Source organism: Meles meles, chromosome 11, assembly GCF_922984935.1.
Source record: "Meles meles chromosome 11, mMelMel3.1 paternal haplotype, whole genome shotgun sequence".
Classification (NCBI taxonomy): Eukaryota; Metazoa; Chordata; class Mammalia; order Carnivora; family Mustelidae; genus Meles; species Meles meles.
Window position 1 is genome coordinate 18,879,076 of NC_060076.1, and position 144,179 is coordinate 19,023,254.

General features: G+C 46.6%; 1 protein-coding gene across 12 annotated transcripts; it reads left to right on the plus strand.

The window, feature by feature from the left end:
- The first annotated feature begins 24,559 nt into the window (after nt 1-24,559).
- On the plus strand, nt 24,560-117,156 carry TNC (tenascin C). Of its 12 annotated transcripts, XM_046022956.1 has the most exons (29): nt 24,560-24,868; nt 51,859-52,452; nt 55,194-56,603; nt 57,535-57,798; nt 59,026-59,141; nt 59,833-59,989; nt 63,426-63,695; nt 65,133-65,318; nt 65,585-65,674; nt 67,313-67,576; nt 75,588-75,860; nt 76,428-76,700; nt 77,325-77,597; nt 80,328-80,600; nt 82,949-83,218; nt 87,167-87,442; nt 90,709-90,981; nt 92,558-92,830; nt 98,672-98,794; nt 99,913-100,056; nt 102,116-102,235; nt 104,052-104,195; nt 104,960-105,090; nt 108,561-108,693; nt 110,192-110,343; nt 111,260-111,356; nt 112,340-112,501; nt 114,377-114,540; nt 116,431-117,156. In XM_046022956.1, exons 2-29 carry the CDS (start codon nt 51,996-51,998, stop codon nt 116,539-116,541), a joined length of 6,879 nt encoding a protein of 2,292 aa, XP_045878912.1. In that variant the 5' UTR covers nt 24,560-24,868; nt 51,859-51,995; the 3' UTR covers nt 116,542-117,156. The 12 variants fall into 12 exon arrangements, with proteins under 12 accessions (XP_045878912.1, XP_045878913.1, XP_045878917.1 ...); XM_046022957.1 differs by lacking the exon at nt 90,709-90,981 and having other exon boundaries at nt 24,561-24,868; XM_046022961.1 differs by lacking the exon at nt 87,167-87,442 and having other exon boundaries at nt 24,561-24,868.
- The last annotated feature ends 27,023 nt before the right edge of the window (nt 117,157-144,179 follow it).

Below are 144,179 nucleotides of genomic sequence, written 5' to 3' on the forward strand. Positions count from 1 at the left end.
TGAAGGGAGAGAAGGGAACGGCCAGCTGTGAAAAGATCAATTTGTTTCCAATCCACTCTCTCTTGCCGTCAGAGTGGCTGGCTCCCCACATGGGCTGGGTCTGTCAGGGACAGATGCCAAGTAGGGCACAGACTGAAGAAACACCCCCCCTCCCCCGTTCCCACTGAAGCAGGAGCATTCAGCCTTCTGAGCAGAGTCTATGGCATCAGCCATCACCCAGCTGTCTTGCTTTGGGGAGACCCAGGCTGCGGTGGCCAGGAGAGAGTCTTCAAAACTCTGTCTAATTCCTCTTGTTCACATTTGGAAATACCTAGGGATGGCTGGTTGTGAGAGAGTCAGCCCTCCCATATAGCATAGTTTGGAGTGTAAATAGGTGGAACTTTCTCCATGTGACAATATCGATGGGAACTGAAACCTTTGTTGCAGCCAGTCCACTTCTAGGAATTTATCCTTCAAATAAATTCTCAGAAGTGCACTAAGATGAAGTCACAGGGACGTTTACTGCTGCTTTGTTTGTACTAGCAAAAGCCTGGAATCAACTGAATGTTACCTTACAGCTTAAAAAAAAAATAAGGCACATGTAGATTTATGTAGAAAGGAGACCAAAAGAAAAAAGAGTAAGGCAATATGGATGGTAAAATCCATTTGTTATATATGAAGTTAATCCCTCCATCCGTGTGTATGTCTCATTGTATCCCTGCTTAGACTTCTGTCTAATCCCAGTCCAGTTCTAGGATCTGATAATACTCAGGTGGCAAAAGGACTCACGTAGGGCACTATGAGTGTGCAGGATGTCAGGGATGAGTGGAAACCATCTGTAGATGTAACAGCATACTAAGAGGCCTCACAAGCCTCTGCTAACTCCACTCTGTGCATCTGTTTTCCTGGACCGGGATGATGTAGAATCCATAGCCAGATGAGTGGAGAATTGCTTATATGGTTTTGGCTTTTCCTGAGCTCCTTCTGGCTGAGTAGCTAAGACCACCCAGTATTTTCAGCATCCTCATAATGGTTGACCCATTTTCTTCTCTCAGCAAAGAGCACAGAGAACGAATGTGAAGGAACCTAAAAGCTCTCCCTAAAAGAAAGAAAAATCCATATTTGCACCAAAAGAATTTTCTCCCTTACAGCTTTAAAATATCCAAACACTTGCCAGTTGCAAATAAGACCAAACTCAGAATGAGCACCAAATGTTGAAGAACAAATAATCCTTCCCACCCTGCCACTCATCAGCTGTGGAATTTTGATGGAGTTTCCTGCTCTCACTGGGCTTCAGTTCTCCCTGTGTTCCCTATGATATGCCAGGCTTATACAGAGGACCCACGCCACTTCTAGCCCTGCTTCCAGGGCCAGAAGACAGACATGACTCATCAATCACAGCATTCTCTCCCACAGATCCCAGAGGATTCCTCCCAATCCTTCCTGATATAGAACTCTAAACAGTCATAAACGATTAACCCAAGCCAATATTAAAGATAACGTTTCATTGCCTTTTCCAGACTAGATGATCTCTAAACTTTATTCCAGATTTGACATACTGTTTCCATAATTGAAGGATTCATATAACTCCAGGCTTGCTCATGAAGTCAAGCTGGATCGCAGAGACACAAGTTAGTTTTCCCCACTTCCGAGTTATAGAATCTGGTCCATGTAAAGTCAATATGAACTTGACTTCTGGCTGCTTTGCACTGTTATCTCATTTTTATTATCTGTACAGACTTGCTGCCTGTCTGGGGATACTCAATTTCATTATTGAAAAGATATCTCATATCACAATTTTCAAACTCCAGTGCATCGTACCCACAGAGGTACTCAACGGTTTTCCAAGGTCCCCAGATGGCGGATAGTTTTAAGGGAATTTTTAGATTCTCAACTTTCATTTCCACTCTTTCTCAAGAATCTGAGGACAAGGATACTCTCCTTTTCATGAATGCCTCTCACCCACTTTACAAAAGGAAGCCATACTTCTCACTCATCTTGACTTGCCTGGGGGTATAAATTTGTCTGGGAGGCCAAACAAAGGTACTATTCAAAATTCTGTTGTAATTGTTGAGAAAACGAATGACTGATAATCTAGTAATAAATCATTTTGCAAGTCAGATGACTCCCAATGCTTTGGTTACAACAAAACTAAAGGGGAACTTAATTAAAATGTCAGTTAAAATCCATTAAAAAGGCTTTTTAATGATTATTCCTATGTGATTTTTGGCATACAACCTGGTAAAAGATTATTAACACTGCTATAACAAAAGTCCTTCCTTTCTCATCTGTTTATTTCTGTGAATGGGTTTCTCGGGGCTTACAACCTAAAAATGAAAACTAGGAATGGAATTTATACAATACCATCTCATCCTAGCAATAATGTATATTCCTTAACAGATATAGATCGAACTGAAGAAAATCCATCTCATTCAGAAAGCACTTCCAAGGGCACCTGAGTGGCTCAGTCACTTAAGTGTCAGATTTCAGCTCCGGTCCTGATCTCAGGGTCATGAGATCAAGTTTTGTTTTGGCTTCACACCAGGTGTGCAGCCTGCTTGGGATTCTTTTTCTCTCTCCTTCCCAGCATCCCCTGCCTCCTAAAAATAAATAAATAAATAAATAAAAAGGAAAGGGGAGGGGAGAAGAGGAAAGGAAGGAATTTCCCATAAAAGCTTGTTTCATGTCATAAATATTTATCAAAATTTTATTAAGTATATAGTGAATTTATCAATTGAATATTTCTAGTAACTGTTATGATCTAGAAGAAATTATCTTGTACTAGAACCCTATACCTACAGAACATTAAGAAAATTAATATTAATTTATATACATCTTTTGTTTTAGAGGAGTAGGATAACAAAGAAAGACTTTCAAGTATAAAAATACCCTGCATATAAAAATAAATAAAAAATTAAAAAAGGGACGCCTGGGTGGCTCAGTGGGTTAAAGCCTCTGCCTTCGGCTCAGGTCATGATCTCAGGGTCCTGGGATCGAGCCCCGAATCGGGCTCTCTGCTTAGCGGGGAGCCTGCTTCCCTTCCTCTCTCTCTCTGCCTGCCTCTCTGACTAGTTGTGATTTCTCTCTATCAAATAAATAAAATATTAAAAAAATACCCTGCGTATGATAAACTCCTGTGGAGGAAATTGAATGGAAAAAGACATTTTAGGAGGAAAAGAAACTATGTAAGTTTTCAACTGTTAAGAAAGATCTTATTCATGTATTTCTTAATGGATAAATAGTACCAAATCAGTATGGAATTTAGATTTTGTGAAATCCGTTTGAAAGAGTTTTATTCATAAATAATATATATTTTAATATACTTGAAGTTACAGCCTTTGCAACTACTTAACCATACTGTAACAGCATTTGTCAACTTTAAAGGTAAATGGTTTTCCGAGATTATTTTGGAGGTACAAAGCAAACTCTTAAAGATTAGTATATTTACCACCTGAAGATTTACTGTATTTACCACTACTGTATTTTGCCATCTCTTCAATAATTGTAACAGGGCAGATCAAATGGTAGGTGTTTAAAGGGACCCTGTGTGTTGATAAACTAATCTGTGTAAAGGTGGGGAGGATGACACATTTTCTAAGTATAAATGTTGCTTGTCAAGTTGGGCTGAGATTGGACTAGATCTGGTCCTCTTTGTTAATCCTACTCCAGTGTTCCTACACCTGAACCCATGCTACCCTTTGTAACTGGTCACCGTAGCTTACGTTAGGAAATGGAAAGATTTTAAACTCTGGGTTTTGTTGAGAGATTTAAAAAAAAAAAACTCTTCAATTACAAAATATAATGCCGGCACCTTGGAATCAATGCCTCCTCTGGAGAACACAAGCAAAGCGATAAATAATTTTTTAAAGATTTTATCTACTTATTTATTTATTTATCAGCGAGAGAGACAGAGCGAAAGTGAGCACAAGCAGGGGGAGTGGCAGGCAGAGGGAGAAGCAGGCTCCGCACTGAGCAGGGAGCCCAATGTTGCGCTCAATCCCAGGACTCTGGGATCGACCTGAGCTGAAGGCAGACACCTAACCAACTGAGCCACGCAGGCGTTCCACAATAAATATTTTAAAATCATTTTTGGGGATACCTTTTCCTTCTTTGGTCAATCCCAGATGCTTTCCCTTCTGGGCAGATTGCCAAACTGGGGTAAAGGCCAGTTAGGGAGGTAGTAGGAGGAAATGAAGCATATCATCTATCTACTGTTGCTTCAGTTTTAAGTGGGTTTATTCATCCATAGACTCACTCAGTAAGCCTTACCTCAACACCCGGTCTGTGCCAACTCCTGGAACTTCCAAGTCCAAGAGGACACAGGTTCTGCCTTGAAGAGGTCGTAGTTTACTAATAAGGGAATGATAAACTCATGGACAAAAAATTAAGATACTCTGTAGTAAGCATTTTATTAGAAGAACCGTCAAGGTGTTATGAATCAGAGAAGGGTGGAGAGGCCTGTCCTGTAAGAGCTGGTGCTGTTTGGGCAGGTTTTAAATCAGCGAGAAGACAAAGCAGTTCCAGCAGGAGCCCCAGCGCATACTTTGACATGGCAGCAGATACCACCATCACATTTGAGGAATGGAAAACAGACTGTGGTTAATGCAGTGGGTGGCATCAGCGGGTAGGAGGTGGTTCGGGAGATACAGCTCAGGAAGGAAGTTGGGGATATAGGTCACAAAGAGCCGGGAAAGCCTTACGGAATCTTGATCCTTTGAGCAGTGGGAAGAAGCATGACTAGATCATGATTCTAGGTTGATGATCCTGGATGCAAAGAGATTATCAAAAACTCTTAGCTGAGGGGTGCCTGGGTGGCTCAGTGGGTTAAAGCCTCTGCCTTTCGCTCAGGTCATGATCCCAGGGTCATGGGATCGAGTCCCGCATCGGGCTCTCTGCTTGGCAGGGAGCCTGCTTCCTCCTCTCTCTCTCTCTCTGCCTGCCTCTCTGCCTACTTGTGATCTCTACCTGTCAAATAAATAAATAAAATCTTAAAAAAAAAACCTCTTAGCTGACCTCTCAACAATGTTTTCTCCCTCAAAAAAAGAAGGCCTCTGAATCCATGGCCTTCAGTTATCCAGTCTATGTTTTCTACTAAGAGGAGGAGGGAAGGAACCAAGAGGAAGATAGTGCCTCATTTGCTTTATCAGTATTTATCAGTATTTTTCAGGCGCCTCCTCCCTCATATGTGCTTCTACACACTTTTTCCTCTGTACGATAAATTTATCAAGCAGGAACTATGATTCCCACCTTCCTAATGTCTACCGTGAGTTACAGATGGGCTGGGTAACTTGGCCAAGTTGACTCTGCAATAAGAAGTAAGACTATTTGCAAACCCCAGCAGCCTGGCTTACATGAACTATTTCACTGTTCTGGACCGTGACAATAAAAACACAGCAAACCAGTGAGGAGAGCCCTTCGAGGGATGAATTTGGCCTACCCTTGGCTCCACTGCAAGTGAGGAGTTCTATGTATATGAGCTCACAGGCCAAGTCTGGAGATGGATGGAACATGGGCACTACATCCTTCTGGGGCCAGGGTCACAGAGGAGACTTTTCACAGCTATGGTTTCTGTTGCTGAGCTGGAACTGCCAGGTCCAAATGATGGTCATCTCATTCTTCTCCTAATCCCACTTTGGTAAATAACATCACTATCCACTGGGCCCAGGATGCTGCTTCTCTCTCTTTCATTACCCACATCTGATCAATCACCAAACCCTGGCCAGCTTGTTTTTAAAATCACTAAAACCATCCACTTCTTCCATTCCCACAGCTCCAGCTTGGCCCAAACCACCATCGTCTCTTGCTAAAATGACTCTGATGGCCTCTCAGTGGTCTCCCTGACTCCAGTTTGCCTTCTTCTGAACCCCACTTCATCCTGCAGCCAGCGATATTTCTACAGCTTGAATCTATCCTTGTCCCTGCCTTGTTGACATCCTGGAATGGCCTCCCATCACCTAGCTGTAAGAGAGATTGTAATCCTTCACAGGGCTTTTAAGGGCTACATCAGAACCTACCAAACTTGCCTTTCTCACCAGCCCAACTCCAGTGATCCCTCTGCCCCCCACAAGCCTTTCTAGAAGGCAGGATGCTGTTTCCCATCTCCACATGCCAAAAGGGCAAATCCCTCTGCCCTTTTCCAACTCCTTTCCTTCTTTCCTGTCCCCTTCTCTGTAACCCAAAATCATGCTCAAGACTCTGTTCAGGTGTAACATTCTCTAGCAAGCTTCCCCCACTTTGACTCCACCCACATAGATCTTCTATCCGCTCTACCATGGCCCTCATCACATTGGATCACAACTGCCACTGTGCTTGTCTGTCTCCTCCCTGGGCTATAAGCCTCGTCAGGACAAGCCCTGTGGTTCATCTAAATTCCTCACTGCCCAGAACAATGCTAAACATAGAACAACTGATCAGAATATACGTATTAAATAAGTAAATATCTTCATTGTCATCTTCACCTCATAATGGACCCCATATGTTCTCATAGTAGATGCTGTGTTTGCAAACAGGGTGATTGCAAAAGTTAAATGAGCTCGAACTTTGCCATTAACTCATTAGGGCCACCCCCAGCTTCCCTCTCCTGGGGATGGTAAAGATGCCTTTATCATCTCCATGAGACCATGTTCCCTTAGCAGGGGAACCAACTCATCCAGCTAATTGGAAACAGAGGCTAACAAATGCTTTCCCCACAGTTTTAAAAGTCTGAGCAGACCTTCTGACCATGGATGAGAACATAATGGCTTTTTCACACCTGCTTTTCCAAAAACAGAAAGGAATCCACCCCAAGCTCTGCAAAAGAAAAGCTCTTGTAACATTTCCTTTTTTGGGGAAATTTTCCAATACTGTGGGCCCCAGACTACTGAGTGGAAAATACTTCCTCACTTTTGCCTCCTTCCCAACACACACACACACACACACACACACACACACACACACAGAAAGAGAGAGACTGAAGCAGGTGTTTGAAGATTTCCCTTAACCGGGTATTGACCCGAGGAAGGGTTGTGTGTAAGTTCTTTCAAGGGAAAGGCACACTGGGCTTGCTAAAGGTCAAGAAAGAAGACGAAAAAGGGAAAGACACAGGGTGGTCCAGATGCCTAAGCCCTTTCCACACTGTGACACACAGTGTTTCGGAGAAGTTTTGCAAATTTGATCCTAAAATATATCTCAACGTCACTGAACATGGTCTGTATCATGACGAAGCACAGAACAATAGACGTCCCGTGGTGTAAATGCCTGTGGCAGAAGCCCAAGCTTTAGTGCTCTGACTCCTTGGTTACGCCACTGTTGAGTTTCCTAGTATTTGTTTTCTAATATAAAACAAGCCTTTAATGGATATTGTATTGCTTGGGGAGGGAAAAGAAGAATTCCAAAGATATTTGTTCCTATCATTTTTTTCGAGTTTTTAAAAGATTTTTATTTATTTCCTTATTTGATAGAGAGATCGCAAGTAGGCATAGAGAGAGGGGAAGCAGGCTCCCCGCCGAGCAGAAAGCCCAATGCGGGGCTCGACCCCAGGACCCTGAGATCATGACCTGAGCTGAAGGCAGAGGCTTAGCCCACTGAGCCACCCAGGCATCCCTGTTCCTATCATTTTTCAGAACTGTTGTTATGCCATACCGATGGACTGTGCAGAGCAAGATAAAGGTGTAGATTGTTAAAACCTCCAGGGCTTAGCATCTAAGAACTTCCACCTAGTCACTTTTAATATGGAACTAGTAACATCTGCCCACACTCAATCTGAGAAGATACCATGAAAAAAAAATGTGTCAAACAATTATCCCAGTGCATGGCACATGCAGGCTCATAATAAATGTTACCTTATTTTATAATCTCATGAGAGATGCACATATGGAAGGAATTATTTATGATCCTGGCAAAGAGAGTAATCAAGGAACAGAGACACGAGTAAAATATAGAGAGGCGTTTGGAGCAGAATATCGAGGAATGACTTACAGAGCAGCACTCGGGCTGAGCGTTGGGAGACGAAATGGCATTTTAGATAAGATGACAAGGCTGTCTTCCCAGAAGTCTGTTGTAACTAAAGCGCAGCACTTGAGTGAGGAAAGAAACATTTCCTGGCTCAGCTAGTGACTATTGTGTCATTTGTTAACATTATCAAATCTTTTCCATGTGTTTCTGCTTCCTATCCAAAAATAGATTACAAACGAGAGACTGAGATTCTAGTTCCCAGCGCGTCCTCTAATTTGTCTCTTTCATGAATGCCAATGACTACGGGGTGTTAAGTTGCTGTAGAGTGATGATATGATGACTCGATCTTTTTCTCTGGAGACTGGAAACAGCTATCAGTCCCCTGGGGCTGGAGAAAGGGAGGACATCATTTTATTGGAGAGTCCTTGGGAAAATCAAGAGTGGTACCCAAGTGGGTAGAGAATCAGTGCCGTCTGTGGCACACATTATTGCTCTAAGAGGCTAGAAGGTGTAACAGAGATTGTGTGTGGACAACAACTACAAAGGCAAAGTGACTAGAGGAAGTCCCTGGCCTAGTGAGGTGCATATAGTGTGCTGGTGGTGCCCAAGTCATTATGGACAAGCAGCAAGTTCTCACTAGAGCCAGCCATGGGCAGTTCCATTGTGTTCCAAGAAACCCCTTATTCCCCAGTGGACACTGTCCTTTCCAGAAGGTCAGAAAACTGAATAAATGCATCCTCCTCTGCCAGGCACGTGGTACTCATCATGATCTAGTCCAGCTGCATCTCTCCCTTATGGATCCTGTATCCATCCCTCCTGAATTACTCACTGCTCCAGAATGTTATTCTGTGCCTCCTTGCCTTTGCACATGATGTGCCTTTTATCAGAACATCCTTCACCAATTGCTTTGCTCTGAAGATGTTTTAAGACTCAGTTAATCCTCTGTCCAGCCTGGGTTAGATGCTCCTCCTCTAGTTTGTGCCTACCTCTGCCTCAAGTCTCATTCTGCTGAACTGTAATATCTCCATTCCTCATCTTTTCCACACTTGAATGTAAGCACCCCAAGAGCAGAGGCTGGATGTTTAGGTACCCACACCTAGCATGCTCAAATGAATGTTTGTGGAATAAATGAGCCAATGAATGACTTACAATGTAGGTAAGCTCACATGGAACAGGAAGATAAGAGGGCCCCACTGATCCTTCTTCCCAAAGAGTTCTATTTTCATCCTATAAATTGGTCCAATCCCAGGGGAGTGTTGCTCACCACCTTGTCCCTATTGCCACCCAGGAGGGAGGTCTATACATAGAAAGAATTAGTCATCAACTCAAAGGTGAGATCTGAGGGGCATGGCCAGATCTCTTACCTACCAGAATTTCTTCCTTATCCCTGATCATCTCTTCCAAATTCAAGAACAAGTTCATTGATCCCTATTTTGGCAGGGATGGTCTATCTCTTCATCAAATTTGTTTCCTCACTTTCCTAAGTCTCCTAGATAAACTTGCAGTTGAGCGCAGTCCTACGATTGGGTTCTAGCCCATGGAATGTCACTGCTGTCTCTGTTCCGTAATCCCACCCTTGCAGTCCTCCTTTTTCTTTCTACCGCTGGCTCGCTGCAAGTAAGCATGATCTCCAAGGAAGTCAAGGGTGTACGGCCATAGGTGGAAGTATTCTAGTGTGACTGCTTGATGGAGAGTTAGTCCCTTCATAGGGCTCTTCATGAACAAGATACAAATTTCTATTGTGTTAAGCCACAGAAATTGTACAAGTTGTTTTTTTTTTTCCTGTTACAACAACTTTTTACTTCTACCTACAGATGTGTCACCATTGAGCCAAAGATTCTATTCATCAGATAAACATAAGAGCAAGACATCTGGGAGGATGGGCTACGAAGAGGGCAGAAAACACCCTAAGCTTGAGACAGAAGGCAGCAGCAGCATGGCCAAGTGAGAAATGTGTGCCCAGGGGAGACAGGGGACTTAAAGGCACCTGTTCTACCTGTTTGCTAGAGGGCAATGCCAAGAGGAGTCCTAGATCCTTCCATCACCCATTAGTGGCTAGGATCCTTGCATCACTCCTCATGTAACTCCTCTTGGGTTAGCCATGCCTTCTGCACTAGTGAGAGGCATCCAGCTTGGTGAAGACCCAGTCCTTGAAGGAAGTGAGACCTAGGTTGAAATCCTGGCTTTGTCACTTAGTGGCTCTGTGCCTGTGGGTCAGCCAGCCTCACTTGCCCTGTATCCTGACAGCTCTCAAGAGGAGATGCTAATCTACCTGTCACTGTTTCAGAGTTACATGAAATAATAGTTGTTAAGCGCATAATAGTATCTGGAATATTATAATCACTCAAGAATTAGCACCCATTCTTACCCTTTCCTATGAAATACAAACTCCTACAAGATTTCTATCACTTTTGTGTTTTTCTTTTTTTTTTTTTTTTTTAAATTACAGACTTCTTGCCCCTGGTGTGGTAAGCACAAGAAATACACACAAAGAAACACCCAGTCCCTGCCCTCAAAAGAGGATACCAGCATCCTTCGGCTTATTTCTGTTTCCCTCCTTTGATAGAGCTGCAAACGAACCCCTCTCCTTGCCTGTCTTGGGATCCACTTGAGTTTGGAAAGTCACAGGCCAGCCCAGAGAGCACCAGGCCACTGTGGGTCTCTCAGAGCCAGAGCTGCTGTGGACGTAATCTGATCTGACCACAGAGTCTGTGACTAAGCGAAAGCCCATCTGCCGCGAGGCTTCCCATGTTCTCAGGAGGGACCAGAGCAGGATATGAGGCGGCGGCAGTCCCGAGGTGAGGGCTCTGTGCGGAAATGGTGAGATCCCCCACGTGTAATGTGTCTCACCGCAGGCCTGTGTGGGTCTCCCCAGCATGACCTCATCCCGGAGCTCAGCACGTCTAGGATCCACACACACTGTTCCCTCCTTGTGCTCAGGGGACATGGGGTGTGCATAAGTATGAGCACGTCTGTGTGCAATGTGTGGTGTGCGTGTGTGCATACACGTGTATGAAGTGCTAGAGGGGATAAGCCAGGGCTCCTCACTCTCAGCATCACTGACGTATTCGTGCTGTCTAAGCCTTTGGTTCGGGGGTTCGGGCAGAGGCCCATGCATTACAAGGGGTTCCACAGCATCCCTGGTCTCTGTCTGCTAGTTGCCAGGAGTGTTCCCACCCAGGTTGTGACAGCTAAAAAATACCTCCAGTCGTTTCCAAATGCCCCCTCGGGAGGAAAACCCCTTCTCTCTCAGGTCTGAATCATGGGCATAAACCAAAGAGTGAAACAAATCAGACCTCTTTATATCAAAGCAGGGGAAAAATTCAAGAGGAAAGTAAAATGCAGTAAGTCCCCGGCTTCTTTAGTTTTAGAGATGAAGTAAAAGCTGGTAAGGAAGCTTTGTTCAGATTATATTAGTTCAATAAAGAGAAAAATCTAGAAGCAATAATAATTGCCAGTTGTTTAGCATTTTGTATGTCCTGAGCATGGTAGGAAGTGCTTCATCTCACTGACTTAAGAGCCTGAATGTAGTGGTTTTTACCTCCATTTCATGGATGAAAACACAGAGGCCCAGGGAGGTGACCAGTCTTCCCCAGGAGCATGCAGCTTGAAAAGAAGAGAGCTGGGATCTGAACCCAGGTCCCTGTGACTTAAACCCCAAGCTCAGAACTACTGGGTTCTCTTAGTGGATTATCTTGGAGTGTGTATGCAACATCACAAAAATGTCCAAGTCCGTGATTTAAACCAGTGAGTATTTAATGAGAACGTCTACATTCAGCCACAGCCTAGACAGAGGTGGGTGGGTTTGAGTGGAGGAATCGGACTTCCTGTGCTCTTACTGAGACAAGACTAACCAACTCACGTTTGTAAATCAACATGAGAGAGACACCGAGAGCACGCATATAATTAACCCCTAAGGGGGTGGTACATTTTAAGGCATATAAAGAGCAGGCTGAAGAGAAGGAGCATGTTTCAGGGACTGTGTTTCCAGTATTCTGCCCCAGAATGCGGCAGCCCCTATGCTGTGAGACTCCTAAGTGGTGACGTGGAGCTGAAGGCTTGTCCTTGGCATTGGACGGTGCCAGGATCTAATTCCAGCTCTGACACTTACCAGCTGTGTGGCTCTGGGCAAAGCACTTCACAACGGGGAACGTCAGCTAACTCTCCAGCAACAGAGAGATGGAAATGCTCAGTTCTCACGCTATTAGATGGGCACATGTCAGAGTTTGTTTGCTTTGGTAACTCCTCAAGGCGCAGCAGTGTAGTGGTGATAAGCAGGGATTCTGGGGGTCGAAGAGGCAGGATTTGAGTCCTGGCTCTGCCATTTATCAGTCGTACCACCTGGGACATGTTATCTCACCTCTCCGAGTTCCTGAGCTATTTCCTTAACTGTAAAGTGGAAATAATGGTGATGAAAATAATACGTCTCTGCTAGGTTAGGAGGATTAAATGAGTTTGCCACCTGGGACACACTTAAGTCCGTAGCACAAAATAAATATTATATAAATATGTTTTAAATGAGTAAAGTAAAAATTCACATTCCCATTGTGCAAATCGCAAAGGAAACCAGTATCATTAATAAAGAAAAATAGCTTATGTTGTTTTTTTTTTTCTCTCAATAGCAAGATATTTTTAAATGGCTAAGTATTTTCTGCAGAAATCAGTTTTGTCTACAAGGAGTGACTCAATTATTTTTTTAAAAATACAAACTTTAAAAAATGCTCACTCCTCAGGATTGAACTAAGTCAGTCCAGGAAATGGGAACCAATGTAGAGCCTCTCACAGTGACTTGGTTCTTGTTTTACCACACTCGTCACTGTTTTGTTTATGAGTATATGCTTTTTGGTGTACTTATGTGTTTAATGGTCTCCTCACCATGAACCTGAAAGTTCAGTGAGAGTGAGGACTGTGCCTTTGACTCACTGCCTCTCCAGCACCTGACTTGGTACATGCCACATAATAGATACTCACGTTATGAAAAGCTGAGTGAATAGAAAAGGTCAATGCACTCTTTCTCTCTGCATTTTCTTGTAAAATAATGAATTCCTGATATGGGGTGTTCGAGCAATGGAAAAAATTAGGTTCTCTGTACCTCTGTGTCCCTATCATAGCCTCATGCAGGGACTTTCACTACAACATATATCACGTTGTTGCGCAGTCACCGTTTCAGCGTCCGTCTTCTCCCATGGGGCTGTGAGCACATGCAGAGCTGGATGGATCACCTTTTAATCCCTGTCACATGGTCCCATTATGGGTAGATACCCAAGGTGGGATACCTGTCTCAGTCCAGTAGATAAAATTTGTAAAATGAAAACATTGACATCTTAGAGGGAAGGCATCGTCGACCAAACCACAACTCAGACTAAATTACCAGTCTGATATCTTCCTCCTCAACTCATCAATTCTAGGCTTCAGCAGTTCTAACTGCTGCCAGCTCTGTTCATGCAACATCCAACAATGAGGAACAAAAGATTGCAGTCATTATTTCTATTGCTACAGAAAAAACATAGACAATCAATAATTCTGTACTAAATTAAATTGGCTGTTTTTATAAAGAAAAAGCCTGAGCCAGATTTTCACATCCAAGCTTGTGTTTCAAAGATGATTAGATTCAACCATTCATAAAACAAATATCTACAGAGCGTTTGCTATAGGCCAGTCACTGTTCAAGGTGCTGGTTAAATAGTGTTGGATCATTCGAGACCTAGAGAATGATTTTGCCGTTGGGCGTTCTTCTCAGCTGCCTAAAGGAAACCAGGTGTTTGGGATAGAGAGAACAAAAGGACTCAGAAGTCTGAGAGAAAACTCTCCATCCTCTGACCTCAGCACCTTTGGAGAAGGGAACAACGGATACACAAACAAAATAGTTATTAAGCCACAGACACTTCCTAGCCAGAAAATAGCCTTCAAAGCAGGTGTCCGGGCATTGAGAAGTCTGGCAGACTTCTAGGTCTCTTCTCTCCAGCCATCATGTAACTAACTCCCCTTTAAAGCAACTTCCTCATCATTTCATTTGTGATTTTTCTCCATGGGAAGAAAGAAGGATTTCTATGGCTGGCCACAAGCTGGTAGCTTTATGTCTATAGCCCTGGAGTAGATCTAATACTCTGCAAGACTGGAACATAAGAAGCATGGCATTTCTTTATTCCTCTTCATTTCTCTCAACCCTGCCTTTCTGCTCTATGTGTCACCCAAGTAACTGGTAAAATGAAATAATAATAATAACAACAACAACAACAACAGTCACCAACTATCCAGTAGAATTCAGTCTCAGCTCTGGTGAGGAGTTGTTCCTGGTTCATTCAGGCATTCAGGGATCTTATATGTCCACTGCTCTCCTCCTTTGGCTCAGGCCATGACAGATAGCCTCACTGTGCAAGCCTGCATCCTTAGCAGTGAGCGGCTGTGCTCTGTGCACACCCAGCTGTGGTGCTGGGATCTCAGCAAGGCCTGAGTTCACTAGTTGAACTCATATGTAAGTGCCAGCTTTGTAGGTCAAAGGTAGTCGAATACCAGCAGTTTCACATAAATCATCTGTGAGATTCACTGTGTGCAAACAAGACCGCAACTTGCTGAAGAACCAAAGTACTTCCACTTCCTTTGAAAGCATGCGTTCACTACTGAGTTCTGCTCATGAAGCCAGGCTCCCAGAAGATCTCATTGGCAACACAATACTGACACAGAGGAGCTACTGGCAGAATGTGCTTCCAAGTGAGCCCCCCTCTGCTGGTCGCACAATGCAGCTGTTGCACTGATTCATTCCGGCCCCGCCCCCTCCTGTCCAGGGGGATTAGCAAGGCTTCTCCGGAACTTCCTTATAAAGTATTTCCAGGGAGGAAGTCCCCTGTCATCTACTTCAGACAGTGAGTCACATATCTATACTTACGCTAGCGCACCCCCCTCCCCTGTGTACCATCCTTCTGCAAGTCGGGTCCATTCCTGGCCTGGGCAGGTGTTCTGGAGGATTTAGAAAGCCTTTGAACTTCCCCTACAGAGGCGGGTCTCTGAGACGGGGTCTGAGATCCTGGCTTGGCATCTCACTATGAGGCTCCTTTGGTCTCCAGATACCACAGCTCCAAGTGATGCGGTCACTGGGTGAACTGGAAACCTGAGGGAAGTCCACGAGAGAGGACTTGTGGATTGTGCACAGAAGCTGGGAGGCAGAGCCGTGCCTGGCAAGTGACCCTTGCTCTTCTCAGCCACCTTCTTACCTCTTTTCTTTCTAAGTAGAAGCAGCTCTGTGTGGGCGCCTGGGTGGCTCACTGGGTGAAGTGTCTGCCTTCGCTCAGGTCGTGATCCCAGGGTACTGGGATGAGTCTCAAATTGGGTTCCCTTCTCTGCGGAGAGCCTGCTTCTCCCTCTTGTGCGCTCACTGTCTTTCAAGGAAATAAATAAAATCTTAAGAAGAGGAAGAAGAAGAAGAAGAAGAAGCAGCAGCAGCAGCTCTGTGAAGGATTTTCTTTTTTTTTTTTTTTAAGATTTTATTTATGTATTTGACAGGCAGAGATCACAAGTAGACAGAGAGGCAGGCAGAGAGGGGGAAGCAGGCTCCCCGCCGAGCAGAGAGCCCGATGCAGAGCTCAATCCCAGGATCCTGAGATCATGACCCGAGCTGAAGGCAGAGGCTTTAACCCACTGAGCCACCCAGGCGCCCTGTGAAGGATTTTCTAAGAACTCAACTCCTCTGGCTTCTGTGAGTCTCACAGAAACTCGACAGGTCCCTTCCTCCCTATGATACATTGCTCTGAGAGTCAGCAGCGCTGGACTTTAGCCCCAGCTGACCACAATTCACAGTGTGTGGGCAGAGCAGGCCACGGCTCCAAGCCTCCTTTTCTTATCTCTTCCTTGAGCACAGGGATCTCTTAGCTCTTTCAGCTTGACAAAGTGTGCGGCAGAGGGGTCTGAGCTCAGAGTTACAGATGAGTGGCTGCCTAGATAAGCCTGACACTTATGAGGGCCAGGCTGCCCCTGGAATGATAAGGACGTGATGGGTAAGTCCAGCTTTTCCCCGTCTTCTGGACTAAATCACTCAACACCGCAAAACTCCCCCATCCAGAGGCCACTTCAAAACTGTCAGGCTAATGGGGGAGGTGGAGCTCCCTCCAGCTTCCATTCCTTTCCCCATCTTCCGGACGGTACCTAAAAAGTCATATCCAAGGAGCTGCAATAAGAAGATATTTGAGAATCCAGTGATGCGGAATGACCATTTTTTAAGGCCTTGCTGTGCACCAGGCAGAAACATCATCTCATTGAGTCCTTGCCTTCGTTTCCTATGGCTAGGGCTACAGTAAGAATCAGCACCAATTCAGTGGCTTAAAAGAACAAGAATTGGGGCGCCTGGGTGGCTCAGTCGGTTAAAGCCTCTGCCTTCGGCTCGGGTCATGATCCCAGGGTCCTGGGATTGAGCCCCGCATCCGGCTCTCTGCACAGCAGAGAGCCTGCTTCCGCCTCTCTCTCTGCCTGTCTCTCTGCCTACTTGTGATCTCTGTCAAATAAATAAAAAAAATTTAAAAAGAAAAAGAACAAGAATTTTTTTCCCTTGCCGTTTTGGAGGGCAGAGTCTAAAGTGAGTTTTACTGGGCTAAAATCAAGTAGTCCACGGGGCCAGTTCCTTCTGGAGGCTCCAGGGGAGAATTGTTCCTTTCTTCTTTCAGCTTCTGGTAGGGACCAGCAATTCTTGGCATGTAGCCACAACACTTCAATCCCTGTTCCCCGGTCACTCTGCCTTCTCCTCTCCTGCAGTCACATCTCCCTCTGCCTCCCTTTTATAAGGTCACTTGTGATTGCATCTAGGATAATCTCCTTATGACACCACCCTTAATTTAATCACATCTGCAAAGTCCCTTTTGCCATAAAAGGTAACATTAAAAGTTCTGGGGAATTAGGTCATGGCCATCTTCGGGAGGGTTGGGGGGGTGCTTATCAGCCTACCGTAGTCCTCATGTCCACCGAACAGAGTGAGTAATCTCGCTCCCCATTTTATAGACAACGACCCAGATGGGGCTCACAGCAGTGAAGGCATTTGAAACATCACACACTACATAAATGACAGAATCCAGATGATACCCAAGTCTGTCCAGTTTCAAGTGATAGGTTTCTTCTGTTATGTCACCATACCTCACGAAACTGAGGAAATAATACCCCATATAGACAGCTTCCACAGTGGAAACCAAGGAGCCCAGTATTTTACATGTGGAAATGCTCTGTCAACCTACATACTGGTTATGTGACATTAAGTCCCTTGACCTCTCCTCACCTCGGTCTTCCCCCACCCCCTTAATGAGGGGGGAACGTAGGCGTGAGAATAGAAATAACATTAATGCTTTGTCATGTTATTAACAAATATAAGTGGTCTATTTGCCGCCACTCCTGCTGTTGGGAGGCTGTGGCATAGGGAAAGATTAGAGGTGGGACTGCCCATCAGGACAAAGGCGAGCCCATGGTGCTCCCCTAGGAGGAGAGTGACCCCGTACCCCATACAGTCCATCCAAGGGAGCTTCCAGCTCTGAGGCAAGTAATACCTTCCAGCTGACTCCAAATAGGGGAGAATTTTCCAGCATCACTAAGGAAATAGAATGCACAGAGGCTTGGAAAACTGTGGCAGGACAGAGACCTTAAAGCCTGCTACAGGAGGGATTGGCAAATGTAGTTCCTCTAATCAAAGGAAGTTAATGCTACTTCTTCCAGATAAATCATCTCTCAAACCAACACTAAACATACATTCGGGAAAATACTCAGTGAGCGCGTGTGTGTGTGCACGTATGTGCATGCATGCGTGTGTGTGTGTTGCATGTGCATAGCAGGATGGAGGGGAAATCTATGTGGGCTGTTTGAGTAAATAAAGTAACCAGTGAATTCAGTTTGGCCAACCTGGGAATTTCAAGGTATGTCTCAATCTCTTTACATTCTTTTTGTGAACCCTTTTTGTTTTAGAACATGGCTCTGAGATGATCTTTTCTGTCATTTAAGATGAGAAAGTAGGGGTGCCTGGGTGGTTCAGTGGGTTAAAGTCTCTGCCTTCAGTTCGGGTCATGATCTCAGGGTCCTGAGATCGAACCCCACATCGGGCTCTCTGCTCAGTGGGGAGCCTTCTTCCCTTCCTCTCTCTATGCCTGCTTGTGATCTCTGTTTAAATAAATAAATAAAATCTTAAAAAAAAAAAAGATGAGAAAGTAAAGGCCCAGAGTAGAATAAATGACTTGTCTGTAAGAGCCAATGACCACCATTTCGAGATTACTCAGAGTGTGGCAAGCATAAACATTTGACTGGGTGTATTTCTTTTATTCCTGAGAGCAACTCTAAGATGTATCGGTTCATATTGGGCCCATTTTACAAGTGGGGGACCTATAACACACAAGTTAAGTAATATGGCCCAGGTACCCCTTCTTTTCATAGCTGGTTAGTGGTTGAATTAGGATGGGAACCAAATCCATACCAGATCCATTCACAACTCTAGTATTAGCATGGACGGATGGGGACTTCTCACTAAGCCCTGTTGTTAGAACACCTAGAGACAGCTAACCAAAACCCTTCTTTTTTTTTTTTTTTCTAGATTTTATGTTATTTATTTATTTGAGAGAGTGATCATGAGTGGGGGTAGGGAGAGGGACAGAGGAAGAGGGACAAATAGTCTCCACGCTTATTGTGGAGCACGACGTGGGTTTTGATGTCACGACCCTGAAATGAAGACCTGAGCCAAAATCAAGAGTTGGATGCTTAACCGAATGAGCCACCCAGCCGCCCCCACCAAAGCCCTTCTTGTCTCATTAGATTTTTATGCACAAACTCCATAGTCTGTCCGGTTGGTCCATCTGGGTCCAAGCACATCATCCTTGTCTCTGGGTAACTGTGAAATATGTAAGAAAGCACCCCCGAAACCAGGAAGCCGAGGATGGAGTTTACAGACTGAGTTTGGATCTTCTTCTTGCTGCCATTTGTTGCTCATGGGTCTGGCATGATGTACCTACTAACATCTCTGTACCTCACACTCCCCATCTGAAAGAGGGCAATAATAAGAGTGTCTACCTAGGAGGCTCATGGTAAACATCACAGAACTGAACACAAGCCAACAACTTAAAAGATGCCCTACATGACAGGGACCACTCAATAAATGTGAGTTACTCTTATCTACCATTGTCCACAAACAAAAATCTAAGAAAAACCAAGGAGAAGAATAAGGAAAAGGGACAAGTCAAACTTCCTCATGAGCATCTAACTCAGCTGCAGCAAATCAATCAAGATATCCAATCTGCATTAACGTCAAAGCTATGCATTCCCTCTGTGACCTGCATTAAGCCCCAGGATGGCTTGACTCACTTGTATTTGTCATTGCAGCCTGGGCTCAGACGTAAACATGCCCCAAACCACTTCCCCAGCCATCTGGAGGGAATCCACAACTTTAGACCTTCTAACTTATCATGGGCCAGTGCTAACCTTTTGAACCCTCCCTCTTCCTCTTGGGCCTCCAGCTAAGAAGCCTTCTTTGGAAAGTGTTAGAAGACAAGACAGCACCAGGTGGCTTCAACTCCCTTCTCTCCCCCGTTAAACCTGCAGAAGTATTTTAGACAGAACCTGGGATTGATTCTTCCATAAGTGGAATTCAGTGATGCAAAGTGTGAGCATTTGACTGGAATTTTAGGGGGAAAAATCATTTATTATCCTCCAAATCTGTATAAATCATCATAATTTCTCTTCCACCCTCTTCCTTCATCTTTAAACCAATGTTGAGAGGTACTAGGGTTAGGCTTTTTAATCTGTCTCACTAATGGAGAATCTGAGTTTCAAGGAAGGGACGTGACTTCCTCAAGGTAATTCGCCTTGTAGATGGTCAAGTTGATGAAACCCCAAACTACCAGTCTTATGCCTTTTCCATCATCTAGATAATCAGTTAGTCAGTCATTTCATGGGAACATTAACTGACTTCCCAGTGCTTTGGGATGGGAAGCAGAGTTCTTGTTCTGAAGGAGCTCTCATAGTCTCAATGAGGAAATAGATGAGTAAATCAGTGATAACAATAAAGTCTCCAATCGTCTAATAAATCATTCCAAGAAAGGGTTTTGGTTTTTTTGTTGTTTACCTCCAGTATCTACTGTGGGTCTAAGCCATTCTAAGAACCATGATGTGTAGGAATGATATTCACAATAATTAGCAAGTAGCATTGCATAGGAACCAACCATGAACAGATCTGATAATAAGCAGAGGAAAGGTATGGTGCCTACCCTCACGGTCTACTGGGGTAAAATATACAATGTGCTAAAAATGAAAAATGAAAATCTGGATGAGAATAGAAGAGGGGTCCTTCTCTCTTAGTGGAAGGCCATGGAAATGTTCTTGGAAGAATATAAAGTAAATCTTGAGAAATAACATAGGAGCTTGCCATGTGGACAAAGAAGAAGGAAGGTTGTTTTAGGGATGGGGAGTTGAATGTGCAAAGGCTCAGAGCCCTCTAAATTATTTCTTTGATTATTTTACTTAAAATTTTTAAGTTGCTGGGGCGCCTGGGTGGCTCAGTGGATTAAGCCGCTGCCTTCGGCTCAGGTCATGATCTCAGGGTCCTGGGATCGAGCCCCGCATCGGGCTCTCTGCTCTGCAGGGAGCCTGCTTCTTCCTCTCTCTCTGCCTGCCTCTCTGCCTACTTGTGATCTCTGTCTATCAAATAAATAAATAAAATCTTAAAAAAAAAAATTTTAAGTTGCTAAGATCCCTAGGGGTGACTCGTTTGGTAACCAGGACCCTGAAAACCAAGGCAAGGAAGGGATTTGCCCCAAGTTACCCAGTAACTTGACATGCATCAGGACTTGAACCCACTCTAAGCCAAAGCTCCATCCCCTCTGCTATGCTCACCAGTCTACCTACCAGTTGATTATGCAGCTGATTTGCCCTATTCCATCAAGCAGGAAAGCTGTCCTCTAGCTTGCAGTTCATTCAATGATGCCTTGAGCTTTCTTGTCCTTTGTTGTCTCAGGAAAAATGAGAAGAGATGGCAAAAAGCACCGAACAAAGACTTGCGGACGGCAAGTGGGGGAAGCTTGACTCCAAACAAATGCGTCTAATTGAATGACTAGCCCATTGTGTTGGGTCCCAACTCCTTCATTGCTCTCGGAGAGATTTCTGGCAATTGTAGAGTCATGTGGGATTTCTGGAGTTAGCACATTTCTGGAGTTAGCACACTAGATGAATCCCAAGAAGAGGAGGAGATTGGGAACAGTGAAGGAGTGGCTAAGCAGGTGGGAAGCAGGGGGTCCTGTGGGAAGGGGGGTGCCAGACTTCTCAAGGAAATGGATGCCTGACTGCCTCGGATAGTGGTAGTCCTAACCGACATTCCACTCACTGGTTGATCCATCTGGAAAAACAAAAAGAGCATTGCATTTCGCAGACCTTCAAGGAAATGAGAATGATCTCACCTGAGGCAAACACTCATGCTCCCTCTGGCCTCCAAACCACAGCCTCCACCAGCAGCCAGTGAGGGAGGATTGCAAACAAGCAACAACAGCATCAGCCTTTGGCAGAGGACTCTGTGCAGAGGTGTTTCCAAGCCCTCACTCCACCCTCTCATGTGGAAGAAAGTGCTTACAGTACCAAGAAGGACAAGACCATAAGAGATCGGATGCCAAGAGGTGTGGCCTCTGCCAAACAGGAGGGTGAGCGGTTATTAATTCTCTAAGCATCCTCGGCTGTAATGTCTAGGATGGAAAGCAGCCATGGTGGCCTTGAGCAAGTAATTTCTGTGAGTTCCCTTTCCTCATCTGCGCAATGGGTGTGTTGGACACAATAATCTAGTTTCCCTCTCATATTCTAGGAAAGAACAAGGACAATGTTTAATGATAGCGCGGCATGTCAAACATTCACTTGTTCCTCCATTACTATATTCACCCATTAAACTCTATTTCCTGAGTGTCTCAATGCCCAAGGCTCTGTGCTCGGCACAGAAAAAGCAGGCGTGATCCCTGTCCTCTGGAAGCCTAGAGTGTAAGGGGGAAAAACTAGACATCCATCTACCATGTACAGATAACGAATGTCCTCATGGAATTCCCACATACTAGGGTGCTTGGAAACACTTTTTGTGGATGGAATCTAGGAAGCTCTGTTGGGAATTTGGATCAGAATTGGATGATAAGGCGATGTGTGGAGGTGGAGGTGAGAATTCTGGGTAGAGTACAGCATTAGCCACAGTTCAGCTGTTGGAGAGCGTATCCAGACCCTAGATTTGCCTGGAGCAGAGGCAGCAAAAGGTCCAGGGATGGATGGAAAGGAGTCCTTGTCTGGACCACTCCTTACACAAAAGCCAGGGTATGGCTCTAAAGATGCCACATGGGTTTTGGAGAAACTTCCTAAAATTCCTGTCTCTTCTAAAGATACATAAATAAAGCTAGCCATCTCTTTCCTATGTTGTCAGAATATACTTCCATGATAGTAACTTAATGCTTACTCAGAGTCTCATGTGTTTGCTCCATTGACCTATTCCTGCCTTGAGGACCAGTCTGGTGATATCTGGCTTTGTTTTCCCTCTGATTGTCTAAGCCACCTATATTTGACCCCTAGTCTATCCTGTGGAAGATGGGGAGGATAGGAGCCGTCAGGTTTGGAATGTTTCCAGAAGTCATATTTATTACCCTGTTTTCTAGCATGCTTTCTTTTTTTTTTTTTTTTAGATTTTATTTATTTATTTGACAGACAGAGATCACAAGTAGGCGGTGGGGGGGCGGGGAGCGGAGAGCCCCATGTGGGGCTCGATCCTAGGACCCTGAGATCATGACCTGAGCCGAAGGCAGAGGCTTAACCCACTGAGCCACCCAGGCGCCCTCTAGCATGCTTTCTTATTGCAGTTAAATACACGCATAATCGCAAACATATACTGATTACATGCTATATGTAAATGTAGCCTATATGCCACGTGAAATGTATTACATACTGTTCTAATGTTTTACTCCCTAACCTCGGGAGATAAACTTGGTCGAATCTGGGAAACCAAGAGGCCAGGAAGCATTCACTGCGAGTTGAAAGACACAGTCTCGTGCTACTTCAACATACTTTGGCTGAAACACAGAATTAAAAACTTCCAAAACAACCAACATTTGAATCAGCCAAAATGTTCAAAAGTTCAAATGAGCTGTTTTATGACATGACTATTTATGGGCTTTCTTGCTGTCTGGGAGGGTCACTTAAGCAGAGGATCCTAGAATACAGAGCCATAGCAACCATGGGGATGACCTAACCTTGTCCCGCTTTTTCCAGACGGAGAAACTGAGGCCCACAGCAATAATAATAAGTATGGCAATTATATCATTCATTATTAAAAACATTCATTATTAGTAACGAATCAAAAGAAAAAAAAGGATCTCCCCTTTAGCTCTTACGGAACAAAGAAATCTATTTTCCATATTTAAATAGAGCAGTGACTTTTGTACAAGCAGTATTATAATTCAATAGGGCATAAAACATTTAAATATCATCGGACAATGTTCCTGGACAGTGGTGCACAGTGGAATGAACTATGGAGTCCCGTGTTGTCATCTAAATGCTTCCCAGGTGTATTCCCTAAGTGGACTGAATTACTTCCCTAAACCTCCCTTTCTTCGTGTGTCAAAGGGGTCGACACCTGCTTGGCTTGAGTAAGCTGTAGTGAAATAATATCCATAAAGTGCCTCGCAGAACATCTACTATAGACTTCATAAAGGTGGGTCCAACCATAGCCACAGGTTCCATGATGCCTCATTTCCCTCCGCTATCACAAAACTGCTGTGCGTTGTGACAGGCTGAAACGTGGGTGCCGTGCCCTCGAGGCTCCCCAACTGCCTCGGATGCCTGTGTGTGCCCTGCGGATCCTCAGTGCATACTAACCACCAAGCGAATGGATGACTCAGAGCTTGGAAAGCATCCACAGCACGCTGGAGAGCAAAGGCACAGTTTATGTCTCAAAGATTAAGTTGTTAACCTTTTTTTTCCTTTGTGCTAGACACCTTTCCGCACTGAGAAGAAAACTTCAGAGAGGTTTTCCCCAGGAGGTGCTACTTAAAAGACGGGCCCACTCACAGAACATGGGCATTGTCCACAAAGTTGCCCCTCGTAGGGCGGGGGTGGGGGGATGGGGGGGGGATGGGACGGTGAAGCCTCTGGGCAGCTGGGCACGGCTCCCTCGCCCAGAAGACCAGCCAGGCAGATCTGCTGCTCCCGGCACTGCCCTGCTGCTGACAGCTAATCCTGGGTTATCGCTCTGCTGGCCCAGAGAAACCCAACCGCCCCAGGCTTCTGCAGGGCTTTAGGTCCTCTTTCCAGGAACTGGGCTCAGCCCCTTTCCTTTTGGAGGTGCCACTGAGCAGCTGCGGAGCAGAGCCCCAGGGCGCCGGGAGTCCAGGGTGGCGGTGGCGTTTCCAGCCCGCCTGAGCAGCAGAGCCAGGGCTGCCGGTCCTGCGCCCTCTCATTCCCTGGGCTTCTGTCTCACAATGAGAAAATCCGTTTGGGGAGCCAAGCAAAAATCACACCTAGCTTACAGCTGCTCTGGGTCTGGGTTGGGGGTGGAGAAGGGGAGGAGGCAGAGGAGGGAAGCTGGAATTCCTACTTTTGCCATAAATTGTATGCAAATGGGTTCCTTTCCTGGCAGGGAGCAGGGAGTGAGTGCGTCTTTCATGAGCTAACCCTGTTCCGCTGGGAGGGCTGTTCCTTTAATTCACCAACTGAAAAAGTAGGAAAGGATGTCTGGAGGCGAGGCGTCCCATTACAGAGGCAGGAGCTGCTATATAAGCCAGCCAAGCTGGCTGCGCTGGCCACAGCCTGCCTACTGTCACTGCTCTCCCGCGAGCGCAGACGCACGCTGGCTGGCCTCTCTTCGCACAAAGACTGTGTGGCTGCGGGTGACGCCCGGGGGCAGCGCACGTGGGAGCCCCGCTGCTCACAGCCAGGCACTGACTCCATGGAGCTGGTTCATTCAAGGATCTAGGTTCTTCCCAACCCCGGAGAGGTAAGTGTGTTTCACCCCCATCACCAAGATCATTATGGCGCACGGTTTGCATTCCTGGTACCAGAGGAGCGGTGGGCTCATCATCATAAAACTCCCTCCGTGTCTTCACTGCTGGCAAAACGGTCTATTTGTTATGATCAGATGCACCTTGACTGTCTTCTGCTTACCCCTTCCAGACTTGGAGGTTTGGAGGATTTGTTTGAGTTTTAGGAGCAGTCGCACGTGGAAGGAACTTTCTGTAAAGTTTTTATCTCTGCGTCCTCCAGAGGAGAAGTGGGAATCTTCTCTTAACTCCCTGCCTGGCTGATTCACCTGTGATTATTTTGGTTTGCTGGGGAGATTGGTAGAATTTGAAGGTGGAGATCGTTCATGGCCTTGCTCTGGGATAGGTTAAGGGAAGGCTGATAGAGGATGATAGAACAATAAAATTGTGTATCTAAACGGCACTCACCTTGCAGTGTACAAAAGTTTTGTATCCATCCCTCATTCCACCACATCCTCCCTGTGGTTAGACAGAGAAAGGGAGGAGGGCTGGAGAACAGAAGGGAGGAGGCAAGTCCTAGGGCCAGATGAGCAGCTAGAGTACTGGGTGTGAGGGGGGACCCCAACTTCCATGCTGAAGGGCAGGGGGACTCCCCACGGGTATCTCCTGATTGACTGATCCTTGGGCTGGGTACCTGTGCATGTCTTGGGGTGTTTAGAGTCAGCAGTACCCTTCATCTTTCTTGAATCACCTCCCCCTCCTCACCCCTCATCAGAGAAAGCCCTGAGAAACCCCTTACGCCCAGGCTGGGAAGATCTACCTGGCAGACTCTGAAAAGGGCACAGGGACTCCTCCCTCTCTTCAGTGTTACAAGGGGATTCAGAGCTCTGGTTTCGAAGCCAGGCGTCAGTCATTTTGGTGTCCCCACCACCACTATTAAAAATGTTACCATGATGAGAATCTGCAACCTCTATGGGCCTCAGTGTCCACTTACCTAAAATGGGGACAATAACTTCTGTTGTCATTATGAGAAGGAAATGGAGCATAACGCATTTGGGAGAGTGAGTGCTCAGTAACCGGAAGTTTGGAAAATCACTGTCCTTTGTCAAACAATGCCATCACCTTGGAACTTAAAAGAGGCATTTAGGCAATCTTGGATTGTTTCTCATGTGTTCCTCACCCCCTACCCCGAACCCCCTTCTTTTCATTTCCCTGGTCTGAGGGTGTCTCACTGGGCTGGCAGGTCAGAGACCTGGCTGTATTTCACAAGCAGGAGGTTGTTTTGGCACAGGTTAGGGGAAAGGGACCAGCCCAGGGCTGGATGTAAATGTCGGGTTCTGACTCCAGAATGCACAAGGTTTTGAGTTTGGGCGTTTGCAGATTCGAAAGCTGTCAGCTACAAAGTAGGATGCTGCCGGGGGCGGGGGGGGGGGGGGTCTCCTTGGAAATGCTCTCCATCAAGAGTGAGAGCAGGACAGGGAGCCCCACTTGAAGAATGCCTCTTTTTCATGTTTTGTGGACTTCCCCCCCACCCTTTTTATGACGCTGTCCCATATGCGCTTTAGAAATAAAACCTGCTGCCCACCCCAGCCAGCTTTCTGCCTTGCCCTTTGGATCTGGTCAGCCCAATGGAGGACTAGGGGAGTTTTGTTCAGCACTAAAGAAATCTGGGGGAAATTTGCTGGCATTGTGTGCATCGGAGCCCATTGCAACAGAGGTGATTGTGCTTTGACCATACGTGTTTCAGGTGGGTGACAGCGTTTGGGGGAAGAAATGTGTGCACAGTGTGAATATTCTCTGGTTTGCTCAGAACAGTGTCAATCGGATAAGGATTAAAAGGGGTATTACCAACTCTACAGTCTTTAAAGATTTTTTTTCTCTGTGCTTTGTTTGAAAACCCTAGCTTCCCTATCTCATCTTCTACTAACTGCTTGTCTCCTCCCCCCAAAGAAGTTACTGATCTGCCAGCCCTCAGTTTTGTTGTCTATATAAAGAGGATGATGATCTGTATCTCTCCGGGCTCTTGTGACAGCCAAATGAGTTAATATATGGCAGATTCTGTACCTGACACGTAGTAGGGGCTCAATAAATGGAGGTTTTTCTTAGTTTTCTTGCTTCTCAGTTTATAAGGACTTATCTGAAATTCATGTTCTCAGACAGTGGTTTTCAAACTTATATTTAGCCATGGAAATATTCATTAAATGAAATTGATGGCAGAACTCCAATATGGCAGGTAAACGTGGGGCTGCTTTGGCTGACGTGGGAGTGGAGGGTCTGAAACTCACCCCATTGTTCTCAGCCCTTTGGGACGTTTCCCCAGAACCTTGAATGACACAAAATGCAGTTGAAAATCATGAGACAAAGCAGTGCACATTCAGGCTGCCCTTTTGCATTGCATTTTGCCCCTTTGGGTCCCCACCCGGAACAGGAATCAGAACGATTCCCCGAGTAGGACAGTAGACAAGAATGTGGGAAACATAAAAGGCTTAACAAGGGATGCTGATTTTAATTTATTTTAATGATACCAGTAGCCAAAATACATGGAGAGCCTAGTCTATTCTATGCCCCCCCCTTGTGCACATCATCTCACGAAACATCCACACGACGTCTCTGAGAAACGGACCATGCTTATTAGATAAAGACATAAGTTGAAGAGTAGAGAGGATGAATAATTTTTCCAGACCCTAGAATGCAGGGTGATGGAGCCACTTTTCAGGCCCAGGTCCCGGTGACCCCCAAATCAGAAACACATTTCACTGTTTTCCTTCTGAATGCTGCTGCTTCTTGCACTCGCTGTCTTTAGAAGGGAAAAAAACTTCCTTTCTGACTACATCTACCCCTCCAGCCAGACTGTGGCCACCCATAAATACAGCAGTAGCCTGATCATATAACCAGAATGGAATTTGGGAAGGGAATTCAAGCTGACAGAATGAAAAACATGTCCCCCTTAACTCTCCCCCTTCTGATGTTCACGATGAACTAAAAACACCTATTCTGCTCTTCCCCTGGGATTCTGTAGACACACAGCCACGTTTTCTTACAAGGAAAGCAAACCTATCTAGCTGGTATAAAGCGCAAGTCTCTCCACACTGAAGTCACTTTAGTTTAGAAAGTACCAGACATTCAGCTCACCGCAGATACACAGTTCCTTGTGGTGAGGATAAAACACATACACACAGTAATTAACGTCGAGGGCTAACTGTGTGATAGAGTTGGTCATTCCTGATCTAATTCTCAGTGTAACACTGCAAGTTATAAATCACTCCCTCTATTTTACGGACAGAGAGTGAAAACCCCAAGAAGTTAAGTGGTTCACATAAGGGTTTTCCATAAGTCAGGAGTGGAGCTGGCTTTGAACCCACACTCTCTAAAACTCTACTCTTCTCTCCACGCTGCTTCATTGCTTCCTGACGTCAGGCAGGGCTGACCCCTTATGGAACCTTGAATGATCTCTTTCAGTCATTGGCCAGATGGTAAAGAAGCCCCGGCTGGCACTGGTATCTATTGACTTTACAGAATAGCCCTGCACATATCATTTTTCATGGTGCCCAGAAAAGGTCAGCTTATAGTGGTGCACTTCTCTGCCTGGAAACAGAAAAGTTCGAATTTCAGCCCTGAGAGAGAGAGAAGAATGACACTAAGGGTAGCAGTCGGGTCATTACTGTTGGTTTTCTGCCCAGGAAAGAAAACCCTTACTTTGCTATGCTCTGCAAGCTGGATCCCTGCTTGGAGAAGCAGGACTGCACCTGCCCCGCACCCTCTCAGAGCCAGCTGAGCCGAGCACCTGGTGTAAAAGGGCTGATGCAGGGACAGAGTGAGATCGGTGTGCCCAGCCTTGGGGCAGTGAATCTCAAGATGAACGGGAAATAAAGGCTTGTAGGCTCCAAGCCACAAATTCCCCTGAAGTCCTAGAGACAGGGTGATGGTTCAATCACTTCTCGATTTGAGAAGATCACAGGGGATTCCCGTGAATCTAAACCCAGCCAATCTGAACATCTCCAACATGTGGGAAACATGAGACGAAGGCTCCCTTCCAACAGGGAAAACCCCATCAAACTCCTGCCATCTCCATCCTGACAAAAGGCCCTACCCCCCATAAAAGAGCTGCGTGGACCGCGTGACTTCTTGGTGGAGGTGTAGGGTGGGCCTACCTGTTTCCAACCCTGGTGACCAGACTTTTCTTTCAGTAATGCCTCAAGCTTGGAATTGTTTTTCTGTTTCCTTCTGCCTTGTGTCATATCTCTGGCCTCTACTTAGTCACAACTTCACTGAACACAGTGTATCCTTTGACCCCCGTGAAGGATTACGAGCAAAATGCCCACACTGAAAGCAAACTGTGCGAGCAAAAGTCCTTCCACATGCATTTCTAATCTCTTTGTGAATGGAAGTGAAAAAAAAAAAATCATGCCAAGTTGTTTCAGATTTTTTGCAATTAAAAACCTGAAATTCACAGGTTTTTAATTCTGTAGCCATGGTAACTTGAATAGTTTTGGCTGGTCCTTTGACACCCAGCCCCCACCCCCCAAACACCCTGCGTCAGGAGCGGGAGAGATTTTGTAAGCTCTGAAAGTTGACAGCTTTGCCTCAGAGCAAACCAGTGGCTAACTCTTGCCCTGGAGGAGGGGAGTTGGCTGCTGTGAACTCCTGCGTGAACAGGTCCAAGAAGGGCTTCTAGCTGGGTTGTGGGGGTGATTGTAATAGCTAACATTTCCTAACAACTCTACAGGCATTTTGCCTTTGAGTCATCAACCATCCAGTCAGTGTAACCACCCACTGTTCAAACATGGGGATCCTGAAGCGAAAAAGTTTAAGTAGCTTCCACACAGAAAGAAAATATCAGAGCCAGAACTCAAACCCAGCTCCGAGTCCAGAACATATACTTAAAACCATGAGGATAGGGGGCACCTGGGTGGCTCAGTGGGTAAAAGCCTCTGCCTTCGGCTCAGGTCATGATCCCAGGGTCCTGGGATTGAGCCCCGCATCAGGCTCTCCACTCAGCGGGGAGTCTGCTTCCTCCTCTCTCTCTCTGCCTGTCTCTCTGCCTACTTGTGATCTCTGTCTGTCAAATAAATTGAAAAAAAAAAAACCATTAGGATATGCACGTCAAGCTTGATACCTTAATTCTATTCATTTTCTGGCAACAGAGAGGGCTGGACAGCACAAAGCTAAGAGAGAATGAAAAGAGAACGAGAACCCCAGTGTTCTTCTCTTCAGTGGGGCAGCCACTGGTGGCATCTCTGACTTGCTCCTTCTGGTTTCACTTCCTGTGGAAACTGTAATTAAATAACTAGTGTATAATTCCTGATGCAATGTATTTCCTCTACTGGACTCTAAGCGGCCCAGGGTGAAGGCTGATCCACACCTGGGTCCCCTCACCAGCCTGAGACCTGAAGCAGGTGCACACACAGAAGCAAGTGCTACCACGTGAAGCCATGCTTGGCCTGCAGGTTGACTCAGCTACCCCTCTCCTGGTTCCCTCAGAACTCTCCGCTTCCCCGACTGACCTCTGTGCATTGTAAATACTTTGATAATCCCCTCCCCGCCCCAGCTAACTGCACACCCCTGACCTCAAGGTCATCAGAGAGGCAGCAACTGTGTCTTGCTCATTTTCCCCAAAGCCTCGCCACCTGCTGACAGGTACCAGGCCCCCAGTAAGTTATTGTCGAAGAAACTCTCTGCCGTCCCAAAGGAAATGGAACAATAGCACAGCATTGCCTAGCTTCTGAACTATGTTCCATGGCTTTTGAAGCATTTTTCTCTGTTGGGTCAGTTTTTGACAAAGTAGGATGCACATAAATGTATAAACATATAAAATGACTTTCCCATGCCTCACTCTTAGATTGTCCCAGCAACCATAAATAACCTTACAGGTGGGTAAACTGAGGCCTAGAATGGTTGTCATTTGCACAAAGTGGAGAGTGGAAGGCTTCCACAACTATGCCTCTCCACTGTGCCCCTCAGCCCTCAGGTTTTCTTCCCTCTTCCAGAAAAGAAGGAAGTTAAAGAGAGCAGGTTACTCTCCAGGGGAATATTTACATTTTTGAAGGGTAGTTCTGTAGAGAGAGTAATGCTTAACTGATAAGAGAATTGCCAGTGTTGGACTTCGGGCCAGGGGATCCTTGGGGGAGGAGGAGAACTCAAATTTTATCATCCAGGGATATGTTCGGGGGAAACCATACTTGGCAGAAAGAAAGATGGCAGGGACTGAATATTGGGCGCAAGTCAGTATATTTCTGTTCAGAGCTCTAAGCCTACATATGCAGCATAAGGAACTCCTGGATCTTAGCAGTGCACTGGGGAACTTTGTAGGCATGTGGTCCAGCAGGAACACGTGGCCTCCCTGCAGAAGTGACACACCACAGCCGAACAAGGGAGCCCGAAGCAGCCATGGGCTTTCTGCCAGCCAGAGCCTCTCCCAAACACTGCATCCAGTCTAGGCACCAGGATACAGAATAACAGCAACAAGAGCAACCCCAAGAAAGCATGGGGATACATCCAGACAAGAAAGCCACGACTTTCTGGTTAGGGAAGAAACAGTCTGGGAGAAGCAAGTGCGCAAGGAGCAGGAGAGAACCCACCTGCTAGGAAACTTGGGGAAGTAAAAATCATCTCATGCTGGGCACTGGCACCTTTCGTTGCTGCCTCCAAGGGAAGTGAGCTGCTCTCTGGGAAACTCCTGCCCTGAATCCTGGGATGGTCACACGGAGGTGGCTTGATGTAGAGATGTCACAGTAGAGTGTTCTCACTTAGAGAGTGTTCTAAATCATAGGTGGTTTGTTAAAAAAATTTTTCGGGAGAACCTAGAGGATGTTGACATTAAAAGGGCTTATCAACAGCCTCCACGCCAGGGCACCACCTCCAAGGTGATTTGGGGGCTGCCATGGAGAGATGGGGAGGCCAAGCAGGGGCTCCACTCAATCTGCTTTTAACTTAAGCCCTTTACTTTTATCTGTTTTGTGCACAGATCTTCCTCATGAAATGCTATTTGGTGAAAGAGTTCTGTGGCACAAAAATAATAATAATAAAGTTTCTGTAGATTGCTGGCCTGGTTTAACTCCCCTTATTTGGATGATAGTGAAACTGAGACTCAGAGGAGGGAAAAGTCCCTCTGAGATCTCACGCCAGTTGGCAACAGGGTCAGGTCTCAGTCCGAGGTCTTCTGACTCTTGCTCTTGGAAGCCAGGGACAATATAAAAAAATGTCAGAGTTAATATATTACTTTAAAAGGGAAAATTATTGGAATCTTATTCTCTGAACATCTTTAGCACATATGGGTTGAGGCAAGAGGCCACTGTATTTGTTATCTCTTGCTGTGTAATAAATTGCCATGAAGTTTGGTGGCTTAAAGTAACATCCGTTTGTTATTTTAAAATTTCTTTAGGTCAGGAATCTGAGCATAGCTTACTTAGCTGGACATTTTACCTCATGGTCTCTCTTGAGGCTACACTCACAGTGTTGGCCAGAATTGGGGTCTCATCTGAAGGGTCAACTGGGGAATTATTAGCTTCCAGGCTCACTTACATGGTTGTTGATATAGTCAGTTTCTTGAGGTCTTTTGGCTCAAGGCCACCCTCAGTTCCTTGCCACATGGACTTCTCCAACATGGCCATTTGTTTCTTCAAAGCCAATGAGAGAGAGAGAGAAAGAGAGAGAGAGAGAGAGAGCCTACAAACAAACAGACATCACTATCTTGTACAGCTTAATTGTGGAAGTGATACCCATCACCTTAGCCATATTTTTTTGGTTAGAAATAAGCCACGAGGCCATCCCACACTCAAGGGAAGAGAATTGCACAAAGATCTGAACAGGAGGGGCAGTATCATTGGGGCCCATCTCAGAGCTTCTCTGCCATTCCAGCACTCTGGTGTCACCTATTTCTGACAACTTCTTATCAATAACAAGTTCACCCAAGCACTTGCACTTCTGTTGATTGGCAGTCAACAGCCACTAGAGTGGACTGTGCCTTATTTATGCTTTCCCTCCATTTATAAGATGGAGCCAGGTGTTTTGCATTAGATGTCCTAGTTCACTGGGGAACCATCATTCCTCTTGAATATTGCAGGATAAGGATCGTCAAAGGCAGTGACTTCAAATATATTTCATTCAAAGGTAGGACATTTGAAGTGACAAAATCTGAAACTTATCAAATTTCTCCCCTTCCCAACCTATTCCTCTCTTAGCAGATATAATGAAGACTAAAATTTGGGATTAATTCTTTCTCCCTTTCCACTTTTTCCTTCCTACACCACCATATTCCAAATCTTGTGGATTCTATTGCCTTAACAAGTAAATCAGTTCACTGCCTCCCCAACCCCTCCCTCATCATCCTAGTTCAGGTCGTGCATCTCACAGGTGGACCATAGCAATAGTTTTCCCAGTGGCTCCCATCCCACCAGCCTTTCCTTTCAATCTGTCCCTCAACCTGGGTTGTAGGTAAACCTTCCCAGTCTTAAAGACTCCCAAATGATTCTCTTCTGGCCACAGAAAAAATTCATATCTTCAACCTGGAATTCAGTTTCTTTCATGGCCTGGCTTCCAACGTCCAAACACATCTTGTACTTCAGCTGTAATCCATGCTCTCAACACCAGCTCTTTCATGATTTTTATGCCCTGGCAAATGACATTCCCTCTTTCCTAGAATATCCTTCCCTGTGGTTTTTTTTTGTTTGTTTGTTTGTTTGTTTTTTTTTTACCTATTCATAATCTCCTTTCAAAATTCAGTTCAAAAACCATCTTTCTCCTCCGGATAGAGGAGATGTCCTTTTATTGTCATCCCATTCTACCCTGTATCTTTTTCTGTCATCACCCTTATCATTCTGGAACTGGCTGTCTGCTCATAGATCAACTGCTCCTGTCAGTATAGTTCTTGAAAGGAGAATTTGTATCTGGTTCATCTGAAATTGAGCACAATTGGAATAAAATTAACCTTCAGCCACAGACAGGAGTTCTTACTGTGTCCCAGATTTGGACTTCTCTTTCCTCACTAGAGTTTATTTAGAAAGTCCAAAACTTGAGGTTGCTTTCATGTCTTGCCCTCTGGGCTTCCAACTGTGTAGACTACTGTCTACTGTCTACTACTATCTACTATTACTGTGTAGTCAACTGTCGTGACTTATGACAGAAGGAAGCCAGCCCTGTTCTGGGACAGGAAACTATCTCAGGGCACAGACTTCAAGGAATTCCCTTGCTTTCAGAGGAGGCTTCTGGATCAAAGCATGCCCTGCCTGGGGTTTGGAAAAACCAGTACCAAGGACAGAGGAGGCCTATCTGGGGATTTGAGGCTGAGTCACAGGAGATCCTGTTATCTGGAGGTTATAAAAAGGATCAGTCTACAGCCAGTGGGAGGAAGGGAAGGACTCAAGGGAGGGATGGAGACAAAGAATTCTCTATCTTAGGACATGGAGAAAATCACGGCACAGGAGAGGATCAGTTAATGGTTCAGAGTATGGTTTTGGCATTAGTTCTGGGTTCAAGGGCTTGCTCTTTTCTTGTCAACATGATCTTGGCCAAGTTACTTAACTTCTCTTACCCTCATTTTCATCCATAGTAAAGGCAAAATAGTAGCACTTACTGCAAAAGGTTATTGTGATGATTAAATGGTATAAGGGTGAGTGCATTGCTTAGTACAAAACTCACACCCGGGTATAAATGTTTTATTGTCATATTTGCTACCTGTTGTTGAAATGGTCATGGGGAATAAAGCTCCATTAGACAAGCAGTTCCCAAAACTGTGGACTGTGGAGCAACATTCTCGTGAGATGCAACTGTAAGAGTGTTCTGTGGACAAAGGGGTTTAGGGAATCCTTGGCACTGTGTTCTGTTCTTGGGAATTCTTTTTTTTTTAAGATTTTTTATTTATTTATTTGACAGAGAGAGAGCACAAGTAGGCAGAGAGGCAGGCAGAGTGAGAGGGGGGACGCAGGCTTGCTGCTGAGCAGAGAGCCCGATGTGGGGCTCAATCCCAGGACCCCGGGATCATGATCTGAGCTGAAGGCAGAGGCTTTAACACACTGAGCCACCCAGGCGCCCTGGGAATTCTTAGCTCATATTCTGGAGGTGGAGATAAAGCAGATAAGAGGACATGCAAGATCCTTTTAAGCTCCTCATGGAGCTTACATTATGGAGGAAGAAGATAGATGATAATAAGGAGTCAAATAAACTTTTGAGTACAATTTCAGGCAAGTATTTGCTAAGAAGAAACAAAAACATAGTAAGGGAACAGACTGAGATGGTAGAGTGGGGTGTCCTTTTCAAAGGGTGAGACATGGAGATGACATTAAGCAGAGATTGAATAAAACAGAGAAATGAGCTCTGTAGGTACTCTGCTGGGAGTTTAGATTTTATTCTAAGTGTGGTTAGAAGCCAGTGGGAGGTTTGGGGGAGAAGAGTACATGATCTAAAAAATCCTGTAGCAGGAACCTACTCAGCTTTGTTTAACCCAGTATCCCCCGAGTTACTTGACCACAAATGCCATTTTTCACAGGACATGTACCTAAAAACATTCTTGAATGTAATCTGGTAAATTCTGCACTAGAGCACAAGGCTTCATAGATTTTTAAAAGGACTATAAATTTGCTCTCACTCATCTAGACGTATGTTAAAAGCCCAGCAAACCACTCGGGCTGAAACAGGAATGCCCAGAGCAAGAAAACCTAACTCTAGAGGTAAAGAGAAGCGGGGTATCACCCTAATTAGCAGCTCTTTTTGGCTAAAATGATCAATGAGCACAGCCAGGCTTCAGCAGACTCTGGAATCCCATCTCAGGCCAAAGGAAACTTGCCAGCAACTGCCTAAAAACTAATAAGTGTTTGCAAACAGTACACCTTGGCTTAAGCATTCTCCAAAGGGGAAGTGTACAAAACTTGAGGTCCAGCCAGAGGCTCTGGGAGAAAGAGGTCAAATATTTCGGTGTTTACACATAGACAGCCACCAGATTGCTGCTAAAGATCTAGGAAATGAAAGGTGAGGTGTCTGCTTGGGCTCTGATCTCTCTCTTTACTGAGCAGCACTAATTTAAATTTTCACCTTATATCTCTGCCTATTTGTGATGTCTGTCAAATAAATACATAAAATGTTTAAAAAAAATTTTTTTTCACCTATATAAACCACAGGAAGTTGCTTGATGAATTAGCCTGGGTAGCAATTGAGAGCACACATTTTAAAGTCACAAGTTAGGGTCCAAATGCCGGCTGTCCATCTAAACCAATCACTGAATCTCCCTGAGTCTCAGTTTCACTTTCAGATGTGCATAATAATACCTGTCTCACCAGGTTGCCATGACAAATGACAAGATAAATGATAGCATGTATAAAAAGCTTCCAGCATAAGGCATGGCACAAAACAGATCTATAGAAGGCTCTCAACAAAAGGTTAGTTTCCTTCTTGTCCGTTCACTCTGTATCTGGTTTTTCAACTATAGTCCAGGAACCATCAGGAAGCCACCAAGTGGCAGCCTATTTTTATAAATAAAGTTTTATTGGAACACAGCCATGTTCATTCCTTTATGCCATGACCATGTCTACTTTTTCTGCCGTTGTAGAGTTGAGTCTTTGTGACATAGATCATCTAGCTGCAAAACCGAAAATATTTACTGTCTGGTCACTTAGAAACAATATAGACTCCTGCCAGTGTGCTAACTTTAGATACCTAATTTCCAATCACCACAGCCTAGCAAGGTGTATATTATTACATTTACACATATGAAGCAATTGAAACAGAAATAAAGGCTCATCTAGTAAGTCCCCCTCCGAAAACTGAAATACTGAAAGAAACTTCAAAGAATGACAGAAGAGTTATTCATTTTTATGATTCATCCTCGATTTCCCCTCTGTCTTTTATCTCTCCCAGGCTAAATTTGTTGACTTCCCTGTCATAGGCAGAATTAAATGCTGTTGTCCAGAAAGGACTCCCCCCTCTCTACAATTTTCTTTATTTGCTTATTTGTTCATAAAAGTCCCTTCTTTTAAAAATTAAAGTTGTAATTTCTAGACCCTCTGTAAGACTTTCATGCCTTGACTGATTTCTTGGAAACAGTACTCTTTTTTTTTTTTGGTCGTACATAGCATGAAGGCCAGTTTTCCAGAAAGGAGAGATTTGTTAAGCTCCTCTGTCTGCTACTTCTCACTTTATCTTCCTCTCACTTACTCACTTTCTCTCCAGGCCAGACTCAAAGAGAGTAGGCTGTTTCCAGGGGCTTTAAAGATTTGCCTGAGACATAGATATTATAGCACATTTGGCTCTGTGCCTCCCCTCAAGTTCAAAACTGTACATAAAATGGCCATATGCACTCCGGCTTCCCAGCCCCGCCCTCCTAAGGGGCCCCATTTTAGGGATCCAACAATTCTACTTGCATGAGTGATATTGTGTATCCCTGTGATATTTATTGCATAAATATTGTTTAAACTTAAGAAAAGGTGAATCTTACTTAAAAAGATAACTTGATGTAGCAGAAAGAGTGTACATAGGATTTGGAATTATAAGACTGAGTTCTTAATTCTAAATAACATAATTACTGGCTGGGCAAGTCATTTCACCTTCTGAAGCCTTCAGCTCTCATAACAGTAAAATATGAACAGCACTTCCTAACGGCTAAGGTTGCCATCGCCATTAAAGAGCATCCTCTGGGACCCCTGAGTGGCGCAGTTGGTTAAGCATCTGACTCTTGGTTTTGTCTCAGGCTGTGATGTTAGGGTCATGAGATTGAGCCCCACTCAGCACTGAGTCTGCTTGACATTCACTCTCCCTCTCCCTTTGCCTCTCCTGATCATGGTCTCTTTCAAATAAACAAATAAATCTTAAAATAAAAAGGGCATCTGTAGAGTTCCAGGCAGAGAATATGTGTAACACTGTCTGCCTCACTCATGGTTTACGTTGGTGGAGAATCTCTATCCACAAGCCTTGCACTCAGAGACTGGCCATGATTGAATATCATCATTACTCCCATCTAACGTGTAAGGAAATGGAAGGAAGAGGGTGTAGATTTGTTCCAAATCTGCACTTTCCCCATTGTGTGCCACCAAACTGAATCCCGTGACATACTTCAAACACAAAATAATCAAGTGGGTTTGGAAAACACTATAAACTCTCCCCCTCTTGGAGATTTCCGATGAACACAAACCCATTAAAGACCTGGAAAACCCTGAAGTAAACAAAGCTGTATAATTTGTTTGGTTTAAAATAACATTTGGTTTAAAATAGCATTTTCCAAACATGTTTAACGAGGAAATCTTTTTTTCCCTTGCATTAATACCTGCCAACATGTTGTAGATTACATTTTACAAAATGCCGCCTAAAGTTAATACAGCTAATAAAACCCAAGTCAGGGGTTAAAAATATCTATTTTTCAGGCTCATGTGCAGCTTCTCCAATTCTCTCTGGAAGTAAAGGTCTTTTATTGTCAATAGTTACCCTGGACCCTGACCACTGGGTCCTTTTGAAGTTTGCCTTTTTGCTTTTGCTGTGCAGACCACACTTTGACATCAATCAAGGATGGCAGCAAAGCCGAGTGTTAGGAATAGGCTCTAACACATGAGTCTGTCCCTCTGAATTAAATCCCTGCTGCCCCTTTCTAGCCCTGTGAGCTGGAGCGGTGTGAGCCTCAGTTTCCTCATCCCTAAATGAAAAATAAATAAACAAACAAAGAAAGAAGGGTAACTACTTCATAGGCCTTGGAAAGATTCAACAAAATAACCCAAGTAAGACAGGCAGCACGATTCCTGGCCCAGGTGTGTTCAGTCGGTATTAGCTCCTATTGAAGCACAGAAATGGCCCCATTTGAGAAAAGAGAACACGCAATGAAAGTATGTTTCCTTGTGTGGGTATCACACAAATAAATTGCCGGAGCAGTGTTAGTTTTTCCCTGAGAGTCCAGTGTCCTGCTTCCAATTTTAGAGGCATCGTTTCATTTCAGGAGTCAACTTCTATCAAAATGCATCAAGTTTTATTGCACTTGATTCATACCAGCCTTTATATCATCAGACACTCCATCTGATTCCCTCTGTCTCAGGTCTCAATCGGCATTCCATTCATTCAAATATCAGCACATTGGCTCAGAAAGGATTGCCAAAGCCATCTAGTCTTGCTATGCCAAATATTTGGCACACATATCAATGCTCTCTCACTTCACGACCCATGGAGTTCATTACTAAGCCATCGCAGCACTTTTTCCCCCTGAGTCCAGACAAGGTCATGGCACCAGGTGGCCATATCAGTTCACTGAGGTTGACAAGTAAGCTGAAACTCAGCTGCATCCCAAACCAGTTCAACCTCTCAGTCGATGTTTGAACCATCTCTATAATATTACTATTTTTTATTATGTCTGATGCTGAGGAGCTCCCTAATAAGGGAAGCCACAGAGGAAGAGGAGAGAAAGGCAGAACAGATACTAACATTTAGGTAGCATTCATAACTCTGTTATTCTATCACTGTCTCCAACAACCCTGGAAAGATCCTGATTTTATAGCTGAAGAAGCCACCATTCAGAAACGTTATAGGTTTTAGTTCAAGGCTCCCCAGCAGGTAAGAAGAGTTTGATCTCCAGTTTTTCTGCTCTAAAGGCTATGTTCTTCTCTATCCCAACCCTGGGATAAGCCTCCTAAGAATTTTCAAAGTCTTACAAGGCTACATCTGTGGCATTGGGTGGCTAACAACAGTTTCACAGGGGTCACCATGTCCCAGAGCCCTTTTTAGAAGGTCTCTTATATAACACTGAGGTGTGAGTCAGTCTGTAACCCATCCCTTCTAGACAAAGCTCTAATCTCTTTGCTTTGGCTCAAGAGCTCAGGAACCTACTTCCAGAAGAGTCAACTAGATTTCCTGAAATTCTGGATGAAGACCAGAGGGGGTCATTGTTCCATTAGGAAATGAACTGAAATTTACATTTGGAGCAATTTTCTAGAATTTTACAAGAACCTATATTGTTGCCACTTGGGTCGGACCCACTTTTTATTTTCCTTTCTGTCTAGGCAAGTAAGAGGAGAGAGAAAGCAAGTGCTCTGCAGAATTTTTATTTCAGAAATTGAAACCAGACCACACCAGGGCAGTTTGTGGTCTGAATGTATCAATGGATCTAGTCATATTTCATCTGAGCTTTTCTTAGGTGTACTAAACCACAAATATGAATCTCATTATTGTGTCTGGATGGAAATATTTTATGGATTAAGACTTGTGAGTTTAATTGGGTTGGTAAGGAAACTTCTGTCTGGGGGATGGGAAGAAGGAACCCACGAAGCACCATCAGCTCTTCAGCCAAACAACAAAAGAAAGAAAGAGTTTGTGGGGAGCAGAGGGCTGTACTTATTATTGGCTACTTGACATGGGTCTAAAATGAAGTCCAAATTTAAGTTCAGCAGAAATATTGCCAAATTAGCAATGGATCATAGGTCCCTAGAACCAAAGACTCAAGGACTAGGGATGCACACTCTTACTTATTTGACAGGAGAGTGTATGTGACCTGCCCAAGGTCCCACAGTGTGTGGTTGGCAGGACTGTGCCTCAAAGCTCATTTTCTAGCCCTTTGATCTGCTGCACTCCCCACTACATGGTCTCAGTAGAGCCTCAAATCTCTGGGAGCTGAAAAATAAGTAGTGAAAAGTCAAAATTCAAAAGGAGAGAGAGTGGCCTAATCTACCCAACAACAAATACTGCATTGAAATGGAAAGAATTGCTGACTAATAACCCAGGAGGCTTCACTCCCATTGACACCAGAATTTTACACTCAGTACATCACAGGCCTGGTTGAGTTCGTCTCCTGCCTAAGGTCTAGTTGAGTTTACTTTGTTCCTATGGAAGGTCTGTCTCAATGCAGACAGTACCAGGCTCTCAAGAACCCTTGAGTTGCTGCCTGGAATCTCATGGGAAGAAGCCCAATGTGTCTTGGTCACTCTTGTAACCCCTGTACTTAGTGTGGTATCTGGCATATAGTAGGTACTCAGTGAACAGCTGAGTGAATTAAAATGAAGTAATTCCTGGAATGCAGCTATAGTCAATTCCTTGATACATCTTATCTTAGAAGAGATCACGGGAGAACTAATTCTCTGAGAGCTATCAGGAAAGTAAGAGCATTTGTTCACTCAGTCATTCCATGCATATGTACCCCTGCTATGTATAAGTTCAAAGCAAGAAATATATTCAGCTTTATTTCATGTAAATATAAACATATTGTGCCTTCACTATGTTATAGACACTGAGCTTGGTGTTCGGTAGTAGGAGATAAATTACCCAGACATAGTTCATGTCTACATGGAGCTGACAGATTCCATTCACTCTAACTCCTAACAGTCCAACATAAATACAAGATAGAATTGGCTTGTGCCCTAAAAGAGGAAGATATACATACGTAATAAGTCACCCCAAATCAATTTTAGAATGACACATGATGGAAATCATATCAAGTCAAGAACTCAGAGAATTCAGAAGGAAAAAATTACCCAAGAAAACTTCTAACAGTAGATGACTTTTTTTTTTATTTGTCAGAGAGAGAGAGAGAGAGAGAGAGCAAGCACAGGCAGACAGAGTGGCAGGCAGAAACAGAGAGAGAAGCAGGCTCCCCGCCGAGCACGGAGCCCAATGTGGGACTCGATCCCAGGACGCTGGGATCATGACCTGAGCCAAAGGCAGCCGCTTAACCAACTGAGCCACCCAGGCGTCCCTAGATGACTTTTTTTTAGCTCTATCTTGAAGGACAACAGATTTGTCCACTCAGAGATGGCAAAGGGGCTCTTGAGCAGCCTTCGAGACATCTGGTACCCTCTCTCATTGATAACTGGGCTATGACAGCATCTTCAGAGAGTTTCCCAGTTGAGCCAGGCGTTTGAAAGTTATAGAGACAGAGCTTGGGACTGGTCTTGAACCACAACCTTTTCCCCAGCCTTCCAGCACTGAAGGCTGTAGAAGACCATGGTTTAGGGCACTTATTTGGATGCAGATGGACTTGTGTTCAGGTCTTGACTCCACTACTTAATACGTGTCTGAATTTGCATAAGCCACATATTCTCTGCCTCAGTTTCCTCATCTTCAAAATGAGAATAAAGATACTGCCTCATACCATTTTGTAAGAATTTAAAATTGGAAAATTAAGATGCTTACTAGCAAAATAAGCACACACGGAACGGTCGTAAATGACCTTTCTATGACTTTCATTAGCATTGTTATTATTTCAGACTCTTCTGGGTTTTAATATCAACTTTACCACTGATTAGCTACGGACCTTCTCTGAGGTTTCAGTACAGTAATTCCCTTTCAAGGCCTATCCTACATCTCCTGATTCAGATGTGTCTGCCTGGAGAGATGTATTCATACCAACAGGGAAGCAGGACTCTGCGGAAATGGATAGGTGCTGATTAGCAATGCCTGCCCCATATACTAAAAGGATGTGTTTTGGTGCTACAGATTTGCCACCCCCCAACCCCATGATCTTCTACAGTTGATCTTAAGCCCTACTCAAATCTTATTTTCACTCATGTCTGTCTGTGTCTGTGGAAAGTGCCGAGAAGCTGAGCCAAACGTTTCCCATCAGGAGTAGGTCTTAAAAGAGTAAACCACAAGTAGCCTCTTCTGAAGAAATCCCTGGCGGAGGGGCATGGACAACCATCCCAGGAGGAGCACTGCCTCTTGGCCAGGGTACCGACCTCCCAGAAAAGAGCCCCACCCTAGGCTCACAGACTTGCCTTTCTTGCTACCAGATGAGAATAAATAAATCAGGAGAAAACCCAGGGCTGTAACCTCAACGTCCTCACTCCCCTGTAGATTTCAGAGTATCCCTATCCCTTGACAACCTGAAGCACTAAAATGGTACACTTCTAAGAAAAAAGGAATAATGGGCAAGAGGGGGCTCCCCCGCCCTCCCTTATAAATCTCCCATCCTTCAGAGACTAGCCTTCTAATAACTGCCTTCTCCAAATCAAGGACACAAACCATCACACAATAACAACACGCACAGATTTCTGAGATCTATCCCCCCCTTAGGCACTGAATATTTTCATATATTATCTCATTTAATATCATTTTCTTCCACTTGCCATTGAGAGAACTTTATTGTGGGGTTGATACTAGTGTTACCATTTTACAAACAATAAAATTGAGTATCAGAGAGGCAAAGTTACATATCGAAGGTCGTAACTACTAGACGGAACCATATGAAGTTGCCTTCTATCCAACCATTTCTGACCTACAAAAATGGCAATTCCATAGGGGTCAAACTGAGAGCACGTGGCAGAACCAGGGTTCAATAGTACTCGACTGATTCTAGAATAGATATTCCCAAACATTGCACAGACGCTCCCTGGATAATGGTCCATTTTAGCATTTATCGTTCTTCCCTATAATTACCTGTTGACATGTCTGTTTCCTTTACTGGACCATGAATTTAATGAGAGCAAGAATGATCCATCATGGGTCTCTCAAACACCTCAGTATCCCTTGGGCTATCTTAGCACTCATTCAATTCATCTGTGTTGAATGCGGGAATGAATAATTTTTCAAATGAGTTAATTCTCAGCCCTCTAGGATGATTGCTGGCTCCAGTAGCATCCGAGCTGGGCACCGGTTAAGTCACCATGCTACATGAATGGATAAATGCTTTTCAGTGCTGGAATTCAAACACCTAGGGCTTGGAGGTGCTTTGGTTTGGCAGTCAGAGTTCTCTTAATTCTTTTAAGACAGGTTGTGCTGGCCTCACTCACTGTAAGGATCAGATGTCCTCGGAAAAAATCCACCCTCAAGGCTGTTTCCTGGCTCCTCTCTCTTCCTGACACATTCCAAGAAGGAATTTATGGATGTTGGGAAGGACAAGGGGTGAAGAATTTCTAGAACCTTTAAGAATGCCCATGTAAGCAACTCCATGCTTAAATGACTGTGTGCGATAAAATTCTCTTGCCTGTAAGCAAGAAGAAAAAATTTGGTGTGAGCTGCCTCATGCAGTGGAAAGAGATTTGTCGGCATTTCTAAACACTAGGAATCCTCCTCACTGCCCCCAGCCTAGGATAGTTCATGTGCGTGCCTAAGTCAACAAGATAGATATATTCTGGGAACCACTGAAAATGAAGTCATAAGTAACTAATTCTGAAATATGATTCTAGCCAGTTGGAAGTTTTATCTTTATCTAAAAATGAAATTGTTTATTCTCCAGCTGTGACCAGGAAAAATTCAAAGACTGTTGATTCCTTCATCCAGCAATGGTCTTTGTCCTGTGGCGAGGTGCCTAAAAATAACGGATAGTTTATGTCACACTGCTTCCAAAAGGTTAGCTACAAAGCAGTTCTTCTTAGAGATGGGGTGGGCGCAGACTGATCACCAGACAAGAGGCACCTTAAAGTGTAAAAGTATAAATCAGAAAGCCCTTGGGATAGGGCGCCACAATACCGACCTGCTCTCCTCACCTGTTAAATGAAGTGTTACCTCAGAGTAATGTTCTGAATAAAAATTCATGAAGCCAAGATCCGGGAAATGATCCTACACTGGTAACATCTTATACCGGAGAAGGTGAACCAAGAATTAATTTTTATCTTGAAACAGCCATGAAGTCCTAATACTCTCCCCCACTTAAAAAGGGGGGGAGGCTTCAGGACCATTATTTCCATGTCTTTAAATCTGGAGGGGGGGACGGTAAATATGCCAGTATCTGGAGACCAGGGACTAAAGACAGAAGCCTGTGTTCTACTTAGTCCTCTTGACAGAGGACACTGAGCAATTAGACACTTATCCTTAGAAAGATACAATGTTGCTTACTGGGCTCAGTGCCAGCTTCATTTTGACTTTTCATATACTCCTATTCCTAACTATGGTTCTACCAACTCTGTGTGCTCACTCCTTTCCACTCCTCTGCATGTCTTCGACCCCCCAGTAGGACTAACCTTTGGTTTTCCATCCACGTGACCCCCACCTCTGCCTCTAGCAGGGAGCCACAAAAGAACACATTTGTCATCTTCTTTATTCTCCTTATCAGCCATGCACTCCAAGTCCCTTGCCCTTTGTCTGTTCCCTTTCTAGACTTCCACAGGCTTTGAATTCTACCCACCTACTGCAATTGTATCCATCCACTTTCCGAAACTGCCACCCATCAGTTCAGGCCCATCCCAGATGGCACATCTTTCAACATGTTTTTCTTAAGCCCCTCAAAAGAATGCAGCCTCCCTCCACTTCAAACATACATAGACTTGGGTTGACCAGTCTCTGTTGTTACCTGTTACATTGTTATTATAATCATGATGTATCTCCCTGATTCTCCCATCTCTTCTAGATGCAAAGTTTCCTTTCTGGTCCATTCTCTATTTGACCAATGTTACTATTGCTTCTGCTATTATTAGCCACCATATATAAAGCACCTGCTGTATGCCACGCACTATGCTAGTAGCTTAACATATATCTCACTTCACTCCATTCTCCCAAAACACTGTGAGATAGATGTAGGAATAGCCATGTAGGGGACCCAGGCAAGTGGTACTCAAGGGGTGAACCCATGGCCACAAGAGGCAGCTACTCAGTGGAAAAGCTGGATTCAAACATAGGTCTATTTCTTTCCAAAGATCAGGCTTTTTTTTTTCTTTCTCTTTTTTTTTTTAAGATTTTGTTTATTTATTTGATAGAGATCACAAGTAGATGGAGAGGCAGGCAGAGAGAGAGAGAGAGGGAAGCAGGCTCCCTGCCGAGCAGAGAGCCCGATGCGGGACTCGATCCCAGGACCCTGAGATCATGACCTGAGCCGAAGGCAGCGGCTTAACCCACTGAGCCACCCAGGCGCCCCAAAGATCAGGCTTTTTCTCTCACACCCAGCTGCTTTATCAACAGAATGGTTTATATTGCTGAAGGGAAGGGACTGAGTCCTCTCAAAAACTCTGGAGCCAAGTAGTGTCTGGGTCAACAGAAAGAGAGCCGTAAGTTATCTCTGACAGGTTCTACCAGCTTCCAAGAGAAGGGTGAGGCCAAGCAGGACAAGATGTTAGGCCAACCCAGAGTGGTCCTGGAGTAGCTTATCTCTCTGCTATGATTTGAGGAGAAGAAACTCATAGAGAACTTGGGGCTCTGAAGTATGAAGAAAGAAAGAAAGCGAGAGAAAGAGAAGGGAAGGGGGGAGGATGGATGGTAGGGAGGAGGGAAGGAAGGAGAGAGAAAATGTTTCCTATCCCAAGGGTAGGATGGGGAGCAGGGTTCGGGAAGGATGCTGGTCTGGGGCAAGGTGGATGTACCTTCAGATCTGAGGAGGGCAATAGCCATAAAGACCATTTCTCACCTATACCTGGATTATGTTTGGACATGTAAGGTCCAAAAATGTAACAGAAACTACACTGCACATACATATTTTCTAATGTTTCGCTGAGTTACCACACAGACACCATCTTCTTACATGAGTCTCCTGCCAAATGTGCCTGAGGTACTCCCCCATTTTCACGAGACAGGACACTAAACAACATCATACAGATTCTCTCTGACCTTTCTGAACTTCAGTTTCCTCGTCTGGACCATGGATTTAATATCACTAAACAGTCCTCTCAACCAATCCTGCTCAGTAGAATTTCCTGCCATAATGGATGGAACTGTTCTTTGACTGCATTAATGTTCTAGTCACTGGCCACATGCCACTATAAAACACTTGAACTGTGAGTATTACAACTAACGATGGAGATTTTCATTATATTTAATCTTAATTCATTTTCGTTTTAACAACCACTTGTGCTGCTGGCTGCCATATTGGACACTACAGCTCTAGACCAATGCATTCAAAGTTTTCTGCCTCTTCTTGAACCTTCTATCTCATGGGGGAATGTTTATGGTATTTTTTTTCTCTCCGATTAATTATGTTTTGAGAAATTCATAGGAAAGGAGGGATCTAAAGAGTCTCAAAAAAAAAAAAAAAAGCACAACAGTTCATTTGGATCTAAAAATTGCTTTTGATAAAGATATAAAGCAGAGTCCGCTCTGCACTACTTTTCTGCACCCAGAATATCTGCTGAGACATGATAAAGAGCAGGGCAACATGCAAAGCTTGGAAATAGCCCCTTTGTCCTAAGCGTGTAACCCCAGCAGTCTATGTGTTGAGCCAATGTAAAACTGCGTCTCTTCCTGCTGTTCTCTTTTACAAACACTGATACTCAACTAGATCCTTTAATCTTATAAAATATAGGCAGACCTCGATCTGGATCTACATCCATATCTTCAAAAGTGTATTTGTCTGGGAACGAAAGAGGAGTCTCTACTTCACTATAGAAACTTTATCCTTGCTTTAAAAACAGATCTGTATATGCCAAGGTAGATTTCAAGAGTTGGGAGAAAGAAAATTCTAGAAAAAATACTAATTGAAGGTCATACTTTTCACTATAAAACCTTCCCTTTGATGAGCTCCTGCTGCTGACAAAGGCCATGCCATCCCTGCTACCCACATTGTCTCTTGCACTTTTCACAACAATCTTCTGAGAACCCTTGTATCACATTTTAATGATGATGTGACTCTGGCTTAAGAGATAGCATTTTACCTAAGGAAGAGAAAGCTGAACAGTGACTCAAAACCAAGAAAGTGTGTCTACAGAAGTTGTGTTCTTCAACACTAGTCTACATTCCAGTGCCTTGGGTGGTGCTGTGTTCTCAAAGAAGCCCTTTCTATTGGAGAGTTCCAAGTAGAAAAATATTTCTCCTGTTGGGCTGAAATTTGCCTTCTTGTAACAATCCCTCCATCCCACCCCAACATAAACATGCATTGGCCCTTATTCTGTCCTTTGAGGACATAAGGGACTAGCCAGATCCCACTTCCCTAGAATTTATACGTGGTCATCCTGTCCCTCTCAACCCTGGCTTTTTCAAATAAAGGATAAACACACACAATCCACACTCATTCCTCCTGTAAGATAGTTTCCAGACCTTCCATTGCCCGGTCTCTTCCCATAAAGATAAGAATATGCTTGTGATTTTAAAGAGTCTCTATAGGACAAGTTGTTCATTCTGAAATTTTAAAAGCCCTATTGTCAGAACATGACCCTTCACGTCTAACCTAAATTATCACAAACTACAGTCTAAAGTAATTATCCCTAGGTCTATCCTCAAGGGAGACATTAACCAGCCAGTTGTCTGCATGAGAATATTTTACATTTTTAAAGGTTATTATTTGCTCCCTATCTTTTTCCTCTCTGGTGTAAATATTTCCAGTACTAGAAAATTTATATTCATAAGGTTTACCTCCTCCCCCATCAGCAGTTTCTACAGGGCCTCTTTCATCTAAATCCAGGTTGCTACAGAGTTTAAGACTCAGTGCAGAGGTCAAGCTCAAGCTTAAGCAAAGGAAAAGCTATTGAGCTGGACTCGCGGCTATGTTTTGTTCTTAGGAGTACAACAAAACAGTAGCTCCTTTAAAAAAAAAACTTTTTTAAGATTTTATTTATTTATTTGACAGAGAGAACACAAGCGGGGAAAGCTGCAGGCAGAGGGAGAGGGAGAAGCAGGCTCCCCACTGAGCAGGAAGCCCATCCAGGGCTAGATCCCAGGATCCCAGGATCACGACCCAAGCAAGGCTTAACCGACTGAGCCACCCAGGTGCCCCAGCAGCTCCTTTTTAATGTGTGCCTACTGTGGGCCTGTCACCATGCTGGGTGATTTCTGGACAAATTTCTAATCCATAATTCCCTTTGGAAAGGCTTCCTCTCACATTTTACAAATAAGGTCATGGTGAGAGAGGATAAGTCGCTTGTCAAAGTCACAGAGCTAGTGAGTGGCATTGAACCCAGGTGTGTCTAATTCTGAAGCCCAGGCACTTACCTCCACACCAAAGATGTAATGGGTCTTTTCCAATGTACAAAAAATATCCACCTGCCCTCAGAGCACTGTGAGCCAATGCAAAATACAAAACCCTCAAGAATCACATTTCCTTCCTCCAAACAATGCAGAATTTGGCTGTGCCAGTGTAAGTCTCTTACATACGACAGTGAAAAATCCTCACTCAACCCATACTCTGGTCATTATTACCCTAGACTCATTGCCTCGGAGTCTCAACCAGCAGCTCTAATGGCCTTTTAGATGGAAATTTAAGTCATTTAGCAACACACAAAAAAGTGTTGGATGAAAGTCCAAAAGCATTTCAAGCTTGGCCCATAGCCCTTCCTCATAAAAAAAAAAAAAAAAAGAGGAAGAAGAAGAAAGAAAGAGAAAGAAGAGAAAGCTAAGAATTGTTGGGAAGAGAGTGGAAGGAAGGACTTTGTGGAAGGCAAAGAGAGTTGAAGTGATTGCAATAGAGTGTGCAATTAATGAATATTTGTCCAGTAAACAAATAAGATGGGTTACGCTGGCTTAGAAGAAAAGAACTTGCCAAGTTTCTCTTCTTCATAATAATTTTTTTCAATGAGCTGGCCTACATCACAGATCCACACATTCTTATTTAGGAAACTAATTTGAATAAGAAAGCATACTCAAAAGAAGTGTTTGTTTCCTTTTTGTTGTTGTTGTTGCTGTTGTTTGGGGGGTTTGTTTGTTTTTGCCTAACCAGGGAATAGATGCCCAAAGTAGCTGTTGCATGGATAGCTGGTAAAATCTCAAGTATGAATATAATTAGGACATAATGGAGATGGGTGGGTAGGAAGTTCTTGATTAAAGGCATAGCCACTGCTTTCTAGTCCCCAGACCCGTGCTCAGTCCTACTGAAATGTTTTTCAGTTCAGTTTTCCCTACCATCATCCTTCTCCAGATTTCACAAAGACTTCCTGTTGTCCTGCAGGAGGCAATCACGTGGAATCATGTTGATGCATTCTATCATTGGGATAAGATCTTTCTGGAGGAAAAAAAAAAAAAAGTTGGAGGACCTCTGTAGAGTAAGCATTCCAAATATGGCATCTAATTGACACACGTGGTCATCTCTGAAGGAGCAAATGTAAGAATAACATGGGCATAGAAAAATGCCAATTTGCAAAGTGACCAATTAAAAACCAAACACATCTCAACTATTTTCTTGAACTATATTCAGGAGTATTTTCCAATTAAATAGGAGTATGAATGACTTCATTCCCTGTATATATCATTCCCACATGCATCCAGAGCATACTTAGGTCAATTTATAACCATCTTAGGTTTAGCCATGTCTTCCTATCCACTCAAGAATTTCCCAACCATCTTTGACAACAGCCCTTGCCCTGGCTACCTTGATTGTCCATACATATAAATAGTCATAAGACAGATGAATAAAACAATTTAGCAAAGTTAAGAACTGCCTCTCAATAACATAATCTCCTCCATATTCTGTTGGTATCTAACCCTCTCTCTTTTTAAGGCTTAGTTTAGATTCTGTCCTTTCCAACTACCACTCTTTGACAATTATTTTCATTTGTTTCACACTCCATAAGCAGTAGCACCCTATACCACGAAATCAGTCATTTGTATTCCTTCCTACTTTGTTCCTTAAGTATTAAATGTGTGATTCCATTTTATTTATAATTCTATTGTTAAGGCCCCTGAGGGTAGCCACTTGGTCTTATGTTTATATCTACCTCCACAGAACTCTGACTATTGTGGACAACACAATATGTTTATTAGTCTGTTCAGGCTATTATAGAAACATATCACAGACCATTATTTTGGCTTAAACAACAAAAAATTATTTTCTTACATATTCTACAGGATAACAGTTCCAATTCAAAGTGCTGGAAAATTCAGTCTGGTGAGGCCTCTCTTCTTGGCTTGCAGATGGCTGCCTTCTCAGTCTGTCCTCATACGACCTCTCCTGTGTGCACAAACAGAGAGAAAGAAAGAGGGAGAGGGGAGTTCTGTCACATTGGTGATCCTCCTCTTCTAAGGACACTAGCACTAACAGATTAGGGACGTACCCTTATGACTTCATTCAAACTTAATTACCTCTGTAAAGGCCCGATCGCCAAATATAGTCCCATGAGAAGTTCGGGCTTCAGTATATGAATCTGGGGAAAGAAGAGGACAGGATTTAGTCCATAACACTCAGTGAGAATAGTGTAAGTACTTGCAGATTGGAGAAGACATCAGAGGCTCATGGATATTCTTTCTGAGTGACCTCCTGCCCTCAATCATAGTTTGGACAACTGCTTTAGAAACATTCTATCAGGTTATCCAAAAAACTTGACTTTTTAAGGTTTTAGAAATAAATCAAGGAGAAGAGAAATTGAGGCTCAAAGAGGTAGAGGGCTTTCCAATGGCGACATAACAATTAAGAAGTTCGGCTGGAATTAAAACTCACTTTGCCTTCTAGCATGTTCATCGCTTGAACCTCTGCCTCCCAGGGTGGAGGGGAACCAGCAGATGCTGCTAAATGGGGACTGGAGGACCAATAATAAGAGGCAGGAAATACTGACCATCTACCGTGATTATTCCCTCTTGGCACTACAATGACTCATTCAGTGGGCTCATTGAGTAAGGATTGAAAGTGTTCATAAATTTATGAAAGATTTCTACTTATAATATTGTTACTTATGTCATTATTTTAACTCTGACATTAGCCACTCACTGCACAGAAAGAGAAATAGGACAAAGAAAAGTTACATGAGGGCGCCTGGGTGTCTCAGTGGGTTAAGCCTCTGCCTTCGGCTCAGGTCATGATCCCAGGATCCTGGGATCGAGCTCCGAGTCGGGCTCTCTGCTCAGCGGGGAGCCTGCTTCCCCTCTCTCTCTGCTCTGCCTCTCTGTCTGCTTGTGATCTCTCTCTCTCTGTCAAATAAATAAATAAAATCTTTAGAAAAGTTACATGACTTACCCAAAGGCACAGAGCTAGAGCTGAGATCCAAATCCAGGTCTGGTCTATACTGTTCCAAAGTTTTGCCCTTTTCTCTATTCCTTGCCATCTCCCTGAATTTCCAGAAGCTGAAAAGTGAGTGAAAATCATTCTTTCAAGACAGCAATATTTTTCTAAAGGCCAGTTTGTATCAACACTATAAGGAATACTGAAGGAGTATCAGGAAAACTTCAAACGCAGGAGACAGAACATCAAAATTCACTTGAAATGACAATATTCAATAGAGTCAATTAGCAACGGATACTAACAAGCTTGTTGTTTTCCTTCATTTCCTTGTAGAAGAGAATTCTTTTGAGAAGATCAGGAACCCACTCCTCTGGATTCTTCTCTGTGCTTCCACATCCACACTTCTGCCTAAGACTGAGACACCCTAGGGGCGAAAGCACAAAAACCACCCAGCAAAACCCACCTCCACCATGGGGGCCATGACCCGGCTGTTGGCAGGCATCCTCCTAGCCTCATTCACTCTCACAACTGAAGGTGGGGTCCTCAAGAAAGTCATCCGGCACAAGCGACAAAGCGGGGTCAATGTCACTCTGCCAGAGGAACAGCAGCCGGTAGTGTTTAACCATGTCTACAACATCAAGCTGCCTGTCGGTTCCCAGTGCTCGGTGGATCTGGAATCAGCCAGTGGGGAGAAGGACCTGGCCCCGCCATCAGAGCCCACTGAGAGCTTCCAGGAGCACACGGTTGATGGGGAAAACCAGATCGTCTTCACACACCGCATCAACATCCCCCGCCGAGCCTGCGGTTGCGCGGCGGCTCCCGACGTCAAGGAACTTCTGAGCAGACTGGAGGAGCTGGAGACTCTGGTGTCTTCCCTGCGGGAGCAGTGCACCATGGGAGCCGGCTGCTGTCTCCAGCCCGCTGAAGGTACACCCAGCCCCTCGCCGTCCACATGGGAGAAATGATGAACATGGCCAGATCCCTCACTTTGTTTCCAAAGCAGGTTCCCTGGGGAACTGGCCTCACAAAGTGTTCATTGAGAAGAGATTTTATGGTCAAATAAATGTGGAGAAAGTAGCCATCTCTGTTCTGCTCTTGGAGAGTCTCGTTAACAAATGTTTCTCAGAGGAGTTTCTAGACCTCTGAGAAGTCTTGCATGGAAAAACCTTGTTATACTTTAATGACCAGTTTCTAACATTTATTTGACTATGAGATCTACACATTCTGTACCCCAAAACCTAAGAACATATTGTGAAATTCCTTACCAAAGATCACTCTCTGAAAGGTGCCGATATGGTCCCATCACCTCATTGTTCAGGAAGGAAAACTAAGGCCCAGAGGGAGGGTGGGATTCCTCACAGTCCTGCCATAAGTGATCGAGTTAGGGCTTGAACTTACAAAGACACAATCTTGCCTGTGGTGGTACAAAGTCTGGGAACTGGAAAAAATGTTCTAGTTTAATGGCAGCAACAACCATCATCACAGTATGCATTGAGCCCTTTTTTATGCATCAGGCACCGTAATTCATTACCTCATTAAACCCTTCCTAGAACCCTTTGAGATAATGTTTAATACTCCCATTCTACAGATCTAACAACTGAGACTCAAAGTTAACTAACTGGCATAAAATGACACCAGAGTAATAAGAGAAACAAGTTCTGAGTGCAACTATGGTCTCCAGAGCTCATGCCCCCATGCCCCCCATAATAGCCTGTATCCAGTGCTTCCTTTTCTCTGGGACTTTGCCATTTTAGAATTGTCTTCATCTTCGCTGCCTAGATTTGACAGAGCTACAGGAATTTTGGCAACTTCAAATCAGAGCTGAACACCTGTATTTCTGCCACCCCCCGCCAAAAAAACGAGAAAGCACTTTGATAAATTATTTCAAGAGTAGACCTAATCACCCTAAGTGGAGAGGACTATAGGACATACTCTAGGTTTCCAAGGTGGGGTAAGTTTCCTTTAGGCACAAATGACTTTATCTTCCACTTCCATCAATTCTCTGGCAAAATGCAGATGGAAGTTACACAACAGGATTAATGCTAAAGAATGGGTTGAAATAATTGTTGAATGCGGTGCTATCCAGGAGAAATATAACGTGAACCAGATAGTCTTAATTTTTCCAGTAGTCACATTAAAGAAATGAAAAAGAAACAGGTGAAAATAGTTCTAATGAAAATGGTTTTACTTAACTTAGTGTAATCATATTATCCACTTTTCAGCATGGAATCAATACAAGACTTATTAACGGGTGTTTTATATTCCTTTCTTTAAACTAAGTCTTTGAAATGCCATATGTATTTGACATTTATACCAAATCTCAATCTGGAGTAGCCACGATCCAATTGTTTAATAGCTACTGTGTCTTGTGGCTGCCATACATGAAAACAGATGATTCTCAAACTTGGTTTTTTTCTTTTTTTTTTAAGATTTTATTTATTTATTTAACAGAAAGAGAGATCACAAGTAGGCAGAGAGGCAGGCAGAGAGAGAAGGGGAAGCAGACTCCCCACAGAGCAGAGAGCCCGATGTGGGGCTTGGTCCCAGGACCCCAGGATCAAGACCTGAGCTGAAGGCAGAGGCTTTAACCCACTGAGCCACCCAGGCGCCCCTCAAACTCGTTGTTTTCATTGTCTTCTTCCCTGCTGTTAGGAAGGAGTTAAAACATATTAATACAACTATTTGGGTGCAGAGAAAATGGAGCGCGCTTTGTTTCTTCTCCCTGGCTCCATGGAGACTACGCCAGCGACTCCTGCAAGCTGAGCCAAGACATGAGGCAGACTTCAAAGAGTTGGAGGCATGTCAGCCCTGACCATGTCTTCCTCAGATTCACCCACCACTGCAGCCTTTAGGATGGGAAGGAAAAAGCTAGACACACAGGAGCACTGTGGGGGCAGAGCCACATTAAAAGCTGTACCGACAGAATTAGAAAGCCATTCCTATGCTGCCTCATTTCAGTAATGGAAAATCAGAAAGTTCAGTCACGTAAATCCACATACTGACTTGAGTCAACCCAAAAAACTCTGCAAGAGAAGATCACAATGAGAACAACAGTAGGTCTGTAATGTCCTCACTTAACCCTGATACACCCCAGGGAAGCAGGCTGTTGGTCCCATTGACTGATGAAGAAACTGATGTCCAGCGCATCTAACTCGCTTTCCAAATGCAGCACCGCTACGGAGCCAGAATCAGAATTGAATTCAGTTCAACAAATATTTCTTGTGTGAAACAATTATTCTCTTAAGTGCCTGACCTTGGCTAGGTGCAGGAGAAATTACATAGCCCAGCCTAATACATTCCACGAGGCAGTGATTTATAATCACCGGGGTCATGGGTATACTTGGAAATTCGATAAAAACTACAGATCCCCTCCCCGGGGGTGAAAAACACACACACACACACACACACACACACACACACACACACACACAAGTACACAGTCTTTCCCCAGGAGACCCAAGTTTCAGAGAGTCCAGGTGAAGAATTCATGCCTCCTCTAATGGGATGTCAGTTCCCTCTGATTTCACACCTGAGGCAACTAGTTTTCAAGCCATATGGGACCCGAGGGTGCCACCGTCTTCTGGCTGCGTTGGAGTCGGGTCCGGCGGGTGGTAACAGAGAAAGCCGCTGCTTGTGCTCACCAGCCGGCGTCTGCTCTCTCGTTGCAGGCCGCCTGGACACGAGGCCCTTCTGCAGCGGCCACGGGAACTTCAGCGCGGAAGGCTGCGGCTGCGTGTGCGAGCCCGGATGGAAGGGCCCCAACTGCTCGGAGCCCGAATGTCCTGGCAACTGTCGCCTGCACGGCCAGTGTGTGGATGGGCAGTGCGTGTGCCACGAGGGCTTCACGGGGGAGGACTGCAGCCAGCCGGCCTGCCCCGGAGACTGCAACGACCAGGGCAAGTGCGTGGGTGGGGTCTGCGTGTGTTTCGAAGGCTACGAGGGGGCCGACTGCAGCCGGGAGCTGTGCCCGGTGGCGTGCAGCGAGGAGCACGGCCGCTGCGTGGACGGCCGCTGCGTGTGCCAGGACGGCTTCGCGGGCGACGACTGCAACGAGCCGCTCTGCCTCAACAACTGCCACGGCCGCGGGCGGTGCGTAGAGAACGAGTGTGTGTGTGACGAGGGCTTCACGGGGGAGGACTGCAGCGAGCTCATCTGCCCCAACGACTGCTTCGACCGCGGCCGCTGCGTCAACGGCACCTGCTACTGCGAGCAGGGCTTCACGGGCGAGGACTGCGGCCAGCTCAGCTGCCCGAACGCCTGCACCGGCCACGGCCGCTGCGAGCAGGGCCAGTGCGTGTGCGACCCGGGCTTCGCCGGGCCTGACTGCAGCGAGAAGAGGTGTCCCGCCGACTGCAACCAGCACGGCCGCTGCGTGGACGGCCAGTGTGAGTGTGACGCAGGCTTCACCGGAGCGGCCTGCGGTGATCTCCAGTGTCCCAATGGCTGCAGCGGTCACGGCCGCTGCGTCAACGGGCAGTGCGTGTGCGACGAGGGCCACACCGGGGAGGACTGCGGCCAGCTGCGGTGCCCCAACGACTGTCACAGCCGCGGCCGCTGCGTCCAGGGCAAGTGCGTATGTGAGCCGGGCTTCCAGGGCTACGACTGCAGCGACATGAGCTGTCCCAACGACTGCCACCAGCACGGCCGCTGCGTGAACGGCATGTGTGTCTGCGACGACGGCTACACCGGGGAAGACTGCCGGGACCTGCGCTGCCCCCGGGACTGTAGCAGCCGCGGCCGCTGCGTGAACGGGCGCTGCGAGTGTGAGCACGGCTTCACCGGCCCCGACTGCGCAGACCTCGCGTGCCCCGACGACTGCCACGGCCAAGGCCGCTGTGTGAATGGGCAGTGCGTGTGCCACGAGGGTTTCATGGGCGCCACATGCCAGGAGCGGAGGTGTCCCAGCGACTGCCACGGCCGCGGCCGCTGCGAGGATGGTCAGTGCGTCTGCCAGGAGGGCTTCGCGGGCCCCGACTGCGGGCGGCGCTCCTGCCCCAATGACTGCAGCGGCTGGGGCCAGTGCGTGGAGGGCCGCTGCATCTGCAGCGAGGGCTACTCCGGGGACGACTGCTCCGAGGGTGAGTCCCGGCGCTGAGCCACCCGCCGTTGGTTCGGAAGAGGCCCGGGTTGCAGGGTAAAGAGCTATGTGTCCTGTTACATCTGCTCCCATGCCCGGGGGCGCACACACACCATTGCAGGGGTCCGCGTTACTCACCTGTCAGAGGGCTACCTATTAGAAGGCTCGGAGGCTCATAGAATTTTCCCAAGCACTCTTATCTGGTGCATTCTAGAACTGTTATTTGAGTCTACCTATCTAGTCTACACGGAGTGTAACACCCAGTGCCCTGTGGGGAGGTAGATGAAATGAAAACAGCCTTTTTGCCAAATATGAACCTTCTCATCTACTCCCCACTGACACTGAGCCAAAAATAACCTAAATCCCTCTATTTGGATGAGAGCAAAAATTCCGCTCAATTGAATGGACAGTGAGATTACATAAAACTGTCCTACATGCACACTCAGTTAGTGAGTAAATGCTAATTAATCACTTGCGAGGTAGAGCCATCTCTTAACTCATTTTTTCATGACTGTCTTTGATCCCAAGGATCGTGAGTTCCTTCAAGGAGCGCTATCCTGCCAGCACTAACGATGTATGACCTCGAGTTCAGAGCAGGGAGCTAAGCTCAGGCTGCCTGTGCCCATGCCAATGGCCCGAATCTGAACTAAGGTCCAGAGAGTAGAGAAGTCGGAAGGGTCAGACCACAAAGAAACCTGAAGGACACCCTGCAGACCCAGCACTGTAGCCTGAAAGTCACCAAAGGTTTTCAAAATGAATCACAGCAGGAGGCTCTTGATGAGATTTTCATTTAAGGAAATGAAAGCTGGATATTAGGGCTCAGTGATTGGCAGTGGAAGGGACAAGTGAAGGCAAACAAACCTAGAGAGAGAATTAATGGAGGACCTTACTGACACTACTTGACCCAAGCTATCCTTTTATCTTCCTGCCAGTGTCCCCTCCCAAAGACCTCATCGTGACAGAAGTGACTGAAGAGACCGTGAACCTGGCCTGGGACAACGAGATGCGGGTCACGGAATACCTGGTCATGTACACGCCCACCCATGAGGATGGCCTGGAAATGCAGTTCCGCGTGCCTGGGGACCAGACATCCACCACCATCCGGGAGCTAGAGCCAGGCGTGGAGTACTTTATCCGCGTCTTCGCCATCCTGGAAAACAAGAAGAGCATTCCCGTCAGCGCCAGGGTGGCCACGTGTGAGTTCGCAGAACCCACCCCTACTCCACCCCCAGCAGCGTCTGCTGCCCTTGTCTTGCCCAGTGCATGACCCACGCCCACAAGTCACTGCTTCCCCCGTCATCCCCGTAGCAGCATAGCTGTCCTTTCATCGTTGCACCGATTAAGACCCCAGGATCCAGTTAAGCCCACTGAATTTTTTTTTTAAAGAAACCCCTTATCTACCCATTCATTTAACTCACAATAACCCTATGAGATCAGGACAATTATTAACCCATTCTACAGATGAGAAAACTGAGAATAAATGTTCAGCATCTCCTCCCAAATCAGACTCTTAATAAGTGGCAGAGATGGGATTTAAACCCTGGAAGTCTAGTTGCAGGTTTATGCTCTTACCTGTTCTATTCTACTGTTTCCTTTCTATGGAGCTCACTGCCCACATATTTTTTTTTTTTTTTAAGATTTTATTTATTTATTTGACAGAGAGAGACCACAAGCAGACAGAGAGGCAGGCAGAGAGAGAGAGAAGGAAGCAGGCTCGCTGCCGAGCAGAGAGCCCGATGTGGGACTCGATCCCAGGACCCTGAGATCATGACCTGAGCCGAAGGCAGCGGCTTAACCCACTGAGCCACCCAGGCGCCCCCACTGCCCACATATTTAAAAAAAAAGAAAAGAAAAGAAATATTAGGGTTCAAGTTCTTCCTTTAAGAATCCAACATCAGTATAATTCCCGTCATACCTAAAAAGCAAGGCTAGAAATTGGTCCTTATTTTTGCTTAGTAACTATAACATTGGCTGCCACGTATTGAAATGTGCGTGCGCCAGGAACCGTGCCCAGCAACCAACATGCAACATATCATTCAGTCCTCAAAACGCTCCCAAGAACGGGCCTACTTACCTCTTCCTCCTGAATGAAGAAGCTGAGGCTTAGAGCACCTTCTGCAATTCCCCCATGCGTGCACAACTTGTAATGCGGAGCCTGGATTTGAGCCCAAGTCCCTCATTCCAAGCCCTGGGTTCATATGGCTTCACCATATGAAATAGCCAGGATTTAATCCTATGGTGGGTCCTAATGCTAATTGTCACACTGCCTCACAGTAAACAGCATCACAAGTAGTCAGGAATAGAATCCAGCTCTGACAGGAGTGGGGCACCCACCGGTAGGGTTCAGGGGAATCACCGCTGTGGCTACCGCCAACCCCCGCCCCCCAACATGCAGCCATCCTTCTCTCTGCTCTTCCTGACAGACCTGCCTGCACCTGAAGGCCTAAAGTTCAAGTCCATCAAGGAGACATCTGTGGAAGTGGAGTGGGATCCTCTGGACATTGCTTTTGAAACCTGGGAGATCATCTTTCGGAATATGGTAAGGGGCACAGAGGAGCAAGCATATTTGACGTCAAGGATCAGAAAGATGGTCTGGGGGCTCTACGGACTTTTATATCAACGTTATTGCCTTCACTTCTGGTGGGGGACGGGGTGTGGTTAGTTAGTCCCTGTATGTCTGCAAATACATTCTAAGTGATTTTAAGGAGTCAGTAAGCATAGTCCTTAGGGCTGTGAGCTCAAACAGATGCTGACCTGTCCCCTTGCTCCTCATAGTCTGGGAAATGTCTACTCAGAAGAGAAAAAATGAGCTCTGTCTCCAGATGCCTCCAGGCATATCTGACCTGCAGTATCCCTTCTTTCTGGGAAGTAGGTTCCTGAGTCCGAGCCCAGGCTCTGGCACTAACCAGCAGGGGCCAGTGGGACAGTCCCACAACTTCTCTGATGCTGGCTTCTTGGACTGTCAAAGGAAGGATTGAATCTGTGGCTCTGGACTGCTATGGCTCTCACATTCTGGCACTTGCCTTGAGTGTCCAAGGAGTGAGTACAGAGGTTTACAACAGGCAGAAGCCAATTCAAGAGACATCCTTATCCTCCGTGCATCCTCTGCCATGCTGATCTGCTGGCTAAGGAGAGCTCAGCAAAGGAGTGGATGCAGAAGGAGCGAGCCACAGAAGAGAAGAGGACGGAACCTTCTTTAGTTCTTACCAAGACTCTCTCCTGTCTTTCAGAATAAAGAAGATGAGGGAGAGATCACCAAAAGCCTGAGGAGGCCAGAGACCACATACAGGCAGACGGGCCTAGCTCCTGGGCAAGAATATGAGATCTCTCTGCACATCGTGAAAAACAATACACGCGGCCCTGGTCTGAAGAGGGTGACCACCACCCGTGAGTATCACCTTTAATAGCACAGACCCTGTGATAAAGCTGGCCATGCCCCACAGTGCCTCCTCTGGATAACATTTCCTCTTACAGAGCTTCTGCATCAACTAGGTTTTGCTATGTAAAGAGCAAGCCCCAAACTTAGTGGTTTGAAACAATAGTTCTGCACATTGCTGATTTGGGATTGGGCTCAGCTGGGCAATTCTGTTTTGGAGTGGGCTTGCTTCTGCATCTGTGTGGGCTGGGGGCTGGTTGGCCTCGAGTGGCCTCTGTAGGCCAACCTGGGCCTCCTCACACGGCAGCTGAGCCTTGTATCCCTCCGTCAAAGCCCATCTCAAGGCCAGTCCAGATGTAAGGAGCAGGAAACAGATCCATCCCTTGATGAAAGGAGCCTCAGAGTGACATGTCAAGGCAGGCACAGGTACAGGAAGACCAGTAAGAGAGACCATTATAAATAACCTACCGCATCATCCAATCTGATGCACCATCTTGGGAAAGAGGTTGGGCAAATATTATTGTTATTATTTTTCAAGAGTAGAAACTGAGGCTTAGGGCATCGAAATCAGTTGAACAAACGCCACATGGTGAACACTTGGGGGCCACCACAGGGTCACAGTTGTCAGTGAGGCTCAGTTTTATAACTCTCACCCCCTTTTCCACTGGCACTGATGAGGCGCTGGTCTACGTAGAATGTTCATCCCGTATCTCCAGTAGGAACATACATGAAATGTCACTCAATAATAAAGATGTCAGAACTTCTTGGGCGTAGAATAGAATTTGACACTACTAGAGCCCTGGGTGAGGAGGAAAAAGAAAATCTGGATTTGGAGTTGTTCTACCAAGAAGCCAAATTTTGCACATCAATAAATAAATCAATAAAATTATTTTACCTTGCCATTTGGGGAAACCTCTCCATCTTCTTCGAGATGGCATCTGTGCCAGCTGCTTAAGGGATTGATTCTTTTTGGCAGGAGGTTGTTGGAAAATTTAAACCTGTTGACTAATGACAAGAAAGAGCATCTTGCATTTAAATATTTGCACATTTTGCCTCACTCAGAGCCAACTCCTAGATTGTCTCCTCTATAGACAAGTGTTTTCCATCATTCTGACACCATCCCTCTGTGGTAGGTAGAGAGCAGGTATCAACAGGAAAATATCATTAGATCACCAGAAAGGCGTAGAAAAGATCCAGCAAATGCTTACCTGCTGTAGAGAGGGCACACCGAAACTCCAAAACACATTTATCTGCCCCTTGCTTTTTAATTTTCTTCTGGGGATTAGCTGCTTTATTCTTCTTGCAGGACAAACATCTGAACACCTAAATTCCCTAGTCACATAAATATCAGCACTGAGGGGCAGACATTTCCATGTTCATTTCACTGCTGACTAAATTTTATCCAGGTTTAAAGGACCTCAAAGTTTGGGTGACAAAGCATTTTTGGCTCCTTCGCACTGGTATCTGTATAAGGCTGTATTACAACCATTTCTGGCACCCGGATGCTTTTGAGAGACGTTCACATTTAAAGGAGCAAGAGTATGGGTTTTGGACACAAACTTACCTGAATGTGAGCTTTGCCGCTCACATCATCTTGTGAAGTTCTCCTTCTTGAAGTCTTTGACCTGCCACCAGGAACATAGGTTTATAGTGTCCTTGCAGGGTTGTCATGAGAGTTAAGACCTACATGACAGAGCACTGCGCTTGGCATGTAGTAAACCACAGCAGTACTAGGTTCCTCTGTTCAAGGATCCCAAATCTGGGGGATGCGGGGGTGATCAGTGAGCTCGACTCAATCCCGACTTCTTAGGAAAGGGCTGCTAAGGACAAGAGCAGGTGTGGTCGGGGTGCTTGCTAACACCTGTTAGAACAGGGGACAGGCAGCTTCACTGTTGAATTGTAACTTTGTTTTCATTGCGCATTCTATGGGTTCATTGTAGGCTGAGACTGACGGATGAAAGCTTGGAATTCAAAAGATAGACTGCAGGTTTCTCCTAGTCAGATAGGACTTATTCTTCCTCATTCCCTATATTACACTGAAGTTCCTTTCATTGGAAAGGAACTTTCCTAATTGTTTCCTAAACCAGCGCTAAAAACAAAAATGTAGCTCTTTTTAAATTGAAGAAACAAAGAAACATTGACTGGATGCCTTCATATCTTAATTTTAGGCATTTGCCAAATTCCCGGTCAGTTTTAATGTTTGCATTAAAATTGTTTATATAATTAGAAAAAAAAGAATTCAGACATAAAGGACAAAGTCTGACACTATGCTGGGGATAAAAAGGAGGTCAAAGACCCACTCTCCAAATAAATGAATTTAGACACTATCTAAGTTAAATAATACATAAACTGTAGAGAAATATGTTACAGAACAGTGAAAAAAGTGAATTAGGATTGTCTCTTTTTTTGGGAGGGGGGATTCTCTTATTTATAATTGGGCTAAGACCACTTAGAATGTGAGCTGCTCTCTTCGTGAGTATTGTTCCCTCCGGTCCCTCTGTTATCCGGCACATCTCTAGAACTTACCCATCTTACATAAACTGAACCTTTGTACTTTCTGGGGAGGGTGTATGTGTTCACCTAATTACAACAAGGGTCAAGAGGACTCTCATTAGAAGTGCCATGTAAGTGGGGTTTTGAGGGACAACTAGGAGATTTTTCGAGGGGGAGGGGCAATCTCAGGAAGAGCAAATGCAGAGGCCAGGATGGGGAGAAAGAGCATGCCATGCTTGCCATCACAACACTCGCACATGACAACACAAGGCTGGGTGACAACACAAGGAGGAGGCTGAGGTGAAGGCACAAAGATGGCGAGGCTTGGCACAAGCCTTGGCTTTCTGCCTGAATTCTTTCCTCACAAGTAACTCTCCATACCCGGGCAAGCTGGGGGGTGGCCTCCCTTTTGAGCTCTATAATTCTGATCAGCCATTCAGGGAATTTTGCTCATTTAAAAAAGCCAGAGAGACTAAATCAATGGTTTTTTGTTTTTTTATTTTTTTTAATTTAAATTTTATTTAAATTTTTTAAATTTAAATTCAATTAACCCACTTATAGTACATCATTAGTTTCAGATGTAAATCAATGTTTTTTTAACTGAAAAAGGCCCTAAGCTTGTTTCTTAACTCATGAGCATGGTAACGATAATAATAACAGGGCAACAACCATTTATCATGTGACTGCCATGCTCTAGGCTCTGTGCTCGGTGCTTTGCAAACATTATCTCCTTTCCTGTTCAAAAAACCAACAAGCCCTGCAAGGAAGTTGTCATCCTCCCTATCTAGAGCTTGTCAAATGGGAAATGAAGACTCAGAAAGACAAAAGAAGGTCAGATGGTTAGTAGACACTAATCTGTCCATGCATGGAGCTGGATGGCTGCAAACCCCTCTCTGCTCAGCCCGTGGCCCCAGCCCCAGTCTCTGAAACCACTCTGCTGTCTGCCCGTCACAGGCTTGGATGCCCCCAGCCAAATCGAGGTGAAAGATGTCACGGACACCACAGCCCTGATCACTTGGTTCAAGCCCCTGGCCGAGATCGATGGCATTGAGCTCTCCTACGGGATCAAAGACGTGCCTGGCGACCGCACCACCATTGATCTCACCCAGGATGAGAACCAGTACTCCATCGGTAACCTGAAGCCGGACACCGAGTATGAGGTGTCCCTTATCTCCCGCAGGGGTGACATGTCCAGCAACCCGGCCAAGGAGACCTTCACAACAGGTAGTGTGCCTTCCCTGGTGAACAGCTGGGAAAGAAGGGTTATGAGACTTCCATCCCACTCTGCTGGGGTTCCTTCCAGGCTCCTCTGACAGTAGAAATAGAAATAGACAATAGAAAGGGAAATTTCTTTCCTTTAAATGTTTATTTAAAAATATTGTAGCGATTAGGGCACCTGGGTGGCTCAGTAGGTTAAGCCTCTGCCTTCGGCTCAGGTCATGATCTCAGGGTCCTGGGATCGAGCCCCGCATCGGGCTCTCTGCTCAGCGGGGAGCCTGCTTCCCCCTCTCTCTCTCCCTGCCTCTCTGCCTCTCTGTCTGTCAAATAAATAAATAAAATCTTTAAAAAAAATATTGTAGCGATTGATCAACGTTTTCAAGAAAAAAAAAACTCTATCCTAATAACCTTCTAAAACACACACATACTCACAAAAGCATACTGAGAAGGTGCTGATCTGACAATCTCAGATAAAAGAGGTTCTGATTAAATAAAATTCATGTAAATATTTTCATAATAAAATGGAGTTATGGAAAGCATGAATAACAAAGATGTCTCTGGCATTCCTTTTTTTTTTTTTTAAGATTTTATTATTTGGGAGAGAGAGCATGAGTGAGGGTAGGGGCAAAGGGAGAAGGAGAGAGAAAATCCAGAAGCCGACTCCCAGCTGAGCATGGAGCCTGACATGGGGTTTCATCCAGGCCCTTGAGATCATGACCCGAGCTGAAAACAGAGACATACTGACTGAGCCAGCCAGGCACCCCTGTGGCATGTTCTTAGACGTCCCAACAGATCCATCAATCGTTGAGTCAATAAATACTTTTTCAAAAAAAATAAAAAATAAAAAATAAATACTTTTTCAGAGCTCAGTTACGTATGAGGTATTAGAAATACAGCAATGGGCACAGCAGACCAGTTCTTACACTCACAGACCTTATTAGTAAGTTTCTGTGTAGGTTTTTTTTTTTTTAAGATTTTATTTATTTATTTGGCAGACAGAGATAACAAGTTAGGCAGAGAGGCAGGCAGAGAGAAAGGAAGGAGAAGCAGACTCCCTGCTGAGCAGAGAGCCCGATGTGGGGCTCTAGGACCCTAGGACGATGACCTGAGCCAAAGGCAGAGACTTTAACCCACTGAGCCACCCAGGCACCTCTCTGTGTAGTTTTTTTAAGCATAAAATCTGAGCATGAAAATGACTAGAGTATCACACACATTAATAACGGGGAAAGGTAAACAAATAAATAAAATAAAATAACAGCAAAAGAAGTGCCCAAGATATAGTATTTGTTAGATCTGTCTGTCAGGTATTAAGTTGGGGCGGGGGGGTGTTGCCATTTTTTCTCCAGAGGCAAGTGCTTTTCATGTCTCAGCTTGAATTTTCAGACTCCCACTCTCCTAGTGCCTGGTGTTTTCAATGCAAATGTCCCTTCCCCTTCCAAATAGGCCTGGATGCTCCTAGGAATCTCCGTCGCGTCTCCCAGACGGACAACAGCATCACCCTGGAATGGAAGAACGGCAAGGCGGCCCCTGACAGTTACAGAATTAAGTATGCACCCATCTCCGGAGGTGACCATGCCGAGGTCGAAGTCCCACGGAGCCAGCAAGCCACCACCAAAGCCACGCTCACAGGTAAGATCTGCCTCCCAGACCCAGCCCACCCGCATACCGGGTTGGGAGGGGTGGGTGATGTCCCCATTTTGCAGCCCTCCACAGAGAGAAAGAAGTACAGTTCCCAGCAATTCCTTTCACTTGGACTTCAGCGAGACAGTCTGTAGAACATACCAGACACTGAGAGATCATAGGCTCCAGTGACAGACAGCTCAGGACTGTCTTCATGATCCTCTGAAAGTCTTTCCAGTTTGGGGCTAAATATCCACCTGCACGTTCTCCCTTAGGTTTGAGGCCGGGAACTGAATATGGGATCGGAGTGTCTGCTGTGAAGGCTGACAAGGAGAGTGATCCAGCCACCATCAATGCGGCCACAGGTGAGACAGCTGTTGGTCCCCATTACCTCTGGGCTGGCGCTGGGAGATTCACTGGGGCCCAGGAGGCAGAAAACCTATTTGGAAAGAAACAGTAGACGCACAGAGGAGAAAGCGGCCCTTAGGATCATCTAGCCCAGATGTCCAATTCAAAAGTAACATAAGCATACTGAGTCTTAATGATCCTAAAGGGGAATGAAATTTTTTTTTATGAGAAATTGGAACCAGATTTTGTAAGAAACCTGCAAACTTTTAAGTTCATAATCAGTTCTTCTTTCTTCTTCTTCTTCTTTTTTTTTTTTTTTTAAATAAACTGCAGTCTGATCAAAACACATCTGGGAGGTTTTCTTTTAGGAAATACCTGACTTTTGTAGTATACCCTTGTCCTACAGACAGTAAGTAGCAGGACCATAGTTTCAGACAGACTGCGCTCTTACTTTCATCCTGAAGCTCTAGGCTCTGGAAGAGCATGATGAGGAAGGAGCTGTATGATTTGAAGCCATTGATTCTTTGCTCAAGTTTTACCCCCTCCCCGGAAAATTTGTTAAAAGAAAAGTTTTCCCTCTACTTCTCCACCAGCCTCCTCCTTCCTTCCCCCAGTCACTGTGAAGAAAAGGGGTCTGGTGTGCAAAAGGGATGAAGGTCATGTCTCATGGAGCTTCCCCATTATGCAGGACCCAATGCTGACCACTTGCACAAACACACTTTTTTTTGTAAGATTTTATTTATGTATTTGACAGAGAGAGAGATCACAAGTAGGGAGAGCAGCAGGGAGAGGGAGAAGCAGACTCCCCAGTGAGCAGGGAACCCAATGCAGGCCTCCATCCCAGGACCCTGGGATCATGACCTGAGCTGAAGGTAGTTGCTTAACTGACTGAGCCACCCAGGTGCCCCATATACTCTTTTTTATCTTTTTCTTTGGAGGTAATTGTCAATTCACATGCTGTTGTGAGAAATGATACAGAGAGATTCCCCCTAAACCTTTTTCCTAGTTTCCTCCAATGGTTAACAACTGGGTAATCATTGAACAATATCACAGCCAGGAAACTGACATTGACACAATCTAACAGCTTTATGTATATTTCACGGGGCAGTACATGCAGCTCATTTTTGTAGGTGGGTGTACTTAGCCCTACACAGTTTTATCCTAAGCAGCTTTTCTCACCCATCGATATGGTTAAGACACAGAATAGTTCCATCACTAGGGTCACTTTTGTCCCCTTTTTGTATAGCCACAGGCACCTCTTTCCCTCCCTCCCACTCTCCCTAGCCCTGGGCAATCCCCAGTCTTCATCTCTGTAATGTTATTTCAAGAATGCTACATATAAGGAATCATACAGAGAATGCAACCTGCAGAGAGAGGCTTTTTCACTCCATGTAATTCTCTCAAGGTCCGAGGTCTGTTCAAATTGTTCCTTGTGTCAACAGTCAGTTCTTTTAAGATGCTTTTAACTGAGTAGTATTTCGTGGGATGGATATATACCACTATATCCTTTTTAATCTTCCAAAACGTGAAAACAGACCCAGATGAGGAAATTGTCTGCAGCCACACAGCTCCTATAGGGCAGAGCTGGTATGCTTAGCCCAGAGCAGCCCTGCCTCCCAGCCTGAGGCCTGGACATCTCTCTGCTTTCCTCCCAGACATGGACGCACCCAGGGACCTGCAGGTTTCTGAAACCACAGAGACCAACCTGACCCTGTTCTGGAGGAGGCCTTTAGCCAAGTTTGATCATTACCGCCTCAACTACAGCCTGCCCTCCGGCCAGCCGGTGGAAGTGAAGCTTCCGAGAGACACCACGTCCTATGTCCTGAGAGGCCTGGAACCCGGGAAGGAGTACAGCATCCTCCTCATCGCTGAGAAGGGCAGACATAAGAGCAAACCCGCACGAGTAAAGGCATCCACAGGTGAGGTCAGCCTCTGAGCTCTCTCCAGACCCTCTGCTGATTCTGAGGTTTGCAGACCCAGAAGTCAGGCTGCCTCCCCAGGGGAAAACCAGGTGGGAAAACGCATGACTTTCTCTACCTAGCACTTTGAAGGAGCTACTTACATCTCTTTTCCTCTGTCAACTGATTCAGCGAAGTCTTCTTGCTGGGAAATCACTAGCATTTTTTAAGATATTTCTTCCTAGGAGAACTTAAAGCATCAGGGTTTGTGTTTGTCTTGTTTTTTTTTTTTTTTTAATTAATTTTGTGCACTTTACAGAGTTTTTAAAATCGTTTCTTGTTTTTTTGTTCCCCTTCTTTAGCCTAACAATTAACTTACTTCTCACTTTATTTTTTTCAAGATGACCAAGATGTTGGTAATAATTTTTTGGTTTTTTTCCCACTTATACGCATATTTATTTATTTATTTATTTATTTTAGTAATTTCTACACCTAACGTGGGGCTCAAACTTATGACCCCAAAATCAGGAGTCACATGTTCCACCGACTGAGCCAGCCAAGCTCACTAAATGTCTTTATTTCAGGTCTTCTGCTTCCTTCCAAGGTTACCTGAAAAGTTGCATCTGATCCTTGGAGGCTAGCACAGTGCCCTCCTCATTTTCTCTTTTCTCCTAGTGTCTAAGAGGCAAACTTCGTTTTTCCACGACAGCTAAATCCTGAAATGCGGTGTTCCTTCTAGCCCAATATCCTGTTCTTGGTACCTGCTGCCATAGTTCCTCAGTGGCTAAGTTGAAAAAATAATCAGGAAAAAAATCCATTCTTCCTGTATGAAAAATATGTGCACGGAATTGTGGCCCCAATATTCAAGAGGTATAGGTAGAAAATGTTAATTCTTCAGGGCTTGACAAGGAATGTCTTTAGTCTCAATTTAGTCTTTATTGAGAAAACCCACTCAATATATTGTAGTGTGCTGATATCTCAGAGGAAACTGAGTCATGTACTTAGTATTGTTATTTTCACTCATGTGCTCCTGCTCACTGTCTGTGGGGGAGATTAGACAGTTGCAGTATTAGCTGGAACGCCATCAAGGAAAGGGGGTGATTGGGAGAATCAGGGGCAGCTGGAGAAAGTGTCACGGCAGAGATGTTAGTTCAACTCAATCTTGATAAGCAGAAAAGAGGTCGTAATGATGGGCAAATCTGGAAATGGCCTTGAAGAGTCTTCGTCATTTATGAGTACCTTCCCCTGCAAATAACAGAGAACTCAAAAAACAGTCACTTCAGCAATATGGAAGTTGGTTTCTCATAAGGTAAATCTGAAGCTAGGTGGTTCAGGTCTTGAGTAATAGTGCCAAGTTATCAGGGACTTGGTCTCCTTCTCTTTTTCTGTTCCACCATTCTTAGTCCTTGGCTCCATTCCCAAAGTCACTTCCATGTCACAATATGGCTGCCACAGTACAGCCTTCACATCTGTGTTCTAGGCAGCCTGAAGGAGGAAGAACCAAAACCAAGAAGGAGTACCTCCTAGATGAGTCTTTCTGGAAACTTCACCATTAACTACTACTTATATTTCATGGACTACTCCATGCTATAAGCAAGTCTAGGAAAAGTTGTCTTCTGGCTCGGCTTGTTGCTGCCCACATAAAATTGTGGTTGTTTATAAGAGAGAGAGAGAAGAGATACTTGGTAGACAAAGAGCAGCCTCTTCACAGAGTCTCAAGTGAGTTCAAGTGGTCGATTCTGTTGACTTTGCACTGCTTCCCACCCAGCTATGAGATGATCATCAAGGCGCTCTGGAGGGACAGTTCAGTCCTAGGTAAGGAGGGGCAACATAGAATTCAGAAGCAATAAATCTCTGGTAGAGATTTGAGTGTTTCAGCTTTATAATCATGAGCTTGTCAGAAGGTGTCAAGGGACAGCAAATGAACCTGAAAAACAAGAGAGAAGACATTTCTTTCTCTTTGTTCTTCCTCTCTTCCTCTTCCTTCTCTCTCTCTCTCTCTCTTCCCACCTTTCCCTGGGTTTGACAAATGCTATATCAAAGAGTTTCCTATCTCCACTCCATCATTTTACCCTCTGGCTGTAGGTAGGTTATCTCCTGTCTCCAGTGGAGAAGTCCCAGACCTCAGCAGCTCAAGAAGACGAAAGTTTTCAAGTGAACCACAGGCTGAAATTACTTTGTCTCCAACTAAAAACCCAGTTTTGGCATCCCAAACACTCAGTGGTTTCATTTCCCCCACCACACATCCTTAATATGGTTTCAAAAAATCACGTTGTCTATTTAAAGACATCCTTCCTTTCAGGAAAAAATGTGTGGAGTCCCTTTTATTGGCTCTTCCCCCATGGTCTCCAGAATATTTTTCCGTAGGGTTTTCTCCATAGGACAGCTTTATTTCATTAAAAGTGAGGTGGACAGCTCTTTCCTTCTCTTGAATTCTATCTTTTCAAGTCTTCTACATTACTTGACCAGCAATGTTTACAGCTGAGCTCTGTGCACTAAGTTCTAGGGATTCTAGATCAATTAGGCTAGCTGTGTGCTGCCAAGGAACTTGCTGATACACAGACCAATAACACAACACTCTGCTTGCTAAAGCTGGGGGTACAGAGAGTTCAGTGGGAACACGGGATGATTTCTGGGCAATAGGAAAGGCTTGAGATGGGCGGAAACTCTTGCACAGACACATAAAGGCAAACAGGACTGTGTTGAAGATTATGGAAATAAGTACAAATATAGGCACTTGACCTTGTACCTATGAGAAGAAGAAAGAAACAGATCACACGGGAGCTCTTGGGCAAGTGTACCTACGGGATTTTGAGTCCCAAGATGTCACAGGACCATAGGTTCAAACCTCAGAAGAAAGAGACTCTCCATTCTGCATTGCTAAATTCCTTTTTTCTTTAATTTCCTTTTTTTTAAAGATTTGTTTATTTATTTGAAGGAGAGGGCATGAGTAGGAGGGGCAGAGGGAGACAGAGCAGGAGAGAGAATCTCAAGCAGACTCCATGCTGAGTGCAGAGCCTGGTGCAAGGCTGAATTCCACAGTCTTGAGATCATGACTTGAGCTTAAACCAGGATTGGATGCCCAAACCCCAGTACCACTCAAGCAGCCCCATCACTGGATAAGAGCACAAGTCTACAAAGTGCTCCTCATAATCCAGGGGTCTTATGGAGAAGATGTGGAATTGGCTGCCTCCAGAGCAGTCTTTTCCCAGGGAATTCCAGAGCTCTAGCCATGGAATTGAGCCAAAGGGCAAACTTTTTCCTTGACGCAGAACCAAATTAAAAGTACGCATAAGCCAGCTGCCCATCCCACCTGAAATAAAATCCAGAGACACTACCACAGCCTACGTGGCCCTACAGAATCTACCCCTTCCAGTCTCTCTGACCTCACTCCCACCATTTGTCCCCTTGTTCATTTCACCCTGGTCACCCTGGCCTTCCTGCTCTTCCTTGAGTGTACCAAGCCTGCTCCTACCTCAGGGCATTTGCTCATGCTATTCCTACTGTCCAAATACCACTCCTCTCCCAGTTATTCATTGGCATCTCCCTCATTTTATTTAGCTTAAGTGATTTCTCAGCAGACTACTCTGGCCACCAGTCTGAAATGGTGTTTCCATCCTGACTGACTCCTTCATGCTGCTGCAGTTTCTTACCTGCCCTGATATTTTTCAGTAGTTGGTTTATTTGCCTATGACCTGCCTCCTACCACTGACCAGAATGTAAAGACTCTGTCCCCTTTATCCAGTGCTGCATCATCCCCAATTCTTTAGACGGGGTCAAGCATAAGACATGTGCTTCATGAGGCTTTGGGAACCCCAGCTACTCCAGAGTGGTAATGTTTCCATTGAATCTCCTGGTCTTTCCCTTCTACCTCTCCATTAACAGCCTGAATTCCCTCTGTTCAGGATTAAGGGAAGGAAAGTTACTCTGTTGTCTTCAGTTAAGCTTACTCTAGATAGAAAAGGAAGGAAAAAGAGGCGGGAAGGAGAAAGGAAAGGAGGGGGTATCGGGAGAGGGAGGGAGGGAGAGAGAGAAGGAAAGAAAGGTAGAAGTGCATTAAAGTTGAGGAAAATTAATGTGTGCCAGGCATCTCCTCCATGGCCCACACCCTGCATTTATATTTTGATAAACTCAATGAAACCCCGCTTAAAGTGGAAGCCATGAATTTGCTGTGAGCAGTAGGGACATAAAGCAGAGAGAATATGGAAAACACAAGGCCAAGAAAGTATCTTTCCACACCAGCATAAGAACTCCTCTGTGATACTCCAGTAGTTCTCATGGGGTTGGAAAGCAGAACGGTGGCATTTTGCTTGTACTCACAGCTGCAAGTAACAGGGAACATTCTGCTGTGTTACCGTTTTGATTTATTCATGGAGCAAAACGAATTTATTCAAATATTTAACCATCCAACAAATATTTATTACTTAACTGCTATGGGTCGGGCAATGCTGGTGTCTCTGTAGAACAGGAAGGCACACAGTGAGGCACACTGCAGTGAGAAAGAAAGAACCAAAACCAAAATTACAAGACTTTAACTAGTCTGTTCTAGAGGGAAGTTTGGGAAGCTATGGGAGCAGAAACAAGGACCCATTCCAGACCTGAGCAAAGGGAAAGAAGGATACCAGAGAAGGCTTTTTGGAAGACGTGACACTTGGCTGAGTCCTCAAAGAGGAAAGGAAGTGCGGAAGGGGGTAATGACATTTCCAGCAGGAGGAACAGCATGTGAGAAGGCGTGAGCCACTTCCTACTAGTGAAACACAGGCTGTCCAGTCCTGCCCTAAGATGGAGGAGGAGAACAACAAGGTATGGGGTTCGAGACATCATCAGAGACTGTCTACGAAGGGCAGTGAATATCATGCTAAGTGGCTTGGACTCCGTTCCTGACAGTGATAAAGAGTCACTGGAAAGTTTTAAGGCAGGCAAGGCTTTTAATTTTAATTATCTTGACTTTACGAGTGAGATCAAAGCAATTAACTCTACCCTTTGGGTCCTCAGGCTTGAATTTGGCCATCCACCTGCTTTGTGAGAATCACTCTCTCCCATCAGTGAACACTGCAAGCGAATTCCTAATTAGCTAGCACTTGGTAATCACCATCTACAAGATGGTGGAAGATTTAAAGTTGGCACATCTGAAGGTTTAAAGTTGGCAGAGCTAGAAATTCCTCCAGGCCAGCTGGTCAACCCACCCTGAGCATAGAAATGGGATTTCGAAATTCTGGTTTCCCAGGCCCACTGACATTGTTCAGAGGGTAGATGCCAGTGCACAGCTGTAAGAAAAAGACAACAGCCTTTTCATAACGAAATGCCAAGAAATGCAACGTGGAACGACACAGCGGAAACACTGGGCTTCGGGGACAGTAAGGCCACCAATGTGTCATTTGCTGTTGAAATGTAGAGTTTGCATTTATGTGAAACTTCTTAGTCCCCACCTCAGCGATTGTCCACTGTATTTTTGTTTGCAGCATTCCCTCTAATTTCATAATTATCCCTTCAATTTATCTCAGTTCTGTTCATTGAAGTTATGCCTTTTACTTATCTGACTAGCATTTGTTTAGTGAAAGGATGGGGGGGGGGTGCAGATGCCAATAGCACCCATGACAGAAATAGTCAGAGCACGGCTCACTAAAGATAAACTGATACACTGATACTCTTCCTTGACCTGCTTGTTAAAAAAAAAAAAAAAAAAATAGAAGAATAGTCAAATGTTTCGGTGGAACTATCACCTGATTATTACTATTTACTGAGCAACATGATGTTATGTGGAAGTCATCTGTCAGCTGTAAGAACGGAGGGAGCAGGACATGAGGGGTGTCATACAATAGTGTCAGTGGCATAAAAAAAAAAAAAAGCCATTCTAGAGAGAAGAGAAGGGTTCTCCTCAGGAAGAGATAGTTCCCACTGCACATCCTCTCCTGTCCTTTCTGCATCCATCTTTACTGCAAGAGCTTTCCTGGACCATCCCTGACCCCCTCCTCCCTGCCCGTTAGGTAACTCGCCTCACCTTCCCTGCAACAATGGTTCTTGACATTGTTTTCATGGGAACAAATAAAAAAGGCTTTATGTCTGAATTAGAAAGACAGCTTAAAAAGCAGTTAGCTGAGAAGGAGAGGTTGACTTAATTCACATAAAGAGGAAAATGGTCAATGCCATCCAAGCTCCTGACAAGCAGTTTTGACAGCAGGAGAAAAGGAGAGGAAAGTGGGATGAGTCACAGGGGGGCATTTGTGGATGATAGGATTAATCTCCCTACCCTTGAAGTGTGGTTTAGATTGGCTTTTGTCCTGTATCTCTTCATGCATGAGGACTACTAGAATATTTGAAAAGGACACATTCTTGATTTTAGTTGTGCTTAAATCCCAAGGTCCAGGAGACAACTGTTACATTCGGTAGCAGTGCTTTTGGCCTCACAAGGGCCATTGGGTTTAAGGATGGCTGACTTTCCCTTTCTTTCCCCAAAATGAGATGCATTGGGTCCTCTCTTTCTGCTCAATATCACATTTGTGTGGTTAAGAACTGCTTCAGGTAAGCTTTAGGGCATAAATTTGCATTATATGGGGAGCCCGTAGAGTGGAGTTCAAGATGAGGAATGGCCAACATTTTCTGTAAAGGGCCAGAGAGCAAATATTTTAGACTTTTCAGGCTGTAAGGTTTCTGTCACAACTATTCAAGGATACCTTTAGCACAAAAGCAGCCAGCAACAATACGTGAATGAACAAGTATGACTGTTCCGATAAAACTTTATTTATACACTAAAATTTGGATTTCATTTGCATTTTCATATATCATGAAATATTATTCTTTTTGGATTTCTGCTCCAAACATTAAAAACTATAAAAAACTGTTGTTAGCATTTCATTGCCAAAGTACGCAACAGGCCAGACTCGGCCCTCAGATCATAGCTTGCAGACCCCTGTTCAGATCAAATAAGATTTGCTGGAGTACAGGCTTTGTCAATGTGAAACACTAAGGAAGAACTTTTCCCAGAACTTGGAAAAGTCTGAATTAAATAGATTCTTGAAAAGAAACATTTTTCCCTCAGAAAGGATGTCTCCCATCCAGTCCAGCTAGGATTTTCAGGTTAGAAGTGTCCTTTAATGGGCACATAGGGCTCTTTTGAAACTAGCAGCCAATGGAAGGCATAAATGGAGAAACAATTTGTTCTTTTAAATGAGCTTGAGGCAGTTCTTGCTCTGTTGTTTACAGGATCCATTTCTAGAGAAAGTCCTTTATTCCTAGGTCACGCAAAACCCACTTAAGCTCCGCCCTGGGCAAATTGTCACCGGGAAGGCATATTCAGACAGGTGTGTTATTGCTGTACTTTGTGTGTACAGGAGATACTTGAAGACAACACATTTGCTTTTAATTGAGCTTAATAAGCTCTGTTTGTCCCAGGCCTTAGTCTTTCTCTCCAGCAAGGGACTGTTTTGCAAAGACTCGTCCCATTCCTCAGTACGACCTTACTTGGACTGTGTTCATTTATCTCTGGTCTTCCTGAAGTGGTTTTATGTAAACTGACTTGAGCCGCCGGAACTGTCAAAAAACCCCAGCATAGAGACTATAAAACCGGTCCTCTAGATGAGACTGAGGAAGCAAGATCCAATTTTCTCAAAATGCAGAAGGCTGAGCAGCTTAGACCCAGCATCCTGGGAATGCCTGGAGGCTGTTCCTTATGGTCTCGTCCTTACGATGAGAGACACTTTCCATGATGGAAACCAAAGCCTAGAGCACTACAAACATGCATGTGTAGAGTTTTCTAGATCCACAGGACGCTGGTCAGGAGGAAAATACCATTTCGAAAAGACACATTCAAAGAGGCAACAGGGAAAAATAAGTATTATATTGAGTTTTCTGTTGTTTTGATGGCGACCGCAGTGCTGGGGTTTACATTGAGATAAACACGGCGCTTGGCCCCACCCCAGCCCCCACGGCAGGCCTTCTCAGCGTTGGCAATGGCTTTGCCATTTCTGGGTTCCCAGAAGGAAAGGAGTTTGAGGAAGGGCTTAACTGACCCATCTCTGTCATTATTATTCAGGCCATGCCCCTGAACTGGAAAACCTCACCGTGACCGAGGTTGGCTGGGATGGCCTCCAACTCAACTGGACCGCAACTGACCAGGCCTATGAGCACTTTGTCATTCAGGTGCAGGAGGCCCACGGGGTGGAGGCAGCTCAGAACCTCACGGTGCCTGGCAGCCTGCGGGCCGTGGACGTCCCGGGCCTCAAGGCCGCCACCCCATATAGAGTCACCATCTACGGGGTGATCGGGGGCTATAGGACACCGGTGCTCTCTGCCAAGGCCTCCACAGGTACCTCTCTCTCACCCTTCTCTTTCTAGCTCCTGTTGTCCCTAACAGGAAACCACCCACAGCTCATCAGACACAACTCACTTCTGAATGGACTTGGTCTGCCGCAGGTCATAGAGCTGTGGTGTCTCATAAAGAGGAGCTGTCAGGCTGTACGACTCCGGGGGGCACTTTTGACAGTGCACTCCTTGTGAAAAAGACCCTTTGGGGTTGCGCAGAGCCCTGCCTGGAGACGATACCCACAGCCCCAGCAGCGGGGCCTTGAGCTTCACCGACTCCCTCCCAGGAAGGGATGTGCAGGCATTATATTTAAAAGAAGAAAAAAAAAATCAGAACATTGATCTCCCTGCCCACTGAGGGTTGGGGCAATTTAATGCAATAAGATGACAAATATTTTTCTAGCCCTCATGCTCTTTGCTCGCTTTCTCAAATTCAGAAAGTTGCACGATGCATGTTTGTCTAAAGAAAGTCCTGTATTTTTCAGTAATATGAAGCCTACTTGGGTGTTCAAGGTTCCCTGGATCTTGCTGTGTGATTTGATCATGAAACTCGTTCTTTGTCCTTCTGCAGGGGAAACTCCCAGTCTGGGAGAGGTCGCCGTGTCCGAGGTGCGCTGGGATGCCCTCAGGCTCAACTGGACTGCTCCGGAAGGAGCCTATGAACAGTTTTTCATTCAGGTGCAGGAGACTGATGCGGTCGAGGTGGCCCAGAACCTCACAGTCCCGGGAGGACTGAGGTCCGTGGACCTGCCTGGGCTCAAAGGAGCCACTCACTATAGCATCACCATCCGTGGGGTCACGCGGGACTTCAGCACGACTCCTCTCTCTGTTGAAGTCTTGACAGGTATTCTAGACAAATCCGTTAATCTGCTTCCTCCTCTTGTCTCTGCTCAGGGGGCATCCAAGCTCTTCCTGCTGTAAGCTGGGCTCAGCCGCCCCCACCCCCCCACCTGGGGGAACACCAGTGAATCATCCCCACTTCCCTCCAAATGTCATAGCCCTTATTTGGACATGTCCTGGTCCAGCATGGTAGCCAATTCCATGGAAAATTCCACCTATTCTTCCCTTACAAAAAGTGAGAGGTGACTTTTCTTTCAAAGCAAGTTTCAATCATAATAGCTAAGGAGTTGGAAAGCACACTTTGCAAGTGGAAAAGAAAAAAAAAAAAAAACTGGTGTGAGCTCATTTTAAGAACACACTAAAAGATTCCCTAAAGCCCCATTTACATGTTAAGCATGGAAGTTATGAACAATTCCTAGAACCATCTTTCATTCCCAGAGACCGAAGAGAAAAACCCTGGCTTTAGTGCTCGCAGTTAGAGCGTGCTCCACACCTGCCCTAAATCACGCATCTGTAATCAACACTCACCAGATGACTCCGCCCAGCCTCGGCCCGAGGGTCATCTTACCCGAATCCCCGCATGCAGTTCCTTTTTTTAATAACTCCGCAACTCTGTGTCCTCATGCAGAAGAGGTTCCAGATCTGGGAAACCTCACAGTGACCAAGGTCGGCTGGCATGGCCTCAGTCTGGACTGGACGGCCCCCGATGGGATCTATGAGCAGTTTATCATTGAGATCCAGAAGGCTGACCGGGCCGAGGAAGCTCACAGTCTCACGGTTCCCGGCAGCCTGCGCTCCGTGGAAATCCCGGGCCTCAGGGCCGGGACTCCTTACACGATCACCCTGCGTGGCGAGGTCAGAGGCCGCAGCACTCCGCCTCTTGTTGTGGAGGCCGTCACAGGTATAGGACCTTCCTCCCACGCCAGGGACGTGACTGAGCCAACCTCCCTTTGGGATAGAGAACATTCCCCAAGCGTCATAGTTTCATCTCCATGTTCCTGACAAGCAGTGCGAATGCAAATTCTAACTTAGGAAGGTCTGGGTTGGAAGTCCGCTTTCCTGGCTGAATGCTCTTGGGTCTGTCGTTTGACATGTCTGAGCCTTCTTTCCTCGCCTTCAGTTCAGAGACAATACCCCACCTCAGAACGTTGTCCTGAGCAGTGAATGAAACCATGACCGAAAGTGCTTAGCTAAGCTCCCACCCTGTAGGAAATACTGAACAGCAAATAGGTTAATACATCAGGCAGCAACGTATCGTAATGAAAATAGCAGAAATGGGGGCGCCTGGGTGGCTCAGTGGTTTAAGCCGCTGCCTTCGGCTCGGGTCATGATCTCGGGGTCCTGGGATCGAGTCCCACGTCCGGCTCTCTGCTCTGAAGGGAGCCTGCTTCCCTCTCACTCTCTCTGCCTGCCTCTCTGCCTACCTGTGATCTCTCTCTGTCAAATAAATAAATAAAAAAAAAAAAAAAAAAAAAAAAAAAAAAAAAAAAAAAAAAAAAAAAAAAAAAAAAAAAAAAAAAGAAAATAGCAGAAATGGTAGGGCTGTGGCACAAGAATAAGGTCAAAAGTTTCTAGACAAATCTTATCATGAGTGGCCTCAGAGTCACTGACTGCTGTCCAACAGGTAGTTATGTGTCCATGGGATAACCTTTGAAATGATCTGGCCATCTTCGGCCGAAACTGTCCGAGTCTCTCTCTCCTTAACAGACACTCAGGGCAGCAGGCACATTTGACTCCACTGTTTTTCATTCAGTGTGGAGAGGAAAAACAATTTATCTCAGTTTGTCCCCTGGAAATATGCTCTTGCATCTGCTATAGGAAAATTCTGTGCTGTTTGTGAGGTTTTTAGAAACAGCCTAAAAGGGGGTTAAATGAGCCAAATTTTTGGTGGGTTTTTATGCTGGGCCCTCAGCCCATGCCCTTCGCTATACATCCTGTGTTTTGATAATACCACCCATATAACCTCTTTCAAATAATTTGTTCTTCTTGCTCACATATACCAAATAAATTTGGTCCTCGCTAGAAGCTACACACAATTCCAAAAATGAGAAAGGTGATGTCGCAGTCCACCAAAGCTGGCCAGATTATATGGTTCTGTGCTGCTTGAAATATCTTCAGACCAAATGAGCAAAAGGGGCTTTTGAGGCCCATGTGGTCTGGATGCAGGATGCTAGCGGTCTGTGTCTGTAATATGTAAACTTTTGTTTTGAGCAACAGAGCTCCTTTTGCAATGAAATCTCACCAGGAACCCCACTCCACAACAGATAAATGGGCAGCTCTTCTCAGTAAGCGAGGCAGGCAGAGGGCACTTCTTGCACGGATACCCCCCAAAAGCATCATGGTCACGTGGTACCACTTGAATCAGCCCCTCTAACAGGCTGAGTGTGCTCAGACTCACCACTGAGTCCTGAAATATCTAAGAATAAGTACTTCAGGGGCACCTTTTGTGGCTGAAATCCCTACAGATACTTCCTTTTCTAACTTCAAATCCATGGCCCCTTTATCCTTTAAAAGGAGAAGAGTCTGGGATTGCATTTTGTCCTCAGAGGTGTTCCCCTCCGCAGTGGGCTTTGCCATGTTCAGAATCCAGACTTCCAAAACAGCAATGAGAACTACATTAACTGTCCTTCCTCCGTGGTGGAAAGATAGATAGTGGGCCCTGCTCTGCACCATTTACCAAGCAAAACATAATCACTTTTAATTAAAAGTGGGCCCTCATTTCGCACAAATGGCTTTGCTTCACGGTGCAGACATTCCTCATCCAGGCACAAAGTACTCGCGGAAGGTGGGAGGGAAAGAACCAAGCCAAGATTCCAGCACAGAACATTTGATCCCTGAAAGCCGAGTAAAGTCCAGGGATAAAACAGCAGACTTGTCCAGACCGAGACAGCATACACTTTATAAAGCCAGTCCGATAGCAGGTGGCCAGCAATTGGACAGTCTCTCCAACATGAAGTCATGAAACGAGGCAGACAGTTGTTTCCAATACTGCTGAGAAGCTCCAAGGGGAAACATCTGAACAGTGATGTGTTTGTTGGGCTGCCGCTTACTGGTCACTCACTGTGGGTCAGGTATGACCCTCAGGGGGGTTGTAAATGGTCTTCAAGCATCACACAGTCCAATGGCAGGACACTGTCCACACCCTGTATAGATGAAGAGAGTAAGACTCAGGGACGAACTGGGTGATAGGTCCGAGACTCGCCGGTGGTTAAATATCACTATTGGAGTTCCAACCAAGGCCCAGCTGCCTGCAAAGCCTTCACTTTTAACCACCCCTACACTTTTTACCCTGACCCACAGTCCCACTTTGCCAGCTGCCCTGTGGGTTATGACCCTGCATGCCGAGAGCCCTCCCAGGTGGTTTGTTCAGTGGTCCGCTGGACAACATTGCTCTCTCGGTGAGCCATGCGGGTCTTCCCCTTTCTGGCCATTTGCAACTCCTAAAGAAAGCTGTGGCCAGGTCACGGGTGTTCAAGCTGGAAATAAATGCCCAGAGACCAAGAAGGATCACACATGCCCAGGAATACGCTCCCACCTCTTTCTGTCTTCCGTAGAGCTGGGCTGTGGGACGTTTTGGTTTCTTCCTTTTGTGCCTTGCGGGACTGACCAATACCTCTCTGTCCTTCTTCAGAGGAGCTCCCCCAGCTTGGGGACTTAGCCGTGACAGAGGTTGGCTGGGATGGCCTCCAACTCAACTGGACCGCAACTGACCAGGCCTATGAGCACTTTGTCATTCAGGTGCAGGAGGCCAACGGGGTGGAGGCAGCTCAGAACCTCACGGTGCCTGGCAGCCTGCGGGCCGTGGACGTCCCGGGCCTCAAGGCCGCCACCCCGTATAAAGTCACCATCTACGGGGTGATCGGGGGCTATAGGACACCGGTGCTCTCTGCTGAGGCCTCCACAGGTACCTTCCTTCCCACTGCCGATGCCCCTCCCCAAGGCGCCTGCTTCTTCTCCAAGAGACTATGCAGAAAGTCAGCTTCTCTCCCTGAGACCTTCCCTTCTGCCTCTTAGTGGCTGCTCATGCATGCTAAGCGACAACCCTGTGAGCTGTGCCTCGGTCTACAGGCCCCTGCCATTTCAAGAATGAATGATAGAGCCATTGCCTTTTCTGATCTCCAGCCTCTAGCCTCTCCCAGCCTTTACCTAGTCCTACCACTCCCTCTCTTTCCAAATGATGGCATTCTGTTTTGGGAGACAGCCTGATGGTTTTTAATTCTGTTCTCCAGGGCTGGGATAGAACTGAAAGCCGCCCCTCCCCTTGCCATGTGTGAGTTCTGGTAGAGCACAGATTATTTACTTTAGAGAGTCCTTTTGCTAGTTGGAAACCGGTGCTTTACTATCCCAAATCCCTCAAGGGTATGGGCACTGTGGTTCTTGCATTTAAAAGAAATGTTTTAATTTAAATGTTTCTTTAAAATGCACTGAGTATAATAAGAGAACTGAATTACCCTCCTCCGGGCACTTCTCTCAAATACTGAGTCATTGTTAGGACACCAAATTAGCAAATAGCTAGACCAAAAAGGGAAGGAAAAAAAAAATCACACAATTATGACTAGAGACAGTACCAAAGAAAAAGCCATTCATTAGGAGAAGTCCACACAGCAGCATTCAAAGCAAGGAATGTCCCGGGCTATGAATGTCAAAGATCTGATGCCCTTTTTGCTCTTTTAATCAAGAGGTGCTCCCTGGAGTGTTGGCCTCAGCGTGGCACACCCCCAGGGCCAACCCAGGAGGGTGCCTTAAACTCTACTCATCACTCTGCTCCAGCTGGCAAGGTGGCAAGGCATTCAGTGCCCCCCAGGAGCCGGCCGCAGTGAGCAGCCTTCCCAAGCACTGTTTTCCTTTGCTGCCCTTCCTCCATGCTTCCAATGGATGGAAGCTCAGCAGAGGCCATCATGTTTGGTTCTGCAGGTGCCTGCCCCATTTTTAGATAGTTACTGCAACTAAACTTCCGTGCAAACCCATACAACCTCCCTGATTCTAGCAAAAGCATCACTGCATTTTTAGCTTCAATCATTTCAATAATTCTCGCTGAGACAAACGTAATACAGACAGCCACTGTATGAATGCTGACCTTGAAACGCCCAGGAATTGCAACTGAGGCTGCCCAGGATGGACCCAGGGCCCTTTGATCTGACATAGGGATCATAAATCATCCCTACCCAGAAGGCAAGAGAAATCACTTGCCATTTCTGATCTTTCCTGCAGACCTTGTGGTTTGGGTGCCCTTAGTAATTTTATGTGTGTGGGTTGTTTTTTTTTTCTCTTTTTAATGATAACAACAGTCTTATTTTTGATGAACTGGTAGAGGGCAGAAGGGCTGTTATTCCATCCAATCTGTGTCTCACCAGATCTGATGGGATGGAAAGGCCTTCTCCTTCCCTGCTAGAGAAGCAATATCAGCTCTTGCCACCTTGCTTCTGCCTGCCCTCTGCCTAGTTTATTCCTGCTGCATGACAAAGCATTGGTGGGACAGTCTCCCAGACAAAATGCTATTTCTTGGCCGAATAGGGCGGCCTGAATGCCTTGCCTCGGCTCAGCTCTCCTGGTTGGCAATGCAGTAGTAGCTTTCTTGGCCCATGCAGAAGCAGTTAAGAGAGGACGAGCTTTACCAACAGAATATGAAAACAGCCAGCCCTTGTCAGGGGTATATATGGAGACAATACCAAGAACCACGCTGACAAGTTGCCGGTTCCCTTTAAGTCACAAAAGCAGAAGCCTCCAGGTACCACCTTGGGAGGGTAAAGGCATCAGAGTTACTCAGTCTTCATTTAACTAGATGGGAGCTCCTTCAAAGCAAAAGACACCCCCAGGAGGGTGCCAAGCAACTTTTGGTCTCCTGAGTGCAATTCAAGAGACTGAGAGCTGCCAGCACGCCTATCTTTTGAGCGATGGCCAGCATCCCCGCCGTAGGGCTCCCCGAAACATCTGAGCTTAGCCCCGCAGTTCCCGATGACATCATCTAGATGGCTTCTCACACTCAGGATCTCAGCCAGCCTGATCGCATAAGGCAGCTCCAGAGCAGGAAAAATCTAACTGTCCAACCTTCCTCTTGGTCTTCCCTTGTTAACAAATCCCCTCTGTCGCTCCCGTTGGCTCTGCCGGGTAACACCTGCCGCCTCTCACCGTAACCTTGAACTAGCAGATCCTTCTGCCCAGCTGTGGTTCTATTAACAACCTCAGTCTTAAAGCACAAGCCTGATCATTAACCCCCAATTTTTTTTTCTTCTCTCCTGCCCCCTTTTTCAGCCGCAGGACCTGAAATTGGAAACCTAACTGTTTCTGACATAACTCCTGAGAGCTTCAATCTCTCCTGGACAGCCACCGACGGGGCCTTCGAGACCTTTACCATTGAAATTGTTGATTCCAATAGGTTCTTGGAGACGATGAAATACAATATCTCTGGTGCTGAACGAACCACCCACATCTCAGGGCTACCCCCTAATAATCACTTTGTTATCTACCTCTCGGGACTCGCTCCCAGCGCCCGGACCCAGATCATCACCTCGGTCACCACAGGTACATCCATTCTCTCCCATGTCTGACTCCTTCTCTCTAGGTCTCTGGAGTCTTCTCAGCAAGGGGAAGCTGCTCCTCCTCGCCTGCTGAGGCCATAGCTCATGAACTCCTCCAGGAGGCAGGGCGGAAGCTCTGCTTAACCTAACTCTCTTCCCACAGCGGCCCCAATTGTGGATTTCCGTGAAGTCCCCTGCCTGATCTATTACTGACTAGGACATGTGCAGCCTTAAACATAATCTGGTCCAGATTGTCGAATGGAATCTGGAGAAAAGCATTCTGCCCTTCCATACCTAAAAAACCAGAGTTGTCCTTGATGTCCTTGGAAAGACATCTGCATCTGTCAAAGAGGTCTTAAAATTGTATTTTGTGTTATCCTAGTTGGCCTCCTAATACCCAAGTATCCCAATGATGTAATGAAATTGGTGCTGTTCGCTTTGTTTTGTTTCAACTGGGAAAATGTCAGAAAGAAAAAAAAAAAAAAAGAGCAGATTACTAATCAGGTGGGGGCACGAGGAAGCTGTGCCATCCAGAATGCCCCGATTCCATCACCACCTAGGAGCAAAGACCTGAGCATGCTGTCTTGCCCCCAGAGAGTGAATGGTTGATTTCAAAAATAGAAGAAGGCATGTTTCAATAAGGTTTCAATAAGGAACTTGGTCAACCAAAGCCTAAGCTGCTCTTACTTAAATTTGTGCTGTCTTTAGTAGACATACTATGTGAGATATTCTCTGGCAGGGAGGAAAAGCACATTCTCTATCTGAATTTAGACAGGAGAAGCTTATCCATTCAAAATAGCATTCTTAGCCCATTTGGGGCAGTGAATTAGTAAACCAGAAAAGAGTTCCCATCATAGCATCAACATCATCTATCACAGAAGTTACCCATGGCTGACGGAGGGTCTGTCCTCATTTTACGTGAGACTACAAATTGTCACCGGGGTGGTGGAGAGGTTGTCCCGACCAGATTCAAGTACACTGAGACCTAGGGAAGAAAACCACCCAAACCCATCTATTCGTTTCCCATGGTGCAAACTGGGTTTCAACAAAGGACCAGTGCCTTTATCCAAGGGTGAGGTCTAAAACTTTAGGGATTTAGTCTTATGTGTTTTGGTTTTTGACTCTGTAACCGTGTTTTAAAGTGACACACTTTCATATCTCTTTGTTTTCTGCTTACTTTAGTAGCCGAACCACTCCTTAGCCACCTCACTATCTCAAATGTGACCTGGGCCAGTGTGTCTCTGTCGTGGAAAGCTCAGGAGGCTACCTTTGATAGCTTTCTTTTAGAAGTTAGGAATTCTGATCCCCGCCAGGAGACAGTGGTACACTCTCTGCCCGCAGCGTCTCGCAGCTCTGTCATCGCGAACCTCAAAGCTTCTTCTAATTACACTGCCCACCTTCATGGGCTGATTGGCGGGCACCGTGTTCAGACTCTGATGGCCCAGGCAACCACAGGTACTTGCCACGACAGCTTCTTCTCTCTCTGTTGAACTTCCTCTGAGGGTGTAAAACAAAAAAACAAAACAAAACAAAAACAACAACAACAACAACAAAAAACACTCGTTACCCATTTTTCATCCTCCTCATCCCTCCAGATCATTCTCAGATTTGATAGGGCCACCCAAATCAGAGCTTCAAACCCTAAAAAAAAAAAAAAGAAAGAAAGAAAAGAAAAAAGCCCTCACCCCAAATTAAGGAACTTTGGCGTCACCCTCTTTTTCCTAAATAGGCACTCACATCTGGAGTTGCTCTACGTGTTTGTATAGAATTAACCTGACTTGCCTTGGTTGAATTTCTAAATCATCCTTCCATTTGATCTTGAATATTCGTTTCTAGTTTCATCCACTTTATCATCTGCCTGTGGTCTAATCAAAGTTTACCTCTGTCATATTCAAAGAGGTGTGTGCATGCCAGTTTTGGTCCCCTGATCAGAATGTTCTACATCCTCTTTCTCTCCTCCAAGATTCTGAAAAGTGGTGCCAGGAGCATGCAGAGAAAAGACCCTAACGCACGTGAGAGGAACCAGTGGTCTCATCGTGTTCTTGAGACTTCTGTTTGCCTGCCTTCCCTACAAAGAGACTTTTGACATTTACCCTATGAAGCATGCTTTGTCGTTTACTGACAACTTGTCAGTCTTCTTTCATCTGTCATCGTGTCCAAATCTTGGTGCATGTGGTGAACATTCAGATCATTAAATTTCTGAAAAGATCCGTGCTTCCTGGAAGCAGACAGCATGTCCAGGAATTATTTGAAGGATCAGAAGCAGGGAGGGAAAGATGTCCCAGCTTGCATGGAGCACTGACCCTGCTTTCCCTCTCTATCTCTGAGGTCCTTCTTGCATTTCACTTTTCAGCTTGGCCACACCCTTTGGGAGCCAGCTGGAGGCCAAGCTGCCATGAGAACCGAGGTCTGACTCTGCATGGTGAATGTGTTCGCACTGTCTGTCTCTGTCTGGTAGCATGAGAAGAGTCCTAACATGCATCCTTACTTGGAGAGAGCGTTTCCACAGCAAAATACAAGGAAGGAACAAACAGAAGCCTCTTGGGGGGTGGGAGTGGGGTGATGTTCTACCTTCAGTGTGGTTGAAGTAAATTGCCAGGGTTGTGGCTAAAAATTAGAGCATCATTCGCTTCTCAAACGAATTGCCCAGGAGGAGATCCCCTGCCATCCCTTACAGCCATGTTCTGCTTCTGAGCCAGATCCTTGTTACCCTTGGAGACTTTCTGGCATCGCATTAAGCTGTGCAATTGTCCAGTTAAGGTTTCTCCAGGTGCACCCCTTCTTTCCTCTTAACACTGGAGCTGCAGCCACACAACTCCCAAGTCCCTGGAGGAAATCATCTGCTTCTCTCCCTAACCCTAAAAGGCTGGCCCCAGTACCTCAAACCTCCAGAGCTCCTGCCTCATTCTAACACAGAGTTGGAGTTGAACTTATTTTCATGGTAGTATTACTTGATAAGTGTGCATTGAGGAGGTCAGATCATCAACATCCTGGCTGAAACTAGTGGTACAGGCCCCCTACATTAACGACGAGTCCCTTCATCACTGATCTCCTAGTCCTTAAGGGACAAGAGAAACCTAACCTCCAGGGGAGCCAGCTATCTTTAAAAATTATCCAATAAGTGGATTTTCTAGGCAGAAAGTGCAACACCTAGCTAAAGTTTCTTTTAACTTCTGGATACACCAGGAAGGATTTTGTGAAAGCCATTTTACCTTTGCGGTACATAGGATAGGGTGCAGATTTCCCTACGGTGTATAGGAAACCTGGTTTCTAAATACTGTGGAGAATTTCTCTTTTGTGGATATTAGCTTTTAATTTGTACAATCCAAACAGATCAAAAGAAGACGAAATAAGGAAATTTCAAAGTAGCATTTTCTAAGCTGTACTCAGTGGACCGCCAGCTCCTTGAGATGTTCAAAGACTATTTCTCTGAACGTGTATCCCACCGATCAGTCAATTTTATGAAATTCTGGGCTGTGCAAAATTAAGCAGGTTTCTTTATAGAACAAGCATTGCAGAGGCTATAACATGCTTTGTGAGTCTCTAGGGTGAGAGAGAATATCCATAAATACTTCACTAGGAAGCTGTTTTTCTTAGAACAGCTTATGGAGCGAGTGCCCCACTGCAAACCTTAGAAATGCGCCCTTAAAATTCCATGCTACTCCTGTCTACCGTTCCAATGACCTGTTCGCTTGTCTTCGTACATGGCCAGAAAATGGTCATGTCTGTCCTTATAAAGAATGTGCATCCAGGCCTGCAGAGAAAGCAGTGTATTCTCTAGCATTTTAGTCAATGCAGGTGTAGCCACGGGTGGATAGACTACCTTTCTGCAAATATTTGGAGGGATTGACACTTTCATGTCCTATGGCTACATTCTGGAAAGATCCGTCACTTCCTCTACTAATGTCTCTCTCTCTCTCTCTCTCTTTCACCCATGTCCCTTTCCCTTCAGAGCCAGAACCACAGTTGGGCACGCTAATCCTTAGCAATATTACTCCTGACAGCTTCAACGTGTCCTGGACCGCTCAAGCCGGGCCTTTTGCAAAGATTGTTGTCAATGTTAGCGATTCTCACTCGCTGTATGAGCCCCAGCAGCTGACGGTCTCAGGAGACACACAGCAAGCTCACGTCACGGGCTTGGTGGAGAACACTGGCTATGACGTTAGTGTGGCGGGGACCACCTGGGCCGGGAACCCCACCAAGCCCCTCACGGCCTTTGTCACGACAGGTACTCATTCAGAGGTTGTTGCTTGTCTGCTGAGAATTCTGAGGTGGGGAGCGGGGGAAAGGTGAGAGGCGTTCTGAAGGCATTCAACCCCAAATCCAGATGTACACATCTAAGTGAAGAGGGAGCGGATCCTGCAGCAAAGAGGGGCATTTTGCCACCATTTTTGGGAGATGGAGACTGTGTACTCAACAGCTGTGTCAAGTTTCCAGGGATTTCCCTGCCTAGCTTTATGGGCTGATCCATATTTTAGCGATTCTGGCTGAAGAGTGAGTTCTAAGGCAATAACAGGCAAGAACAAAATTTTGTCCATAAATCATGCTATGTAAGGCCGTTTATAAACGACCTGCCCCAGAAATGCAGTAATTTATCTTTTTTCTTAAAAAAAAAAACTTTGTCTTAAATCAACATCTACAACAGATTTCTGAAGGTTTGACCTAGCATAACAGATAAATCCAAACTTCACTAAGGCTTACCCGTTTATTGAACTTGACCTCTAACCTCTCTTGGAATTACCTTAAGAATTGCTTAAAGATATGGCTTTCCATTATCTTGCCTGAGATTATCCCAGATCAATGGCCAAGCCTGCAAATGGTGTGGATTTACCAAATCTCTAGCCTGACCAACCTCAGGAAATATTTAGAAGTCTCTAGCCTTCCACTGATGATAATTTTCAGGAGACTGACTTTGCCTTCTGATTCTCACATTAAACCAGGCCTCTCCCAGCATCTAAACTGCTGCCAAGAAGATATGTTAATGCGTTCAATTAAATATTTAATTGGAGGCGGCCGTGATGACCTCGAAGCGTGAGGGTTTTGATATCAGGCCTGAGTGGTTTCTGACCTTCTCCCACATCTTCTTAGCTGCATAACCTTGGCTGCTGTTTAACTGCTCTGAATTCCAATTTCGTTATGAATGAAGATGGGACGCCCACAGCTCCTTGGGGCAGCCCTTGTCTCAGGAATTAAATGGATACAATGAACTTTAAGGGCCTGGTTTCCAGCAAGCGCCTTACAGATGCTGGGTTCTTTCCATTTCCTAGCAATAGGAGGGGAGCAGTGTTCTGAAAAATAAGCCTCAAGTCTAGATAGAAACTCCGCAACTATTGTTATGAAATCATGACTTTCCTGTGATTTTTAAGAGAACACGGGACGTGGTTTTAACAGGAGATCAGAAAGTGTTTATATTTTCTGTCCCATTGCCTACTGTGAATTCAGTCGTTCGGACAAGTCTTCAAATACAGAACATGCTCCTTTCTCAGTGGGGCGGGGGAGGAAACGGTGGGGACTTCCATTCTCTCGCATCCCAAAGTCATGAGATGAGCTGGAGGGGAGGAATGGCCAGCCACCCATCCAGGTCAGTCAGGCCCTTACTTGTCGCCTCGCCTCCTGCAGGACCTCCCACAGAACAGGGAGAAGAAAGGCAGGATGGGAGTGCTGGTCTTGGGAATCCTAGATCTGGTTACAGCATTGTCTCAGCTAATCCCTGAAGTGAAAAGACCCTGAGTTTTAAAAGAAGCATATTTTTCAAAAAGAGAAAGAATAAAAAAAAAAAAAAAAGCTGAACATGAATGACTATAAATAACAGGCCCTGACTGACTAACTAATTAGCCTGAACACCCTCATTTTCGTTGGACTCTGCCGCTTTGATGGGGCGCAGATGCAAAGGGGCTAGCTACCAAAAAGTCCCCATTTATCTAAACAAAACTCAGCAACAGAACTTGAGAGCCATGTCTTGCACACAGAGAAGCCTCTTTGCACAGCGTATGAAATTTCATCTCTGCCTTTGATAGAGTTATGATTTGGGGTAGATCCTCAAATGGTAAAAAAAAAAAAAAAACAAAAACAAACAAACAAAAACAAAGAGCAAGTGTGTTAAAAAAGTACAAGTCCAAACCACAACAAAATTTAAATCGCTGCTTCGGGAATGAACGCATTCATTCACTTGTTCATTCAGTCACCAAAAATCTTTAAACACTTTTCTTTACATCCCGTGGATTAGACCCTGGGTGTTCGTGTAAGGTCATTTATTTCTTTGAACGTTTCTATTTAGAAGCAATGGAAAACGTGCCTCCAAATGAGGGAGAGCTAAAGCAGCCTTGGTCATGGAGTTCCCAGCCCCACGCCCCCTCTGATGAAAACCACATTCACCAAGACCATGCTTTGTTTTGCTAGAGGCGCTGGACCTTCTCCACCGATCCTACTTACATCTCCAGACTTGCCAGCCCTGATGGGGTCACTAATTAGATGTTGGCCCAGTGTGTGGAAAGAGCGTTGAGCTTGGAATCAGATGGCCTGGGTGGGAGGCCTGCTTAGCCCCCCAGTAGATGTGTGATCCTGGATGAGTCATTGACCTCTGTTTCCTTAGAAGTCATGTGGATGAGGGGACAGGTAGCAGTAGCCACTTCACAGTGTCATTGTGAAGTTTAAATAGGAGAACGGACATGGAGCCTGATCAGTTGGGACATAATGGCACCTAGGAACTTAAGTGATATAAGCTCAGTCCTTTTGGAAATCCCTGTGTGGGAAGACCCCACGGCACCTGGGACACAGATGTTTGGTGAATGAGTGAACAGATGACAGCAGAACTTACTAAAGATCCAATATGTCTTTATCTCCTGACTTTATCCAGGAAAACAAATAGCCAAAGAATTAACAAATCCTAGTATTCCTTAACTAGGCTGCAGCCATGATCTGCTAATTCTGACACATGTAAAACCTTACCCCCTCCCTCTAGTTCAGGTTATGAGGACGTATGTCACTAATAGGTCTCATCCACTTGATTCAAAGTGAACTAGAAATGGAATAGAAACATGAAGTACACCAAAAAGGAAGTATGTGTTTGGGGGGAGTGGGGGAATTGATTTCCTTCAAGAGCTTCAGAAGACAGTGGGAAACAGAGAAAGGGATCCAAACCCAACAAAAGCCATCCAATTTTATAGGGAAAAATTCATGGTCTTTGGAGTGAGACCCAGCTAAAAACGTCGTTCTGTCACATCCTAGCTCTGTGACTTTGGCCAAGCCGATCAACTTCTTTGAAACTCAGGGGTTTTTGCCTGCATAATGGGAATAGTGTCTATTTCACAGGCCTGTTGAGAAATTGGCATGAGATAATATCATCTGGTCCCTAATAAGCTCTTACTAAATATTCATTTTCTGAGAATTTAACGCATTTAGTGATGGGGTATCTGTCGCTATTGGTGGAGACGTGCTATCTGAGCAGGGTCAGCGCTGCTAACCTGAGTTGTTTTCACTCCTCCCTTCTTTCAGAGGCCCTGCCCCTTCTGGAAAACCTAACCATTTCCGACATTAATCCCTACGGGTTCACAGTTTCCTGGATGGCATCGGAGAATGCCTTTGACAGCTTCCTAGTAACGGTGGTGGATTCTGGGAAGCTGCTGGACCCCCAAGAATTCACACTTTCAGGAAACCAGAGGAAGCTGGAGCTTAGAGGCCTCATAACTGGCATTGGCTATGAGGTTACAGTCTCTGGCTTGACCCAAGGGCACCAAACCAAGCCCTTGAGGGCTGAGATTGTTACAGGTATTTGGATTCAAGTGAGCCATTTTCTCCCCTCCTTGGTTCTCTTCCATGTAATCCATCTACCACATCACCATCTACCACATCACCAACGTCCTTGTCCATTTTCTTTATGTAATCCATAGATGTGGCCTGCTCTTCTGTGTTTCCTCCCACACTCTCCCTTGTCTTGTGTCTCTACTGAGCACTCCTCTTCTCCCATTCCAGAAATGAGAAGGTCGAAATGTTTGTCCCTTGGCATCCCAAATCTTGTAGACCGTGTCTTGTCCAAGTTCTTATGTGCTTACTGCACATCACCCTCTTCTGTGTACATCCTAGCTGGTCCTCAGCTATGTTTCAGCCTTCTCAAAAGAAATATACCAATGAGTATATTTCAAAAATTTATTTTCAACATTTGCCATCTCAACTATGATCTTGATAAACTTACCGGGTGGGCTCGTTATTGGAAACCTAACTGTGAACTTATGTTATTGGTAAACACTAATGTCATAGAGATTCTTTGACACAGACTAAATCCATAATTTTCCCAAGACTAATAATAATTCCTAGATACATAAAACATTAACAACTTTTAACAGTCAAAAATCTGTGTTTCCCAAAGTCTTTCCAGATTTTTACTAGTTCCATAGGCTATTCAAAGGTCCTGCTTGGTGAAGAAGTTCCATGTACAAATAAGTTTTGGAAACATAGTTTAATAGGCTCCTTGACAACAGGGATTTCCAGAATAGCCCTATGTGCATGTGTCTTTTCCAAGAGGGACTTACCCAGACAGTATTCCCAAACTTATTTGACATCGGATGACTTTTAAGGAAGAAGAGCAAACAGGAATAGTTTGTTCTGAGTATACTTTGGGAAACTCAGCTCTAAATTTACCTTGACAATGAGTTTTGTCTAGTGAAGGCAATCCAAGATCATACCTTGAGTCCAAAGTATGGAGTATAAGAGGTTCCAAGCCTCAGCTCTACCCTCTGAATGCTTGTCTAATGGTTTAAAAAGCAAGCACCAACGTCAAGAGTAGGAGCCTTCTTGAGTACAAGAGTTCCAAGAAAAATGCAAAAAGACCATAACATAACATTTTAAAAGCCATTTTGCTCAGGATCAAGGGAAATATAATCAGCAGTATCATCATGGGCAACTCTACAGATCGTTAATACTGGTTTATTTGTCTTTTAAAAAAAAGAAAAAGACAAAGGTCTCACAGAGGATGGGCACTCAGCCATTGGAAGACAGAGAACAAATGTAAACAAGTTACTGGCTTTGAACTTGTTTAATAATGCATGGGAGGGGCCAAAGCAGAGTCCAGATGTGGACTGATAGAATTGCTTTTAGACAAAACTCACATATGCAAGCGTCCACTTGGCTTTTATTGGATGTATGAACTCCATCTTCCCCTTCTCCTAGACCTACTTGTTTGTGTTGAATGATTTTATTTTCGGGAACTCAGGACACTTCTGTCCCTGAAAGCCAGGGCCAGTGCGTACTGATAACCCTTCCTCACCCCCCCATCCCTCAGAAGAAGACTGCATGGGCTGGTAAATGATGTTTTCTCTCCTCCTCCCACCATGTTCTCCTCCTCTAGAAGCCGAGCCAGAGGTAGATAACCTTCTGGTTTCAGATGCCACCCCAGATGGTTTCCGTCTGTCCTGGACAGCTGATGAAGGGGTCTTCGACAGTTTTGTTCTCAAAATCAGAGATACCAAAAAGCAGTCTGAGCCACTGGAAATAACCCTACTTGCCCCCGAACGAACCAGGGACATAACTGGTCTCAGAGAGGCCACCGAGTATGACATTGAACTCTATGGAATAAGCAGTGGAAGGCGATCCCAACCAGTCCGTGCCTTAGCAACCACAGGTACCGTACCTCCACAGGAGAGAACTGAGAAAAGTCGTTGATGCAGGGGTCTTCTTTCACAGGGCTGGGAAACTGCAAGAGCTTTGAATACAGCCAAGCTCTTTCAATTACGGACGGTGTGAGTGTGGAAAATTTGGCTGAGCCTTCGTGCAAGAGGAGCAGGATGCCATTTATTTAATGGGGTTGTTGAGGATTGAATGAGATAATTCATGGCAAGCCCACAGCAGAGGGTCTGGTGCATAGCAAAGGCTTGGCAAATTAAAGCTCTCTGGAGTTGCATTATTTTCATGAATACATCAGCATCATGACAATTATTACAGTTTTTAAATTCCAAAGACCCTTCTTCCAGCCGATTATCACATCCTTTTTTCTTTTTTCTTTTTTTTTTTTTTTTGGTTGCAGAGGTACCTCTAGACAAATGTTTGACCTTACAGTGTGCTGGGGATAATGGAGAAGTGGTCCCTCTACCTATGAAGATGAATATTTATCAGATGCAGTGTGTAAATAATCCATTGCGTGCTCAGGAAGGATCAAAGGAGGGAGCTGGCAAGGTCAACAGGCTACTCTTCGTGACGTTCATGATTTTATAGGATAGATACTCCACAGCAGCTCTAAAAGGCCCTAGAGGGGAAAATGCAAACCCTTTTCCCTATGAGTTGTTTCAAGGAGGAAAAAGGAAGTTGATTGGTAACAGGACCCTTTAGAGGGAAAGACCTATAACAGGCGTGGTGAATTCCTTCCTGAAACTAAGGGATGAAGAGAAACTAGCATTCCCTAGAGAGACTGCTTCAAGAGGAATCAGAAGACAGAATCACAAAAGCACAGGGAGAGGTAAAAGGGACCAAGGAAGGGGGTAGACCAGCCTCTTCTGCTCGAGCAGAAGGATATGATTTGCCTCACGTCACACGGCCAGCTTTGGTGTAGAACCCAAACGCGGCTATTTTAAGACCATTTTATTACTGTATTTGAATACTTACTTTAATAATATTCAATGTAAGCAGGCTGGATGACAGAGAACCAATGAGTGTACATACTTGCCGTCTCTGAAAAGCAGCACGTTAGCTAAAAACTCTGTGCCCAGAGGTGGGTGCATTACCGTGTCAAGGTGCAGGACCTGCGCCACCTACAGAAACCGTGATGAGTATCTGTGGGTGTGGAGGAAACGCTGAAGTGCAGACAGCAGCCCAGGCGGAGGAAAAACCGTTTCTTAGTAGCTGGGACATCCTGTCCATGGGATGCGGGTCCTTGTCTCCTCCTCCCTGTGGCTGCGCATAAAACAACCTCAGATCACAGACCAAGCCTGATTTTGACCTGGGTTTGTAAACACTGCCTTTCAGCGTTTGTTTCTGATCACTGATTTTGTTTTGCCAATCTTTTTTGCTAGAGGCCCTGCAGCTCTAAAGCCAAAAAAGAAGGAATAATCAAGAGGGTTTTTTTGTTTGTTTGTTTTTTCTTTTTGAAAGAACCAAAAAAAAAAAAAGAAAGAAAGAAAGAAAGACCCTACTCTTTCGGAAAAGCTTTTCTTTGATTTCTTATTTTGGGAATTCGTATTTCTTTTTTTTTTTAATATTTTATTTATTTGACAGAGAGAAATCACAACTAGGCAGAGAGGCAGGCAGAGAGAGAGGAGGAAGCAGGCTCCCTGTGGAGCAGAGAGCCCGATGTGGGGCTCGATCCCAGGACCCTGGGATCATGACCTGAGCCGAAGGCAGAGGCTTTAACCCACTGAGCCATCCAGGTGCCCCAGGAATTTGTATTTCAAAGCCAACGAGAAGTAAGAGTGTGTGTGTGTGTGTGTGTGTGTGTGTGTGTGTGTGTGTGTGCGCGCGCCCACATGTGCCTGGGTCCCTTGCTCCGTACTTGGAAAGGACAGGTGACTCCTTTAGACAGAATAAGTCTTATTCCACTGTAACCTCAAGTGTTTTATGAAGTTTCCCCCTTGTTTTTCCGTCCTCCTTCTTTCCTTCCCTGCGTAGTTGTAAGCCCTTCTCTGGGATGTTCTGTTTCTCTTTATCCTCATCAAAGCTGCTGCAGGTTCCCCTCTCACTCCCAGAGCACCAGCTGCCAGCCCCGAGTGCCCAGCAGCAGAAAGGGCAGTCAGGGTCAGGGGCAGCGCAGACAGCGATTTGGCCTAGAGCCTCTGGGGAGAGTCCCTGGAGCCTAATCCTTGCTCTACAAGCTGTGTGGTCCTGGGCAAGTCTCCTTTCCCCTCTGAGCCTCAGTGTCCCGATCTGGCAAGTAGAATTTAACTCAGAATTCAGCCTTGAGCTTTTTTTTTCTTTGTTGTTTTTTTTTTAAGATTTTTATTTATTTATTTGACAGAGAGAGAGCTCACAAGTCGGCAGAGAGGCAGGCAGAGGGAGAGGGGGAAGCAGACTCCCCGCTGAGCAGAGAGCCTGATGTGGGGCTCGATCCCAGGACCCTGAGATCATGACCTGAGCCGAAGGCAGAAACTTAACCCATTGACCCACCCAGGTGCCCCTCAGCCATGAGGTTTAAGGAAGATCATGAATGTCAAATATTTCGTTTCCTTGCCCGTTGTAACAATACTAACTGTTACTATGTTTGGCTGGTTTCATGTATATTTAATCTTTTAAAGGGGCCACTTGGTTCAAAGTTCAAAAATTTAGAAAGGATCTATAGCAAAGTCTCTCTGCAACTCCGTCCCTGCTTCCTAGCTGCTCTAAATACAGGCATTCAATATTGCCACTTCCTTGTCTGTAGAAATAGACAAAATTGACATAAATCTCTTCTCTTTTTTAAAAGATTTGCAGGAAACCACTCTTCTACAGTCTGGTATATGTGGGTTTTTTGCTTACTGGATCGGAGAGATAATCCCATATGCCTTCTTTGCTTCCTCAGCCCCTACTGATGGACTCGTAGGTTGATCCCTGTATTTGCAACGGCAAATGGAAGTTTGAGCCACTTCCTCCCAAAAACCATGGTCCCTCTGTGGAAAACCCAGAGTTGCCAGGAGCATTTTTGGTCTCTGGGGAGCTTAACACCGTTGTGCCTCCATGCACCAAATGGAGGGGCCCCGGAACAGACAGAAAATAGTTAAAAATCCAGCCACAGAGTATGATGGCTTTGTCTTCCTCTTCTGGAGATTAGAGTGCTTAGTGAGGAGCCTAAGATGATTCCTTCACCCGTCCCCATCACCGCCACCAGACACACACCATCCGTACTCCCTTCCACCCCAGAGGCCATGGGGGTAGTCAGTGTCCCTTCTCCCAATTTCCAGAAACCAGCCCCCTTTCCCAGCCAGTTAACCTCGCAACTCCTGTCCAGTTCCAATTCAGATGCACTTGAAACCACGCACCACCAAGTGGCAAAGACGTTGTGTCCAGGGGCCTGACCCAGCAGGTCTGCAGAGACCCGCACCTGTATGAACCAGGCTCTTCATGCTCTGTCCCTCGGGCTCTGACTCCCATGAGGCATAAAGATGGTAACCACCAATTACAAGGCATGTCCTCCATGCCGCACAGGCAGGGCAACGGAAACTTTTATCTCCGCGAATCACCGTGACACAGCCAGACCAAGGGAGAGCCACATTCAACCCACTTCACAGTTGAGGAAACTGAGACTAAGGGGGTAAGGTGTTTTTAGCTTGGAAAACCAGAACAGAATTCAAACCCAGGTCAGTCTAATCCCTAAATGCTTGCTCTTAAACCATACTGGTTCCAGTAGCTATCCTCACAGCTTAATACAGGACCTGGGACGTAGTAAGTATTTGGTAAAAACATGCTGAAGGGAGAATAATTTTTTTTAAAATGACTTTCCATGGCCACATCATTAAAGCAATGGACATTTGCTCCAGATTTGGGCATGGCAACTTTAATGCAAATTGCAAATAGAAGCCCTCTTCTACCTCCTTGGGAGATTTTAGCAATTCCAAATGTTTCCCTAATGGAGTTTTTATTGAAAACCAAGCATCCACTTGGGAAAAGAGAGGCATCGCTTTGCTTATGTCTCCCAGCTCTTCAATAGAATGATTTAGTTGCTGTGGGAGGCTCTGTCTTCAGGTTCCCGTTGACCATCTCCTCTCCTGTGGTGCTGGAGGCTTATGGGCGCTATTTATGACCGAAGGAGATATGCTAAAATAACACAGTCTTTCGCACGGAGGAAGGTCTATCATCCAAAAATAGCACAGCACTGAGCCTGGATTCCCATCACTCCTGGGCCATTCCGTCAGGTTATTAAGCAAAGCTATTTCCCTACTGTCATTCTAATGAAGCATGGCCCTCAGGTGCACACACTGTATAACGCTACGAATTCTGAAGTCTTCTAAGACAGGGCAGATAATATTGCCGTTTCGTAGATGAGAAAACCTGGCATCTAGAGAAGAAGGCTGTGGCCACAGAGATCCATCTAAAACATGCCGAGGTTTGCAGTCAGTGAAGGGCGGTGTGGACCAGGCTAGCCACAGGAGAGCCCCGGTGCCTGCTTTCACACACCTCACTGGGTTTTATTTTCAGCCAACCTTATCCAGATCTTTACTGGGAGTTGCTTCAAAATCAGGGTAGCCCATGGGAAAAAAAATTATATGGGGAAGAAAATAAAGAGAGAACAATCACTTTTGCTGAATTCTTACTCTCTGCCAGATTCTGTTAGGGGTTTTACACCTATTAGCTCTGTTAATCCTGAAAAATATTCCCGTAGATGGGCATGACTTCTCCCACTGGACAGACGGAGCAAACGGGGCTCACAGAAGTGAAGGAACCGCCCCAGGTTGCCAGGGCCCTCCGTGGTATTCAGACAATCAAGATCTTCCAGGCTCCAGAGCCCTTGTGGTTTCAAAGCTTGGTTCCAAGGAAAGGGCAGAACCTCAGGCAGCCACAGAGTCTGACTACTGGGAGGAAAGGTCACAGGAGAAAGCCAAAAGAAGAGAGAAACAGAAATGGAGAGGGGGAAAAACATCTCCCCCACGTGGGCTGTGGGTTTTAAAACTTAATGATCAACGTGGGTTGGAGAGGGAAAAGATGAGGAAATGAGCTCCCTGGAGACCTGAAAATTGTTTCCTGATCTCTCTAGTTAAATATGGTCAGCTGAAGAGCGCAAAGAGCTAAGCCAAAAAATACACAGGACAAGCCAGCAGAAACTGGGTTTTGGGGGGAGGTATTTATGTAGCAGAAACTAACCCGTGGGCAAGGCTCTCCCCGCAGGTAGACCCATGTGCAGGAGGTATTGTGTTTACTTTGCTTGCTCTCCAGGCTCTGGACCTCCATCCAGTTCTGGGAATGGGTTCGTCGAGGTCAGTTTCCATGTCAATGTTATTTCCAGGATCACCGGGCTGGGCCAGCTCTGCTGCCCGGTCCTGGGCCCAGAAAGGTCACACCACAGCAACATGCGTCGGTGAACCAAGCCTCGGTTTCCTCTGTAAAATGGCTACAACCACACCTTCTTCTCAAGGGTTTCTAAATGAGGAGTAATCCTTATCAGTTACAAAGCACCGCACAATTGTCAAGTCTTGGAATCATTTGATAAAAGGAACTAGAAAGCAAAGTTTTGGGGGAAAAAATGCTACAACTGAGAAATTATAGGATGGCATACTCCAAGCTGAGAAACCACCCAGCCTCACTTCCTCAGGTATCAGCTGTGGTGTTAACATTCTACTTGAACAAAACATAATGCCAGCTCTACGGCCCTGGGCCTGAGTGAGAGACCAGTTGTCTCTGTCAAGTCACAACCTGACCACAGATCACCGCGTTCTCCATCCTCAAGGCTTGGCTCAGACACTAACTCTAGAGGCTGAGTCTTCTTAGATAAGGAATCCAGAAAGAATCATTGACGAGCAAGAGAGTTGACTGTTTCTGGGTTTCTCATGTGCTTTCTCCTTGACAGCCATGGGCTCTCCGAAGGAGATCAGTTTTTCAGACATCACCGAAGATTCGGCCACTGTCAGCTGGATGGCGCCCTCTGCCCAGGTGGAGAGCTTCCGGGTTACCTACGTGCCCATTGCAGGAGGTAGGGCCCTGGAAAGGGGGTGGGTGGAGGAGCAGCCCCTGGAGGGTTTGAGTGGGATAGTGAAGAGACTCTCATAGCTCCCAGCCTCCCAAATAGGACCAAAGAAAATTGCTTCCTTCCATTGGAGACCATCTCTGTAGATTTCATTTGTAAAGGGCTGTAAGATCCTTGGAGGAAGTGCCTTGCGAATGGTCATTTTATGAAAACCCTCTCTGGCCTTGAAACTCCTCTATTCCTATGACAGATGGACCCCAGTGTTGTTTTCACACAATGACAGAGACTCTAATTACACTGGTCCTTTTCTCTTTGAGCACACTCATCTGAAAAGCTGATCCTGACCTGCATGTATGTGAGGTTTTATCCTTTGGTCCTCATTTGTGTCCCTCTCAGTGCTGATGGGGAGTTGTGGCTTTGCAGTGGAACTGGGAGTTCTAGTTCAACACGCAAGGGCCGCAACAAAGACCGTGGTGGGGGTAGGGGGGATGCTCCCTCAGATCTGCGCAAGGACATTCTGGCAGGTGGTAGTGTGTCCAGAAAGCAGGGCAGATACCTCTTCAGAGCGAGGCTGTAACAGCTCTATAGAAGTTTGGCTTGCTGGTATATAAGCTCTTTACCAGCCCTGAAATTCTAGGAAACAGAAATTGCGGCCTTCTTCATAAATATAAGAGCACAGTCTTGACTGTGACCATCTTCTTAAAAGAGTAGGCTGTCTGCTGGGAAGGGAGTCTGTATACTCCAAAGCTAAGACAATGGGTTAAATAGATGAGATATACATTACAGATTGAGCTTTTCATATTCTTTGTGGGGAAAAATAAATAAATAAAAACACGCCAGCTCTCTACTGAACGGAAACTTGCCATTTTTAGCACATTGTGACTTCATGTTTTTTTCCCCTCCTGGCTGGGTTTTTGGCATCTGCACGGATGGAAAAAAAGCATTATACAAAAAGTAAGACGTCTTCTCTTATGCCAGAGGGCAGGAGCAAATGAGAGGAAGTCAAGAAAATGGTACTGGATCGAGATACAGTTTCGTTTCCAAATCAGATACACCCGTTCTTGGGGCAATAGTAAGTTTCGGTGAGGTTCACCATTCCCTATCTTGCTTTTGCCGTGTTCCAGGGACACCATCAGTGGTAACCGTGGATGGAACCAAGACTCGGACCAGGCTAGTGAGGCTCTTACCGGGAGCAGAGTACCTTGTCAGCGTCGTTGCCATGAAGGGCTTCGAGGAAAGCGAACCAGTCTCGGGATCATTCGCCACAGGTGTTTTTCTCACCTTATGCACGATTGCTTGTGACTCAGCAGCTGGAAAAACTTCTTTTATTTGGGAAATCCTAGTGGGAAATGGAGTGAATCTGGAGCACCAGAGACCTCATTTCTGGTCCCTGGCCTCTTACAGGCAGGGTAACCTTGATTTTATCCTTCACCGCCCTGGGTCCTCATTTCTTGGGTTAGTGTGGGAGAGAGATGCAGTTTGAGAGTCTTACTGACCTACATTGAAATGCCAAGTCTACCACTTAGAGATACGTGAGCTGTCAGTTAATTTCTCTAGGATCTAGTTTCCTGCTCTGTAAAATGGGTACAACTCTGCTTCCTTCGCAGGGTGCCATAATTTACGACATGATCTATTTAAAACAACATGTAGATGTAAATGACTGTGCACGTGAATCCACCGGGAATCCTTTCAAGCAGGTGCCTCGCACAGACAGAGAACAGAGATTGCTTTAAAGTAACCATTCCTGACCGGGCAGCTCCTGCATGCCAAGCACTGTTACTAAACCCTTTGCATTTAAACCATGAAAATGCCTTCTATCATTCCCATTTTACAGAGGAAAAAACTGAGATCCAGGGGAAAGAAATACCTTGGCCAAGGCTGCCGAACTACTAAATGCTGGAGCAAATTTGAACTTAGGTCAGTCTCACTCCAGGCCCCGTGTTCTTCTGAAATAGAGGATTATTTTCCTATTATAACCTGATTTGTACAACATACTGTAAGGAGGGGGAAATAATGAATTGCATTGAGGGAGAATGAAGTGGAAAATTTCTCTTCAGACAGCCATGTCTCTGAACAATTTATCCTTTGATAGAAGAGCAATTATCCAGTCTAATCCATTAAAGGATCCAAAGAACGGGCCTCATAGGAAATTTTAAAAATACCCTAATAGTCGAAAAGAGTTGATTATATGCAATTATAACATCCCATCTGAACCCAGAGTCCTCTCTGCCCTCCACACAGGCCCGTATTTCCCCTGTAGAAATCTTTCATTCATGGGCTCTCCGGTTGCAGACAGTGGGTGCACTCCCTCCCGAGGCCCATTGTCCTGGGCATTTAAAGGAGATTCTGTATAGACGGGCTGAAGCAGGAAGGAGCTCGGAGCAGACCATGTGGGCTCCCGAAAGTGCCCTGCCTCCGCCTGCTTCTCAGGCTGGTCATCACATCTCTTGGGGCTCAGGAGCCTTGTCTCTGAAATGAGATGCTGATAGCTGCCCTCCAGCCTCCCAGGGCCGTTGTCCTGGGATAACTGAGTCATAAATGCAAATGCAAGAAGATCATAGTCCTAGTTACGTTAACTTCTGAGAAAGGGATGCTGGGTCATCGCAGGGGTCAGTTAAACGGGCCAGCGTCCTTTGTCAGTACAAGTCATTTGGGAATCATGTCGAAGACGCCAGTGATGTTAACAGCCACGTTACTAGTAGCAGCGGCCGTGAGCGAGCATTGCCCCAGCACATTTCACACATGCAGCACCTCGTTCATCCTTCTAGCAGTGCCCTGGGACACCTGAAGAAATGAGGTTTGGAGAAGGGCACACAGACGCTAGGCAGAGAAGGCACACTGGAACCGGGGACGGCCAGCCTCTGGGGATCCACGGTGCCCACCAGCCCCCTAACTGGCGCTCTCACTCAAAGCCCAGGAGAGCCTCCAGCAGCCCTGACTCGGGGAGGCTCCCCGTTTTGTAAGTTCTTGCCCTGGGAACAGTGATGGACCACAGTGATAACCCCCATCATGTTCATACAGCTCCTTTCCACCTCCACTATTGTGTGAGCCCCAGAGTATCACTGAGGATAAAGCCAGACAGAAAGAGGATGCCCCTTGCACAAGTGGGGAAACAGAGACCCAAGAGAGCCCAGGCAGCAAGGGAAGGCATCATGACTCAAACCCAAGGCATCCCTGCTCCAGACTCGGGATGTGGAACTGTGCACACACCAGGAGCCGTGTCCCAACCCCAGGAGTCCAGGAGCAGTGAGAGAGCGGAACAGCGTGGGCTGATGTCTGACCCCACCACGGTCTAGCTCTCCAACATATCATCATCTTTCTTTGCAGCTCTGGATGGCCCATCTGGCCTGGTGACAGCCAACATCACCGACACGGAAGCCCTGGCCATGTGGCAGCCAGCCATCGCCCCTGTGGATAGTTACATCATCTCCTACACAGGGGAGAGAGGTAAGGCCATGTCTAAGACCCTCCCCACCAGGAGGAGTGTCTGTTGTGTCGTTCTCCCTCCTCCCTGTCACGTTTGGCCCAGGACGGCAAAAATACATGGGTAGCTTGGGAAGGCCAGTGATGTCCTTGTGGTTCTCAGAATAGACTCATGGGCTGAAGCCGGGGCTGGATAGGCTGGTGTGGAGGGCCTGGCCAGAGGGAAGCAGGGGAGGCCTCACCCATCCTCCCCTGCTTGTTGACAAGTGAAGGGCATCAATGTTGTGGTTATACCAAGGAAGGCCAGTAGGCCATTTGGAGGAAAACTGAGGGCACATATCCAGCATGCATGTGTTCTCCCAGCCTGTCCCCCTCTCCTGTTAGTCTCCCTGCCTGTCACCGTGAGCCTCCCTCTCCAGGCAGTAGCTCCCATCTCTTTCAAAGAATGAGTTCAGAACCCAGAGTATTAAACAGGGTATTTCAGGAGGCACTGGGGAGCCCGGGCCTCTTAGAGGCTACAGAGGAGGTAACAGATGCAATTGAGAAATCAGAAATGTTTTGTCCTCATGTTTGCAGACATCTGTGCTAATTAATTTGCTTAGTTGGCCGACTAAACACTTGTTTGGGGGTACCAACACATCACGGCCACCAAAACGCTATTAAGATCAAATACAAGTAAGAGAGAGGAGAAAGAGATTGTTTTTCAGAGAATGAATTCATGCTTTTGTAATGAGCTACTCTAGAAAAAGACTTCACTATCTGAATCCCAAGGCATATGTACGTTTCCTATTTTTCAGTTCAGGATTGTTTTACATGCAGTGACAACATGTAGGGACGCCCTGACCCATGCCTGGGGCCTCTGAAAGTCTGCATTCACCCCTGGGCCACTACCTGAGAGAGTTCTTTATGGGCATAGAGCAAGCAGGAGAGTGAGGGAAGAGAGATTTGGGCGTTTATTCTTTTTATTCTTCTGTTCATTCATTCATTCATTCATTCATCTCTTCAATTCTTAAATATTTCCAATGAGCGAACTCTGAGTCAGGGCAGCTGATGGTGTATCTACCGTGAACCAGAGCATCGTTCACAGGGACTATGGGATTAGTAGAGGCAGACCTAGAAAAGGGCCTGGTCCAGGAGAGGGGGTTTTGTGGGTGAGAAACCAGATGATCAACTCATCCCAGGTTACCCAGGACTTTCCCAGTTCGAGTACTGAAAGTCCCATGCCCTGGGAAATCTCTCAGTCCCTGACCAGCCCAGGTGGTGGGTCACCTGTGATCAGGAAATAAACACAGCCACCAGGCACCATGCCTTGGTTTCCACCACTGGACTTGACCCAATGGGTCTGAGACACAGTAACGAGGCTCTAGTGTATCTGCAGCTGCCCAATTTTTGTGGTTCTCCAGCCTCGTGATTTAACAATGTTTGTCAGATTATAAAAGGACATGAGAGTAAGTGAAAAAGAGGGGAGAGCAAGTAGCATTAAATCTGGGCAGCCTGAGGCGTGGAGACGTTAGCTGCAGCTCTCCTCCAGCTGGTTCCTGAGCCTCCGCAGCAAAGCTCCCCCAGCCAGCGGCATATGGCAACACCTCCTGACCCCCAGGTCCCCTTCTTCCCGATTTGATGCCTGGAAAAATCCAGTCTCCATATGATATATCCTTTATGTATGAGGTGGGCGATCAAGAGAGAGAACAGGGTGTGAGTCATTTCAGAAATCAGACCTGCTTTTCCGCAGGGTCACTGAAAGTTTCTGCTAGAAGTAGGTGTGCGCGCCATGTGCCAAGTGGGCTGATGGCTCGCACGGGGAGCGGTAACTACCTCGGTGTGTGTATTTCATGTTTAGTGCCAGAAATTACGCGCACAGTGTCCGGGAACACGGTGGAGTACGCTCTGACCGACCTCGAGCCTGCCACGGAGTACACGCTGAGGATCTTTGCAGAGAAAGGGCCCCAGAAGAGCTCCGTCATGACTGCCAAGTTCACAACAGGTACAGAGACGCCGGGAGCTGGAAGCAGCCCACCCACAGCCTCTGTCTTCAACGGCCCCGCGTTCCAACCCCTCCTTTCTTAAGTCAGATCCTTGCAATGTGATGACATCAGCATCAGCTAAATTCACCAGTGCCCCCTCCATCGGGATCTTAGGAAACGCACCATTTCCTTTTGAACTGAAATGACCACATTCTCCCCAGGGACTAGGAAATGGTTTTAAGACGAGGGCTTTTTTAGAGTGTAAAACCAGTCCCCATTGGTCCTCAACCCAGTATTTAATGATCCTTGTTCTAGGCAGGGAGATATTCTTAAGAGAAGGATTTTTCAGGCATGTTTTCCTAGATGTCCATTGGGTTTTTACACATTGAGATCTTTTTGCAAACTGCAGCAGGCAGGGAAAGTGAAGAAGCATCCTCTTGTGGTAGGGGTGAATGCCAATATTAGCATTCATCTGCCTGCTTATTCAGGACCAAGAGGGGTTGGGAATCATGTTCCCAGCTGTGTCTTTCTCCCCAAATCCACCCAAGGCCAATCTAGAGTGTGTTGGTCTCAGGAAAATCTGGCCTTCGGGATGAAACCAACCACAGAGAATTCTGTCTTTAGAGATCACATGACTCAGCCTCCTCATTACAGTTGGGGAAGTTTCCACCCAAGGTCATATAGATGAACAGTAGGGAAAGCCGGGCTTCCTGATAACCCAGCCAAGGGAGTTTTGTCCTAGAGTTGCTGACATATTTGCTAACAAACAACTTACCTTCTGCAGACCTTGATTCTCCAAGAGACTTGACTGCTACTGAAGTTCAGTCGGAAACTGCCCTCCTCACCTGGAGAGCCCCCCGGGCGTCGGTCACCGGTTACCTATTGGTGTATGAATCTGTCGATGGCACAGTCAAGGTATCTTGAAGTATATAAGCTCCCCACTGCCATTTGAAACATGGACGTGATCCTCAGTGGAGAGAAGAATCACCCCGCGGCTGTTTCTGCATCTCAGTGCAGCTAGGGAGCTGAAAACAAAAAAAATTAACAGGGATTGGATGCCATGCCAGAGCTTCTCAATCATATCTCCAGCCTCCCTGTCTCCCTTTAACCAGACTCCAGTTTTGATAGGTCAAGAACCACTGCTCACAAGACTTGCGGACGTTCTAGGAACTGGGTGCATGGTCTTTTAATGGTTTCTTGAGCAAAAGCCAAGGGTTTCTTTAGCATCTTTGCCATAGATACAGTCTCACAGATGGCGTCGTTCCATTATATATTGAAACATACATCACCACATTCTTATGATAACAATTATTAATACTATTTACGGCAAGTGTTATTTATATTCTCTGCCCCTTAACATCTTTTCTTTTACCTTCCAATCTGAAATAACTTTAGCCCTTCCTTTCACGCAAGTGAACTTGATCTCTAAACTTTATTTTCTGAACTCGTTATTGAACTTTTCATTTTGGTCATCACACTCTACATTTCCTCAATCTTTTCCTTATTCCGGGCTCATCCGTCTTTCTCTAGCATATTGTTTGTATTCCGCCTATCCTCTCCTCTTTATCTCTAAGAGTATATGTTACTGGTGGTTTTTTTTTAATATTTTATTTATTTATTTGACACACAGAGAGAGATTACAAGTAGGCAGAGGGGCAGGCAGAGAGAGAGGGGGAAGGGGGCTCCCTGCTGAGCAAAGAGCCCTATGCAGGGCTCAATCCCAGGACCCTGAGATCATGACCTGAGCTGAAGGCAGAGGCTTAACCCACTGAGCAACCCAGGTGCCCTGTTACTGGTGTTTTATTCTACAACCTGCATAGTATCTCTTCCAAGTTCTGTTCATTGTTTCTTTCTTTCTTTCTTTTTCTGTTTCACTGCTGTTGTTTGGTTTGGGTCTTCATCTTTCATGTTGGAGACTTCAGCCCAGTGTCTGATGGTCCTTTTGTACTTGAGTCAAGAACGAAACAGCTTATTGGGAGTTCCGACAGCAGATACGGGGCTTGCCAACTAACAGGGCTATGGCGCTCACCGCAGAGTAAGCAAGTGCCCAGCGATTTTGTTGGGAGACTCAAAAGTAGCAGCTCTGTAAGCCTTTTCTCTTGAGCTAATACACCTCCCTAGAGGATCCTCCAACCCCTTCAAGCCAAGCTGCCAGGAGTGGAGTTGGAGGAGGAGCCTGGGCCCCCGCAGTGCACACACCTTTAATTCTGTTCCGGGATAGCTCTGCTGGGCCTGGCGGACTGGAATCCAGAGTCTTCTTTCTGACTCAGTGTCTCCAGAGAGTACACCTCAGCCTTTCATCTGGACTGGGAAGGACAACCATCCAGACTGGGGTGGGCGGGGTGGGGTGGGTGGGTGGGGAAGTGGGGAGAGCTTGGAATCTGTTCCTTATTTAAGCTGTTAACCAAACTTTTGTTCAGCCATGCCCCACACTGGCCTTCAAAGGCATCTTTGCTTTTGTACACATTCCGTTCCTGAACGTGCTGGGCCCTGCGGCATTCGTCAGCCAGCCTCGGGCTGGCCCCCCACCTCCACTCGGCCAGCTCTCCCCACAGCCTGCTGGGCTCTGTCCCCTCACTCGGTACCCCACCGCAGCTTTCCATCAGTCAGGATTCTGTGGACATGGCATGCCTTTGTCTGTCTCATCTGTCATCCGCTTCATCCTCATGGACTTGTCCTTTCTGTCCCTTCACTCTCATTCTAAAAGAACGAGATCTAAACTGGTATGTCCAATCTTCCATGTTTGACTAGAAGTGGACACACATTTCTAGTTACTCCCGTGGCTCTTCTTTGACTTGGCAGAACAACAGACTAACTCACTGTGTGTGTGGAGGCAAGTCCCTCAACTTCTCTGGGTGTCGTGTTCCCATCTGTAAAATGAGTGCATTGGACTCACCAGCGCCCTTTCTAGAACTGAGCTTACCTCAAGTCCTGAGCCTCATTTCGATCTACCCTGATTGCCTAGAAAAGGACTTCACACAGCCACTGAGAGAGCTGAGTCGTAATTTTATCCCCAAGTAATTCAATGAACCCAGCTTGATAGCTGATCCTTCCCCAGGGACCAGACCTGGGGGCCACGTAAAGGTCACTGGGTCACCTGTGTCAGCCTACTGACTTACCTTCCTGCGTGTCTAGTCCCCATCACTGTATATTTCACTCGAGAAAACCAACCTGGTACAGGAGGAGAGAGTCCTGGGCAGGTTGTGGGGAGACAGGAGGTAAGACTGGCCCCTGCCTCCACCACTTACGGAGTGAGAATGGGTCCCTCAGCTTCTCTGGAAGTCAGTCCTCCACCCTCCTCCCCCATGGAAGAATCAGGAGAGCCCACCTGCCCAGCATGAGCATTCGAGAGAACCTTGCGGGACCTCCGCACTGACTCGGTATTGTCTACACCTCGCGAGCCATGTTTGCAGGTTACAGCACAGCTGGGCTGGGTTTGCTAGCAGCGTAGGTTGAATTCCAATCCCAGACACCAAGGTCATCTGCTAAAAAGTGAATTCACTGGTGTTGGAAGCTGGAAAGAGGATTTGAAAGGGAGGAAGACTTCCTGAAAGCTGAAACAAATGTTCTCCAGACAGCAGTGCCGTGAGCAGTCACAAACTACAGGGAGGGAGTGAGAAGAGGTCTGGTGGCGGAGGGACACACATGCCTCTCCCGGATATCTCTGTTCTAGAAGGAGACATGCTGGGTCGGCTCAGGCCTTTGCTCTTGCCTGCTGAGCTCCCACAGTCATCCCCTGACTCGAGATCCCCACACTGACTGCATCCGAACAGCTCGGGGAGCTTCTTCAGTGTGTGCCTGGGAGAGCCCCCCTTCTGTCTCTTCCGATGCGGCCAGTCCGGGATAGAGCCCAGGCATTGTATTATTTTCAAGCTTCCCGGAGAACTGTGAAAAAGAGCCTTATTAGGGACCGCTGATATAATTGGTCTAAGAATCTAAACCCTTTGCCCTTTGTGTGATTAATCTTGCTTCCAAGTTAAGCAGGGTTCACGTCATTCACTTGTTCAAAAACCTTTTGGGAATCCGCATTCCTTGTCACGATAAGCTTCCAGTTCCATAGCTTAGCACTTTAAGGCCCTTTGTAATCAGGTCTTTGCCCGCTTCTTCCACCACTCCAGCACCCAGCACGAAGTGTGGTTCACCTAGGTCATCACCTCCTCCTCTGTCCCTTCTGGCCTCAGGACCTTTGCTCATGCTGCCCTCCCCTGTCTCTCATGTCCCAGAAGTGAGCATGGACACTGACTGACATTGAGTGAGACTCAGTGGATCCCTTTGAATGAAAAAATGAATGGATGGGTGAATGAATGAATGAATGAATGAATGTATCATCTGTACACTGAGGATTTATGTGGCAAAGGACTATTACATTCTTTCTTCTGCCCCAGGAAGTCATTCTGGGTCCAGAAACCACCTCCTATAGCCTGGCGGAGCTGAGCCCCTCCACCCACTACACAGCCAAGATCCAGGCACTGAACGGACCCCTGAGGAGCAAGCTGGTCCAGACCGTCTTTACCACAAGTAAGGAGCTTGGGGCGCCGCTGGGCTTTGAGATCAGACTTTGTGAGACGAGACCAACACTCCACTTCTCCTCTGACTATGACTGAGTTTTTCCCTCAAATCTCTTAAAAGGATCAGTGCCTGCCTCTCCCTGCAAGCCCGAGGAATGTGGGTGCAGGCGGTTAAGGACCTCGTGGTGAGAGGGAAGGAGGGCCAGTAGTGAGAGCTCTGGACACAAGCCCCATCTCCACCACTTGCTCTGGGTGATTTAGGAAAGTTACTGTCACTCTGCAAGCCTCAGTTTCTTCATCTATGGGATTCACAATCATCCCTTCCTCACAAGACCCCTGTGCTGTCTGAGACCCTAGCCCAGTGTGCGGCCCAGGGACCAGGCTCACTGTAAGCTGGGGCCTTTTTTCTCCTTCAGCGCGCTGGCCTTTACAAAACCCGCCCATGATCAAAATCAAAACCAGCCCTCCCACCAAGCTGGTAGGATCATCAGGTCCCGTTTTCTGCGGGGGAAGCAGAGGCTCCCAGAGACGAAATGACTGTAGGTTCTAGCATGAGTGAGAGGGAGATCTGGGCTCGGGGGTTCCGGGCCCCAGAAAGCCAACCCGATGCATAGCCACCAGGTGTGATCTGCAGACGGCAAACGTGCAAGGCATTTCTCTGGTGAATTCAGAGGACACGTACATTCCTGAGAGGGGCAGAGGGGCTTCTGGAAAGCCCTGAGCGCGGGTACCCAGAGGGCATCCCAGTGCCTCCTGCCCTTCACACGTGGCTCCAGTCACCCTGCGCACCCCTGCTGACTTTGCTGCAGAAGCCAGGGTTCCCTTTGCCAGAAGGGGTCAGGTCAGAACAGCCAACTGTCTGTCCCACCTGCTCAGCACAGCCCAAGATCGCCCGATTCTGTCAAGTTTGACATTGCTTTGCATCACATTAGTGCACTTGGAAATTTCCCAGGCATTCTTGTTGTTCCCTCCCAGGCTCAGAGCAGTTAAATGACTTCTCCAGTGTCCCGAGGCAAAGGAGTGCAAGTTCAAGACTAGACCCTTGTCTTTGACTCCCAAATCCTCTGAAGAATTTGGAAAGCATGCTTGTTAGATGCCCCATAGAGTGCCCTGATTCACAGCGAGCCACCAACTAGAGCTAGACACCCAGCCATCCTGCCAGGACCTGTGTAGATCCTGGTAGATCTAGGTAGATCAAGGTAGATCAAGGTCAGCCTGATACTCCCTCCTCAGAGCAGCTCCGTTCTACGCCCCCTCCCGACCTCACTGGTGACCTCCATGAATAGAAGGGACAGAGTTAGGTGCCTTATATCCATAACCTCTTAACCCTCATCACACTGCTGCAAAAGAGGCTTTATCCCCGACTTGCACACAAGAGAACAGAGCCAGAGAGAGGTCAAGCTGCTTGCCTCTAGACATCCAGGCAGCGTGCAGTGGGGCTGCAGTCTGAAAGCTCCTACCCCAATCCTCCTGCTCTAAGAGGCCCACTCTTCCTTCTCATCCTGCAGCTGGGCTCCTGTACCCATTCCCCCGGGACTGCTCCCAAGCAATGCTGAATGGGGACACCACCTCTGGCCTCTATACCATTTACCTGAATGGTGATAAGGCTCAGGCTCTGGAAGTCTTCTGTGACATGACCTCTGATGGGGGTGGATGGATCGTGAGTATCCCCAGCTCTCAGGCCTGGGGCCTGAGGGCAGAGGGCACAGCAGGGGCGGGGGGGGCGGGGGGGGGACACGTCCACCCACGTACTCAGACACCGATGTTTGGAGGTTTTGCAAGATCGTGCCTATCATCCAGAGATGCTCAGGAGCTGTCTCTGAAGCAAAGGAATGGGGAAGAAGCGGGGGGGGGGGGGGAAAGGAGAAAATAATTTTCTTGTAATTTATCTGATCTGATCTTCGAACAACTCTGTGATGCATAAAAACGAGGGTGGTCATGGAGCCTATTATGTGGCTTAATTAGAATTTGCTGTCTACCACTATGCTAAGTGTTTGATGTGAATTATTTCAATCCCATTACTGTTTGAGCTGGGTAGTATTTTTCTAATTAATAAATCTTTTTTTTATTTTAATTTGAGAGAGAGAGAGCAAGAGCAGGGAGGAGGGCAGAGGGAGAAGAAGCAGATTCCCTGCTGAGCAGGGAGCCTGATGCGGGGCTCCATCCCAGGATCCTGGGATCGTGACCTGAGCCGAAGGCAGATGCTTAACAGACTGAGAACCCAGGGGCCCCATAAACTTTATTTTTTAGAGCAAAGTGAGCATAAAGTGCAAAGCATGGCCACATCCCCCCTGTCCCATGTGCATGGCCTCTCCCCATATCAGCATCCTACCCAGAGTGATGCATTTAGACCAAGTGATGAGCCGATCTTAACCCATCATAATCACCCAAAGCTGGGTGGTATTTTTAATCCCTGTTTTTCAGGTAGAGGTGGCCTGCCCAGAGTCACACAGCAAATTAGTGACAGATAGAGCTGGGGACTGGTGCTTTTCCCACAGCTCTGATGCCCTTCCTCTCAGAGAGATGCCTTCTTTTTCTTCTGAGACCTAACGTGCCCCCTGATTCATATGTTCCAGGTGTTCCTGAGACGCAAGAATGGACGTGAGGATTTCTATCGCAACTGGAAAGCCTATGCTGCTGGGTTTGGAGACCGCAGAGAAGAATTCTGGCTTGGTAATGCACCCCTGCCTGTGTGCATCCCAAGTGCCCATTTCTGCCCTCCTTGTCATTGTTCCTAACCCACAACAACCCATGGGAGAGAAAGAGCCTAGGAGGAAACAGCAGCTCTGGTAGTAGACACGGGATACCAAATCTTCCTTGGAAAAGACTTAAATAAATTCTCTAGGTCATTAAAAATAAAAATCTTGTCCAGGAAGAGCCAACAACCAGACGTGAAGTACAGCCTAGACTGAAGTCATTCACTGAACCACATACAGACTCATCTTCACTGATATTATTAACTGTTTCCATCCTGGGCTCCAGGTGCTGGGATGGACCTTATAGCCATAACCTGGAACCCCCGGCACCTGCGTAAGCTACAGAATTCCCGGATTGCACGTGGGAAAAGAGGGATGAAGTCACGTGCTCACAAGAATCTAGCCCATAAGCAGTAGAGCTGCCACTCGAAATCTCCCCAAACAATACCACGAAGCCACCATCCATCCATCTATCCGTCCATCCATCCATCCATCCGTCCGTCCATCCATCCATCCGTCCGTCCATCCATCCATCTATCCATCCATCCATCCATTTGCGCAGCACGCACTTTCCCACAATCTCCCTGCAGGGGGCACTGTTCCGTGCTCCAGTGCCCTCACTGGGAAATGTCCATCCCGTTAGCATCCACTGCCTCCCTCCTGCAAGGAGCTTTGGAGGTTAAAAGTGCTTTCTCCACCTTATCTCCTTGATCTTCACGATGCCGTAGTAGGCGGGCAGGGCAGAGATGCCACCTTGAATTGCCCTGAGGCTCAGAAACACCCTAGATTTCGCCTGGTGTTGTGCCAGCGAGGAGCAGACCAGACCAGACCGCAAGGTCCGGTCTGTGCGAGGCGAACCTCTTTGTAGAGCCCAACCGCTGCTCCTACAGAGTGGATGGAGTAGAAACAACGGCCTCAGTCACTCGGGCTTCCTCTGTAACCCTCTCCTATCCTCCACAGGGCTGGACAACCTACACAAAATCACAGCCCAAGGGCAGTACGAGCTCCGGGTGGACCTGCGTGACCACGGGAAGACCGCGTACGCTGTCTACGACAAGTTCAGCGTGGGGGATGCCAAGACTCGCTACAAGCTGCGGGTGGAGGGCTACAGCGGGACCGCAGGTAGGGGACAGCCACACGCCCACCTCCAGAACCACAGAAGCCTTCCTTGGGCTTTTAGCTCATTCCTCCCTCATTCCTTCCTTCACAAATCCATCCACTTATTGGGTCAACAAATATCCGAATCCTTATTAGGTACTAGACCAGAACTTCAACTGGGCAGAGTAGGGTAGATATTTTGGTCACCAAAGCAGAGTAGGGCTGGGAATCAGAAAAATACATCTTTTTCTTACCCATTTTAGATATCAGCTGAGCCTGAAGACTGACTTAATCCACTGCATCTAAATGTATTTATTTAAATTTCTTGTACATATGACCCCCCAGGGATCCCATTAATGAGCGGGTGCGGACACACTGAGGTTCTGCATTTCTTACGGGTTCCCTGGTGCTGCCACTGTTGGGGATGCTGCTGGTCTGTTCAACCCCACTCTGGGTTGCAGGCATTGACTCCTTTCCCAGCTGATTGCATCCTTTCGAGGACACCCCTGCCATGGGGTCATCCAGGCACAGCCCCCAGACCCCATGACCAGAAACTCACGACCTGCCAAATGGTTCTTGTGGACCTTGTCTGGTGCATAAGCTAGCTCAGATCATGCAGATGTCATGGACTTGGAACGGCCCCCTTGTGCTTTACCAGCTCCGCATCAGAGGAGAAGTTAGTAAGGAAGCCACACGCATTCAGGCCTATGAGGGAACCTCTCCTCTTTGAGGCTGTTCCGAAAGCATTACCCCCTTCCAGTTCTCAGGGACACTGGTCCAGGAGGATGTCCCTGTGACACAGATGAGGAAACTATGACCCAGAAAAGCTGGGTGATTTGCCCGAGGTGGACCCAGGGGGCGGGCTTGTCGGCAGACAGGTGTGCTTGGTAATAAGGAGGGGTTGGGCCTGACCGTACGCCCACCCTTCCCTGCTCTGGGGTGGCATCGGGTTATGTCTATGAAAACAGAAAAGGCAGAAGCTGTGGTACCTCCCCAGCCTCTCTGAGCCCCGAGAGGAAACATCCATAATGGGGAGAGTCTCCAGAGAAAGATTTGCTGTCTAAGGAGAGGCCGGGCGCTTGCAAGATCAGCGTGGTGGTAATGAACACAGAGAGCCAGGGGCCGAGAAGGTTTTCATTCTTGTGTCCCTCAAAGAGGTCTGACGTTTTATTACCTGGCAATAAATATCTGCTTGAGTGAAGTGGCTTCAGGCAAGAAGGATATTGTCATCGGGCAGGGGGCGGGGCGGGGGTCACTGAGCAGCAGGAATGCGGCTATACTCGCCTCTCTCTACCTTCATCTCCAAAGCCCCCTCACAAAGGGGACCGCGGTAGAGCTGCTCCTGGAGGGCACCTCGTTTCCTCCATACCTACCTGCTCCTGGTCACTTCCTCCTTAACCAGGCATCTGAGGCCCTCTGAACCTTGCTTTAAAATATCAGTCCTGTCTTTCCCTCTCTGAGCTCCATTATGTAAAGGAATGCAAAACAGAATGATCAAAGTAGCGAAAATCACAGCCGTTATGCATACCCCTCTACCTTCATATCCACTGACTGTCCCCACCGCACGCTGAGGTGGGCGGAATCAATGCGCTGGTTCTGTTTTCTAGAAGAGAACACGGAGGCTCAGCTAGAGGCCTGACGTGGGCCAGGTCACAGTACGGAGTGAGAGCCAGACCCTCCAAAGCTACCCACAGACCTCTTTCTGGCACATTATGCTGCTTTCAACAGCCATGAACCCTCCGGGGTTCCCCTCCAGTCCTGTGCTCGACACTAATTCTGGCCCCGAGGTTCAAGGACAGTGACCCCAGGATCTTTCAATTGCCACCCTGGTTCTGCCCTTCCAAGCCCCTGAGGAAAACCTGTGCTGGGACTCCTCAGATCCACATCTCCTCCCCGCAGGTGACTCCATGGCTTACCACAACGGCAGATCCTTCTCCACCTTTGACAAGGACACAGACTCAGCCATCACCAACTGCGCCCTGTCCTACAAGGGGGCTTTCTGGTACAAGAACTGTCACCGTGTCAACCTGATGGGGAGGTACGGGGACAACAACCACAGTCAGGTGAGCCAACTGTGAAGGTCGGGGGCAGGTGACAGGCGGGGACATCAGCCTCTCGGTCCTAGCTGAGACTAGGGGGCAGCAACCTCTGGGACATGGCGTCACCTCTGTTCCTGCAAGGAGGAACCCTGGGGACGCAGGAGGTTGGGTGAAATCCTCGAGACAGCACCTGTTAACCCGTGAAGATCCCGGGGAGACCACTGGTCAGTGGATTCCAAAACAGAGCTCTCCGCAGACAGAGCCAAAGTCTGAACTCCAGAAGGAAAGCAGATTAGAGGGGAGGCGTCTAGGTGACGCGGGAGCCTAAGTGGGTTGTTCTTTCCACCTTATGATGTTGCCCCAGGATACTTTCACTCTAGCATTATTGTACCATCTTTCTTTTCTCATCCCCTGCCTCCAAAGTGACACAAAGTCCTTCTGGAAACAAAAACAAAAAACGCATGCCGGAAAGGAAACTTCTTTTTCCATCCTCCCCCCCACCCTCCAGTGTGGGCTGACATGAAAGGCCACGAAGGAGTTAGGGGCACCTTGTCCCAGCTCTGGCTCTGCTCTGGCAGCCGTGTGGGCTCGGTGACCTCACTTTCCCTCTCCAGCTTCAGTCCCCAGCATAGAACGAGGAGGGCTTGCATCCCACTCAGCGCCTCTGTCCGAGAGACGATGGAGGGCAGAGGAAGGCAGCGCAGGCCAAGTACTTCACCAGAACTGAGTGGTTACAGACACATTTGCTCATGGGGTGGGCCAGCCATTCTCACACCTGACCTACCGGTCGGATTCAGAGACCGTCTGCGGTCAGAGAATGCCAAACATTTAGAATCCCATGAAGTGTCTCTATCTTCTTGCCTCATTTTACCAGCCATTAACTTCTCCATGTCCCCTCACAGCACCATGCCGCTAAAGAGAAGAGAGGTCAGGTGGTGGTGGCCACCTAGAGGCACTTGCAGAAGCGGACCGTCCCCAACCCCCAACCACACTGTGGGGCAAGGGGCATTATGGGTTTCGACAGGCAGACTCTGCTATCTTTAGACTCTGTGGGAGAGTCAAACATGGAATTAGGAGGCCCAGACACAAATATAATCTTTTCTTGAGGAAAAAAAAAAAATCTCTGGACAAATTTCTAAGGATGCTTTTCCCTATTGGAGATGAGAGAACTCATATTTACTTCACGCCTACAATGTGCCCAGCACTATGATGGCTCCCTCACAAACTCATTTAACCCTCATAGCATTCTTCCAAGGTTGGCACTTCAGACCCAGAAGGGGTTGGGGGGTGGGGTGGGGGGAAGATGGTGAAACTAAAGCCCAGAAAGGTCTGATGACTGGTTCGAGACCATTTATGTCTCAAGTAAGAGCCTTAAGGTTTAACCCTATATGTCAGGTTGTAAAATTTCTGTTCTGCCTGTGTTCTTCCTGCCATTCCAGACAAACCCTTATTAAAACAGTCCACAGGAATCCTGGGAACTAGAGATGCCCCCGCTATAGCGGGGCTATAGCTAGTCAATTCTGTAACCTCCATGCATGACCGGAATTCCTTCAGCACCTATTCCTACTGATGGCAGGTTTCACCAGACACCATTTTGTTTCATGAACCACCATTTTATTTCATAAGCCACCATTTTGTTTCACCAGCCACCATTTTGTTTCACTATGGGAGCTCAAAGCTCAAGGCAAATGCAGGTAGCTTCTGACTGACACTTGAAAAACTGAGTCAGATTCAGCCAGCTCCTTTCCAAGTTCTCAGAACACGGATCAGTACACAGATAGGCAGTAAACAGCTGTGAGATACCAAATGATCAGGTTCAGACAGAACTCCCTTTGTTCCCATCGACCAAGCAGCAGCAGTCAGTGAATACCTTGTCTAGTGGAAACCTATCTGGAGGCCTTCTCTTTTTCACAGGGCGTCAACTGGTTCCATTGGAAGGGCCATGAATATTCCATCCAGTTTGCTGAGATGAAGCTGAGACCCAGCAACTTCCGAAATCTCGAAGGCAGGCGCAAGCGGGCGTAAATTCCAGGAACAACTAACTGGGTGGGAGAGGAGCAGGGCCCAGAGGAAGAAGCAAATTTTACCAAAGTCTCAATACAACCTGTCCAACCATCGAGCCACACCCAGGTATTTGGCAGGAGATAAAGGTGACCATGGATCATGGGGGCCGATGACAGGAGCACTGGCCTCCCCTTCTCTGCGAGGACTTCCTTCGCACCAAAGACAACAGTCTCCACAGGTGTCTGTTTCATTGTTTGAATCAGCAAACATCTTCCAGTGACGGCATCGAGGTGGTTGTCTTGGGTGGCTCTGGGAATGGGAGAGGGGTAGGCTGTACAGTGGTAGTTTGTGTTAGAACCAGCTGTATTTTACACAAAGCTGTATAAGTATCATTTTTTTGTTCGCAGTGATTCGGTGTGTGTCATGGGAGGCCATTCCCCCCTCCCCGCCTTTTTTTTTTTTTTTTTTTTTTTTTATATTTCATGAAACAAAAACCAGAAAAGCAATACTGTTTGGATTTTAAGGATATGATTAATATTATTAATATAATAATAATGATGAAAGCTAAGAATTTTTAAAGAGATCTTCCTTTCCAAAACACATCTGGACAGTACCTGATTGTATTTTTTTTTTTTAATAAAAGCACAAGTACTTTTAAATTCGGCTGTTGTTACCTTTCGTTGTTGAGCCTGAATTCCACCAAAGCCAACGTACTTGAACAGAGGAAAGAATGCAGGAAAGGAATGGAAAGGAACAGAAAGGAACAGTTAGGAAGAAGGGAAGAAGAGAGGGGGTCCTACAGGCTGGGAGAGAAGAAAGCACTTTTTCGAACAGAGTTGAACGAAGTTGGAGAAAGGTTACAACTTGAGACTCAGCTTCTTGCTCAGTATTTTCAAGACTAAGAGTGTGTGGTTTCAAAGACGCTTTTACACCCATCTTCTAGAAATTCCATGATATAGATGAGGAGATAGCTGTTAACCCAGCAAGAATCAACATGCCCAGAGGCAGACTAGATGAGTTCGTATCTTGGCTCCACCATCCCCTAGTTCCCTAACCTCTCTGTGCCTCAGTTTCCCAATCAATACTCACACTTCTTAACTCTGTAGCATTTCTGTGGAAAAAGTAAACACCAGCCAGAACGTGGTGCCTGGTGTGGAGGAGGTGCCAGTAAGAGTCAATTGTCTTTACAATCACTTTATATATGACGGGCTAGGGTTCATGGAAGGGCAATGACTCGCCCACAGGCTACCCACCCAACTAATCATAGAACTGGATTTCAACTCAGGTCTCTAGCCCCTGTGTCCTTGCTCTCCCTCGGGACCCCACTGAAAATCCCTCCTTTCCCAAGGAAATGTGTGCCCTGAGTTGTGGAATGATGGAGTACAAAGAAGCCCAGCGGATCCTTCCTACAACCCCAAGATCTTGGAAGGAGAAGGAATGTCTGTTGGGAAGATCTCCCCCTCCCCTACTCAGCACCACCCCCACCCCGTGTCCCCCAGCCCCAGCCTGAATGCGTCTAGGGGTGGAGGAAACTCACTGCCCAGCACAGCAGATCTGCTTGTACTCAGCCAATATCAAATATGGGGTCAGAAGCCCTCATTACACATTTGTCTTTGAAAACAGGGTAGGTTGGGGGGTGGGGAGAAATTCCCAGTTCATTCTCTTGGGGATTTTCAGCAAAGGGACTTATTTAATGAAAATGTTTGGGCTTGATAGGCCTCATTCAAATGGAATGTGGTGGCTCAGACTTGAGGACCAGAAAAATTTATGGCTCCGGCCAGATCCTTCGCTGCTGGGTTTATCTTGCTTTAATAAATGCTGTCACGTTATATACACAACGGGCTGCTCCAGATCATAAGACTCGGTGCCTGCCATTCGGCCATAGCAACACTCGCCTTGCTGTGTAAACCCCAACAACCAGGCCTCAAGTGGGAGGCTTAACCCTCTGCTGGCAGCCCTCCGGGGAGGCTCTGAGAGCCACTGCCGTCCCCTCTTGGCAAATACAGATGTAAGGAAGCGGGCGAGGTACTTCCCAGAAGCCACACCAGAATCCAATTGCCCATCAAACAGGGGTCCTTAACCTGGTTGCAGAAGCCCCCAGAGGAGGATGGGCAGGCAGAAGGGCCCAAGCCAAGATGCGCAGAGCTGCCCACATCCTGGTTAAAGCATGAGCTCTCCACTCCTCAAACATGTCCTCAGTCCCCGAGTCTGGGTTCCTTTAAGCAACGCCTCCCTCCTGGAAGGGCTCCTGAGACTCCACCTTCCGGGATGCTCTCCTGCTGGGAAGGAATTTCCAGGGAGTCTGGCCTTCCCTTTGCCCTTCCTCCAAATGCTTCTCTCCCTTACCCCTGCATGCACCTTCAAGGCCATCCTGCTTGGATTATGTCAAGGGACCTCTGTGCCCTCACGTTACTGGTTGGCTGTCAGAATGGGAAGTGCTAGGACAGTGGGGGGTGGGGGGGGTGTCCAGGGTCCTTACTTTCCAGTGCCACCTCTGTCGCATCCCAGGGGGCTGACAGTTTCCCTCCTAGCAGAGGCACAGCTCCTGTCCATGGGCCGTCCCCACTCAGCTCTCTCTCCAGCTGGCAGAAAACTGTCCCCTCTCAAGTCCCTTCAGGCCTGAGGATGGTCCCACACCTCAGCCACTGCCAGACTTGGGATGGTGTGACCCCCCCGTGCCTCCCTGTCTGCACCACTGGAGACAGTCCCTCTTCTCCTGCCTCTCCTGGGGACCCTGACAGACAGGCCCATTCTCCAGGACACTGGGTGCCACTGTTGTCTCTGGCTGCTGGCCCTACACCATTCTTTTCCACTCCCGCCTCCCACCGTGGAAGCCACAGGGGAAAATACTCCCTCCCATTCCCCGTGGGAGCTGGGGCACGTAACTTGAACTCTGTCCACTGGATACCTGCAGAGGGACTTCTAGCCTTGAACAAGGAATGCAAATCAAAGAGCCTTGGAGGCTGGTTTCCCCACAACCACCACACTGTCTGCCCACCCATCCCCATCCATTGGGACAATCCATCCCACCTTCTCCCCTGCTTGGCCTGCCCCTCCCATGCTATTCTTCTTCCCACCATTCCCTAACAACTCCAAGTACGGGGCGGGGGGAGGGGAGGACCTCATGGGCTGATCGGCTCTCTTCTCCCCCAGGATTCTCTTTTCCCTTTCTGTTTCAAAGTCAGTACGGAATACCCACCCACCCCCATAGGTCCAGCCGTAGGTGAACAATGTAACCATGGGCCCTGGTCTCTCAAGCAGCTTCCATGCCAGGGGGAGGCTGGCAACAGCCACCGCACCAGACAAGCAACCCGAGGGTATGCGTGGGAAGCAAAGCCAAGACACTACAGGAATACCTAACGAGGACCTGACCCTGACCGGGAAGGGTTCCCTGAGAAAGGACATCTGAATCGTGACCTAAACGATAAGTAGGAGTTAATCAGGGAGGAAGGCAGGGGAAGTAGAGGGCTCTAGAGGCTCTGAGACGGCCAGACTGTGCAGAAAGCCAGCCAGGAATGCCGTCTTGACGGTTCTTCCACTCCAGGAGAAGGATTTGGATCTTTTTTCTTGAGTGCAATGGGAAACGGCTAAGGAATTCTCAGTAGGGGAGGGTTAGGACCCTATCTTTTCTCCAGGCCATCTTTGGGTTGCAGCCTGCAAGACGGGAGGTGCCGCAGGGGCCCCGGGGGGAAGGCGATGGAGTTTGAGTAGGCATGTTGTCGTAGAGATGGGGCATACGGTTCTGAGAGACGTTTAGAAGGAAAAACCCACAGGAGGTGGGGTCCTGGACAATCTCATAGGTGTCCCCCCCCCACCCCCCGCCGCCCAGATTCCAGTGGGTGTGGAATCCTTGTGGCCAGCAGAGGGCTCCCTCCCCCTGTCCTCCTCCCTCCACTACCAGTCCCACAAGTGAATTTAAAGCTCAGGAAGGAAGCAGGAAAAGGCTCTCCTCTTGAGAATCACTCTAGCCTCGCGGAGACTGGAGAATAGATTTCCGTGTGTTACAGAAAGACACACACACACACACACACACACACACACACACACACATATGAGTCTATATGAGCAGCTCCCATTAGCCCAGCACATGTGTTTCAGGAACTGTTTCAGAGCAGTGAAATGACTTCTCTGAGGTTCACTTGACCTTGAAGTGCCAGAGCTAGGACTGAAATCGTGGATCTTCTGGCCCCTTAGGCCAAGTGCCTGGAGAAGCGTCCGTCGGCAGACCTACTCCTTTCTCCGTTCTTCCGTTCGGCACACAAGGAACACCCATCATAAGCTGGTTCCCTTGTAACACTTGACAGTTTGCAAAGCCAGTGTGGTAATTGTTGAAAGTCATCTCTGCAGTTAGAGCTGAGTTTGAATCCCATTTTCCAATTACCAAAAGATCTCAATCGAGCTGCTTAATTTTAGAATGAAGATGATATACCCTGATGAAAAGTTGTGATGCTTTGAAAGAGAAAAAATAGACAGCTGGCTGTCCAGGAAAAAATGCCAACCACACATTTCCCTCTCTGACCTGGATAGACCCTTGTTCAAAGCGAGCATCAGGGTAATTACTCAAGGCAGCCAGCAGATGGCAGTCTCTCCTGGCTTTCGGAGAGCACCCCAGGAGGCACTCCTAGCAGATGTGTTCAGGTGGCTGGAGACCCGGGCACCCAGACACCTCCAGGGAAACACCTCCACCTTCACTCCAGTCCCCTGCTCCATAAGACATTCAAATCCCGCCCAGGGGCAGTAGGGCATGGCAGGCTGTCTCTTCTGTTTTGGTCTCTCCCTCAACTGCACAAAACCTTGTGTCAACAACAACAAACCTTGCTTACCACCTCTAACATCAAGGTGTGGGGATAGGAATGTGGGGAACAAGGAGGGCAGGCTTCTGGCCCATATGTCCAGAATGTCCAGAATGTTCAACAGCTCCACTGTAGTGATGTCTCCTCACTAACTTACTTTCCATTACAAATCCCTTATCGTTGGGAGGGAGGGAGGGGCAAGCCCCCACAATTTCTGCCGTCCTATGCCTGCATAGGATGCTGGCTTGCCCCTGGCCCTTCAGCCTCATGACTTCACCTTTGCTACGGAGTAACGTTCCAGCACAGAGTGAGACTTTTTGGGAAATGGGACCTAGTTCCTATTATCATTGCTACTGTTTGACTTTCTCTCCTCAAAATCCTGGCTTAGACGGTGATCCCTCTGGATTGCCCAGAGTGGCTTGGACATCGGAAACCTAGCCGAGGGCCCTGCGTCCTCAACGCTTGGCTCCTTGAGTCAGTCTATACTCCCAAAGAGGTGTAGAGCAATCCTTTTAAAATGCTGAGTCACATCATCTCGTTCCGCGGCTCCAAACCCTCCAAGCTTGCCTTCTGGCTTAGAGCAAAGCCCGAGACATGACAGTGGCCTTGGAAGCCCAGAGTGATCTGTCCGACGATACTGCTTGGAACGCCGGCCCCCTCGTCTCATGACGATCCGGGTGCATGGCCTGTTCTTCAAGCCCAGCCCTCTCCCACTGCAATGCCTCCCCCTGGAAGGCTCTTGCCTTCCACACATGCGTGCGTGCATGCGCACACACACACACACACACACACACACACACCAGTTTTCTCACTTCCTTCAGGCAACCTCCCAACGTCCTCTGCTCCATGAGACTCTCCCTCACTGTTCCACTTAAACACACACATGCACTCCCCACGTGCAAACCTGTGCACACGCACGCCAGCCCCCCTCCCCCAGCCCCCATACTCTTCTCTTTCTCCAGGACTCCTATTTCCACCTGACTCACTGCTGCTTTACTTACTTACGTGTATGATTCTAGAAATTAAGCTCCGGGACAGCAGGGACCTCATCCCTGTTTGCCTGATGCTGTCTCACCAGCACCAGGCACAGGGCCAGTTCCGGGGTCTCCCGGTCCTTACCTGTTGACCAAATACAGGACCAGACCTAGGAAGACAGGCAAGCAGGCCCTATCCACCTCACCTTTTTTTCTATTTAATTCATAGAGTATCCACTCTGTCCCCAAATCGTCATTTTAAGCAGAAACAAACTCAGAGAAGTGATTTTTCTCTCAAAGTCGTCATGCGACCGGTATGGATTCCAGTCCAGCTCCTGCTCACCCACACCCTTACCACAGTGGGTCAGAACCTGACACGTGGTTTAAAGATACAGCAGAAGAATGGCTCTATAGAAAGCCCCAGACAGCAGCCACTCCTAGGGAGGGATAGGCTAGGGGCTGCGATTGTCTCACAGCCAAGAAGGGAGAAATCCAGCAGGATAGTTGAATGGAAAGCACCATAAATATCAGGCACTTGAAAGGCAAGCATGGTGCGTATCCAACCAAAGTCGCTTGTCCAGGGACTTTCCACACACGAGGTCCACACACACTGTCCAAGAGTAGCCTCCCAATTTTGGACCTCCCAACTTCTGCCCTCCCCCATTCCCCCAACACACACACTGAGAACTATCATTTTGCAAGTGTTGATGGGAATGAGTAAAATTAGTGACCGGTCAACCCTTTTATTTACAAGAATTAACTTTAAAAATTTACTGAAACAATAGGACCATCATTTTGCAAGTGTTGATGTGAGTAAAATTAGTGACCTGTCAACCCTTTTATTTACAAGAATTAACTTTTAAAAATTTACTGAAATAATAGGGAGAGAGAGAGAGAAAGGGAGAGAGAAACAAAGACAAAGAAAGAGACAGAAATAGAGACAGAGGCCGAGACACAGAGAGAATTTTCCAGGGATGGTAGAAGCCTTATAAACTAAATTCACCTAGTTGTGGGTTCAAGAGCTTCTCCAAAAAGAAGTATATCTATTTCCTGACAACCACGTCCTTCTAAGCCATGAGCCCAGGAGAGGGTGGAGCAGGCCTCAGGTGGGTGAGAGGGGTTTGGTACACAGCAGACCCCACTCAGCAGAGGTTGAGGACAGCCCTCCTCCTGGACTCCCTTCAGGGGAGCATCAGAGTTGGGTTTGAAAAAGCATCCATCTCCACCCAAAAGCCCAGTCCTAAGGCAGCAGAGAACTCTCCTCTGAGTGCGGCACATGCCTAGTTCTGGCTCCAAGCTGCTGGGGAGCCTGGCCTGTGGGGCTGTGTCCCCACCACACCCACAGTGCGGAGCACAGGAACGGCACCATACAGGTCTCTGTATCATGGTATGAATTCATGGTAATTGCCGGCGAGTTCTCAGGAAGGGATCTCAGGGCATAATCAGGCCCAGCGCGAAAGAGAGTTGTCCTCACTGAAGACATGTCGTATTCATCTAGTTGTCATCCTCAGAATGGCGCTCGCTGAGACAATCGGAGAGTGAAGGGACTGAAAACACCCTCTTTCGAGAGAACTAGGTAAGATGACAAGCAGGGACATCACCTCGGTCTCAGAATCACTGCAGGCACGTCCTGGACAAGAGAAAGCAGACGCGTCCTGGTGGGTGACCAAAGGAAGAACTAGGGTTCCCCGGTGAAACCAACACGGGGACAAATGGCACCCGAGCAAGGAAAGAGCGTGTCATGACCACAACCCTGCAGGGGACAGATGAGCCATCAGAGAAGCAGAGAGCTCCCGGCCCTGGATGGGTCCTAGGGCTTGAGGTTCACATATTCAACAAAGTGGCCTTGTCATGTCCCTTCCCGCCCCAGAAAGGACCCATTCTTTCCTCCGGCTGAGCTAGTTGTGTCATCCAACCTGTTGAAAAGCTTCTGTTCTGGGTTTTCAGCCTCCAGCCTGAGTCTCAAATGCAGCAAAGGAAGGCCCATCCTGACAGAGTTAAGAGACCACAAAACACAGATTTATTCAAAGAAGACAGCCCCTTGGGGAGATGGAAGATAAACCCAGCGTTCACTGCTCCCTCAAAGCCCTTCCTCCAGGGAACGCGCCAGGAAGGAGCCACCCCCGCAAGTTGGCAAAACCCTAAATCTCCTAAAAATTCTAGGTTTAATGAGTTTCTTAGAAGCCAGCTCCTTACAGAAAAAGAAACCTGCAGCCCCAACAGTGCCCCACTGCCCAGGAGTCTCACTGCCTCTTGGGCCGGGATATTGGCCGCGAGAAAAGACTCGGGATCAGAGTCCCCATCCTAACTTCGCTCAGGAATTCCCGTAGGTTTGCACAAAGCAGCGGTCTCTGGAAAGGAGATTTTAAATCTAAACAGGGATGTCATGTTATCATTTGGCCCCCAATCTCACTCACACCTTAACCCTTTCTTCCCACTAATCTAAATGCCGAGAGCATGCAAGGGGAGCATGAGTGACTTCATGTACACCCTACGACACATGTGTTTGATGGTAGGACTGGAGGTTGGTTCTAACAAGAATGCTAGACACGGGGCCAGGAGAGTGCCCACCCAACCAGACTCTGGGTGTGCTGGAGGCAGGAATCCGTTCTTAGCAAACTCTGGATCCACAGTCCCTGGTGAGGAAGATAGTTCTATGCCAAATCAATGAATGAATCAGTCCATCCATGGATGGTTTCAAGCTTTGGCTCTGCTAGGAACCAGCAACATGATCTTGGCAGAGTTGTACAACTTCTTGGAGCTTAAAATGTTTTCATCTATAAATCACAAATGATAGTAACTATCTTGTATGATTTCAATAAATGACATGATGCGTATAAGGTGTCCCAGAAGGGGTGCCTGGGTAGCTCAGTTGGTGAAGTGTCTGCCTTTGGCTCAGGTCATGATCTTAAGGGTCCTGGGATCAAGTTCCACGTCGGGGTCCCTGCTTAGCGGGGAGTCTGTTTCTCCCTCTCCTCCCCACTTACACTCTCTCACTATCTCTGTCTCTCTCTTTCTCAAATAAATAAATAAAATCTTTTAAAATAAATAAATAAATAAAGTCTCCCAGAAAACTAACTGAAGAGGAAACTTGCAGAAGGGGAAGTGGGTTGGGGGATGGGGTAACCGGGTGAAGGGCATTAAGGAGGGCACATGATATGATGAACATTGGGTGTTCTACGCAACTGATGAATCCTTAAACACTACATCGGAAATGAATGATGTACTCTACATTGGCTAATAGAATTTATATTTAAAAAAATCATTAAAGGTAAAATAAGATAAAATAAATTAAGTGTCCCAGAAAGTGACTGGCATATAGTAGGTGCTCAGCAAACGGCACACCCCTTCTACTTCCTAGGACCATCCTTCACACAAAGATTTGTGTGACAAAAACATTGCCTGACTGATCAAAACTTAGCACTGATATAAATGAGCTCAGTTAATCGGGGAGGAAGCAGAGACAGGTGAGATCATGGGCCTTGGGTCACGTGGCTGCTCCATGGCAGGGTTTGGGGCAGAAGGAGAGAAGGGAATCCATGCGGATTTGTCTTTCATTTACACTGCAATTTCCTTTTAGATATTCGGCTGCTAAAGTCCCCAGATCTTCCGGAGGATTCACCGAAGAGTCACACCTGTAGCAGCTTCTCATGAGTAAAGCTGGACATACAGACACGGCAAACAGTACTCAAAGCCATTTATCCTTAAAGGACCCACATAATAAATTCTTACCGCATTCACTTCCCTCTTCCTGCACCCAAGAATTTATTTCTGCACATGAATGTGTATTTGATGCTGCAGTCGGGAAGTCAAATGCATGTCACCCAATGTGTCCCCTCACTGCCTTAGCTGCAAGGACAGTAAGGGCAAACTCATCGTCCCCTTACTCCAATCATCGTGGCTCAGGTCTGTGGCGAATCTATTCCTTCTAGTTTCTTCCACTGGTTTCTGTTCTCTTTTTCATCTGAATGGTCTGATTTTGCCTTCTGTATAATCCACAAGTCTTTCTGGGGGAAAAAAAAAAAGAAAAAGAAGGTAAGCAAGAAGAACATCAAAGATAAAATGGCTCACAGATTCCCAGTTTGGACTTTCTTAGTCTGAAAACAGTACCTGAAATCCTGCGAGGTAAAGGATATCGCTGCACCCGTTACACAGAGGAGGAAATTGAGGCAAGGGAAGGTTAGAGAATGTCAAAACCACATTGTTGTGCTCTATTTAAGGTGATCAGAATAAAAACGGATCGTCTAATTGAGAACCTCGTCATCCGGGACCCAGGAAGACGACTGAGTATCTTGAGTACACTACAGGCTCTGGAGATGAAGTCAGCCCACCCATCACAAGCACCAACCGCCGTGGTCAGGGGGAAATTCCATGTTCCATCCACCTTCCACATTCCACTGTCAGGAGCAGCAGAACCTGACGGTGGCAACAACGTAAGCCAAGAGGTTATTTATTGCTGTAACTGGGTTGGAAGGAGAAAAGACCCATTAAGGTAAAAGGGCACACACCCTAATGGTTTCTCTGCCTGCAAGGCAGACACATCACTCCACCAGCTCCCTCTGACCCAGTGCCTCTCCCGCAGTGTGGAGAACGGAGACAGGGATCGGGGAGGAGGGAAAACCTGCAGCCCCGGCTCCTGCCCACAGGCTGGAGGGTGACTCACGCTGTGCAGGCCAGCCAGTCCTGCTGAGCTCATCTCAAAGAGAAGTGGCTGCTCTCACCTGTGGCTTGGAAAACATGGTCTGCAGAAGGTACTGCCCAGCTGGTGTGCATTCCAGAGTCTCCAGAACCCCAGGGCCCAGAGCAGGCTGCGCTGCCTGTGCACCAAAACCCAAAAGAGCCTCCTTCCCAGTCCCAGATTCCCATCACCCTCAGGGTTTCAGCATGAGCAACAGCCAGTGGAAATGCATCTTCATGGGGGTGTGCATGGAAGTCATCACTTCTCCCAAACCTTAACGACATCATTGGTGTGGCCACCATGGGAGAAGAACTCACATACACGGCAATGCCCTTGACATGGCCAAGCAGGACCAGGAGAGGAGCCTTGTCTGTTCCCAAGAGAGCGTCCCACCAGCCCGATGCTGTCTGTGGAGATCACGGGGGACCTGCTGCGCCCTCCTGAGCACCCATGTCCTGCCACCTGGTTCACTCCCCTCGTTGCCTGCCTTCTCTGCTGTGTCTGACTTCGACACCTTCTACCCCGACACCCGACAGGCAACCTCAGCTCTAGCCTGCATTTGGTGCCAGCTTCCTGGACTGGTGTCGACATTTGACCTTCTTCCTCTGTAATGAGCCCAGCCCAGGTCCAGGATGAGTCTGTCTGAAGAGATCCCAACACCAGGATGTATGCACGAGCTGGGAGGCTTTACGCTAGCCTGGCCAGGCTGCCAGAGAAGGTTCACAGAAAGAAACATGTCACGGGACCATGGGAAGGAGTGACACAGGGAGGCCCCTTCAGATAGGAAGGTGACCGTGGCACCTCACCCTTTGGTATGGCACAGGGCGACTGTCAGTGCAAAGAGGCGAGGAGTGGGAAACTGCTTGCTGAGGGACATGGCCTCAGCAGACATTCCAGGGTCTTCCCTGGTCCCTGATAGCAGCGCAACTGCAGGGTCACAGGCTGTCCTGTAAGCTCGCCTCTCCGCCTCTCCCCTTCTGGGCCTCCAGCCTTTCCTCAGAGCCTGGGAAGCCACTCCCATCTCACACAAGGACACTTTCCAAGTGGGAGGTGGGCCAGGCCTGGGGATCCTCCACCGAGGAAGGACAGGCATGAACGACTGGACGAATGCCCCAGGTCCCTCTCCTTTCACAGAAGGAGGCACATTCCGCAGGCCTTCCCATGGCCTTCCCACAGGGGCCCCAGGGAGACAAAGCTGTTGTCGCCCATGCAGGAACTAAACAGCAAAGCCCACATTGGCCATCCTTCCTCCCTGGCTCACCCTGCCCTCGCTCTCACTCCCACATCTGGGGGTCGTCTCCCAGGCTCCTGCCTCAGGCTCTGCCGTAGTCCTGATGGGCTGAGGGGGACGCTCGTCATAGTTACAGTGAGAGTCAGGAGTGCTGTGTAAGATCATGTCAGGGAGGTTAACACGAGCCAGAGGGCAAGCAGGCCATAAATAGATTTCAGACTCCCTTGCCTGGGTGGTCAAAGTGCCTGGGATGCCTGCCAGTGGCTTTCGGGTGGCGGTGGTGGCGGGGGGTCTGGCCTCACCAGGGCTAGATGGAGGCTTGGGGCCTCTACTAAGCCGGCGCAGGGAAAGAACTGGGATGGGCAGGGACACTGACACAAAGGGCCACTCACCAAAATGGGGCCACCAGGAAAGCCACATGATGAAGTTCTGACTCAACCCTTCTGCCAGGGCCCAGACGAGCACACTGGATTTGGCATGAAAATAACCGCAGCTTTCCTGAGCGCTGCCTCTTTTCAACCTGCTAAGCAGTTTTCATAATGAGCTCATTTCATTCTTAAAACAACCGTAGAAGTCATTCTCCCCATTTTATAGATGGGGAAGGTGAGCTCATTAGGCCCTCAAGCCAAGACTTGAATCCAGAGTTCTTGGATGCCGAACTGCAGGCCCCGCCCAACCAACTACCTTCCTAAGACCCAGTGGGGCTGCAGTCCAGGCTCAAGGTCAGCAAGTGACCTTGCAGATGGAAGCTTGAGGACTGCAGGCGGGAGGGGCTGAAAGAGGTGTCAGAACGCACGCGTAGCCTGGGTTCACCGGCCTCACCTGGGGAGAGACGCCGCCAGTGCCTGAGCGACAGTGACCGTGTCTTCTGTGGTCACGTGGCAAATGTCCTTCCATTCATGTACAGTGTTTCTCAGACATGTCATCTGCTTTCAGGGCCCGAAGGGAAAGGACTCCAGGTTGGGGTGGACAGGATGCTTACTTTTTTTTTTTGTCATTTAGAAAAGAACGTAGAGTCATGCTTATCTCTGCAGTCCACACTCCCATTTATAAAACGTATTCTCGTCCTCAAAATCATGACGCCGAGGCTGGGGAGAGCAGAATGTATGACATTAGTTCCAGAGAGGAGCAAACAGGATCGGCGGGGTTGAGAGGCAGGACGGTGTGGTCAAAATATCAGCCCCGACCTCAGAGTCGGGAATGCCTGCTCTAGCCTGAGATCTGTCCCCGAGTGGCCTCACCTCCCCACTGGTTCCCAGTTCACCTTGGACCTGACTTTGCAGGCTGGGTGTTGGAGAGGCAAGAGTACAAAGGTGGAAGGAGCCTGATTCCCGGAACAAGCCCACAGAGCAGAGATCAAATCCACCAGTGGTAGTGTTCCGTGACGTGAGCAGGCAATGCATTTTTATAGCATTCTGCCAGGGAGCTCGTGGACTCGTCTATTACAGCAAGTAGCTAACCTTGGCTCATGGAGTCCCTGTGCGCTCAAGGCGGTTTTCTCCTCTGACCTCAGTCCAGTGGATTCATCATCATTCGGAGCCTCCATCTGGTGCTTTCCAAGCTGGACTTCACTGACTGCACATTCTTGGGCATCTAGGATGTCTGTTCCTGGCCCCAGTCCTTGCCCACTGCCCTTGAAATCAGCAAGGCCGCAAAGCCCAGCACCACCCAGCTCTCCTCTCTGGTGGAGAAGCGCCAGCCTCGTCAGATAATCCAAAAGCCAGATCAAAGGGCACCAGACCCAGTCACAGAAGACCTGGTACTGACCTCACCTGGCTTCCTAATTTGCTATGTCACCTTGAGCACATTTCCTCAGTTTTGGTCACACTTTCCCACCTCGAGAACTATGGGGCTGCCCTCAGGGACACCAAAGCCACCGCTCACACTTTAGGATTCTAACGTGTACATTCAAGGCCCGAGAGAGAAAGACAGGGGTTAATTACTCAAAGCCATGGGATAATTAAAGACAGTGGTTTCCCCAGAGTCTAACAAAACAAAGATTTTCTTGAGGCAGATGTCACGTTTGTGAAGGCGAAAGAGCAGACTGTTTCCATTACGAGCTCATCCCATTATTTGCAAGGTAGTCGAAAGGAATGGAGAGGCCACAGGTTCTGACTTGGAAAGACCTCGTTCAAATCTTGCCTTTACCCCTAATGACTGTGCTGGCGGGAACTCACCTCTCCAAGCCTCCATGTCATCACTGGCAAAGCGGCATCTCGCACAAAGTTGTGGGAATTAAATGAGACAATGCTAGCAGCACACACTGTAAGCTGCAGCAGGGAGTTCCCTGTATTGTCATCAAGCTAGGGCAAGGGGGAAGCTGGTCTGGGAAAGCAGGGGGAGGGATGGAGACATTTCTTTCATTCATGCATCAAATCATTTATCTCAACATGGTGTGTCAGGTGCTGAGATGAATAAAACATAGCCCTTGACCTCAAGAAATTCAACGTCTGGGTGGAAAGACAGAGGCATACACAAGTTACTGATCCCCTGGTGTGATAACTGCCTCATGCATGTGTAAGGAAGCCAGCGCCCTCCCTTCTAGAGCTCCAGAGAGACGTCCAAGGATGTCCATGGAAACATGTACAACAGAGATGTCCGCTAAAGTTTTGGTTACAAATTTAAGAAGTAGAAAAAAAGTTAAAATTCCATCAATAAGAGAACAGGTAAAATGCAGCACATAAATCATTAACATAGAGTCTCATTAAGGTTGAGTGGAAAATGTAGTTATCAGATTATATATACATTTGGGTATCCTTTGGCTGGATTTTATAACCACACACCAAATATTCTGTATTTTTCACAGATGTGTGCAATTCGGTGTATAAAAGTATTTTTTTTAAATGGCCTAGAAGAATCCATGTCAAAGTCATGAACCTGGTAGCTTCTGGGGAAAGTAGGAAGGAAATGGATCTAGGGGTAAAGGTCAAAGGGGACAGTAATTTCATCTGTAATGTTTTGCTCATGTTTAAAAAAAAACAGAAACAAATATGATAAACCTTAGCATTTGTCTGATTCTTTGGATAGTGTTAATATGTGTGATATTATTCTTTATACCTCTATGTATTTTTTAAAGTTGTCAAAATAGAAGTAATCAGAATATAGAAGTGGATCATACAAAGAATGATGAGAATGTCTTTCCCTCGGTTATTCTAAGCTGACCTCAGAGTAGGTCCACACTTGAAGGGGGTGGCCAGAAGACAAGATCAAGGCCAGTAGGGGTTGGCCAGTGGTCGCAAAGGCTCATAGAGCATATCAGTTGATCATAGTGACATTGTCTGGGGATCAACATGAAACTTTGCTTTGGAGAAATGAAGAGCTAGTTTTCGCTCCTGAATTTACCACTTACTAATATAACAAGGTTGTAATCACACATCAGTTCTGAAATCTATAGCCATCTCTCATGAAGCTAGTTCCTCATGCTAGTTAACGGATAAAAGGTGGACTTTAATTTCTATATAGTCTCCATTTCAGCCAATGGTTTAAACAGGCTCTTTAGGAACTTCCCAGTCTCTTTAGGAGAAAAAGATCCAATTCCTAAGTCATGGTTTGCCACCTACCATCCCCAACTCCTCTCCAAGATGGCGCCTGGGCGTGGTTTATGCAACCTCATAATGGGAGGGCAACCCCGGGGCTCATAGGCAGAAAGCCAGGTCAGTGCTGTGTCAGAAGCAACAGCCGTGATCCACCTAATTGCAGACTGGCCTGCTAAAGCTGGCATCTGAAGTCTGCAACCAGGGAAACTTGAGGTCTGCTGTGTGTGTGTGTGTGTGTGTGTGTGTGTGTGTGTGTGTGTATCTCTGTGTTGGGTGAAGTCTGGGTGCTGCCTGGCTTATTCAGAACCATAGAGCTTTATGAGGCTTGGCAGTGAATCCATTCAGCTTCAGCCCATATGGTTTGTTATTTCCGTAGCCTTCTATACAGAACCACCTTGGTACTACTATGATGGACCATCTACCTGGCACCCAGCTGTCTGCAGCACACAGGAACCAAAGGCAGCTGGAGAGGGCTAACCCTCTAAGCCTCCCCGAGCCTCACGGACATGACACTGCCATGGTTATTTTGAGATGACTGCCCTGATGGTACCAGGTCCTGTGAGGTGGTTCTGCTAGGTGGCTCCCTAAGCAGAGAGTAGAAGCAAGAACCATCCTGTGTTCTGGATGTTTCTCTCATTTATCTAAAGTGCTTTTCTTGGCCAAATGCCCCCATAGAAAGTTTCAGTCCCCTCTCTTTTCCCCTCCCAGTCTTCTCTCCATAAAACCCTTAGCTGGTGTGATAGTTAATTGTCTGGGTAAGTGTGGCTTCACCACAGTACTAAGATATTTGATCAAAGACACCCAGATGTTGCTGTGAAGGTACTTTTTAGATAAGGTTAACATTTAGACTTTCATTAAAGCAGATTGCTCTCCATAATGTGTGTGGGCTGCATCCAATCATCTGAAGGTCTTAAAGCAAAGACTGACCTCGCTCGGGAAAGGGAATTCTGCCAGCAGATGCCTTCAGTGTCAAGCTTCAACATCAACTCTTTCTTGAATCTCCAGCCTGCTGGTCATCCTTTCCTTCTCTATAAGGTCCAGTTTGTAAGCCTGTGGTCTTACTGAGGAGGTCAAGTACCTGTCCTCTGGGATAATGAACTCGTTGGAGGTAGGAGGCTGCAAGGAAACCATGGCTAAAGGGGAAAAATTTACATTTGTTATTATAAGTTTTTACTGCCATGATAGGGTGTGATCTTAGACAAGTCTTCTGGAATCTGTGAGCTTCTGTCTCACAGAGTTGCTCAATCAAGATATTATTATCATTGTTAGTAGTAGTACTCACTTTTGGAGATTCTTCTAGTCCCACAGTGTGACGTTTACAGAGATTGTAAGTGTCAGAGTTGAGGTAAGGTTGAGGTATGTTGAGGTAAGTTGCAAGGGTCGGGTAATGAAGTCAGTGTTCATGGGCCACAGTCAAGGTTGTATGGAGCACATCTGTGTAAGCTTCAGTTTTAGATGGTCAAATCATGGCTGGGTCATAAAATCCAGGTGGTGGAGAGAACTCGGACTAGCATGTGGTCAGCTATGACAAGCCCAGTGATGTGGGGGCAGTGGGATCACAGCTGAGAGACAGAGAGAAGTTGTCTGCTCCTTTGTCCCACAGCTTTTTGTCCCAAATGGTGTGATCATAGCAAGCTTGTCTTTGACTAAAAACAACAACAACAATCCGTGCAGGAACCAGACTTCACCTTCTGCCCTGCCAGGTAAGAAGCAAACCTTCTAGCAACTTCACCCTTGGAGTCCGAGAAGGACGGGAAATTCCCCTGGAAGCCCAGAAAGAACCGAGGCCAAACTCTGGGCTTTTTCTGAGCAAACATTTTGAGAGAAACCAAAGTGATGATGATGTGGAAGAACGGCCGGGGCTGTCCCCGCGAGCGGCAGCGAGGCTGGTGAAAACACAGGGATTAGTACAGATGAATCATTGCCAGTCCTCTCCCTGACAGCACTTGCTAGGGGCGAGCCGAGAAATACCGGATCTCCGAAAGCGCTGACGAGTTACCCACCAGGCCTGGGAGGAAGATGGTTTTTGAAATTGGTGGGAGGAGAAAGCGGGGAGTGAAGACACGGAGGCGTACCCCCCCTTCCAGAATTCACATTCTTCCTTTTGGTAAGATCATTTCCTACTTTTTCAGAAGTGTGGGTGATTCTAGAATCTGGATGAATGGCGCCCATGATCCCAACCTTCTGTTCTTCTGGTGTGGGTGGGAATTTATTGCATTCTGTGACTCTTGCCCTTTGACAAGCCAGGAGGAGATGCTCGGAGGCGAGCTTCCTTGGTTGGGGTTAGTAACAAGGAGGACAGACTAAAGGTCTTTGGAGCACGGCTTCAGACAGAATCTAGGGTGAGCCCAGCTTTAAAGGCACTATTCCCTTCGGTGCCTTGACCAACACGATGGATACACAAACATACAGATGTGATAAAATATGTAGAACTACACATAGACACACACACACACACACACACACACACACGAGCACAAGTAACACTGGGGAAACCTAACACCGTGAATTGTATCAATCTCCACATCTTGGTCTCAGTATTCTGTCCTATCATACAGCTTTTCAAAATACCACCACCGGGGGAAACTGGGTAAAGCATACACAGAATCTCGGTATTATTTCTTTTAAGAACAGAAATGGGTTTGGGGCGCCTGGGTGGTTCAGTCGGTTAAGTGTCTGACTTGGGCTCATGTCATGATCTCAGGGTCCGGGACCCACATCTGGCTTCCCTGTGAGTGGGGGGCATGCTTCTCCCTCCTGCTTGTGCTCTCTCTCTCTCTCTCTCAAATAAATAAATAAAATCTTTAAAAAAGAAAGAATAAAAACAGGTTTATTGAGATACGATTCACAGATCATATAAGTTCTTCGTACAAAGTGTACAGTTCAATGGCTTTTAGTGCATTCACAAACTTGGCCATTCATCACCATAATTTTGAAACTTTTTAATTATCCCAGTAAGAAACTCTTTTGCTCCCTTTATCTGTCATCTCTTAAGACCCCCATGACCCGAGCCCTAGGCAACGACGACTCTGCTTTCTTTTCTCCACAGATCTGCGTGATTTGGATACTTCTTGTAATTGAAATCATACTGTAGGTGGTCCTTTGTGACTGGCTTCTTTCCCTTAGCATTTTTGGTGACATGCATCAATATTTTGTTTCCTTTTTTTGACGAACAAGATTCCATTGCACGGATAGATCACACTTTATCTGTTCACCCGTTGATGGACATTTGGGCTGTTTCCATTTGGGGGCTAGTAGGGATAATGCTACTGGGAATATTCATGTACAGCTTTTTGCGTGGACAAACGTTTTCGATTCTCTTGAGTACATACCTAGGAACGGAATTGCTGAATCATACGGTAACTCGATGTTTAACCTTTCGACAAACTGCCAGACCATTTTCCAAAACAGCTGCCCCATTTTACATTCCCACCAGCAGCGAACGAGGGTTTCGATTCCTCTTCGTCCTCAGCAAGACTTGCTATTTTGTGTCTTTTTCTTTATAATAACTCTCCTAGGACATGTGAAGTGCTATTTCATTGCAGTTTTAATTTGTATTTCCCTGATGGCTAATGAAGGGGCACATCTCTTCACATGCACCTTGCCCATTTGTGTATTCTCTTAGGAGAAATGTCTATTCAAATCTTTTGCCCACCGGCTGCATTATTTATCTTTGTATTACTGAGCTCTGTATCTGTTCTTGCAAGTGCACATGAATCTATAATTATCTCAGGACGGTTTTTTTTTTTTTTAAAGAAAGGATATTGGGGGAAAATAAAAGACAATTCGAGAATTTTTTAAAAAAAAGGAAGGGCAGAATGTCACCAGAGAATATATACTGACAACAACCGAGCATATGAAAAGGATGCACAACATCATTAGCCATTAGAGAAAAGTAAATTAAAACCACAGTGAGATCTATCTACACATCTATCAAATTGGCCAAAATAAAAATTAGTGACAAAACCAAATGTTAATGAGGATGTAGAGAATTTGGGTCACTTGCACACTGCTGATAAGAGATATAAACACCACAGCCACCCTGGAAAACAGTCTGGCAGTTTCTTTTAAGAAATAAACATGCACCGACCCATGCCTGGGTGGCTCAGATGGTGAAGCATCTGCTTTCAGCTCAGGTCATGATCCCAGAGTCCTGGGACCGAGCCCCGCATCGGGCTCCCTGCACTTCTCCCTCTCCTTCTACTGCTTTTCCTGCTTGTGCTCTCTCACTCTCTCTATCAAATAAATAAACAAAATCTAAGAAAGAAAGAAAGAAAAGAAAAGAAAGGAAGGAAGGAAGGAAGAAAGAAAGAAAAAGAGACATGCAACTGTCATACAACCCAGTAATTGCACTGTTGGGCATTTATCCCTCAAAAATGAAGACTTATGGGGAGCGCCTGGGTGGCTCAGTCGATTAAACATCTGACTCTTGACTTCAGCTCAGGTCATGATCTCAGGGTCCTGGGATTGAGCCCAATGGGGAATCTGCCTCTCTCCCTCTTCCTTTCCCTCTGCCCCTCCCCCCACTCCTGATTGCACATACACTCTCTCAAAATAAATAAATAAAATCTTTTTTAAAAACATGAAGGCTGTGTTCACACAGAAACCTGCAAGGTTGTTCATAGAAGCTTTGTCATAGCCAGAAACTAGGAAGAACTCAGATCTCCTTCAATATGTGAATGGTTAAACCATGGTCCATCCAGACCATGGACCTCAGTAAGAGAGAGATAGACTACTGATACACTCAGCAACTTGCATGAATCTGCAGAGAATTAAGCTGAGTGGAAAAAAAAAACTCAAAATGTTACATACTGTATGATTCTACTTACATAATGTTTTTGAGACAACACAATTGTAGATATGCAAAACAGAAGTTTTGCTAGGAGTTGCCAGGAATCAGGGATGGGATGGGGGTATGGGGAGCAGAAGGAGGCGGGGTGTCTATTAAAAAGGGTAAAAAGGAGGGTGCCTGGGCGGCTCTGTGGGTTAAAGCCTCTGCCTTCAGCTCAGATCATGATCCTGGGGTCCTGGGATCAAGCCCCGCATCAGGCTCTGCTCAGCAGGGAGCCTGCTTCCCTTCCTGCCTCTCTGCCTACTTGTGATCTCTGTCTGTCAAATAAATAAATAAAATCTTTAAAAAAAAAATGGGGAGGGGGGTAATGCGGGCAGGCAACGGATTTATGGCTATGCTCTGCTTCTTGGTTCTATCAGTTCCAGGGTCCTGGCGGTGGTTCAGGACTCCATTTTCACAAGGTGTTACTAATGGGAGAGAACAGTAAACCCAGTGAGCCAGCAGATCCAAACCTCTCTACCTCGGCATTTCCTACAACAGTGAATTTAAAGTTATCTCAAAATAGAAGTTTAATTTAAGAGAGACAGGGAAAAAAAGAGGGGTTCCCGGGTGCCTCAATTGTTTAAGTGGCCGGCTCTTGACATCAGCTCAGGTCACAATTTCGGGGTCCTGGGATCGAGCCCCGTGAAGGGCTCCATGTTCAGCACAGAGCCTGCCTGAGGATTCTCTCTCCCCCTCTGCCTCTGCCCCTCCTTTCTGTCTTTCTCTCTCTCTCTCTCAAATAAATAGATAGACCTTTAAAAGTAAATAAATAAATAAATAGAAAGGTAGCGTCTTTGTGGTTCTACTTACAGTCCTACCGAGTATTCATGTGTCATTCAGGGCAAGTTAACATCGTCAGTTTTCCCACCTGAAAAGGGGGGAGAATATCTACTCATGATTGTGGTAAGGGTCAAATAAGAATAAAAGTGAAAGAGCTTATAGCTAACAAAGCAATTGCTGCCTCTGCCACTATTACTAGAACATTCTCTGATGTCAACCTACTTCCCTTAGTGGGTGCCTCAGTGTCAGAAATGTCCACTCCTCATCATTGGACTTCGTCATGGATGAGGCAGCTACTGTGAGAAAAGTACTGGAAACCACTCCTTCATACCCAGGCAGAAGTGAAGGTGTTGCAGGCAGAAGCGAAGGTGTTGCTAACACAGAAGCATCCAGGTCCTTCGAAGGACTCAAGATAGGAGGGAAGCAAGACAAGATCTGGGCCTCCCCAAGGCCACTCAGAGGGGAGGGGCAGGAGAGAGGCCACACTGGAGTCAGGTCACAAGACTTAGGAAGTTCTGGTACCCAGGAGTGGGACTTTTGACCTACCTGCCTGAGTAAGCTTTTCTCTTAACCCTGTGGTCTTGGGAAGGTCACCACTCTTCCTTGTCTGCTGGTCAGACGTAAGCTCATGTCAGTTACAAAGCTGGTACGAGGACCACCTCCATGATGCCAGTAAGTGTCTCTGAAACTCCAGTCACTCCCTCCTGCCAATACATCTGCATTTCGACCAAATTCACTTACCATGGCTGTTGTCATTTATGTACCATTTTTTCACTCAATAAAGTCTCTTCTCTGCTTAAATAACCTTATTTGCTAAAGGAAACAGAAGCAGATACACATCTGTTTACATTTTAACATCTTTGAAAGCAGGCATGTTTCTTACCTGGCATGATGTATGCTGGTTTAATTAGTAGAATTATTTTCCCTTTCTTAATGGAATCTATAATAATGTTGTTTTAATCATCAGCCACATTTTAGATTCTATTAACTATGGAATGTCTTTTCTTTAAGCAGAAAACCAGAGTTGCTTATTAAAAATAGAAGGGTCCGTTTAAACAAATACATTTTTTAAAATTACATTTTAATTACATTTTAGCTGGAGGGTGCTGCCTGCAAATATGTTAGCCTGAGGTCTGCTCCTGTTCTATTTAAAAAGGGGAGATTTAGCAAGCAAAGAGAGTCACCAATAACTTACGAGCACACACACACACAGAAAAAAAACCCACAAAACTTCCTAGCATCAAACTGATAGAATCTTCATGATGCAATGTAGTATAGAATCCCATGTGATAAACAGTCCCACTCTGCAGCCCCTAAAACTATGTCCTTTAGCAACAAGAGTCTGACTTCAGAAAGCACTGGGAAAGGCTGAGTGCCCAAGCAGGGAAGATTGCACCACTGCTTCTGGGAGTGAGGGGTGATACACTCGCGGTCCCTAGGGGAAGGAAGTCTACAAAGTAGGGTTCCACACGCAGATACAATGTAGCAGGGAGAGATGTCAACTTAGAAGGACATCCAATGACTTGGGTAGAGTCTTAAAATGTTGAAAGTAGAAGAAACTGGATGAGATACAGAACACAGCATCATATGTGTGTGTGTGTGTGTGTGTGTGTGTGTGTGTGTGTGTGTGTGTGTATATATATATATATATATAAATTAAAAGCTTACCCATTCACTGTAAACCCTACACATGCTCACAAATATACATTTTCAGGATGGGTTTGGGGAGGGTGGGAGAGGAGTGAGGGTGCAGGGAAGAAAAATAATATTGATAAAATAAAAATTAGAACAAGAAAGGCTGTTGGGACCAAAGATCATACTGTGCCCTGAGATAAAGTATTTGAGTAACTCAACTATCCCTATTAAAAATCTAAATAGAAAAGTAAAGTTCCTATCAGTGTCATGTAGGTATACAGTAGATATTCAGAGAATATCAGCTGCTTGCCCTTCAGGTGATCTACAAGGGCTATCTACAGTGTCTTCAAGAAGTCAAAGTGGTGCTGAATTCCCAGGGACTGTCCCTAGATAGATGTCCCTTAGCAGACCCCTGAATTATCACCCTGAATGGTCACCCCACCCATCCCCACACACAACCTGGACTCCTCTAGTTCATCACCTCTCCACCACCAATCATCACCCCTCCTCCAAAACCATGGGACCTCTAAAGCCAGGTGTTCTCCCCTAAAACAGATGCACAGTCCCTAAGGAGCTGATCCAGGTAGACACTGCTTAGGAATCAAGTCCCTCCATCCCCTTGCACAGATGGGAACCTGAGGCCAGAGAGCAGCAGAACCCTGATGGAAGCACAAAGTGAATCAGAGGGAGTCCCATAACTCAACCCAGGTCATTCCCCTTTCACATGCACACACATTCCCTTTCCACACAGGGTCTGTAATGCCCTTTATCTGACTTACAGATAAACCAGTGGACAGGCCACTGAGATAGGATTTCCACCCCTGGTGGGGCAGACATTCATGGCCAGGATGCTTCTCACCAGCCACTGGGGCACTGAGACATCAGGAGGCCAGGAAATTACTCTGAGGTCAATGAGTGCCCTCACAAAGGACACAGAAGTGATTAACAGCCAGTGGTGTCATTTCTTAATGCCATTTTCACCAAGATGATATCTATTCTCTGGAAGATAGTAGAAAATCAGGCCTGTGGGCTGCTTAGCAAGTTGGCGTCAGAGAGAGGGTGGGAGGCAATGGCAGCAGAAGCGGTGAGGTGGACAAGGGCATGAGCTCTTTTATGAGAATTTTTCTCCTATTCTCCAAATATATACCATTATCTCCTTTTTTGTAGATACCCAAGAGTTTGAGGCCAAGTAACTTGCCCAAATTCATCAAGCTAGTAAGGGGTTCCAACAGCGTGCCTGTTCCCCAGGCTCTGGTCTGTTTCCTACATGGCTTCCTTAGACCCAAGAGGAAAGCAAGACGTTCTGTGTGTGGGGTTTGTAAAGAGAGAAGCCCAGCTTTGAAAGGGAGCATGAATCCAGGAGTCTTTTACATGCCTCTGTCACTTGACAGAGGTCTTAAGTGAAGGGGTTACTTTTCACAAGTGGATTGGGGGAGGACATTTGGGGTAGTGAGAACGTAGGACACATGCCTGGTGCATGGGTCAGTGGTTGGGTCGGAATGTCAGCGAGTGATGTGGAACAGAGGCAGGGCGGGGTGAAGGATGGCGCCGTGCAGATGGACAGGAGCCCGGGTCCTCGGACTCAGGGGTCTGTGTGCACCATAGATGGCCCTGCAGAGCTCATGGGAGGATTTTAATGTGGAGTGTGGCCAGAGAAGTTAGCTGCCATCCCCAGTGCCTTTGCTGCTGAGGGGGAGAGGGGATGAGAATGCAGGTTTTGGGTCAAACTGACTTGAGTTTGAGTCTTAACTCTGCCCTGAATTAGCTATAATCTTGGGGGGAAAGGCTCATCCTCTTACCTAACACTTAGAACAGGTCTGGCACATAGTAAATGCTTCGATATAAGTCAACAATGACGATGATGATGGTGAAGGTAAAGATGACAACAAAGGAAGAGAAGGTGGGGGAGGGGAATTTGTTGTAATATAGAGGGGAGTGTGACTCCAAGGGTCAAAACTTTCCGAAGGATAAGGAGCCACTAAGTCTGCAGCTCTTAGGATTCTGAAAAAGTTCTGGAGACATGGCCAGGAATACCTCCATGGCCAAGAGCCTTGTCTTCTGCTTTGTCTGTTCTGTAATAGCTCCCAATGCTTTGCTGTGTCTGTAATCAACACGTACCAAGAGACCCCACACGCTAATCACCGAGCTAGGTGTCAGACACTGAAAATGGATTCAACCATCCCTGGCCTCAAGGAACTTACAGTCAGAAGAGTGGAGGCCGGAGCGGGCACAGACATATAGGCAATGACCCAAAGCAGAAAAGCCGGCCAATGTGACTGCAGAGCTGGGTGCTGGGAGTGGGGGTAGGGGGAGGCAGGGAGGAGGTGGGGTTGGGGGGAAAGAGCAATTCTGCTCCAGGAAGAGGGAGCAGAGGCTTTGGCTCACTGAATCTAAGAGAAGACTAGAAAAAACAATGTAAAAAAGAACAGAAACTGGGCAGTTCCAGGGTTCTGCGTAGCAGGAAAGAACCGGTCGTTTTGACCAGGCCTTAGAATAAACGTATGACCCTTTCTCCATTGGTCTCCTTTGCTCAGGATTCCAAGTCCTGAATGCCCCTTCTTTGGTTTCCAGAAGGCAGAACATCAGGAATTTTCATCCTGTGAGCAGATTCATTTCCAGAAAGAAAATCTCGTCAGAGTTACCAAAAATCTCGTCAGAAAGAAGAAGTCCAAGCTCAGGCAGACACAGCTAGGTTCCCAGCCAGTCTCCTCTGATTCAGCTCAGAGAGGGAGAGTGCCCGTTGTAAACTCCTCCTGCCTCCCCCACTCCGGGCATCCCTTCCACAGGGAGTAGTGGTGAGATCCAGTTCTGGCCAATGAGAGGTGGGCAGAATCCAGTGGTGGGACCCCCGGGTAACCTCTCGGAAAGGAAATGCCCCCTTTGGGATCTGATCCTTCCGTCCATTCTTTGCACCTGAAAACAGTCTTGATACCTGGAGAAGCAGCATTCTTATCTCCTAAAACAAAACCACTCTAGGCGGGGAGCTGGGAAGGGAGAAGGAAGGAGCCCGGGCCAGGACTCTATCAAACTACTTACTTTGGAGTGGAGACAGAATGAGAAACACAAGCCATCTGAGCTCAGAACCCACGGGACAATTAGTTTGACAGGTGTTTGTGGAGGAGGGGGCTGGCCACCTCCTTTCCTTGGAGCTCAGCGAGCAAGTGATGATGCAGGCAGCCTTGCCTGACCCCCGGAATAAATCGCAATTCCCCCATTTCATAGGTTTGTGGTTTGCCGGTCTGTTCCCTCTGGGCAGTGACCACAATTATTTGTGCCTGTTGGTAGAATGCCATGTCCTTTGCCAGAATCTGAGCTTTGCAAGGGCCCAGTTATATCCGTATCTCTATATTGTATCTGTATCCGTGTTCATCTCTCTCTCTCTATCTAGCATCTATCTAAAGCCCTCGTGCCCCTGATACCCAGTGCGGTGCCGTGTATAACATAGGTCTGCAAATCTTTGCGAAGTAAGCGAACGAGTGAGTGAATGAATGAATGGACAGGCTGAATGGAAGTCATGAGTTGAAACTGTATCTTCAGGCTTCTCCATCGCCTTCATTTCTAGAAGAACAAGACATGAATAAACAAACTGGGGATTCCTCTGTTCTTCATAAGAGCAGAGATGCGTCTGAAGGTTCGGGGACTGACTATCCAAGGCGCTGTGTCTCCAGGGATTTCCTCAGAGCCCCGCCTCGCTTCTCAAAGTGCACAGAGATTCTAAGAGCATGTCTCCGGCGGACAAGAGGTTGGTCCTGCCTGGAGTCTGGGGGGCAGGTGGGCTGTGATTGCTGAGGGTCATGCTCTCTGCCAATTCCCCGATGGCTCTCATATGTCTACTACCCCCTTCTCTACTTCTCTACCCTCCCCCTCCCCCACCGCCACCGCCTGATCCCCGGGGTCGGTGGCAGAAAGCAGCATGCCTTTCCACAGCCCTAAATCAGGCCAGCTGGTGTATCATGCACAGTCAAAGCCACATCAAAGGTTAGAGTTGGGTTGGCGGGTCTACACTGAAAGCCCTCAGGAGCCACAGCCTGGGAGGCATGGGGGCTCCTAAGGCAGCCTCTGGCTCCCTGGGGGACCAGGTACTTTCCTGAAGAGAACACATCATTCGGCTCTTCCTGTGCTTTTACTGTAAACTCTTGGTTTATTACGCACCTAAGAGGAAGGACGGAGGGGAAAGAGAGACAGAGACACAGGGGAGCTTTGATCCGAAAGCAGCACACACAGAGCAAGAGACATATTCAGAGCTCTGAGCCACAGGGCCCCCGCAGGCAGAGACTGGGGCCCCGACGTGGAAAGTAATTGTCCCTGGAACAGGAAGCTCACAGGTCAGGGATGAAAATTCAAGACTCCTTATGCTTTGCTCAGTGCTCTTTCCACACATCCAGACAGCCACTCTTCCTGAGACCCCTTGAGAATCCAGTGCCTTCTGGAAGGAGGGGAGGCAGTGGTGTGCACTAAGGGCCAAGCAGACACACATTCAACTGACCAGGGCCAGTCACTGCATCTGGCATCTTAGAAAACACAGAAATAGAAAGCCCAGGGCTATGCCGCCAAGGAGCTCCTAGTCCGCGGGGGAGACCCGGACGACCCCAGGCTGACTGCAAGAAGGGTTCACCATGCACAGAGGAGAAATTTGAGTCAGGACGGGGGAAATGCCATGCACCAGACATCAGTAGAGCTTCCCTGGCCTTTGGCATGAGCCTGTGTTCACTGGGGAAAGAAAGGTCACCGTCAGCAGAGGTGACACCTGGCAAAGGCCTGGAGGTGGGGACGTACACGGTGCCATCCACACAGGGGCCATCGCACCTAGGAGGCTTAGCTTGCCTGTATAGGCCAGCTGCAGAGAACCAACCGGGGAGGTCACTCCAACCAGCTTGGATGCTGCCAAAGCTGGGAGTCTGAACTTGTTCGTATCTGAGCACCCAGCACAGGGTCAGAGCCCAAAGAGCCGGGGGTCCTGTGAGCCAGTGGGTCCTGATGGGGAAAACGCCGGGCCTTCAGGTGGTGTATGTTAACATCACTGTCTCCTACTGCCCGTGAGTTTGTGCAGAAACCACCTATAAGGCAATACCTATCAACCCTGTCAAACGCCCCATATTCTGAGGCCTAGCAAGTCTATGTTAAGACTTGAGGACAATTGGCCAAGAATACCTATGACTCACTTGCAGTCTTTACTAAAAAGTTTATCATTAACTCAT

Excerpts from the sequence above, each read along its gene's own strand:
- TNC (XM_046022956.1), top strand. The coding sequence starts at position 51,996 with ATGGGGGCCATGACCCGGCTGTTGGCAGGCATCCTCCTAGCCTCATTC. Across the intron at positions 63,696-65,132 it reads CAAGGAGACCTTCACAACAG|GCCTGGATGCTCCTAGGAAT; the intron begins GTAGTGTGCCTT and ends CCTTCCAAATAG. Across the intron at positions 76,701-77,324 it reads CTCTGTTGAAGTCTTGACAG|AAGAGGTTCCAGATCTGGGA; the intron begins GTATTCTAGACA and ends GTCCTCATGCAG.